The following is a 144179-nucleotide window of genomic DNA, read 5'->3' on the forward strand; positions in this document are numbered from 1 at the left end:
TGAAGTTTGTTGTGTAATGGTTGATAAAATGACCATAGTGCAGATGTTCACCTCATTGGTGAAGGATCATATTCACATATTAGATCCTGTAGAACCACCACCTTCTTCCTTTATTCAGAAGTACAATTATTGATGCCTCAGATTCTTAGGTCCCTCAATGAAGTAAATGTCAGTGTCAAGAGTCTATCACTTAAAATAGCAAATTAAGGATCCTTAAAGAGTTATATAGTTGTGTTCTTGGTAAGAGTCATTACCCATTGAATTGGGCCATTGATCACAAGAAATAGTGACACAGCTCAATACAGCAAAATCATGGCAAAGATTTTAAAAAATGTTATTTACATCCTTATGTACAATTGAAGATACAACTCATTCCCTATATCCACTTCCATCGCTAAATGGGGAAAATGTTTTGCAGCATATCGAAATGATAGATGAAGAGAATTTAGCTGTTAAATGGAATGAGAGTAACTAAAAGAACACCCTTAGAGAAGTTTTATCCAAGGAAATTTGACAGTGTAACACCGATATTCAGAAAAGGTAGTAAATCACCAATCAAGTCATCGTTCAATTGGCTGAATGTCTGTAGTTGATAAATTGGTAGAAACTGTCACTCATGCTGAGTAAAGCATTTACAGGTCCGTCCACCACATGATAAATCATTCTCTGAGGCGTGGTGGTTTACAATTGGACAAATCTGTTTGCTTTCTTTAATGAAATAATCAGCATTTTAATGAGAGTAAAACAGAAAAAGTAATCTAATTAGATTTTAAAAAAGCTTTCAGTAAGTTGCCACATGAAAGGTTATTAACAAAAGTTAAGTTACATGGTAACATGTTAGAGATGGGGTTATACTTTGATGGTTAGGTTAGGTTGGCTGAATGACCATAAACAAAGAGTAGTGATAAATGATCAAGCGACATTATACGTTTTCTGCCACAGGGATTACTCTTGCGACTGGTTCTCTTTCTCATATGTATTGATGATGCTGATACTGGGTTTCATTGTAAGATATCTAAATTTGCAGTAATACTAAGCTAGGAAATCAGTCTACAACAGAAACTGAATGTCGAGCTTCAAACTGATGGACTGGGTTAACTGGTAGCGAATGAATTTAATATTCTTAAGGGCAAAGTTGTATATATTTTTAGTATACTTTAATAGGCAAGCTACAGTAAGAATTCTTTTGAGCTATGACAGATAGCTAAAGAAAATGACTTAGGTGTAATTATCTTTGGTGACCTAAAGCCAAATAAGATGTGCACAAAAGCACTTAAAAGGGTAAATGAAATTCTAGTTTCTCATGCAGAACTTTTGAATTTATGTCTCTGGAAATTATATTCACTCTTTACACCTCATTGGTGCATTCTCATCATGAATATTGTCTTTAGATTTGGTCATCCTGCAGAAGGAGAGACATTGACCGAATGGAGAAAGTACAGAGATGAGCTACCAAGGTGATTCCTAGCCAGAGAAACAAATTCTGTGAGAGCTGACTAAACGAATTAAATTTGTTTAGCTTAGAATCATGAAGGTTTAAAGGTGATTTGCTACAAGTGTTCAGAATCACAAAAGGCTTCAATAAAATTGATCTAACAAGTTATTTAAGGCTAGATTCATCTGATGTCACTCATAGTAATAGGTATAAACCCATGGGCAATTGTTTTAACTTGAATGAGTGAAGTACTATTACTTCAACAGGATTAACATATGCAATGATTTACCAGTTAGAGTAGTTAAAGGTAGTACCATAGATATGTTTAATCTTAAACTTGATAAATATCTTGCTTCAAATCCATGCCTTTCATTATTTGCACTTTTTAGCTATGTAAAGTTTATGTGTCTTCTCTTTTAAAGATATCACTCTTTCTACTCCTATTTCATTCATCCAAGAGTTTCTGTTTTTTTTCACCATCTCAAATAACTATTTTAGGACTCAGTGGAATGTTACTGTCCAAATTCAGGCACATATACTGAAAATGTTTTTCCTTGTCTACAGAATGTACAGTAATAGGGTATACTGTGTTTAACAGTGTAGGGGAGCAAACTAATTCCATGAGTGGTATTCACAAGGTGTAAACTTATCCAACTAAAAAGAAAAAAGGTTCAGAGGTTACATGTTACAGTAACCCTTCATTCAAGGCATTAATACAGTGCTAGGGCTGCCTCTTAATGCCATTTGCTTTTAGATAAAAAATTTTTGTACACTTTAACAATGGATGAATGTATATATATGTTTATTTACTATACTTGATCGCCATTTCTCTTGTTGGTGGGGTAGTGCCAGGGAACAGACGAAGAATGGCCCATCCACTCATTTACGCATATATGTATTTTTTCATACATATTTGCCATTTCGCATATTAGTTAGGTAGCGTTAAGAACAGAGGACTGAGCCTCAGAGGAAATATCCTCAATTGGCCCCCTTCTTTGATCCTTCTTTTGAAAAGTTGAAGAAATAGGTGGGGAGGATTTCTCCCACACACACACACAAGGGAACAGACGAAGAATGGCCCATCCACTCATATACGCACATATGTACTTTTTTCATACATATTTGCCATTTCCCTTGTTAGCATGGTAGCGTTAGGAACAGAGGACTGAGCCTCAGAAGGAATATCCTCAATTGGCCCCCTTGTCTGTTCCTTCTTTTGAAAAGTTAAAGAAACAGGTGGGGAGGATTTCTACCCCCAACCCCCCCCTTCCTCCCCTTTTAGTAGCCTTTTACGACATGCAGGGAATAGGTGGGAAGTATTCATTTTCCCCTATCCCCAGGGATAACACACACTCATATGTATATATATTTTTTTTTTTTTTGCCGGTCTCCCGCATTTGCGAGGTAGCGCAAGGAAACAGACGAAAGAAATGGCCCAACCCACCCCCATACACATGTATATATATACGTCCACACACGCAAATATACATACCTACACAGCTTTCCATGGTTTACCCCAGACGCTTCACATGCCCTGATTCAATCCACTGACAGCACGTCAACCCTGGTATACCACATCGCTCCAATTCACTCTATTCCTTGCCCTCCTTTCACCCTCCTGCATGTTCAGGCCCCGATCACACAAAATCTTTTTCACTCCATCTTTCCACCTCCAATTTGGTCTCCCACTTCTCCTCGTTCCCTCCATCTCCGACACATATATCCTCTTGGTCAATCTTTCCTCACTCATTCTCTCCATGTGCCCAAACCATTTCAAAACACCCTCTTCTGCTCTCTCAACCACGCTCTTTTTATTTCCACACATCTCTCTTACCCTTACGTTACTTACTCGATCAAACCACCTCACACCACACATTGTCCTCAAACATCTCATTTCCAGCACATCCATCCTCCTGCGCACAACTTCAAATTATCTATTCATATTCATATTGTACTTTGTCACTGTTGCCTGCGTTTGTGAGGCAGCGCAAGGATCCACACACGCACTTATACATACCTACACTTTTCAACATATACATACATATACATACACAGACATATACATATATACACATGTACATAATTCATACCTGCTGCCTTTATTTATTCCCGCTGCCACCCCACCACACATGACATGACAGCCCCCTACCCCCGCATGAGTGCCAGGTAGAGCTAGAAAAAGAACACAGAGGCCACATTCGTTCACAGTCAGTCTCTAGCTGTCATGTATAATGCACCGAAACCACATTTCCCTTTCCATATCCAGGCCACACAATACCCCAGACACTTCACATGTCCTGGTTCAATGCACTGACAGCACGTCGACCCCAGTATACCACATCATTCCAATCCACTCTATTCCTTGCATGCCTTTCACCATCCTGCATGTTCAGGTCCTCGATTGCTCAAAATCTTTCTCACTCCATCCTTCCACTTCCAATTTGGTCTCCCACTTCTCATCGTTCCCTCCACCTCTGACACATATATCCTCTTTGTCAACCTTTCCTCACTCATTTTCTCCATGTGACCAAAAAATTTCAATACAACCTCTTCTGCTCACTCAACCACATTCTTTTTAATACCAAACATCTCTCTTACCCTTACATTACTTACTCGATCAAACCACCTCACACCACACATTGTCCTCATACATCTCATTTCCAACATATCCACCCTCTTCCACATAACCTTATCTATAGCCCACGCCTCGCAACCAAATAACATTGTATATATTTTTTGTTATTATTATTATAATTTGTTGCTGTCTCCTGCATCAGCGAGGTAGCGAAAGGAAACAGACAAAAGAGTTGCCCAACCCACCCACACACACATGTATGTACATACATGCCCACACACACACACACATACATACCTATACATTTCAACATATACATTCATATACATACACAGACATATTTATTTATTTATTTTGCTTTGTCGCTGTCTCCCGCTTAGCGAGGTAGTGCAAGGAAACAGACGAAAGAATGGCCCAACCCACCCACATACACATGTATATACATGCACGTCCACACACGCAAATATACATACCTACACATCTCAATGTATACATATATATACACACACAGACATATACATATATACACATGTACATGATTCATACTGTCTGCCTTTATTCATTCCCATTGCCACCTTGCCACACATGGAATAATAACCTCCTCCCCCCTCATGTGTGCGAGGTAGCGCTATGAAAAGACAACAAAGGCCCCATTCGTTCACACTCAGTCTCTAGCTGTCATGTAATAATGCACCGAAACCACAGCTCCCTTTCCACATCTAGGCCCCACAAAACTTTCCATGGTTTACCCCAGACGCTTCACATGCCCTGGTTCAATCCATTGACAGCACGTCGACCCCGGTCTACCACATCGTTCCAATTAACTCTATTCCTTGCACGCCTTTCACCCTCCTGCATATTCAGGCTCCGATCACTCAAAATCTTTTTCACTCCATCTTTCCACCTCCAATTTGGTCTCCCACTTTTCCTTGTTCCCTCCACCTCTGACACATATATCCTCTTTGTCAATCTTTCCTTACTCATTCTCTCCATGTGACCAAACTATTTCAAAACACCCTCTTCTGCTCTCTCAACCACACTCCTTTTTTTACCACACATCTCTCTGATCATTATCTTGTGGAGGCGAAGGTGAAGATTTGTATGGGTTTTCAGAAAAGAAGAGAGAATGTTGGGGTGAGGAGGGTGGTGAGAGAAGGAGACGTGTGTGAGGAAGTACCAGGAGAGACAGAGTACAGATTGGAAAAAGGTGAGAACAAAGGAGGTAAGGGGAGTGGGGGAGGAGGGACTTATTTAGGGAAGCAGTGATGGCTTGCGCAAAAGATGCTTGTGGCATGAGAAACGTGGGAGGTGGGTTGATTAGAAAGGGTATTGAGTGGTGGGATGAAGAAGTAAGATTATTAGTGAAAGACAAGAGAGAGGCATTTGGACGATTTTTTGCAGGGAAAAAATGCAAATGAGTGGGAGATGTATAAAAGAAAGAGACAGGAGGTCAAGAGAAAGGTGCAAGAGGTGAAAAAGAGGGCAAATGAGAGTTGGGGTGAGAGAGTATCATTAAATTTTAGGGAGAATAAAAAGATGTTCTGGAAGGAGGTAAATAAAGTGCGTAAGACAAGGGAGCAAATGGGAACTTCAGTGAAGGGCGCTAATGGGGAGGTGATAACAAGTAGTGGTGATATGAGAAGGAGATGGAGTGAGTATTTTGAAGGTTTGTTGAATGTGTTTGATGATAGAGTGGCAGATACAGGGTGTTTTGGTCGAGGTGGTGTGCAAATGAGAGGGTTAGGGAAAATGATTTGGTAAACAGAGAAGAGGTAGTAAAAGCTTTGCGGAAGATGAAAGCCGGCAAGGCAGCAGGTTTGGATGGTATTGCAGTGGAATTTATTAAAAAAGGGGGTGACCGTATTGTTGACTGGTTGGTAAGGTTATTTAATGTATGTATGATTCATGGTGAGGTGCCTGAGGATTGGCGGAATGCGTGCATAGTGCCATTGTACAAAGGCAAAGAGGATAAGAGTGAGTGCTAAAATTACAGAGGTATAAGTTTGTTGAGTATTCCTGGTAAATTATATGGGAGGGTATTGATTGAGAGGGTGAAGGCATGTACAGAGCATGAGATTGGGGAAGAGCAGTGTGGTTTCAGAAGTGGTAGAGGATGTATGGATCAGGTGTTTGCTTTGAAGAATGTATGTGAGAAATACTTAGAAAAGCAAATGGATTTGTATGTAGCATTTATAGATCTGGAGAAGGCATATGATAGAGTTGATAGAGATGCTGTGTGGAAGGTACTAAGAATATATGGTGTGGGAGGCAAGTTTTTAGAAGCAGTGAAAAGTTTTTATCGAGGATGTAGTGTGTACGTGTAGGAAGAGAAGAAAGTGATTGGTTCTCAGTGAATGTAGGTTTGCGGCAGGGGTGTGTGATGTCTCCATGGTTGTTTAATTTATTTATGGATGGGGTTGTTAGGGAGGTGAATGCAAGAGTTTTGGAAAGAGGGGCAAGTATGAAGTCTGTTGTGGATGAGAGAGCTTGGGAAGTGAGTCAGTTGTTGTTCGCTGATGATACAGCGCTGGTGGCTGATTCATGTGAGAAATTGCAGAAGCTGGTGACTGAGTTTGATAAAGTGTGTGAAAGAAGAAAGTTAAGAGTAAATGTGAATAAGAGCAAGGTCATTAGGTACAGTAGGATTGAGGGTCAAGTCAATTGGGAGGTAAGTTTGAATAGAGAAAAACTGGAGGAAGTAGAGTGTTTTAGATGTCTGGGGGTGGATTTGGCAGCGGATGGAACCATGATAGCGGAAGTGAATCATAGGGTGGGGGAGGGGGCGAAAATCCTGGGAGCCTTGAAGAATGTGTGGAAGTCGAGAACATTAACTCGGAAAGCAAAAATGGGTATGTTTGAAGGAATAGTGGTTCCAACAGTGTTGTATGGTTTTGAGGCGTGGGCTATGGATAGATACTTCCTCCAGTTTTTCTCCATTCAAACTTTCCTCCCAATTGACTTGTCCCTCAACCCTGCTGTACCTAATAACCTTGCTCTTATTCACATTTACTCTCAGCTTTCTTCTTTCACACACTTTACCAAACTCAGCTTCTGCAGTTTCTCACCCGAATCAGCCACCAGTGCTGCATCATCAGCGAACAACAACTTACTCACTTAGAATGAATACATCTTTGAAAATATGATCGAATAAATTTGTTAGGGGTGAGATTGTGTATTTACAGATAGATGGACTGGTGTTTGTCTGGGGAGTGTGGTTTTTGATTTGTGTGTGTCTGGTGGGTTAAAGTTCAAGACTGAGTTAAGGGCAGATGTTCTGTGCTTGTTGGGTTATTTCAGTGTGTCAGTGTTTTGTCAGATATATTTGTTGAAGGTTGGGGGTCTTTCAGTAGACTTTACTGAGGTGTGAGCACTTAGGGCCTGAATATACGCTCGGATGAAAGATGTGTATTGGATAGAGTTTTGATATGGTTTACACGGGGCAATGTACTGTCATAAGGCTTGAACAAAGTATATGAAGCAGTTGGGAGAATCACGTGATGGTCAGGAGCTCTTGTTGTTGATAAGGAGTGGATAGATGTGCATTACACATGACAGGTAGGATTTGGATGTGAGCAAATAAGCCTTTCCTTCATTTCTGCCAGACACCATGTCACTAAATACTTTAATGATAATGTTAACAATATGGGTCTATACATATATTGAATATGAAATGGGTGTGATGGGGGACACAATTATTTGCGCCACGCAGGCTACAGAAAAAGGAAAAGTTTAGAAAAAGGATAGAGTAAAATGGGTTGAGACATGTGTCTAGATTTTTTATGGCTTCACATTTTTAACACATTCATTACACATGGCAGTTAGAGACTGAGTGTGAACGAATTTGGCCTTTTTTTTTGTCTGTTTTCCTGGCGCTACCTCGCTGAAGCAGGGAGTAGTGATGCTATTTCCTATGTGGTGGGGTACCAACAGGAATGGATGAAGGCAAGCAGGTATGAATATGTACCCTTGTATGTATGTAATGTCTGTGTATATGTATATACGTGTGTGTATATGTTGATATTGGAAAGGATCACAATTTAACGGGTTATCAAGAATATTCGTATGAGTCCACAAGGAAATGAATCATGATAAGTTCCCAATTGCACTTTCATGTAATAATCACATCATCAGGGGAGATACAAGAAAGAAATATAAGTCAGTTGATATACAGCAGACGTAGCTACGACGCTGTTTGGTAAACAGAGAAGAGGTAGTAAAAGCTTTGCGGAAGATGAAAGCCGGCAAGGCAGCAGGTTTGGATGGTATTGCAGTGGAATTTATTAAAAAAGGGGGTGACCGTATTGTTGACTGGTTGGTAAGGTTATTTAATGTATGTATGATTCATGGTGAGGTGCCTGAGGATTGGCGGAATGCGTGCATAGTGCCATTGTACAAAGGCAAAGAGGATAAGAGTGAGTGCTCAAATTACAGAGGTATAAGTTTGTTGAGTATTCCTGGTAAATTATATGGGAGGGTATTGATTGAGAGGGTGAAGGCATGTACAGAGCATGAGATTGGGAAGAGCAGTGTGGTTTCAGAAGTGGTAGAGGATGTGTGGATCAGGTGTTTGCTTTGAAGAATGTATGTGAGAAATACTTAGAAAAGCAAATGGATTTGTATGTAGCATTTTATAGGGAAAATGATTTGGTAAACAGAGAAGAGGTAGTAAAAGCTTTGCGGAAGATGAAAGCCGGCAAGGCAGCAGGTTTGGATGGTATTGCAGTGGAATTTATTAAAAAAGGGGGTGACCGTATTGTTGACTGGTTGGTAAGGTTATTTAATGTATGTATGATTCATGGTGAGGTGCCTGAGGATTGGCGGAATGCGTGCATAGTGCCATTGTACAAAGGCAAAGAGGATAAGAGTGAGTGCTCAAATTACAGAGGTATAAGTTTGTTGAGTATTCCTGGTAAATTATATGGGAGGGTATTGATTGAGAGGGTGAAGGCATGTACAGAGCATGAGATTGGGAAGAGCAGTGTGGTTTCAGAAGTGGTAGAGGATGTGTGGATCAGGTGTTTGCTTTGAAGAATGTATGTGAGAAATACTTAGAAAAGCAAATGGATTTGTATGTAGCATTTATAGGGAAAATGATTTGGTAAACAGAGAAGAGGTAGTAAAAGCTTTGCGGAAGATGAAAGCCGGCAAGGCAGCAGGTTTGGATGGTATTGCAGTGGAATTTATTAAAAAAGGGGGTGACCGTATTGTTGACTGGTTGGTAAGGTTATTTAATGTATGTATGATTCATGGTGAGGTGCCTGAGGATTGGCGGAATGCGTGCATAGTGCCATTGTACAAAGGCAAAGAGGATAAGAGTGAGTGCTCAAATTACAGAGGTATAAGTTTGTTGAGTATTCCTGGTAAATTATATGGGAGGGTATTGATTGAGAGGGTGAAGGCATGTACAGAGCATGAGATTGGGAAGAGCAGTGTGGTTTCAGAAGTGGTAGAGGATGTGTGGATCAGGTGTTTGCTTTGAAGAATGTATGTGAGAAATACTTAGAAAAGCAAATGGATTTGTATGTAGCATTTTATAGGGAAAATGATTTGGTAAACAGAGAAGAGGTAGTAAAAGCTTTGCGGAAGATGAAAGCCGGCAAGGCAGCAGGTTTGGATGGTATTGCAGTGGAATTTATTAAAAAAGGGGGTGACCGTATTGTTGACTGGTTGGTAAGGTTATTTAATGTATGTATGATTCATGGTGAGGTGCCTGAGGATTGGCGGAATGCGTGCATAGTGCCATTGTACAAAGGCAAAGAGGATAAGAGTGAGTGCTCAAATTACAGAGGTATAAGTTTGTTGAGTATTCCTGGTAAATTATATGGGAGGGTATTGATTGAGAGGGTGAAGGCATGTACAGAGCATGAGATTGGGAAGAGCAGTGTGGTTTCAGAAGTGGTAGAGGATGTGTGGATCAGGTGTTTGCTTTGAAGAATGTATGTGAGAAATACTTAGAAAAGCAAATGGATTTGTATGTAGCATTTTATAGGGAAAATGATTTGGTAAACAGAGAAGAGGTAGTAAAAGCTTTGCGGAAGATGAAAGCCGGCAAGGCAGCAGGTTTGGATGGTATTGCAGTGGAATTTATTAAAAAAGGGGTGACTGTATTGTTGACTGGTTGGTAAGGTTATTTAATGTATGTATGATTCATGGTGAGGTGCCTGAGGATTGGCGGAATGCGTGCATAGTGCCATTGTACAAAGGCAAAGAGGATAAGAGTGAGTGCTCAAATTACAGAGGTATAAGTTTGTTGAGTATTCCTGGTAAATTATATGGGAGGGTATTGATTGAGAGGGTGAAGGCATGTACAGAGCATGAGATTGGGGAAGAGCAGTGTGGTTTCAGAAGTGGTAGAGGATGTGTGGATCAGGTGTTTGCTTTGAAGAATGTATGTGAGAAATACTTAGAAAAGCAAATGGATTTGTATGTAGCATTTATAGGGAAAATGATTTGGTAAACAGAGAAGAGGTAGTAAAAGCTTTGCGGAAGATGAAAGCCGGCAAGGCAGCAGGTTTGGATGGTATTGCAGTGGAATTTATTAAAAAAGGGGGTGACCGTATTGTTGACTGGTTGGTAAGGTTATTTAATGTATGTATGATTCATGGTGAGGTGCCTGAGGATTGGCGGAATGCGTGCATAGTGCCATTGTACAAAGGCAAAGAGGATAAGAGTGAGTGCTCAAATTACAGAGGTATAAGTTTGTTGAGTATTCCTGGTAAATTATATGGGAGGGTATTGATTGAGAGGGTGAAGGCATGTACAGAGCATGAGATTGGGAAGAGCAGTGTGGTTTCAGAAGTGGTAGAGGATGTGTGGATCAGGTGTTTGCTTTGAAGAATGTATGTGAGAAATACTTAGAAAAGCAAATGGATTTGTATGTAGCATTTAAGAATTTTTTTCGAGTTGATTATACTAAGATAATGTTTACATCTTTGTGTTTTATTTCCCTTTTCATCCTTCATGTCTTGAAAGTCTCTGCAATTGACCTGATGGTTTTCTTGTCTCTTTTGACATATAAATATTCAAAATGCATGTTCCTTCCATTATGGTTTTCTGTTTGTCCAGTTTCCTTTTAAAACTAACTGAAATGCCTTGATATAAAAAAGAATATTAAATATGTTTGTTATATATGAAGTTATCTTAGTTCATATAACCTGTGTATAAAATAGTATGGAACTTAATGTATGTCCAGAGTGATAAGAATTTAGAAAGTATTTACCATCTGAATCTACAGACTGTAAGATCAACGAGTTACTACAAGTATATGGCCTAAGCCCAATAACTGCTCAAAATCTTTTTCACTCCATCTTTCCACCTCCAATTTGGTCTCCCACTTTTCCTTGTTCCCTCCACCTCTGACACATATATCCTCTTTGTCAATCTTTCCTCACTCATTTTCTCCATGTGACCAAACTATTTCAAAACACCCTCTTCTGCTCTCTCAACCACACTCTTTTTATTTCCACACATCTCTCTTACCCTTACGTTACTTACTCGATCAAACCACCTCACACCACACATTGTCCTCAAACATCTCATTTCCAACATATCCACCCTCTTCCACATAACCTTATCTATAGCCCACGCCTCGCAACCAAATAACATTGTATATATTTTTTGTTATTATTATTATAATTTGTTGCTGTCTCCTGCATCAGCGAGGTAGCGAAAGGAAACAGACAAAAGAGTTGCCCAACCCACCCACATACACATGTATATACATGCACGTCCACACACGCAAATATACATACCTACACTTTTCAACATATACATACATATACATACACAGACATATACATATATACACATGTACATAATTCATACCTGCTGCCTTTATTTATTCCCGCTGCCACCCCACCACACATACATACCTATACATTTCAACATATACATTCATATACATACACAGACATATACATATATACACATGTACATAATTCATACCTGCTGCCTTTATTTATTCCCGCTGCCACCCCACCACACATACATACCTATACATTTCAACATATACATACATATACATACACAGACATATACATATATACACATGTACATAATTCATACCTGCTGCCTTTATTTATTCCCGCTGCCACCCCACCACACATACATACCTATACATTTCAACATATACATACATATACATACACAGACATATACATATATACACATGTACATAATTCATACCTGCTGCCTTTATTTATTCCCGCTGCCACCCCACCACACATACATACCTATACATTTCAACATATACATACATATACATACACAGACATATACATATATACACATGTACATAATTCATACCTGCTGCCTTTATTTATTCCCGCTGCCACCCCACCACACATACATACCTATACATTTCAACATATACATTCATATACATACACAGACATATTTATTTATTTATTTTGCTTTGTCGCTGTCTCCCGCTTAGCGAGGTAGTGCAAGGAAACAGACGAAGAATGGCCCAACCCACCCCCATACACATGTATATACATGCACGTCCACACACGCAAATATACATACCTACACTTTTCAACATATACATTCATATACATACACAGACATATTTATTTATTTATTTTGCTTTGTCGCTGTCTCCCGCTTAGCGAGGTAGTGCAAGGAAACAGACGAAGAATGGCCCATCCACTCATATACGCACATATGTACTTTTTTCATACATATTTGCCATTTCGCATATTAGTTAGGTAGCGTTAAGAACAGAGGACTGAGCCTCAGAAGGAATATCCTCAATTGGCCCCCTTCTTTGATCCTTCTTTTGAAAAGTTGAAGAAATAGGTGGGGAGGATTTCTCCCACACACACACACATACATACCTATACATTTCAACATATACATACATATACATACACAGACATATACATATATACACATGTACATAATTCATACCTGCTGCCTTTATTTATTCCCGCTGCCACCCCACCACACATACATACCTATACATTTCAACATATACATTCATATACATACACAGACATATACATATATACACATGTACATAATTCATACCTGCTGCCTTTATTTATTCCCGCTGCCACCCCACCACACATACATACCTATACATTTCAACATATACATTCATATACATACACAGACATATTTATTTATTTATTTTGCTTTGTCGCTGTCTCCCGCTTAGCGAGGTAGTGCAAGGAAACAGACGAAGAATGGCCCATCCACTCATATACGCACATATGTACTTTTTTCATACATATTTGCCATTTCGCATATTAGTTAGGTAGCGTTAAGAACAGAGGACTGAGCCTCAGAAGGAATATCCTCAATTGGCCCCCTTCTTTGATCCTTCTTTTGAAAAGTTGAAGAAATAGGTGGGGAGGATTTCTCCCACACACACACACAAGGAACAGACGAAGAATGGCCCATCCACTCATATACGCACATATGTACTTTTTTCATACATATTTGCCATTTCGCATATTAGTTAGGTAGCGTTAAGAACAGAGGACTGAGCCTCAGAAGGAATATCCTCAATTGGCCCCCTTCTTTGATCCTTCTTTTGAAAAGTTGAAGAAATAGGTGGGGAGGATTTCTCCCACACACACACACAAGGAACAGACGAAGAATGGCCCATCCACTCATATACGCACATATGTACTTTTTTCATACATATTTGCCATTTCGCATATTAGTTAGGTAGCGTTAAGAACAGAGGACTGAGCCTCAGAAGGAATATCCTCAATTGGCCCCCTTCTTTGATCCTTCTTTTGAAAAGTTGAAGAAATAGGTGGGGAGGATTTCTCCCACACACACACACATACATACCTATACATTTCAACATATACATACATATACATACACAGACATATACATATATACACATGTACATAATTCATACCTGCTGCCTTTATTTATTCCCGCTGCCACCCCACCACACATACATACCTATACATTTCAACATATACATTCATATACATACACAGACATATACATATATACACATGTACATAATTCATACCTGCTGCCTTTATTTATTCCCGCTGCCACCCCACCACACATACATACCTATACATTTCAACATATACATTCATATACATACACAGACATATACATATATACACATGTACATAATTCATACCTGCTGCCTTTATTTATTCCCGCTGCCACCCCACCACACATACATACCTATACATTTCAACATATACATACATATACATACACAGACATATACATATATACACATGTACATAATTCATACCTGCATTTTTGGCGCAAAATGGTAGGAACAGTAGATAGAAGTAATAGGTAGGAACATTAAGGCTGAACCATTAGGTTGAAACATTTAGGCTGAACCATTAGGTTGAAACATTAGGTAGAAATAGTAGGTAGGAAGATGGATAAAAGTTGTCAGTATAAACATCAGGTAGGAGCTTCTGCAAACACTGCACTAGAGTTGCCTTGTGCTAGTGGCCTTTTAAGGTTGAGGCACAAAGAGTTATCAAGCAGCACTGGAGTTCACTAGTTATGGAGGCTCTATTGCCATGGCCACTACTCTGAGGTAGTTCTAATTGGAACATGCATCAGAGATATAGATAGAGCTCGTGGAGGAAAATAGTGAATAGTGCACAAGTATGTGCTGTACAGTTGTTGTTTTTTTTTTCCTCCAAAATTCACTGATACTTTTTCTCATTTCTTCTTTTTCCATTTCATCAACCTCTTTATATTTCAGTTAAGGCCCAGCCTCGATGTAGACTTTTGTATCCAACATAAAAATATATTGTAAATAATGTGTATTAGTATATGTTTAAGTGTAGTACATGGTATACTGTAAGTGAAATATGCTGCCACCTCCACCATTGTCTCCAACTCCATCACCACTACTATAGCCACCTCCATCATCACATTTAGCCCTACAATCACAACTAGTGTACAACCAGTAACTGCTCTGTAAAGTACAATGCAGATTCTATACAATAGATTTTTGCATTGTCCTTGTACTGTACATACAGGAAGTACATATGTTGTACATACATCACAGCATTTCATAAGAATCTTCCCCACATGGCCACTTCAGACTATTTTAGATTTATTGGATTTATCCAGAGTTTTTAATGAAGATCTGCTCTAACAGACTGATCTTATATATCAGAAAAATTTATTGATCAGAGGGTTTCCCCTAATTAGTTTGGTATAGCAGGGCTTGACTGTGTAAATCTTATTTTCAAATGCTTTCATAAGAATCCTCAAAAGGAGCTAAAGGTGTGTTTCTTTTTGCATTCCCTTGTATTCATTTTTATCATGAATTTTAAAGATGTATTAATTGGTTTTTGACCATAAAGGTGCATTTCTTCTTTCTTTTCATGGGGTGCAGAGGAAGAGCTAGACGTAAAGGTCAGCCCCAGTCTCGATGAGGCAATGGGTGATGGTTCATCCCCAACATCTTCTCCTCAGCCAGCCATCAAGCGATCCTCTGACAGTGACATATCTCCTGCCAAGAAGGCTAAGTAAGTGACATCTCTGTTGCATACCTAAAAATAGGTTTATTTTAGGCCTAATGGAAGCTTGACATATAAAATTACTTTGTTATTGATAATGATAATAATGAAACTACAGTATTACTGATGATAATAGTAATTTTAATGACGAAGCAGGGGATAGCAATGCTGTTTTCCTTTGGGGCAGGGTAGTGACAGGAATGGATGAAGGCAAGCAAGTATGAATATGTGCCCTTGTATGTATGTAATGTCTGTGTATATGTATATACGTGTGTGTATATGTTGATATTGGAAAGGATCACAATTTAACGGGTTATCAAGAATATTCGTATGAGTCCACAAGGAAATGAATCATGATAAGTTCCCAATTGCACTTTCATGTAATAATCACATCATCAGGGGAGATACAAGAAAGAAATATAAGTCAGTTGATATACAGCAGACGTAGCTACGACGCTGTTTGGTAAACAGACAAAAAAGGCCACATTTGTTTACACTCAGCCTTTAGATGTCATGTGTAATGCACCAAAACCAGAGTTCCCTATCCACATCCAGGCCCCACAGACCTTCCCATGGTTTACCCCAGACGTTTCACATGACCAGGTTCAGTCGATTGACAGCATGTCGACCTCGGTATACCACATCGTTCCAATTCACTATATTTCTTGCATGCCTCTCTTGCATGCTTCTCCTTGTTCCCTCCCCCTCTGACACATATGTCCTCTTTGTCAATCTTTCCTCACTCATTCTCTCCATATGTCCAAACCATTTCAACACTTCCTCTTCTGCTCTCTCAACCACACTCTTTTTATTTCCACGCATCTCTCTTACCCTTTCATTTCTTACTTGATCAAACCACCTCACACCACATATTGTCCTCAAACATCTCATTTCCAACACATCCACCCTCCTCTGTACAACCCTTTCTGTAGCCCATGCCTTGCAACCATATGATATTGTTAGCAGTACTGTTCCTTCAAACATACCCATTTTTGCTCTCTGAGCTAACGTTCTCTCTTTCCACATATTCTTCATTGGTCCTGAAACCTTTGCCCCTTCTCACACCCTTCGACTCACTTCTGCTTCCATTGTTCCACTCCCAGATATCTAAAACACTTCACTTCCTCCAGTTTTTCTCCATTCAAACTTACATCCCAACTAACTTGTCCCTCAGCCTTACTGAACCTAATAACCTTGCTCCTATTCACATTTACTCTCAACTTTCTCCTTTCACACACTTTCCAGACTCAGTCACCAACTTCTGATGTTTCTCACCTGAATCAGCCACCACTACCGTATCATTGGCAAACAACTGACTCACTTCCCAGGCCCTCTCATCCCCAACAGACTGCATGCTTGACCCTCTTTTCAAAACTCTTGCATTTACCTCCCTAACCACCCCATCCATAAACAAATTAAATAACCATGGGGATATCACACACCCCTGCCACAGACTGACCTTCACTGGGAACCAATCACTTTCCTCTCTTCTTACTCACACACATGCCTTACATCCTTGATAAGAAGTTTTCACTGCTTGTAGCAGCTTACCTCCCTCACCATATACTTGTATGACCTTCCACAATGCATCTCTATCAACCCTATCATATGCTTTCTTCAGATTCATAAATGTTACATACAAATTCATCTGTTTTTCTAAGTATTTCTTTCTAAGTATTTCTCACCCTCATTCTTCAAAGCAAACACCTGATCCACACATCCTCTACCACTTCTGAAACCACGCTGCTACCCTCTAATCTGATGCTCTGTACATGCCTTCACCGTCTCAATCAATACCCTTCCATATAATTTCCCAGGAATACTCAGCAAGCTTATACCTCTGTAGTAACACTCACCTTTATCCCCTTTGCCTTTGTACAATGGCACTGTGCATGCATTCTGCCAATCCTCAGGCACTTCACCATGACCCATACATACATTGAATATCCTTACCAAGCAATCAACAACACAGTCATCCCGTTTCTTAATAAATTCAACTGCAGTGCCATCCAAATCTGCCGCCTTGTTGGATTTCATTTTCCACAAGGTTTTCACCATCTCTTTTGTCTTAACCAAACCATGCTCCTTTACCTAGGAATAGGGGATAGGGGAGAAAGAATACTTCCCATGCATTTCTCACGTGTCGTAGAAGGTGACTAAAGGGGACGGGAGCGGGGGGCTAGAAACCCTCCCCTCCTTGTATTTTAACTTTCTAAAAGGGGAAACAGAAGAAGGAGTCACGTGGGGAGTGCTCATCCTCCTTGAAGGCTCAGATTGGGGTGTCTAAATGTGTGTGGATGTAACCAAGTTGAGAAAAAAGGAGAGATAGGTGGTATGAGGAAAGGAACCTTGATGTTTTGGCTCTGAGTAAAACGAAGCTCTAGGGTAAAGGGGAAGAGTAGATTGGGAATGTTGTGGGAGTAAAGTCAGGGGTTAGTGAGAGGACAAGAGCAAGGGAAGGAGTAGCACTACTCCTGAAACAGGAGTGGTGGGAGTATGTGATAGAGTGTAAGAAAGTAAACTCTAGATTGATATGGGTAAAACTGAAAGTTGATGGAGAGAGATGGGTGATTATTGGTGCATATGCACATGGGCATGAGAAGAAAGATCATGAGAGGCAAGTGTTTTGGGAGCAGCTGAATGAGTGTGTTAGTGGTTTTGATGCACAAGACCGGGTTATAGTGATGGGTGATTTGAATGCAAAGGTGAGTAATGTAGCAGTTGAGGGAATAATTGGTATACATGGGGTGCTCAGTGTTGTAAATGGAAATGGTGAAGAGCTTGTAGATTTATGTGTTGAAAAAGGATTGGTGATTGGGAATACCTGGTCTAAAGAGAGAGATATACATAAGTATACGTATGTAAGTAGGAGAGATGGCCAGAGAGCGTCATTGGATTACGTGTTAATTGATAGGCACGCAAAAGAGAGACTTTTGGATGTTAATGTGCTGAGAGGTGCAACTGGAGGGATGTCTGATCATTATCTTGTGAAGGCAAAGGTGAAGATTTGTAGAGGTTTTCAGAAAAGAAGAGAGAATGTTGGGGTGAAGAGAGTGGTGAGAGTAAGTTAGCTTGGGAATGAGACTTGTGTGGGGAAGTACCAGGAGAGACTGAGTACAGAATAGAAAAAGGTGAGAACAAAGGAGGTAAGGGGAGTGGGGGAGGAATGGGATGTATTTAGGGAAGCAGTGATGGCTTGCGCAAAAGATGTTTGTGGCATGAGAAGCGTGGGAGGTGGGCAGATTAGAAAGGGTAGTGAGTGGTGGGATGAAGGAGTAAGATTATTAGTGAAAGAGAAGAGAGAGGCATTTGGACGGTATTTGCAGGGAAATAATGCAAATGAGTGGGAGATGTATAAAAGAAAGAGGCAGGAGGTCAAGAGAAAGGTGCAAGAAGTGAAAAAGAGGGCAAATGAGAGTTGGGGTGAGAGAGTATCATTAAATTTTAGGGAGAATAAAAAGATGTTTTGGAAGGAGGTAAATAAAGTGCGTAAGACAAGGGAACAAATGGGAACTTCAGTGAAGGGGGCTAATGGGGAGTTGATAACAAGTAGTGGTGATGTGAGAAGGAGGTGGAGTGAGTAGTTTGAAGTTTTGTTGAATGTGTTTGATGATAGAGTGGCAGATATAGGGTGTTTTGGTCAAGGTGATGTGCAGAGTGAGAGGGTTAGGGAAAATGATTTGGTAAACAGAGAAGAGGTAGTAAAAGCTTTGCGAAAGATGAAAGCTGGCAAGGCAGCAGGTTTGGATGGTATTGCAGTGGAATTTATAAAAAAAGGGATGACTGTGTTGTTGACTGGTTGGTAAGGTTATTTAATGTATGTATGACTCATGGTGAGGTGCCTGAGGATTGGCGGAATGCTTGCATAGTACCACTGTACAAAGGCAAAGGGGACAAAGGTGAGTGCTCAAATTAAAGAGGTATAAGTTTGTCGAGTATTTCTGGTAAATTATATGGGAGGGTATTGATTGAGAGGGTGAAGGCATGTACAGAGCATCAGATTGGGGAAGAGCATTGTGGTTTCAGAAGTGGTAGAGGATGTGTGGATCAGGTGTTTTCTTTGAGGAATGTATGTGAGAAATACCTAGAAAAGCAAATGGATTTGTATGTAGCATTTATGGATCTGGAGGAGGCATATGATAGAGTTGATAGGGATGCTGTGTGGAAGGTACTAAGAATATATGGTGTGGGAGGCAAGTTTTTAGAAGCAGTGAAAAGTTGTTATCGAGGATGTAAGGCATGTGTACGTGTAGGAAGAGAGGAAAGTGATTGGTTCTCAGTGAATGTAGGTTTGCGGCAGGGGTGTGTGATGTCTCCATGATTGTTTAATTTGTTTATGGATGGGGTTGTTAGGGAGGTGAATGCAAGAGTTTTGGAAAGAGGGGCAAGTATGCAGTCTGTTGTGGATGAGAGAGCTTGGGAAGTGAGTTAGTTGTTGTTCGTTGATGATACAGCGCTGGTGGCTGATTCAGGTGAGAAACTGTAGAAGCTGGTGACTGAGTTTGGTAAAGTGTGTGAAAGAAGAAAGTTGAGAGTAAATGTGAATAAGAGCAAGGTTATTAGGTACAGTAAGGTTGAGGGGCAAGTCAATTGGGAGTTAAGTTTGAATGGAGAAAAACTGGAGGAAGTAAAGTGGTTTAGATATCTGGGAGTGGATTTGGCAATGGATGGAACCATGGAAGCGTAAGTGAATCATAGGGTGGGGGAGGGGGCAAAAATTCTGGGAGCCTTGAAGAATGTGTGGAAGTCGAGAACATTATCTCGGAAAGCAAGAATGGGTATGTTTGAAGGAATAGTGGTTCCAACAATGTTGTATGATTGCGAGGCGTGGGCTATGGATAGAGTTGTGCGGAGGAGGGTGGATGTGCTGGAAATGAGATGTTTGGGGACAATATGTCATGTGAGGTGGTTTGATCGAGTAAGTAATAACAGGGTAAGAGAAATGTGTGGTAATAAAAAGAGTGTGGTTGAGAGAGCAGAAGAGGGTGTTTTGAAATGGTTTGGTCACATGGAGAGAATGAGTGAGGAAAGATTGACCAAGAGGATATATGTGTCAGAAGTGGAGGGAATGAGGAGAAGTGAGAGACCAAATTGAAGGTGGAAAGATGGAGTGAAAAAGATTTTGAGTGATTGGGGCTTGAACATGCAGGAGGGTGAAAGGAGGGCAAGGAATAGAGTGAATTGGAACGATGTGGTATACTGGGGTCTACGTGCTGTTAATGGATTGAACCAGGGCATGTGAAGCGTCTGGGGTAAACCATGGAAAGTTGTGTGGGGCCTGGATGTGGAAAGGGAGCTGTGGTTTCAGTGCATTATTACATGACAGCTAGAGACTGAATGTGAACAAATGTGGCCTTTGTTGTCTTTTCCTAGCACTACCTCGCACACATGAGGGGAGAGGGGGTTGTTATTTCATGTGTGGCGAGGTGGCGATGGGAATGAATAAAGGCAGACAGTATGAATTATGTACGTGTATATATGTATATGTCTGTGTGTGTATATATATCTGTATACGTTGAGATGTATAGGTATGTATATTTGCGTGTGTGGACGTGTATGTATATACATGTGTTTATGGGTGGGTTGGGCCATTCTTTCGTCTATTTCCTTGCGCAACCTTGCTAACGCGGGAGACAGTGACAAAGCAGAATAAAAAAATATATTGTACAAAGGCAAAGGGGATAAGAGTGAGTGCTCAAATTACAGAGGTATAAGTTTGTTGAGTATTCCTGGTAAATTATATGGGAGGGTATTGATTGAGAGGGTGAAGGCAGGTTCAGAACATCAGATTGGGGAAGAGCAGTGTGGTTTCAGAAGTGGTAGAGGATGTGTGGATCAGGTGTTTGCTTTGAAGAATGTATGTGAGAAATACTTAGAAAAGCAAATGGATTTGTATGTAGCATTTATGGATCTGGAGAAGGCATATGATAGAGTTGATAGAGATGCTCTGTGGAAGGTATTAAGAATATAAGGTGTGGGAGGCAAGTTGTTAGAAGCAGTGAAAAGTTTTTATCGAGGATGTAAGGCTTGTGTACGTGTAGGAAGAGAGGAAAGTGATTGGTTCTCAGTGAATGTAGGTTTGCGGCAGGGGTGTGTGATGTCTCCATGGTTGTTTAATTTGTTTATGGATGGGGTTGTTAGGGAGGTGAATGCAAGAGTTTTGGAAAGAGGGGCAAGTATGAAGTCTGTTGGGGATGAGAGAGCTTGGGAAGTGAGTCAGTTGTTGTTCGCTGATGATACAGCGCTGGTGGCTGATTCATGTGAGAAACTGCAGAAGCTGGTGACTGAGTTTGGTAAAGTGTGTGAAAGAAGAAAGTTAAGAGTAAATGTGAATAAGAGCAAGGTTATTAGGTACAGTAGGGCTGAGGGTCAAGTCAATTGGGAGGTGAGTTTGAATGGAGAAAAACTGGAGGAAGTAAAGTGTTTTAGATATCTGGGAGTGGATCTGGCAGCGGATGGAACCATGGAAGCGGAAGTGGATCATAGGGTAAGAGAGATGTGTGGAAATAAAAAGAGCGTGGTTGAGAGAGCAGAAGAGGGTGTTTTGAAATGGTTTGGGCACATGGAGAGAATGAGTGAGGAAAGATTGACCAAGAGGATATATGTGTCGGAGGTGGAGGGAATGAGGAGAAGAGGGAGACCAAATTGGAGGTGGAAGGATGGAGTGAAAAAGATTTTGTGTGATCGGGGCCTGAACATGCAGGAGGGTGAAAGGAGGGCAAGGAATAGAGTGAATTGGAGCGATGTGGTATACCGGGGTTGACGTGCTGTCAGTGGATTGAATCAGGGCATGTGAAGCGTCTGGGGTAAACCATGGAAAGCTGTGTAGGTATGTATATTTGCGTGTGTGGACATATGTATGTACATGTGTATGGGGGTGGGTTGGGCCATTTCTTTCGTCTGTTTCCTTGCGCTACCTCGCAAACGCGGGAGACAGCGACAAAGCAAAAAAAAAAAAAAGAAAAAAAATATATATATATATATATATATATATATATATATATATATATATATATATATATACTTATCCCTGGGGATAGGGGAGAAAGAATACTTCCCACGTATTCCCTGCGTGTCGTAGAAGGCGACTAAAAGGGGAGGGAGCGGGGGGCTGGAAATCCTCCCCTCTCGTTTTTTTTAATTTTCCAAAAGAAGGAACAGAGAATGAGGCCAGGTGAGGATATTCCCTCAGAGGCCCAGTCCTCTGTTCTTAACACTACCTTGCTAACGTGGGAAATGGCGAATAGTATGAAAGAAGAAAAGATATATATATATATATTCCCTGTGTGTGGAGAAGGCTACTAAAGGGGTGGGAGCGGGGATGGAAACCCTCCCCTTCTTGCATTTCAATGCCTAGAAGAGGAAACAAAAGGAGTCAAGTGGGGAGTGGTCATTCTCCTTGATGGCTAGATTAGGTTGTCTGAATGTATGTGGATGTAACCAAGATGAGAAGAAAGGAGACATAGGTAGTATGTTTGAGGAAAGAAACCTGACTGTTCTGGCTCTGAGAGAAATGAAGCTCAAGGGTAAAGGGGAAGAATGGTTTAGAAATGTCTTGGAAGTAAAGTCAGGGGTTGGTGAGAGGACAGGAGCTGAGGAAGGCATAGCACTACTCCTGAAGCAAGAGTTATGGGAGTATGCTATACAGTGTGAGGAAGTAAATTCTAGATTGATGTTGGTAAGACTGAGGATGGATGGAGAGAGATGGGTGATTATTGGTGCTTATGCACCTGGTCATAAGAAGAAAGATCTTGAGAGGCACATGTTTTGGAAGCAGCTGAGTGAATGTGTCAGCAGTTTTGGTGCCCGAGACCAGGTATTAGTCATGGGTTATTTAAATGTGAAGGTGAGTAATGTGGTAGTTGAAGGTATGATTTGTGTACATGGGGTGTCCAGTGTTGTGAACGGAAATGGTGAAGAGCTTGTGGATTTGTGTGTTCACCACTCATCTCCCCGACATTCTCTCATCTTTTTTGAAAACCTTTACAAATCTTCACCTTTTCCTCCACAAGATACTGATCAGACATCCCACCAGTTGTCCCTTTCAGTTTATTAACAGCCAAAAGTCTCTCTTTTACATGTCTATCAATTAACATGGATTCTAACAGTGCCTTTTGACCATCTCTCCTACTCATATATGTATACTTGTGTATATCTCTATTTTTAAACCAGTTGTTCCCAGCCATCAGTCTTTTTTCAGCTCTTAAATCCACAAGCTCTTCACCATTTCCATTCACAACACTAAATACCTCATGTACACCAATTATACCCTGAACTGCCACATTACTTACATTCTTATTTAGATCACCCATCACTAATACCCAATCTTGTGCACCAAAATTGCTGACACACTCACTCAGCTGCTCCCAAAACACTTGCCTCTCAAGATCTTTTTTCTCATGACCAGGTGTGTAAGCACCAATAATCACCCATCTTTCTCCATCCTCTTTGAGTTTTACCCTCATCAGTCTAGAATTTACTTTCTTACACTATCACATAATCCCACAACTCCTTCTTCAGGAGTAGTGCTACTCCTTCCTTAGCTCTTGTCATCTCACCATCCCCTGACTTTACTCCCAAGATGTTTCCAAACCATTCTTTCCCTTTATCCTTGAGCTTCATTTCACTCAGAGCCAGAACATCCAGGTTTCTTTCCTCAAACATAGTACCTGTGTGATTTTCTGTACCATTCATTGATTGGAAGGTGAAAGTTATGAACAATGTGACTTCCTGATTGATGTGTTTTTCTTTTATATGGTGTGAACGTTGCTGTTGTTAATGCTATTATGGCAAGCAACTGCTGTCTGCTGAAGCATTAGACCCATGCTCAAGTTCATTCAATGTATCTTGAACATTTCCTCTAAGATAAAGATATTCCTTACCTCAAGGCTGGATAAGAGTGACTTGTCCAAGTGGACAGAATTGTAGAAATATACAAGTTGCAGGCAATGTGTCCTTAATTTTTGAATGCTAGCAGAGAACTAATGTGGTGGGTAGAATGGTATGTGATTTATTGGCACTGTGAGGTGTATGGCCAGTTGAGCTCACTTTGTGTCACAATAGCTTGTGTTATGATAAAGAATTTTAAGTAATTTAGGTGCTTGCATTATACAGGTACAGAACCAGTTATCCAGAAAGCTTGAGACCATAGGAAATCTGGATTTCAGGATTCTCTGGCATTCTGGAACACGGACTAATATACATGTAAAATATGAATTAAACAATGAAAACTGAAGAACGAAATTGTATTTAAGAGATACAAATCAGTAACCTTCTAAAGTAGGGTTTGTTTGATCTGTGAAGCCTGCCTCATTCAAAACTAGCCAGTTTCAAAAATATCCAGATTTCTGGAACTTCCAGTTTTCTGGAATCTAGATAAATGGTCCTATACCTGTATCAAGACCATCTCATCAGATCACGCAATATCCCAATACAACTGTATGTATATGTGCTTAGAATTTATATCATATATAAAACAGGCCATTGTTCACATAAATTAACTTTTCTACAGGTATTCCCTTGATGATGAGGGCCAGCCTGTGAGAGAGATTGTAAGTGTGATGATGACGACCTCGGGTTTCATCTCATCTGCACGGGAAGGAAAGTTACCAGAAGCACGATGTCCAAACATCCCCATGGCAACTCCCCGCTGCTCTTCCCCATCAGTAGCTGCTGCAGCGGGGAAGAAGAAATTAACTGTCGAAAAGCTGATTAGGCAAAAGAATAACCAAGGTATTGTAGTGAGATCCATGCCAAATAAACCTCCACGGCCACTCAAGGTCAAGGTCAAAGATAAATCTGGGAACAAAGGTTTAAAGATCCCAAAAATGCCCCCATCCAGACCATCATCACATTCTCAAACTGGAAACCCCAGTATTCCAGGAGCCTCACCTCTCCCTCCTAAATTGAAAATGCCTACCCCCAAGGTATCTGGTCCCAAGATTCCTCCGTCTAAGCCACCCACTTCGAAGGTTTCCACATCCAACTCAACTGTAAGTAAAGCATCTCCTCCTAAGATGTCTACACCAAAGGTATCAACTCCGAAGACTTCAACTCCCAAGATAAAAGTTCCAAAACCTCCAAAGACATCTAAATCAGAAGCAAAGAAACCATCCACTCCAAAGTCCAAAGATGTAGGGAAGGAATGTGATCCTAAGAAGATTAAAAAAGAAAAGGAACCAGGGAAAAAAAACAAAGAAAGCAAAAAAGAGAAAGATCCCATGAAATTAAAAGAGAACAAAAAGGAAAAGGAGTGCAGAAAGGAGAAAGAGGCTAAAAAAGAAAAGGAAATTAAAAAAGAGAAGGAAAACAAGAAAGAGAAGGAGCGAGAACGAGAACTGATCATGGCTCTGGCATCATCATCTGCTGTCACGGTAACATCAATACCAGCACCAAACAAATCTCAGGATTTGTCACTCCAAGAAAAGGCTGAGGGAAAGTCAAAGTTAAGTATATTCAAGAAAATCAACAAAGTTAAAGATATTAAAGACCAAGATCGTTCTGGGGAGCGTGATGCTCAACAGTCTAGAGATAGTTCACCAGATCTCATGATTGATGAGACTCCTTCAAGAATAGGACAGCGACGACCACCTGAAGATTTGAACATAATGGATAATCCAAATCGCAGATTAGATACAACTGTGGATGACATGGTCAGGTCACCAGGAGATTTTTCCTCATACCAGGATGACTTGAGTCCTCCAGGAACTCCTTCAACCCCAAGGACTCCAGAAATACCACATATGCCCATTCACAAAACTCCAGAGAAGCGCAAGGGAAAGGAAAAGATAAAGGAAAAACGACCAAGAAAGGACCGTTCCAAATCACCAAAGTGTGGGTTCAGTCCAGGTCACCGTGAAGTTTGTGAATTTGAGACACCTGAACGTCCCAAAACTCCAGAAGTTGGCTTGCCCTTGGAAGATCTAGTGGGACCCTCCACTGCCCCATTCTCTATCCCACCTTTCCCCACTGCCCCAGGTTTTATTCCTCCCTTTTCAAGGTTCCCCTTCATCCATCCATTTAGTGGACCCCCACATCGACCAGGCTTACCTCATCCGCCAATGCCTGACCTCCGTCTACATCCTCACCCATTTCTTCCTAGACCTCCCATAAAACGCCAGTTAGAAGATGACCATTTATCATCCTTGGATGATCCAGAGAATCTTGAACGGCCTTTAACTCCAAGACACACTCGTGACTCCAGTCCCTTGCCTATAACTAGTCATTCATCACCTCTTCGGTCACCCTCTCCCATTCAACTGCCTGCAACTCCTCCTCGGCCTCGGACACCAGCACATCACTCACCTCCACCCATGCCTAGGATCAAACCAGAGAGATTAGATAAGAGTGACAAAGAAAAGGTAAGGAAATCTGCCGACTCATCTGTCCATGTACATGTATATTATATCGGGAAAAGTTTAAAAGAACGCTAAAATTCTCATACCTTATGTATGCCTTAAGATTATTTCAGGGGTCATCTGCACATATATTCTGGCCTTAAGCCAAGTTAAAGTGGTGCTTCTCAGTTCTCTCAGGATGTTGAAGGCTGTGGCCCACAGGCCTATGTAGCCACTGCCATCTAGGGTGAACTGGTACACTTTGCAGATTCTTGTTCAGGACCATGAATGTCTTCACTGTATAGTCCATAGTGTTTCTATTGGCTTCAGGTAATTTGTTAAAAAATCTTAGGCCCTGGATGTGTTGAATGTTTTTTGTATTTGACTTGAACCTTTTGAGTTCAGAAGTAATGATCTACACTCTTCCTTACTAGTTATTCCTGTATGGAGCTATTTTGAGTGGAAATTGGGAACCATACCCTTTTAGATTTTCCAAGTATATTTTATGATATACTGGTACCTTTCCTATCTTTGGTACATAGAGTGCACCCCTGAGTGTTTTCAGTCGTTTTAGTTCATATCGTTGACAATGCCAGTAGTGTCTGCGAAACATCTCTGCACACTTCCTAACTACAGTTTTCCTTCCCAGAAAGGTAATATCAGTATTAAGCAGTACTCTGTTCAGTAGAGTATTCATTCCCTGAAAAATACCACTATTCAGTTTACTTTCTTTTCTTGAAAGCCAGTAAAACTGAGCCTGCCATCTTTATGGAAGAGAATTGTTTCTGTGACGTGTTTATTGAAGGTAAGGTTGTCAGACATTTTTACTTTGAGAACTTTCACATTGCCTTGTTGGAATGTGATGTTGGTTTCTGTCTTGCACTCTGTACCATTTTTTATTTCTTTACTTTCCCAGTGACAGATTAGTTAGAATTTTTCACTGTTTAAAAGCGTGTTACCCATGTATTTCATGTATGTTCGCCACACTGTTGAAAGGAAAGTCTGAAGCCTCTGAGATTGGTTATGAGTTTCCTGGATCACTGGGAGCCAAGGGCATCTAGCACCACTCAGAGAGATTGACCAACTGCAGGTAATGAAGATTACCTCGTTAATGATGGTGGCAAAATGCTCATGTTAAATGAACACTCAGTTATCCTTAATTCAGGGTTCCTTGGCAGGGGTAAAATTATTTGGAATAGGAAGCAGTGGAAAAATGTGGGTCTGTATTGATGCCACATGTGCACAACACAGCATGAACATGACATTGGAAAAAAACAGCAAACAGACTTGGAGAAACTATGGCAGACATTAGTCTGAAGGATAGAGTCATTCACACAACTACATGCAGAACATTTACACTCAAATTAGCCTTAAGGAAATTGAGTTTTGTTTCTCTTGTGGCTGGGGCATGAAACAAAGTCAAAATTACACTGTCTGATAATCTCAATTGTAGTTCACTGTACCAGTCATGGTTCACTGCTTACCACCCCACCTGTGACAGTGGGCATTATTTGCAGGGAAGGAATGCAATTCATTAGGAGATGTACAAGAGAAGGGAGATGTACAAGGAAGGTACAGAAGCTTACAAGGAGGGCACATGATATTTGTGTTGAGTGAATATCAGCAAATGTCAGGGAGACTAAGAAAATGTTTTGGAAGAAGGCTAATAGTGTGAGAAATTCAATAGAACATATGGAAACAGCAGTGAAGGGAACAAATGGAGAAGTGGTAATAGGCAGAAATTAGGTGAAGAGGAGATAGTGTGAGTATTTTGAAGGTATATTTTGGATGTGGACATATGCAAAGAGGTAGAATCATGTAAAGTGGTTTGGTGAAAAAATAAAGAGGTGGTGAAATCATTGTGTATCATGTAAAGTGGTTTGGTGAAAAATGAAGAGGTGATGAAATCATTGTGTAAGATGAGTGCAGCAAAGTGGCTGGAGTGGATAAGATTGCAGTTGAATTTCTTCAGAAAAGGCTGCTTGTGTTGTTGATTGGTTAGTTAGTGTTTTCAGTGTACAGTCTGCAGAAAATAAGGGCACTAAGGGGCTGACAGCTGTACGTTTTGGCAAAGCCTTTTCATGTGCCTCCCCAAGCTTCCAAGGTTAAAGATGTTCAGTTGCATGTCTGGCAGAAATGTGGAGATGGCAACTCAGCATGCATCTGGCAGCAGTGAAGAGGATTTTTTTTTTTTTGTGCAGCCCAAAGTTTTTCTTTTCTTTTTTACAGTAGCTGATCTTGCTGCTGTTGCTATCAGAAAAACATCATTCATTAGTTTCAGATCATTGCACTGATTCATCATGACAGTTTTAGGAAGAATTGCTAGCTCTCAAGTGCCATGATAACCGATACTCCCTCAAACCATTAGCAGTGTGGTATTTAGTCTTATCTGTATATTGAGGAGGGTGTGGGTCTGATTGCAGTGGCTGATATCACATTAAAAGTAGCCTAATCCAACCAGAAAACCTTCTTCCATATTTCTGAATCCCAGACACTACTTTTTACAAAAATTTTTTCTTTTACTTTTCTTGCTGTCAGCACAGGGCTGGCCTAAACCTGGTGAGAAATCCTTTTAAGGGTCCGTGGAGAAAGTAATTTTGGCCTGCCAGATTTAGGGAAAGGAACCAGTAATAAGTTCTCCCCAAGCTTCTTTCACTGCTTCACCTTCATAACTTTCATCACAAACTAGTATGATCATCATATATGTATATTTACTTTTTATTTATAATACTTTTATTTATAATACTTAGTCACTGTCTCCTGCATTAGTGAGGTAGTACAAGGAAACAGATGAAAGAATGGCCCAACCCACCCATATACACATGTATATACATAAACGCCCACACACACACATATACATACCTATACAATTCAGCATTTACTTACATATACATACACAGACATATACATTTATACACATGTACATATCCATACTTGCTGCCTTCATCCATTCCCGTCACCACCCCGCCACATGTGAAATGGCGCCCCCTCCCCTCACACGTGCAATGTAGCGCTGGGATAGGACAACAAGGCCACATTCATTCACACTCAGTCTCTAGCTGTCATGTGTAATGCACCAAAACCACAGCTCCCTTTCCACATCCAGACCCCACAAAACTTTCCATGGTTTACCCTGTTTCACCCTCCTGCATGTTCAGGCCCCAATTGCTCAAAATCTTTTTCACTCCATCCTTCCACCTCCACTTTGGTCTCCCACTTCTCGTCGTTCCTCCCACCTCTGATACCTATATTCTTTGTCAATCTTTCCTTGTTCATTCTCTCCATATGTCCAAACCATTTTAACTCACCCTCTTCTACTCTCTCAACAACACACTTTTTATTTCCACACATCTCTTACCCTTTCATTATTTACTTGATCAAACCACCTCACACCACATATTGTCCTCAAACATCTCATTTCCAACACATCCACCCTCTTCCATACAACCCTAGCTATAGCCCATGTCTTGCAACCATATAATATTGTTGGAACCACATATATATATTTTTCTATTTAATTGATTTTTTTTTTTTTTTTGCCGCTGTCTCCCGCGTTTGCGAGGTAGCGCAAGGAAACAGACGAAAGATATGGCCTAACCCACCCCCATACACATGTATACACATACGTCCACACACGCAAATATACATACCTACACAGCTTTCCATGGTTTACCCCAGACGCTTCACATGCCCTGATTCAATCCACTGACAGCACGTCAACCCCGTTATACCACATCGATCCAATTCACTCTATTCCTTGCCCTCCTTTCACCCTCCTGCATGTTCAGGCCCCGATCACACAAAATCTTTTTCACTCCATCTTTCCACCTCCAATTTGGTCTCCCACTTCTCCTCGTTCCCTCCACCTCCGACACATATATCCTCTTGGTCAATCTTTCCTCACTCTTTCTCACCATGTGCCCAAACCATTTCAAAACACCCTCTTCTGCTCTCTCAACCACGCTCTTTTTATTTCCACACATCTCTCTTACCCTTACGTTACTGACTCGATCAAACCACCTCACACCACACATTGTCCTCAAACATCTCATTTCCAGCACATCCATCCTCCTGCGCACAACTCTATCCATAGCCCACGCCTCGCAACCATACAACATTGTTGGAACCACTATTCCTTCAAACATACCCATTTTTGCTTTCTGAGATAATGTTCTCGACTTCCACACATTCTTCAAGGCTCCCAGGATTTTCGCCCCCTCCCCCACCCTATGATCCACTTCCGCTTCCATGGTTCCATCCGCTGCCAGATCCACTCCCAGATATCTAAGACACTTTACTTCCTCCAGTTTTTCTCCATTCAAACTTACCTCCCAATTGACTTGACCCTCAACCCTACTGTACCTAATAACCTTGCTCTTATTCTTATTATACTTATTATACTTATTTATTTTCCCATGTCAGTGAGGTAGCACCAGGAAACAGACGAATGGCCCATTCACTCATATACACATATATATACATAAACACCCGTACATGCACATATGCGTACATATACATATCAACATATACATGTACATACACATACACAGACATAGACATATATACACATGTACATATTCATACGTGCTTGCCTTCATCTATTCCTGTTGCTACCCAGCCACACAGGAAATAGATCGCTACCTCCCACCTCAGGGAGGTAGCACCAGGAAAACAGACAAAAAGGGCCACATTTGTTCACACTCAGTCTGTAGATGTCATGTGTAATGCACCGAAACCACAGCTCCCTATCCACATCCAGGCCCCACAGACCTCTCCATGGTTTACCCCAGATGCTTCACATGCCCTGGTTCAGTCCATGTATATGTATATGTGTGTATATAGGCTTTTATGTATATATGCATGTGTATGAGTGGATGGGCCATTCTTCATCTGTTTCCTGGCACCACTTTACTGATGCGGGAAGCAGCGATTATGTATGATATATATCTATATTTTGATCATATATGATCACTGTTTCCCACACTGGTGAGGTAGTGCTGGCTCATTATTTTGGAGTTTACATTACTTACTGTAAACTACTTCACCAAACCTCCTGCACATCTTTGCATAAAAGGTGTATAATGCTATGTTTTTTTGTTTTTTTTTTTCGCTGTCTCCCGCGTTTGTGAGGTAGCGCAAGGAAGCAGATGAAAGAAATGGCCCAACCCACCCCCATACACATGTATATACATACGTCCACACACGCAAATATACATACCTACACAGCTTTCCATGGTTTACCCCAGACGTTTCACATGCCCTGATTCAATCCACTGACAGCACGTCAACCCTGGTATACCACATCGATCCAATTCACTCTATTCTTTGCCCTCCTTTCACCCTCCTGCATGTTCAGGCCCCGATCACACAAAATCTTTTTCACTCCATCTTTCCACCTCCAATTTGGTCTCTCACTTCTCCTCGTTCCCTCCACCTCCGACACATATATCCTCTTGGTCAATCTTTCCTCACTCATTCTCTCCATGTGCCCAAACCATTTCAAAACACCCTCTTCTGCTCTCTCAACCACGCTCTTTTTATTTCCACACATCTCTCTCACCCTTACGTTACTTACTCGATCAAACCACCTCACACCACACATTGTCCTCAAACATCTCATTTCCAGCACATCCATCCTCCTGCGCACAACTCTATCCATAGCCCACGCCTCGCAACCATACAACATTGTTGGAACCACTATTCCTTCAAACATACCCATTTTTGCTTTCCGAGATAATGTTCTCGACTTCCACACATTCTTCAAGGCTCCCAGGATTTTTGCCCCCTCCCCCACCCCATGATCCACTTCTGCTTCCATGGTTCCATCTGCTGCCAGATCCACTCCCAGATATCTAAAACACTTTACTTCCTCCAGTTTTTCTCCATTCAAACTTACCTCCCAGTTGACTTGACCCTCAACCCTACTGTACCTAATTACCTTGCTCTTATTCACATTTACTCTTAACTTTCTTCTTTCACACACTTTACCAAACTCAGTCACCAGCTTCTGCAGTTTCTCACATGAATCAGCCACCAGCGCTGTATCATCAGCGAACAACAACTGACTCACTTCCCAAGCTCTCTCATCCCCAACAGACTTCATACTTGCCCCTCTTTCCAAAACTCTTGCATTCACCTCCCTAACAACCCCATCCATAAACAAATTAAACAACCATGGAGACATCACACACCCCTGCCGCAAACCTACATTCACTGAGAACCAATCACTTTCCTCTCTTCCTACACGTACACATGCCTTACATCCTCGATAAAAACTTTTCCCTGCTTCTAACAACTTGCCTCCCACACCATATATTCTTAATACCTTCCACAGAGCATCTCTATTAACTCTATCATATGCCTTCTCCAGATCCATAAATGCTACATACAAATCCATTGCTTTTCTAAGTATTTCTCACATACATTCTTCAAAGCAAACACCTGATCCACACATCCTCTACCACTTCTGAAACCACACTGCTCTTCCTCAATCTGATGCTCTGTACATGCCTTCACCCTCTCAATCAATACCCTCCCATATAATTTACCAGGAATACTCAACAAACTTATACCTCTGTAATTTGAGCACTCACTCTTATCCCCTTTGCCTTTGTACAATGGCACTAAGCACGCATTCCGCCAATCCTCAGGCACCTCACCATGAGTCATACATACATTAAATAACCTTACCAACCAGTCAATAATACAGTCACCCCCTTTTTTAATAAATTCCACTGCAATACCATCCAAACCTGCTGCCTTGCTATGTATGTTTATAAAAATCATTATCTTAAGCTCTTGCCAATCTTTTTAACAAACATATTCATGGCACATATACTTTGCAGGGTAATCGATTTAAAGAAAACTTCTTTGCCAAAGGCCTACATGGTCTACAATCTATAACTGTAAAGTAGATTAGATTTGTGATTTCATTTGATCTGAATGTTTAGGGATAATTCCGTTCAAAGAAAAGATTTATGATTCACAAATCCCTAACAAATATGTAGTTTACTCACTTCCTTCCCCAGGAGTCCATTCCATCCTTATGGGAATCCAGTAGCGCTCAGAAAACTAGATAGTTACACAGCAGCACCATAGGTCTTGGAGTGTAAGTCATGCTATGAGGAAAATGCTGGGCAGTTGGGTAGTAAGTGTTCACTGACTTTGTGGTGGTAGTTGCATCATAGGCATATAGAGTCCTGGGATGCTGAATCAGTGTCTAGAGTTTTTAGGATGGGTGCTGTCTTCATTGTAGAAAGGAGAGTGTGACTTGTGTATATTTGGGGAGTGTGGTTTCAGGTGGATGTATTTATGTAGAGGTGGTGTATATGACTTAAGTTTGGAGGACTGCGGTTTAGTCTTTGTTAGGTCATTTCATTGTGTATGTTTTGTCAATGTTGTGTTTGGTTGGGGTGATCTTTTAGTAGAGTTTACTAAAGTGTAAGGTAGGCATAAGCTTTTTATTGCTACTAAGAGGTTGGTGGTTAGTTATAGAGTGGTAGAGCATGGAAGTCCTACTCATTGAAAAGCATGGTCTCACCTACTGGTCTTGTAGAGTAGGTAACGTCCTACCCAGTGAATCATTGTCTCAGCTACCAGTCTTGTAGAGCAAGTAACATCCTATCCAATGAAAAGAATTGTCTCATCTACCAGTCTCGTTGAGCATGGAACATTTTACTGAGTGAGAAGCATTGTCTCACCTTCCAATCTTGTAGAACAGGTAACATCCTAACCAGTGAGTAGCACTGTCTCACCTACCAGTCTTGTAGAGCAGGAACATCCCACCTGGTGAAAAGCTTGTCTCATCTTCCAGTCTTGTAGAGCAGGTAACATCCTACTCAGTGAGTAGCATTGTCTCACCTTCCAGTCCTCCAGAGCAGACAGCATCCTACCCAGTGAGAAGCTTTGTTTCACCTACCAGACTGATGGATGAAGATACATTGGAAGGGTCTACCTTAGTTTTGGGGCCTGACATGACAAAGTGATTGACTTCAAGCATGACACAGATAATTGTAGCTTGGTCCCAGAATTGACCTAAGTGAAGGGCTGAGAATAAGATGACAGTGACTTACTGTATGCATACCACAACAATGAAATGCTGTTCATCTTTGCTTTTCTTCATGAGTAACTCTGCACCTCATTGTTCAAGAATTTATTGCTGCCACTGTAACTTTTTTATTTTTCTTATTTACAGAAGAAAGAACACAAGAAAGACAAGAAAGAGAAAGAAAAGGAGAAAGAGAAAGATAAAGTGAAAAAAAAGAAAGATAAAAAAGACAAAGAAAAAGAAAAAGAAAAATCAGATAAAAAGAAGGAAAAGGAAAAGACAAAGCAAGACAAGAAAGAGAAAAAGATAAAGAAAGAGAAGGATGAAGGTTCCAGTGTACCAAGAATCACAATGAAGTTACCATCAACCACAGGGAGCTCTCCTCCTTGTCCTGGTACATCTCGTCCTATGGACACTACTGCCACACCTAAACTGTGAGTTGGCTCTGTTATTGTGTTTGTTTTATACATAATTCCAATACTAACGTATTTTAACTTTTTTCAGTGTGTTTCATTGATTTATATTATCATTATTGGTATTGTAATTCTCTCTCTTTCATACAAGTACGCCTTTTCATTCTTTAGCAAGGTAGTGGCAGGAACAGATGAAGAAATGGCCTCATTTGCTCAGATCCACTCTTTTGCGGAAGATGAAAGCCGGCAAGGCAGCAGGTTTGGATGGTATTGCAGTGGAATTTATTAAAAAAAGGGGATGACTGTATTATTGACTGGATGGTAAGGTTATTTAATGTATGTATGACTCATGGTGAGGTGCCTGAGGATTGGCGGAATGCGTGCTTAGTGCCATTGTACAAAGGCAAAGAGGATAAGAGTGAGTGCTCAAATTACAGAGGTATAAGTTTGTTGAGTATTCCTGGTAAATTATATGGGAGGGTATTGATTGAGAGGGTGAAGGCATGTACAGAGCATCAGATTGGGGAAGAGCAGTGTGGTTTCAGAAGTGGTAGAGGATGTGTGGATCAGGTGTTTGCTTTGAAGAATGTATGTGAGAAATACTTAGAAAAGCAAATGGATATGTATGTAGCATTTATGGATCTGGAGAAGGCATATGATAGAGTTGATAGAGATGCTCTGTGGAAGGTATTAAGAATATATGGTGTGGGAGGCAAGTTGTTAGAAGCAGTGAAAAGTTTTTATCAAGGATGTAAGGCATGTGTACGTGTAGGAAGAGAGGAAAGTGATTGGTTCTCAGTGAATGTAGGTTTGCGGCAGGGGTGTGTGATGTCTCCATGGTTGTTTAATTTGTTTATGGATGGGGTTGTTAGGGAGGTGAATGCAAGAGTTTTGGAAAGAGGGGCAAGTATGAAGTCTGTTGGGGATGAGAGAGCTTGGGAAGTGAGTCAGTTGTTGTTTGCTGATGATACAGCGCTGGTGGCTGATTCATGTGAGAAACTGCAGAAGCTGGTGACTGAGTTTGGTAAAGTGTGTGAAAGATGGTAAAGTGTGTGAAAGAAGAAAGTTAAGAGTAAATGTGAATAAGAGCAAGGTAATTAGGTACAGTAGGGTTGAGGGTCAAGTCAATTGAGAGGTAAGTTTGAATGGAGAAAAACTGGAGGAAGTAAAGTGTTTTAGATATCTGGGAGTGGATCTGGCAGCGGATGGAACCATGGAAGCGGAAGTGGATCATAGGGTGGGGGAGGGGGCGAAAATTCTGGGAGCCTTGAAGAATGTGTGGAAGTCGAGAACATTATCTCAGAAAGCAAAGATGGGTATGTTTGAAGGAATAGGGGTTCCAACAATGTTGTATGGTTGCGAGGCATGGGCTATGGATAGAGTTGTACGCAGGAGGATGGATGTGCTGGAAATGAGATGTTTGAGGACAATGTGTGGTGTGAGGTGGTTTGATCGAGTAAGTAACGTAAGGGTAAGAGAGATGTGTGGAAATAAAAAGAGCGTGGTTAAGAGAGCAGAAGAGGGTGTTTTGAAATGGTTTTGGCACATGGAGAGAATGAGTGAGGAAAGATTGACCAAGAGGATATATGTGTCGGAGGTGGAGGGAACGAGGAGAAGTGGGAGACCAAATTGGAGGTGGAAAGATGGAGTGAAAAAGATTTTGTGTGATCGGGGCCTGAACATGCAGGAGGGTGAAAGGAGGGCAAGGAATAGAGTGAATTGGAGCGATGTGGTATACCGGGGTTGACGTGCTGTCAGTGGATTGAATCAGGGCATGTGAAGCGTCTGGGGTAAACCATGGAAAGCTGTGTAGGTATGTATATTTGTGTGTGTGGACGTATGTATATACATGTGTATGGGGGTGGGTTGGGCCATTTCTTTCGTCTGTTTCCTTGCGCTACCTCGCAAACGCGGGAGTCAGTGACAAAGCAAAAAAAAAAAAAGCAAATAATGCATTAAGATCAGAGAGCTCTCTTTCTGTCATGTATAATGCATTAAAATTAGAGAGCCCTCTTTCTGTCATGTATAATGCATTAAAATTAGAGAGCCCTTTTTCTGTCATGTATAATGCATTAAAATTAGAGAGCCCTCTTTCTGTCATGTATAATGCATTAAAATTAGAGAGCCCTCTTTCCAAAATCAGACCTCAGGGACCTTCCCATGGTTTTCCCCAACTTTTTTTTTTTTTTTTCATATTTGTTCACCATTTCTCATTTTAGTGGGGTAGTGCCAGGAGCAGATGAAGAGGTCTCATTTCCTCATATCCATTGCCTGGCTGTCATGTGTAATGCACGGAACTACAGCCCCCTCTTAGCAACTGCACCCCATAGACCTTTCTGTGGTTTCTCCTGTCTGCATCATGTGCCCTAATTCAGTCAATTGACAGCAAACCACCCACTTTGTATCAAATTGCTCCAGTTCATTGTGTCCTGTACATGCCTTTCATCTTTCTTTATGTATAGGCCTGAATCACTCAAAGTATTTTTCAATTCTTCCTTCATTTCCAGTTTGGTCTTCCTGTCTACTTCCCCCCTCCACTTCTAACAAGTACATCCTCTTGTACAACCTCTCTTCACTCATTGTCACTCATTCTCTTCATATGTTCAGACCATTTCAGCACACCCTCTTCTCATCCACAGTCTTATTACCATGCCTCTCTCTCTCTCTCACCCTTTTATTACTTACTTGGTCAAATAAGCTCACTCCTCATATTATCCTCATACACTTCATTTCCAACAAAGCCAACCTTTTATGCACTTTCTCATCTATAGCAAATGCCTTGCGACCAAACAACAATATTAGGACTACTATACCTTCAGACATACCCAATTTTGCCCTCCCAGTTATTGTCCTCTCTTTACACATTCCTCAATGCTTCCGGAACCCCCCCACCCACACACACACACACACACACACACACACACACACACACACACACACACACACACACTAACACACTGTATAACTCACTTCCACTTCCATGGCTTGATTCACTGCTGTACTGTGTATCTAAAATACTCCACTTCTTCCACATTTTCTCCATTCAAACTCACACCCAACCAACCTGTCCCTCTGCCTTGTTAAATATAATAGTCTTGCTTTTGTTCACATTTAATCTCAATTTCCCCCTTTCACACACACTCTCCAAGACTCAGACACCACCTGCATTTTCTCATGCAAATCTGCCACCAGTGCTGTGCCATTAGCAAACAACAACTGACACACTTCTCAGGCTCCCACACCCCTTACAGAGTGCCAGCTTGCCCCCCATTATAAAACCCTTGCATTTCCCTTCCTCACCACCTCATCCATAAACAAATTAAACAGCCATACTGACATCAAACACACCTTCTGCAGACCCATCTTCTAAAATCACTTAGCCCTCTTTCTGTTTGCTTGTACACATTCCCTACACTCTTGATAATAACTTCTCATTACTTCTAGTAGCTTCCTTCCCACACCATATATTTGTGAGACTCCACAAAGCATCTCTGTATAGCCTTTCATATGCTTTCTCCAAGTACATAAATGCAAAATACAAATCCTTCTGTTTCTCTAAGTATGTTTTATGCACATTCTTTAAAGCAAAGACCTAATCCATATGTCCTCTACCATTCTTCCTCCCCAGTCTGATGCTCTGTACATGCCTTCACTCTCTTAATCACCACTCCCATATGACTTATCAGGCACTCTCAGCAACCTTATACCTCTCTAGCTGGAACACTCACCTTTATCCCCCTTGTCTTTTAGTGGCTCTATACATGTATTCCACTAATCCTCAGGCACCTCACCATGATCGGTACATACATTGAAAATCCTAATTAACCAGTCACAACACAATCATCCCCTTTCTTAAGAAATTCATTGGTAACACCATTTGGTGCAGCCACCATGCCACATTTCAGCTTATGCAGGGCTTTCACCACTTCCTCTTTCTTCACCAAACCACTTCGCAACCTAAACACCCTTCATCTGCTATCCTGTCATTAACATTCTTTTGAAATACTCACTCCATTGCTTCCTCACTTCATCACTACCTGTTACCATTATCTCGTTTACCCCCTTCACCAGTGTTTCTATTTGTTCTCTTGTTTGTCTCACACTATTAACCTTTTATTCCCCCAGAAGGTTATTGATAATTGCTCACCCCAACTCTCATTTCCCTCTGTTGAACCCCTTTACTTTCCTGTTGGCCTCATGCTGCTTTCTTATGTATATCTACCAATCATTTGTACTCCTTCCCTGTAAGTGCTGCCTGTACACATCTCTTTTCTCTCATCAGCATCTTTACTGCATCCCTCAAGTCACCTGCCCACCTCCAAACTAATGCATGCCATACAGTTTTCTTGTACATGATAGCACTGCTTCCCTAAATATCTCATTCCTCACCCACTTCCCTTGCTTTGTTTACTCCTGCCTTTTGCCATTCTACACCTAATCTCTCCTGGTATTTCTTTACACATCTCTTTTTCCAAGTTCACGTACCTTCACTGTCCTCTTCTCACTCATATTGTTTTGTCATTTCTGAAAGCCCCTACAGTTCTTCACCCTTGCCTTCACCAGGTAATGATAAGACACCCCACCTGCTGCCCCTCTCAGCACATTCACATCGAAGACTCCCTCTTGCATGCTTATCTATGAGTGTGTAATCCAGTAATGCCCTCTTATCATCTTTCTTACTTACCTGTGTATACCTATGTATGTCCCTCTTTCTAAACCTGGTTTTCCCTATCAGTCCTTTTTCAGCATAAGCTGTTCATTCCTATTCACCTCACTGAGTACCCTATGTCCTCCGGTTATACCCTCAACTATCACATTACTCACTTTCATATTTTAGTCACCCATCACTAATACCCAGTCTTTTACATCAAAACTTATGACAAGCTCACTCATCTGCTCCCAAAGCACTTGCTTCTCATCACCAAGAACAGATGAAGAAATGCCTTATTTGATCACATCCACTCTCTTGCTGTCATGTATAATGCACTAAAACTAGAGGGGCTCCTTATCCACAATCAGGCCTCAGAGACCTTTCCATGGTTCACCTAAACCACTTCATTTGTTCTTATTATTATTGTCAACAAAATTTTCATACATGTTCCCATTTCCTGCATTAGCCAGGTAGTGCAGTGAATAGATAGGGAAATGGCCTCATTCACTCACATCAACATTCATGCTGTCACATAAAATGCATTGAAACCAGAACCCCCTGTTCATGATCAGGCTTCTTAGATGTTTGTATGTTTTCTCTGAACTGCTTCATATTCCCTGGTACAGCCCATTGACAGCGCATTATACTGCATTGCTCCAGTTCAATCTGTCTTTTGCATGCCTCACCCTCACGAGTGTTTAGGTCCAGAAATTTCAAATGATTTTCACTTCTTCCTTTCACCTCCTCCATTGGTTTCCTCCTTTCCTTGTTCCCTTCAGTTCTGACATAGATACCCTTTTAGTCATCCTCCTTATTCATCCTGTGCATATGTCCAAATGATTTTAGCACATCCTCTTCAGCTCTCATACATACTCTTCTTACTACCAAACCTCTCTCATACCTTATCATTTCTTATTGGATCAACCTTCCTCACACCACATGTTGTTCTCAAACATTTTATTTCCAACACATTCAACTTCTGCTCTACAGTTTTGTCAAAGCACCAATGCCTTGTATCCATACAACACTGAGGGGATGACTACCATCAAACATACCCATTTTTGGCCTGAAATAAGTCAGTGAACTTTCTTTCCACTCATTCCATAGTGTACCCAGGACCTTTGCTCCATCACTTACCCAGTGGCCTACTTCAGCTTACGTGGTTCCATTCACTACCATATTCACTCCCAGGTATCTAAAATGCTCCGCTTCTTCGAAGTTCTCTCCAATGACACTCACTTTCCATATAACCTGTCTCTTCACTGGTAAACCTGATAACCATCACCAAGTTCACTTTACTATCAGCTTTGGCCTTTTGCACACACACCCAGACTTGGACACCAGCATATGAAATGAGGCACTTCAAGAGGTGAAGTGAGGGTGGGAAGAAGCAAGCTGTACAAGTATGGCTGCTATTGCAACACCATATATTGAATATGGATGGCTAGATTACCCTATTGGATAAATAACTTAATAGTCAGGAAGGCTGTGTAGGTTGGGAAAAATGAAGGTTGAATTATATAGATGTTGGAGAAACTCTTGAATAAATCATTACCCCTATGAAAACCTCACCTGTCCCCCTCAGGCAACTAATATATCCCAAAGTTTTGATGCTGTTTGAAAATCATATGATGATGTCATTTTTGCAAGCTGTTATTGTCTTACTGTCCTTGTGATTGCACTGATAATGTGTCCTTGTGATTGCACTGATAATGTGTCCTTGTGATTGTACTGATAATGTGTCCTTGTGATTGTACTGAAAATGTGGCCTTCTGTTTAAATACATTTATAAGTACTTAACCTTTTCGCTGCTGCTGGGGCTTATATGATGCAAATTTTTTTATGCTCACTGTGGCAGATGCTTTAATAATTCTTGAATTGGCTGCCTCTACTTTGAGCCAAATTATATGGCCATTAATGCTTGTAGTGACGTCCCATGCATTGTTACCGTATGCTAGAGCTCTAGGTTTTTTTCATACAGTGACCAGTATGTGTGATGTCAAAGTAGCCTGAATGAGATATTCATCCTCATATTTTGTAATAATTTGTGCCATAACACTCACAAGATGATAGATATTAGGAATGAAAACTCTTAGAAGTCATATTTGTTTTTGACAGAAACTTTCAAAAACTTCACACATCTCAACCACGTGCCAAAAATAACTCATAGAGTACCTAATACACATAGCAGCAGAGAAGTTCAAGTTAAAGTGTGTATCGCAAATGTAAACAGCATTTCATTAGATTGAGTTGGATATTTTATCAAGAAATTTTATTCTTATTAATCACAATGACAACTAATGGAGATTCTTTTTTTTTTTTTTTACATTTGAGAAAATCTTGCACTGAGTGTACTATGGATATTAGGAATGCTGTAGTGAAAAGGTTAATTGATGTGAAAGTAGCAAAAATATGTATATAAATCAGTAGAACATGAATAACTTTACCACTTGCAAACAGGATTTATCTGAAATTTTAGTAATATACTCAAAATAAGCCAATGTTACTTTTGTCAAACCTGTGATGTAATGAGCAGTGAATCTGATGGAATCTTTTTGCATTTGCTGCAAGACAAACATTGTCAAGCAACAGCTTCTTAATGGAGACAATAACCCATACATTTTTCATATATTATCCAAGGTAAGGTAAACATCAGCTGCTAAGACTCCTTTGTGGAGCTCATTACCCACACATTTTTCAAATATGAAAGGTAAGGTAAGTATCAGTTGCTAAGGGTGGGTAGTGGGGACTATAACCCACACATTTTTCAAATATCATCAAAGGTAGGTAAATATCTGCCAAGGGTAGTTTAGTGAAAATCCAAGGTAAGGTGAATACCAGATGCTAAAGGTAGCTTTTTTTTTTTTTTTTTGCCGGTCTCCCGCATTTGCGAGGTAGCGCAAGGAAACAGACGAAAGAAATGGCCCAACCCACCCCCATACACATGTATATACATACACGTCCACACACGCAAATATACATACCTACACAGCTTTCCATGGTTTACCCCAGACGCTTCACATGCCCTGATTCAATCCACTGACAGCACGTCAACCCCGGTATACCACATCGATCCAATTCACTCTATTCCTTGCCCTCCTTTCACCCTCCTGCATGTTCAGGCCCCGATCACACAAAATCTTTTTCACTCCATCTTTCCACCTCCAATTTGGTCTCCCACTTCTCGTTCCCTCCATCTCCGACACATATATCCTCTTGGTCAATCTTTCCTCACTCTTTCTCTCCATGTGCCCAAACCATTTCAAAACACCCTCTTCTGCTCTCTCAACCACGCTCTTTTTATTTCCACACATCTCTCTTACCCTTACGTTACTTACTCGATCAAACCACCTCACACCACACACTGTCCTCAAACATCTCATTTCCAACACATCCACCCTCCTGCGCACAACTCTATCCATAGCCCACGCCTTGCAACCATACAACATTGTTGGAACCACTATTCCTTCAAACATACCCATTTTTGCTTTCCGAGATAATGTTCTCGACTTCCACACATTCTTCAAGGCTCCCAGGATTTTCGCCCCCTCCCCCACCCTATGATCCACTTCCGCTTCCATGGTAGTATGGTGAAGATTTAGGGAAAGTATATATCAGCTGCTAAGGGCATAGTTTGGCCAAGTTTTCTTGGGTTCTCTTACTGTAAGTGTAAAACCTACATTTGTATTACTTAACCCTATAATTTCACTGGTATTTTTTTGTCCTTACCATCAAGATGATTAATATTATTGGATGAGAAAAATATTCCAGTCATATTCCCCCAGTTTTAACATATTATTCACATGAAATACAACTATTTATGAGAAAATACATGATATTGTTGATTTGGTGGTATGTCTAAATACTGTTATTGCAAATTTTACTAATTTTACCCTTACTGGGAAACACCCTTTTTTTTTTTTTTTTTTTTTTTTTTTTTTTTTTTTTTTTTACCAAAACACCCTCTTCTGCACTCTCGACCACACTCTTTTTATTACCACACATCTCTTTTAACCTTTCATTACTTACTCGATCAAGCCACCTCACACCACATATTGTCCTCAAACATCTCATTTCTAGCACATCCACCCTCCTCTGCACAACTCTATTCATAGCCCACACCTCACAACCATATAACATTGTTGGAACCACTAGTCCTTCAAACATAGCCATTTTTGCTTTCTGAGATAATGTTATCGACTTCCACACATTCTTCAACGCTCCCAGAACTTTCGCCCCTTCCCCCACCCTATGATTCACTTCCGCCTCCATGGTTACATCCGCTGCCAAATCCACTCCCAGATATCTAAAATACTTTACTTCCTCCAGTTTTTCTCCATTCAAACCTACCTCCCAATTGACTTGTCCCTCAACCCTACTGTACCTAATAACCTTGCTCTTATTCACATTTACTCTCAGCTTTCTTCTGTCACACACTTTACCAAAGTCAGTCACCAGCTTCTGCAGTTTCTTATCTGAATCAGCCACCAGCTCTGTATCATCAGCGAACAACAACTGACTCACTTCCGATGCTCTCTCTTCCACAACTGACTGCAGACTTGCCCCTCTCTCCAAAATTCTTGCATTCACCTCCCTAACAACCCCATCCATAAACAAATTAAACAACCATGGAGACATCATGCACCCCTGCCACAAACCAACATTCACTGAGAACCAATCACTTTACTCTCTTCCTACTCGTACACATGCATTACATCCTCGATAAAAACTTTTCACTGCTTTTAGCAACTTGCCTCCTGCACCATATATTCTTAATACCTTCCACAGAGCATCTCTATCAACTCAGTTATATGCCTTCTCCAGATCCATAAATGCTACTTACAAATCCATTTGTTTTTCTAAGTATTTCTCACATACATTCTTCAAAGCAAACACCTGATCCACACATCCTCTACCACTTCTGAAACCACACTGCTCTTCCCCAGTCTGATGCTCTGTACATGCTTTCAACCCTCTCAATCAATACCCTCCCATATAATTTCCCAGGAATACTCAACAAACTTATACCTGTGTAATTTGAACACCTACCTTTATCCCCTTTGCCTTAGTACAATGGCACTATGCATGCATTCTGCCAATCCTAAGGCACATCACCAAGAGTCATACATACATTAAGTATTTTTTCCAACCAGTCAACAACACAGTCACCCCCTTTTTTAATAAATTCCACTGCAATATCATCCAAACCCACTGCCTTGCCGACTTTCATCTTTCAGCTTTCATTCGCAGAGCTTTTACTACCTCTTCTCTGTTTACCAAATAATTCTCCCTAACTCTCTCACTTCATACACCACCTCAGCCAAAACACCCTATATCTGCCACTCTATCTTCTAACAAATTCAACAAACCTTCGAAATGCTCACTCCATCTCCTCATATCACCACTACTTGTTATTACCTCCCCATTATCCCCCTTCACCGATGTTCCCATTTGTTCTCTTGTCTTACGCACTTTATATACCTCCTTCCAAAACATCTCTCTATTCTCCCTAAAATTTAATGATACTCTCTCACCCCCAACTCTCATTTGCCCTCTTTTTCACCTCTTGCACCTTTCTCTTGATCTCCTGCCTCTTTTTTTTTTTATACATTTCCCAGTCATTTGCATTATTTCCCTACAAAAATCTTCCAAATGCCTCTCTCTTCTCTTTCAGTAATAATCTTACTTCTTCATCCCACCACTCACCACCCATTCTGATCTGCCCACCTCCTATGCTTCTTATGCCAGTAGCATCTTTTGCACAAGCCATCACTGCTTCCCTAGATACATCCCATTCCTCCCCCACTCCCCTTATGTTCTTTGCTCTCACCTTTTTCCATTCTGCACTCAGTCTCTCCTGGTACTTCCTCACACAAGTCTCCTTCCCAAGCTCACTTACTCTCACCACTTTCTTCACCCCAACATTTTCTATTCTTTTCTGAAAACCTCTACAAATCTTCACTTTCACCTCTATCAGATAATGATCAGACATCCCTCCAGTTGCACCTCTCAGCACATTAACATCCAAAAGTCTCTCTTTCACATGCCTATCAATTAACACGTAATCCAATAACGCTCTCTGGCCATCTCTCCTACTGACATTCATATACTTATGTATATCTCGCTTTTTAAACCAGGTATTCCCAGTCACCAGTCCTTTTTCTGCACACAAATCTACAAGCTCTTCACCATTTCCATTTACAACACTGAACACTGCATGTACACCCATTATTCCCTCAACTGCCACATAACTCACCTTTGCATTCAAATCACCCATCACTATAACCCAGTCTCATGAATCAAAACTACTAACACTCATTCAGTTGCTGCTAAAACACTTGCCTCTCCTGATCTTTCTTTTCATGCCCAGGTGCATAGGCTTCATTAATCACCCATCTCTCTCTATCCACTCTCAGTTTTACCCATATCAATCTAGAGTTTACTTTCTTACACTCTATCACATTCTCCCACAACTCTTGTTTCAGGAGTAGTGCTACACCTTCCCTTGCTCTTGTCCTCTCACCAACCCTTGACTTTACTCCCAGGTCCCCTGGAGTTAGGGGAGAAAGAATACTTCCCATGCATTCCCCACGTGTGGTAGAAGGTGACTAAAGAGGACGGGAGCACAGGGCTAGAAACCCTCCCCTCATTGTATTTTAACTTTCTAAAAGGGGAAACAGAAGAAGGAGTCATGTGGGGAGTGCTCATCCTCCTCGAAGGCTCAGATTGGGGTGTCTGAATGTGTGTGGATGTAACCAAAATGAGAAAAAAGGAGAGATAGGTAGTATGTTTGAGGAAAGGAACCCGGATGTTTTGGCTCTGAGTGAAACGAAGCTCAAGGGTAATGGGGAAGAGTGGTTTGGGGAATTACGGAAACATAAGAGCTGTAAGAAAGAAGGGCCATTTAGGGTTGATGATGACAGTATCTAAAATAGGAGAGTCAGTTACAGGGAGAGGTTAAATTTTAACATTAATATTAGGAAAGTGATACAAATTATAAAAGGTGTCAGAGTTGAGGAACTATAGATTATGCAATGTCATGAAACTGTGAATGCTGTGACAGTAAAGAAAGTTTGAGATATGGCTTCCCATGGTGTAAAAATCCATCCCATTTTTCTCATCTTATTCCAAGATATGCACTGTCTAACCTCATTTTTAGTGCCAGCTCCACACCTTATGGAACTCATTTTACTTGTCTCTTGTTTCAGTGTTATCTTTGTTATTCATTTTTCCATCAATTTTTCTGTCTCATAAGCTAATACCGTTTTTTTTTTTAAATAGTATGCGTTTACTAAGGAATACTGATTTACCTACTTATATTCAAAGTGAAACATTCTATAAATTTCTTTTGTGTGTGAAATTGGAGCAGGTATTGTGCCAGAGCGATTGTTCACAAGGGAAGCCTTGCTGTATATCTAGCATCTTCAGTTTATAATGTGAATATATTACAAGTTATTTGAAAATATAACAGACTTATACAGTACAATATCTTTCCACTTTTCTATAATGTTCTATGTATTCCAGTGAACTATCTTCCTTTTATTGAGCTTCTCATTTAACAATGTATCCTTATACATAATTTTTTGCTTATATTCCAAGTCACACATCACCTGGTGTTGGAATATTACCGGTAGTGGGACCATCTCATTTTTTAAACGTCAAGTAGGTATAAGTATTTCCATGGGACCTTTTATTGTCATAGCCTGTGTTCGGCATCCTCAGGATATGCTAATGTTACTTGTAGTTCTGCTGAAAATGTACTGTTCTAGCTTTTGTAAGGCATCTACTGGACTTACTATTGTATGGTATAGTATGTTGCATCAAGCATGAAACTGACTTTTAGAGTTCATTTCTTCTTGGTGCTATAAGGCTTTTGTTTTAGGTTCTCAGAAGAATGTCCCTTAATTTTTTTTATGATTTTCATTTTAAACAATTGACTTCCTTCTCTCCCCTTTCATGTATAAATTTTCTTCTGAAATTTTATCCATATAATCAAATTCCATTTGATTAGCATGAAGTCTTTTTGATTATGCTTTCTGTATCCTTTCATTTATGATGGTTGAATCAGTACAGTTCTGTGAAGATTTTAACTTTCTTTTAAATTTCAGTATTGTATTAATTTTCAGGTATAGATGTATTAACATTTCTCGTGGATGTACTGATATAGTTTTTAATGTTTTAGTAGAGGATGGGTTGCCTCAGACTTTAGGCTTTGGCCTCCTTTATTTATTCATATACTTGCATTATACTTGTGTAATTAAAATTTAGGATTAGAAGTAATGAATAATATCTTTGAAATTCTAACTGTGGGAACATAAATGATATCTTTGGTATTTTTATACACATATAAATAAGTATAGTAAATTGAAAAAAATAATGTTTGCTGCATATTTTGTGTCAATATATAACAGATTTATTAATTTCAAGACATTATCATCCCCTTTGGTATCAAGGCATGCTTTAGTGTATTTTATTTATTATTGTTCCTCAGAAATTATGAAACATATGATTTTGTTTTTCTTTATTAATGAGATGTTCCTATTCAGAGTGATCAAGCCAGTAGTAAAACATGAAGATGATGTGCCTGTGACCAAACCTCCGCCCACCTCATCAGGCTCTCATGATGACCAGCCTGGCTCTCCAGAGATAGCTAAGTTTTCTGCCCTTATAACTAGACCTCCTCGTAGTCAGCAAAAAAAGGGAGAATCACCGCCAGTCGTGCCCGTTTTAAAGATCAAGGATGTCCAAAATCCAATTGTTAAGCAAAAGGAGGGCAAGGATCAAGGTCACTCCCAAACAAAAGCCAAAGAAGTTAAGGAAGTACCACCACTCAAGATAAGGAACCCAACAACAACTACACCCAAGCCACAGGCCACACCAAAACTCCCTCCCTTAAGTAAACCTCTTACCACATCCAAACAATCAGCCACAACCAAGCTACCAACTACAGCAAAGCCATTGAGTATGCCTAAGCCTCCAACCATGTCTAAGCTTTCTGAGGAGAAGAAGACTCCAGGTAAATGTTTTCCTGTATTCCTTTTATGCTGGTGTTTCATCTTGCTTCCTTTATGTTTCATTTTGCTTTAGGCTGTTATTCTGCCTTCCTTTTTTTTTAGAATTACTATAACTTTTCTGTATATCCACTTTTAGTTGTTAATAACTAAGTAGAATCTCTGCCCATTTTTCAGCCATTAAAGAGATGGGAGAGAGAGTGCCAGCCTTCCTACAAGTTTCTTTAGTGATATTTTGCCACGTGGAGGGGATAGCGCAAAATTTTGATTGAGTAATCTGCTCCTGTTATAATAATGGTGTTTTCCTCTACAACATACATCACATACTTCGATATTTTGGATTGATCCAAAAATGTTTCCAGCCATTTCCAGTCTTAGTTAATCCATGCAGATTGAAGTTTCTCCACCTCTCATGCTAGCATCTCCAATTTTATATTTGATGCCATTTTTGACTTTCTTTTTTCTTTTTTATCATACTTGTTTACTCATAACCATGTTAGCACTGGAGTAAAAGAAAGGCAAATTTAGTCCAGAAATCATCTCTAAGGAAAATAAGTTTAATATACACAAATCCTATGCAGTTACTGAAAAACTGAGCATTATTGCAATCTCAGAGAATAAACACTTAATCACCAAGTTAGCAATACCCAGATACAAACTGTATACGAAAGATTGCTTATATAGGGTAGGTGGTGTTTACAAAAGATTGCTTATATAGGGTAGGTGGTGGAGTTTTGATCTATGTTGATAACAATCCAAGTACTCTTAAGATAAGCAAAGTCGACCCTCACACATACGACTCTTCAACACAAGACTCTTCATATTGACGTTACCGACAGGTTCAAAAGTAAACTACATCTCGGCATTATTCACAGGCCTCTTAAGCAAAAAGGAGAAAATGATAGGATGCTATTCAATGAAATCAAAACTGTAGTAAATGATAAAGAGGTTATAATAGTAGGAGACTTCAACAGTCCAAACATAAACTGGAACATATTAACAAGTGACTGAAAGAGAACGAGACTAACGGAACTGATTGAAGATTCTTATCCAGAACAGTTTATTAAAAAACAACTAGAGGTAAAAATGTTCTTGATCTTGTCCTCTTCAATGGCAGAAATTTAATAAACTCTTGTGAAGTAGGTGAGAGTTTGTTAGATAGCAACCACAGTTTGATTAGATTAGAGATGAATTCAGATTATGAAATAAATGACAACGAATTTTGCAAACATTAGACACGAAGTTTGCAGTACCAAATGGACAAAACTTCTTGACACAGGAAATGTAGTATAATTCTAAAAACACACTACTCAAGATTGAAAAAACAAATATTCCACAAATTATGAAAAGAACTTGCAATATTTCAAAACCATCATGGATGAATAGGAAAACAGAAGGACTAATTTGCCAGAATGAGAAAATGTATAAGAAATTCAAATCAATGGAAACTGATGAAAATTTCCAGGAATTAATCAAAATTCATTGAGAACATAAGAAGGTCATAAGACAGTAAATGCAAGGAAGAAAAAAATAATTCCCTTGAAAGTTAAGAATAATCCTAAAGAATTCTTCAGATATATGAGACAAAGGAAGACACTAAAAGAAGGAATTGGACCGTTACGAAATGAACATGACTGTCTGGCAACAAGGAAATGGCTACCATACTAAATTATTCTTTTAACTCCGTATTCACAATTGAAGAAACATCTCAGATACAACAGCCAATGAAAATTTTTCAAGGATCAGATAAAGAAGAGTTGAAGGTTAGAGAAATAAAGAGCTCTGAAGTACTTAGATACCTGGACCAATTGAGTCCTAACAAATCAACAGCCCAGATAACTTAGCTCCAAGATTTTTGAAAGAGGTAAGGAGACAACTGATATACCCCTTATAAAAAAAATATTCAACAAATCTTTGTTGGATGATCAGGTGCCAAGTGACTGGAAACTAGCAAATATTACTCCTTTACGTAAAAAAGGAGACAAGAAGTGTACCATGAACTACCACCCAATTAGCCGTACGTCAGTGTTAGGTAAAAGATGGAAAAGATAATACAATAAAATTCTCACTTTTCTAGATCACAAAATCATATCGGACAACCAACACATTTTCTGCGATAGAAGATCCTTCCTGACAAATTTGCTGGAATTTTTTTATGTTAAATCAGAATTGGGATGAAAAAGTACTGTCTGATGTATATTTAGATTTCCAAAAGACTTTTGATCAAGTTCCTCACCAGCAGTGTGATTTCAGAAGTGGTAGAGGATGTGTGGATCAGGTGTTTGCTTTGAAGAATGTATGTGAGAAATACATAGAAAAACAGATGGATTTGTATGTAGCATTTATGGATCTGGAGAAGGCTTTTGATAAGAGTTGATAGAGATGCTCTGTGGAAGGTATTAAGATTATATGGTGTGGGAGGTAAGTTGCTGGAAGATGTGAAGAAAAGTTTTTATCAAGGATGTAAGGCATGTGTACGAGTAGGAAGAGAGGAAAGTGATTGGTTCCCAGTGAATGTTGGTTTGTGGTAGGGGTGCGTGATGTCTCCAGGGTTGTTTAATTTGTTTATGGATAGGGTGGTTAGGGAGGTGAATGCAAGAGTTTTGAAGAGTGAGGCAAGTATGCAGTCTGTTGTGGATGAGATGGCTTGGGAAGTGAGATAGTTGTTCTTTGCTGATGATACAGTGCTGGTGGCTGATTTGGGTGAGAAACTGCTGAGGCTGGTGACTGAGTTTGGTAAAGTGTGTGAAAGAAAAAACTGAGAGTAAATGTGAATAAGAGCAAGGTTATTAGGTACAGTAGGGTTGAGGAACAAGTCAATTGGGAGGTAGGTTTGAATGGAGAAAAACTCGAGGAAGTTAAGTGTTTTAGATGTCTGGGAGTGGATTTGACAGCAGATGGAACCATGGAAGCGGAAGTGAAGCATAGGGTGGGGGAGGGTGCGAAAGTTCTGGGAGTGTTGAAGAATGTGTGGAAGTCGAGAATGTTATCTTGGAAAGAAAAAATGGGTATGTTTGAAGGAATAGTGGTTCCAACAATGTTATATGGTTGCGAGGCATGGGCTATAGATAGAGTTGTGTGGAGAAGGGTGGATGTGCTGGAAATGAGATGTTTGAGGACAATATGTGGTGTGAGGTGGTTTGATCGAGTAAGTAATGAAAGGGTAAGAGAGATGTGTGGTAATAAAAAGAGTGTGGTTGAGAGAGCAGAAGAGGGTGTTTTGAAATGGTTTGGTCACACTGTACCATCACACTGTATCATCAGCGAACAACAACTGACTCACTTCCCAAGCTCTATCATCCACAACAGACTGCATACGTGCCCCTCTTTCCAAAACTCTTGCATTCACCTCCCTAACAACCCCATCCATAAACAAATTAAACAACCATGGAGACATCACGCACCCCTGCCACAAACCAACATTCACTGAGAACCAATCACTTTCCTCTCTTCCTAACATACACATGCCTTACATCCTTGATAAAAACTTTTCACTGCTTCTAACAACTTGCCTCCCACACCATATATTCTTAATACCTTCCACAGAGCATCTCTATCAACACTATCATATGCCTTCTCCAGATCCATAAATGCTTCATACAAATCCATTTGCTTTTCTAAGTATTTCTCACATACATTCTTCAAAGCAAACACCTGATTCACACATCCTCTACCACTTCTGAAACCACACTGCTCTTCCCCAATCTGATGCTCGGTACATGCCTTTACCCTCTCAGTCAATACCCTCCCATATAATTTCCCAGGAATACTCAACAAACTTATACCTCTGTAATTTGAGCACTCACTTGTATCCCCTTTGCCTTTGTACAATGGCACTATGCAAGCATTCTGCCAATCCTCAGGCACCTCACCATGAGTCATACATACATTAAATAACCTTACCAACCAGTCAACAGCACAGTCACCCCCTTTTTTAATAAATTCCACTGCAGTACCATCCAAACTTGCTGCCTTGCCGACTTTCATCTTCCGCAAAGCTTTTACTACCTCTTCTCTGTTTACCCAATCATTTTCCCTAACCCTCTCACTTTGCACACCACCTCGACCAAAACACCCGATATCTGCCACTCTATCATCAAACGCATTCAACAAACCATCAAAATACTCACTCCCATCTCCTCACATCACCACTACTTGTTATCACCTCCCCACATGCCCCCTTCACTGATGTTCCCATTTGATCCCTTGTCCTGTGCACTTTATTTACCTCCTTCCAAAACATCTTTTTATTCTCCCTAAAATTTAATGATACTCTTTCACCCCAACTCTCATTTGCCCTATTTTTCACCTCTTGGTATGGTTACGTGGAGAGAATGAGTGAGGAAAGAATGACAAAGAGGATATATGTGTCAGAGGTGGAGGGAATGAGGAGAAGTGGGAGACCAAATTGGAGGTGGAAAGATGGATTGAAAAAGATTTTGAGTGATGGGGGCCTGAACATGTAGGAGGGTGAAAGGCGTGCAAGGAATGGAGTGAATTGGAACAATGTGGTATACCAGGGTCGACGTGCTGTCAATGGATTGAACCAGGGTATGTGAAGCCTATGGTGTAAACCATGGAAAGTTTTGTGGGACCTGGATGTGGAAAGGAAGCTGTGGTTTGAGTGCATTACACATGACAGCTAGAGACTGAGTGAGAACGAATGTGGCCTTTCTTGTCTTTTTTCTTAGCGCTACCCCAGAGGGGGATGCTATTTCATGTTTGGCAGGGTGGCGACCGGAGTGGATGAAGGCAGCAAGTATGAATATGTACATTTTTTTTTTTTTTTTCATACTTTGTCGCTCTCTCCCGCGTTTGCGAGGTAGCGCAAGGAAACAGACGAAAGAAATGGCCCAACACCCCCCCCCATACACATGTATATACATACGTCCACACACGCAAATATACATACCTACACAACTTTCCATGGTTTACCCCAGACGCTTCACATGCCTTGATTCAATCCACTGACAGCACGTCAACCCCGGTATACCACATCGCTCCAATTCACTCTATTCCTTGCCCTCCTTTCACCCTCCTGCATGTTCAGGCCCCGATCACACAAAATCTTTTTCACTCCATCTTTCCACCTCCAATTTGGTCTCCCTCTTCTCCTTGTTCCCTCCACCTCCGACACATATATCCTCTTGGTCAATCTTTCCTCACTCATTCTCTCCATGTGCCCAGACCACTTCAAAACACCCTCTTCTGCTCTCTCAACTACGCTCTTTTTATTTCCACACATCTCTCTTACCCTTACGTTACTCACTCGATCAAACCACCTCACACCACACATTGTCCTCAAACATCTCATTTCCAGCACATCCATCCTCCTGCGCACAACTCTATCCATAGCCCACGCCTCGCAACCATACAACATTGTTGGAACCACTATTCCTTCAAACATACCCATTTTTGCTTTCCGAGATAATGTTCTCGACTTCCACACATTCTTCAAGGCCCCCAGAATTTTCGCCCCTCCCCCACCCTATGATCCACTTCCGCTTCCATGGTTCCATCTGCTGCCAGATCCACTCCCAGATATCTAAAACACTTCACTTCCTCCAGTTTTTCTCCATTCAAACTCACCTCCCAATTGACTTGACCCTCAACCCTACTGTACCTAGTAACCTTGCTCTTATTCACATTTACTCTTAACTTTCTTCTTCCACACACTTTACCAAACTCAGTCACCAGCTTCTGTAGTTTGATCGAGTGAGTAACGTAAGGGTAAGAGAGATGTGTGGAAATAAAAAGAGCGTAGTTGAGAGAGATAGGGGAGAAAGAATACTTCCCACGTATTCCCTGCGTGTCGTAGAAGGCGACTAAAAGGGAAGGGAGCGGGGGGCTGGAAATCCTCCCCTCTCGTTTTTTTTTTTTTAATTTTCCAAAAGAAGGAACAGGGAAGAGGGCCAGGTGAGGATATTCCCTCAAAGGCCCAGTCCTCTGTTCTTAACGCTACCTCGCTATCGCGGGAAATGGCGAATAGTATGAAAAAAAAAAAAAAAAAAAAAAATATATATATATATATATATATATATGTATATATATATATATATATATATATATATATATATTTTTTTTTTTTTTTAATAATTTGTCGCTGTCTCCCGCGTTTGCGAGGTAGCGCAAGGAAACAGACGAAAGAAATGGCCCAACCCCCCCCCCCCCCATACACATGTATATACATACATCCACACACGCAAATATACATACCTACACAACTTTCCATGGTTTACCCCAGACGCTTCACATGCCTTGATTCAATCCACTGACAGCACGTCAACCCCGGTATACCACATCGCTCCAATTCACTCTATTCCTTGCCCTCCTTTCACCCTCCTGCATGTTCAGGCCCCAATCACACAAAATCTTTTTCACTCCATCTTTCCACCTCCAATTTGGTCTCCCTCTTCTCCTCGTTCCCTCTACCTCCGCCACATATATCCTCTTGGTCAATCTTTCCTCACTCATTCTCTCCATGTGCCCAGACCACTTCAAAACACCCTCTTCTGCTCTCTCAACCACGCTCTTTCTATTTCCACACATCTCTCTTACCCTTACGTTACTCACTCGATCAAACCACCTCACACCACACATTGTCCTCAAACATCTCATTTCCAGCACATCCATCCTCCTGCGCACAACTCTATCCATAGCCCACGCCTCGCAACCATACAACATTGTTGGAACCACTATTCCTTCAAACATACCCATTTTTGCTTTCCTAGATAATGTTCTCGACTTCCACACATTCTTCAAGGCCCCCGGAATTTTCGCCCCCTCCCCCACCCTATGATCCACTTCCGCTTCCATGGTTCCATCCGCTGCCAGATCCACTCCCAGATATCTAAAACACTTCACTTCCTCCAGTTTTTCTCCATTCAAACTCACCTCCCAATTGACTTGACCCTCAACCCTACTGTACCTAATAACCTTGCTCTTATTCACATTTACTCTTAACTTTCTTCTTCCACACACTTTACCAAACTCAGTCACCAGCTTCTGCAGTTTCTCACATGAATCAGCCACCAGCGCTGTATCATCAGCGAACAACAACTGACTCACTTCCCAAGCTCTCTCATCCCCAACAGACTTCATACTTGCCCCTCTTTCCAAAACTCTTGCATTTACCTCCCTAACAACCCCATCCATAAACAAATTAAACAACCATGGAGACATCACACACCCCTGCCGCAGACCTACATTCACTGAGAACCAATCACTTTCCTCTCTTCCTACATGTACACATGCCTTACATCCTCGATAAAAACTTTTCACTGCTTCTAACAACTTTCCTCCCACACCATATATTCTTAATACCTTCCACAGAGCATCTCTATCAACTCTATCATATGCCTTCTCCAGATCCATAAATGCTACATACAAATCCATTTGCTTTTCTAAGTATTTCTCACATACATTCTTCAAAGCAAACACCTGATCCACACATCCTCTACCACTTCTGAAACCACACTGCTCTTCCCCAATCTGATGCTCTGTACATGCCTTCACCCTCTCAATCAATACCCTCCCATATAATTTACCAGGAATACTCAACAAACTTATACCTCTGTAATTTGAGCACTCACTCTTATCCCCTTTGCCTTTGTACAATGGCACTATGCACGCATTCCGCCAATCCTCAGGCACCTCACCATGAGTCATACATACATTAAATAACCTTACCAACCAGTCAACAATACAGTCACCCCCTTTTTTAATAAATTCCACTGCAATACCATCCAAACCTGCTGCCTTGCCGGCTTTCATCTTCAGCAAAACTTTCACTACCTCTTCTCTGTTTACCAAATCATTTTCCCTAACCCTCTCACTTTGCACACCGCCTCGACCAAAACACCCTATATCTGCCACTCTATCATCAAACACATTCAACAAACCTTCAAAATACTCACTCCATCTCCTTCTCACATCACCACTACTTGTTATCACCTCCCCATTTGCGCCCTTCACTGAAGTTCCCATTTGCTCCCTTGTCTTACGCACTTTATTTACCTCCTTCCAGAACATCTTTTTATTCTCCCTAAAATTTAATGATACTCTCTCACCCCAACTCTCATTTGCCCTTTTTTTCACCTCTTGCACCTTTCTCTTGACCTCCTGTCTCTTTCTTTTATACATCTCCCACTCAATTGCATTTTTTCCCTGCAAAAATCGTCCAAATGCCTCTCTCTTCTCTTTCACTAATACTCTTACTTCTTCATCCCACCACTCACTACCCTTTCTAATCAACCCACCTCCCACTCTTCTCATGCCACAAGCATCTTTTGCGCAATCCATCACTGATTCCCTAAATACATCCCATTCCTCCCCCACTCCCCTTACTTCCATTGTTCTCACCTTTTTCCATTCTGTACTCAGTCTCTCCTGGTACTTCCTCACACAGGTCTCCTTCCCAAGCTCACTTACTCTCACCACCCCTCTCGCTTTTTTTTTTAATTTTCCAAAAGAGGGAATAGAGAAGGGGGCCAGGTGAGGATTTTCCCTCAAAGGCCCAGTCCTCTGTTCTCAACGCTACCTTGCTAATGTGGGAAATGGTGAATAGTATGAAAGAAAGAAAGAAATATATATATATATGTATGTATGTACTCAGTCTCTCCTGGTACTTCCTCACACAAGTCTCCTTCCCAAGCTCACTTACTCTCACCACCCTCTTCACCCCAACATTCACTCTTTTTTTCTGAAAACCCATACAAATCTTCACCTTAGCCTCCACAAGATAATGATCAGACATCCCTCCAGTTGCACCTCTCAGCACATTAACATCCAAAAGTCTCTCTTTCGCGCGCCTGTCAATTAACACGTAATCCAATAACGCTCTCTGGCCATCTCTCCTACTTACATAAGTATACTTATGTATATCTCGCTTTTTAAACCAGGTATTCCCAATCATCAGTCCTTTTTCAGCACACAAATCTACAAGCTCTTCACCATTTCCATTTACAACACTGAACACCCCATGTATACCAATTTTTCCCTCAACTGCCACATTACTCACCTTTGCTGATGATACAGCGCTGGTGGCTGATTCATGTGAGTAACTGCAGAAGCTGGTGACTGAGTTTGGTAAAGTGTGTGAAAGAAGAAAGTTAAGAGTAAATGTGAATAAGAGCAAGGTTATTAGGTACAGTAGGGTTGAGGGTCAAGTCAATTGGGAGGTGAGTTTGAATGGAGAAAAACTGGAGGAAGTGAAGTGTTTTAGATATCTGGGAGTGGATCTGGCAGCGGATGGAACCATGGAAGCGGAAGTGGATCATAGGGTGGGAGAGGGGGCGAAAATTCTGGGAGCCTTGAAGAATGTGTGGAAGTCGAGAACATTATCTCGGAAAGCAAAAATGGGTATGTTTGAAGGAATAGTGGTTCCAACAATGTTGTATGGTTGCGAGGCGTGGGCTATGGATAGAGTTGTGCGCAGGAGGATGGATGTGCTGGAAATGAGATGTTTGAGGACAATGTGTGGTGTGAGGTGGTTTGATCGAGTAAGTAACGTAAGGGTAAGAGAGATATGTGGAAATAAAAAGAGCGTGGTTGAGAGAGCAGAAGAGGGTGTTTTGAAATGGTTTGGGCACATGGAGAGAATGAGTGAGGAAAGATTGACCAAGAGGATATATGTGTCGGAGGTGGAGGGAATGAGGAGAAGAGGGAGACCAAATTGGAGGTGGAAAGATGGAGTGAAAAAGATTTTGTGTGATCGGGGCCTGAACATGCAGGAGGGTGAAAGGAGGGCAAGGAATAGAGTGAATTGGAGCGATGTGGTATACCGGGGTTGACGTGCTGTCAGTGGATTGAATCGGGGCATGTGAAGCGTCTGGGGTAAACCATGGAAAGCTGTGTAGGTATGTATATTTGCGTGTGTGGACGTGTGTATATGCATGTGTATGGGGGTGGGTTGGGCCATTTCTTTCGTCTGTTTCCTTGCACTACCTCGCAAATGCGGGAGACAGCGACAAAGCAAAAAAAAAAAAAAAAAAAAAAAGTATGTATGTGGTGACTGAGTTTGGTAAAGTGTGTGAAAGAAGAAAGTTAAGAGTAAATGTGAATAAGAGCAAGGTAATTAGGTACAGTAGGGTTGAGGATCAAGTCAATTGGGAGGTAAGTTTGAATGGAGAAAAACTGGAGGAAGTAAAGTGTTTTAGATATCTGGGAGTGGATCTGGCAGCGGATGGAACCATGGAAGCGGAAGTGGATCATAGGGTGGGGGAGGGGGCAAAAATCCTGGGAGCCTTGAAGAATGTGTGGAAGTCGAGAACATTATCTCGGAAAGCAAAAATGGGTATGTTTGAAGGAATAGTGGTTCCAACAATGTTGTATGGTTGCGAGGCGTGGGCTATGGATAGAGTTGTGCGCAGGAGGATGGATGTGCTGGAAATGTGATGTTTGAGGACAATGTGTGGTGTTAGGTGGTTTGATCGAGTGAGTAATGTAAGGGTAAGAGAGATGTGTGGAAATAAAAAGAGCGTGGTTGAGAGAGCAGAAGAGGGTGTTTTGAAATGGTTTGGGCTCATTGGGCACCTGTATTATACACGTAGCCTGATGGTAGTTTATACAATATTTTCAATTGTTTTGTTCATGAAACAAAGTTTGTGTAACAGTGAACCATCAGAAAGCTAAGGTGTCACAACCTCAGCTGTCCATGTAGACAGTCTGTGGTTGTTTGGTATCACCTTCATTCCTGATTCTGAATTTGTATGCTACTGATAAGCAGTCATTTTCTTACACTTATTTACACATAAGTACTTAGCAGTAAAAAATGTGAAACGTTGATATAATACAATGAAAAAATAATTTGTTTAGGGTAACTAAGCAGCAGAGTAGCATCAACAGAATACCTGTATCAGCTGTTGAACAATAACAGCAACAGACAACTGCAGGTTTTCAGTTTCCACCATCGATGCTGTGTTTTGATTTGAAGGCTGTAGTACACTGTATTTTATATTTTTGGTATTATTTGAGATTTAAAAACAAATAAGCATTTCATTTATGATAATTACAGGTAGCTGTAAATGTAATGAAGACTGAGAAAAATTTCAGTAATGCAATAATGTTGCTGGTCATGTTACACTCAAACATGGCATTTTAGGTTGAGATGAAATTCAGATTTCTCATGAAAATAATGTTTTGCACTTAGCAAAAAAAAATTTGATCTCATATTACAATAGAAGATAAATGCAGCAACAAATACTAGAACTACATATGGCCTGAGAAACTTGAGGGGGAGGGTACATCACTGTTGACATCATCTGAGAAGGAAAGTTAGAAGTTGAGGAATCACAAAGTGAGTCTTCTCTGGATAAGGAGGCATTCTGCTGGATGGCTTTTTAAAAGTTTCCTTCAAAGTCATCTGCCTCATTAACAATGATTTTTGTCTCTCTGACTATAAACTGACATGATTTCTTGTTCTGTTATGAATGCATGCTGCTTCAGTAAGTCTGTCACACATTTTCACCATGTTGTCTATAGGCACTTTTTCTACATCATTAACAAAGTCATCTTCATGGTCTCTATTATCACGTTCACCTTGATTCAGAACCATTCCATCTATTTCACTGTTACCCATAGGGTATCTGCAGGCTTTTTTGACATTTTTAACAATATCTTTGTACCACAGCACAGAGAATAAGCATAAAAACAGTGAGTAATGAAAGTAGGTCTGGTGGTGGTAATAGCTTGTGGCAAACTGGTGTCAACAGTGTCAGAGCCCAGCATGGGCAAGTGAGGCCGGGTGTGGAATTTTTCACTTCTAACATCATGTCGCCACTCAAAAAGTTTTGGATTTTGGAGCATTTTGGATTAGGGATGATCAACCTTTATTGTAAAGGAGTGATGCTATTTTAACCCTTAAAATGGTCTGCTTTCCCAGGAAATAAAAAAGTACGTGAAAAGAAGGAGAAAAAAGAGAAAAAATCTAAAGATGTACCGCAAGCTCTGGCAACATCTGTACCTCCAACTGTTGGTCCAAACAGTACTGCAGTAAGTGGAACAAGTGGAGGTGGTGCAGACTTATCCTTCCCAGGCCAGATGGTCCCTGCATCTGTACCCATAATATCTCCACCACCAGACACACCAAAGTCCAGCAAAAAGCAAGAAATCAAGAGCACTGGCCTGCTCACAGAGACAGTTGGGCCTATTGGCCACTTTGTGGTCAGTACATACCTGAGTCTTATCTGGCACAGTAATGTAGTACTCTTGGATATTCATTGCATGTGTTATTTTGCTTATATTGAATAACATGACATGTGACTTTTAACTGTTTATTTTGTAATGCATAATGCCTTTTACTAGGAAATAGATAATACAGCATATGTTCTTCTGTTGTACAGGTTTAAAAGCATATATGTTTAGCTATTTTTTTTTTTTTTGCTGTCTCCCGCGTTTGCGAGGTAGCCCAAGGAAACAGACGAAAGAAATGGCCCAACCCACCCCCATACACATGTATATACATACGTCCACACACGCAAAATATACATACCTACACAGCTTTCCATGGTTTACCCCAGACGCTTCACATGCCTTGATTCAATCCACTGACAGCACGTCAACCCCGGTATACCACATCGCTCCAATTCACTCTATTCCTTGCCCTCCTTTCACCCTCCTGCATGTTCAGGCCCCGATCACACAAAATCTTTTTCACTCCATTTTTCCACCTCCAATTTGGGAAGTGAGTCAGTTGTTGTTCGCTGATGATACAGCGCTGGTGGCTGATTCATGTGAGAAACTGCAGAAGCTGGTGGAGTTTGGTAAAGTGTGTGAAAGAAGAAAGTTAAGAGTAAATGTGAATAAGAGCAAGGTTATTAGGTGCAGTAGGGTTGAGGGTCAAGGCAATTGGGAGGTAAGTTTGAATGGAGAAAAACTGGAGGAAGTAAAGTGTTTTAGATATCTGGGAGTGGATCTGGCAGCAGATGGAACCATGGAAGTGGAAGTGGATCATAGAGTGGGGGAGGGGGCGAAAATCCTGGGAGCCTTGAAGAATGTGTGGAAGTCGAGAACATTATCTCAGAAAGCAAAAATGGGTATGTTTGAAGGAATAGTGGTTCCAACAATGTTGTATGGTTGCAAGGCGTGGGCTATGGATAGAGTTGTGCGCAGGAGGGTGGATGTGCTGGAAATGAGATGTTTGAGGACAATGTGTGGTGTGAGGTGGTTTGATCGAGTAAGTAACGTAAGGGTAAGAGAGATGTGTGGAAATAAAAAGTGCGTGGTTGAGAGAGCAGAAGAGGGTGTTTTGAAATGGTTTAGGCACATGGAGAGAATGAGTGAGGAAAGATTGACCAAGAGGATATATGTGTCGGAGGTAGAGGGAACGAAGAGAAGTGGGAGACCAAATTGGAGGTGGAAAGATGGAGTGAAAAAGATTTTGTGTGACCGGGGCCTGAACATGCAGGAGGGCGAAAGGAGGGCAAGGAATAGAGTGAATTGGATCGATGTGGTATACCAGGGTTGACGTGCTGTCAGTGGATTGAATCAGGGCATGTGAAGCGTCTGGGGTAAACCATGGAAAGCTGTGTAGGTATGTATATTTGCGTGTGTGGACGTGTATGTATATACATGTGTATTGGGATGGGTTGAGCCATTTCTTTCGTCTGTTTCCTTGCGCTACCTCGCAAACCCGGGAGACCGACAAAGCAAAAAAAAAAAAAAAAAAAAAAAAAAAATGTTTAGCTATGTTTTATGTAACTACTTTTATTTTTCTTTTTATTTCATGTTATGTTTTATTATGTTTTATTGTGTTTTATGTTAGTGTATCTGGTGTTTGCTATAAAGTGATGTATATTACTGCAGTGGATATTGTACAGTGTATATTTTTATTATTATACAACCCCAGGATCCCTCTCTTGAGGCTCCTGCAGCTTTGAGGCTGTACTCCATGTAAGAGGACAAGACCCATTTCTCCATAGTTACAAACATTGTTTTACCCCTCATGCCCAAGCTGCAACAACCTGAGGACCCCTCTCATGGGGCTCCTGCAGCTTGGAGGCAGTACTTTAAGGCTGAGTACATCATCCATCACTCCATCATTACAAACATTGTTTTACCCCTTATGCCCAGGATTCAGCTGACACAATGAAAACACTGAACACGCTCCTCAATTATCCAGTGCTTTCCTCATAAACACAAACAAAACCATACAATAAACACGCTCCTCAATTGCCCAATGCTTTTCCTTCATAAACGCAAATAAAGCCACACAATAAACATGCTCCTCAATTGCCCACTGCTTTTCCCTCATAAATACAAATAAAACCACACAATAAACTCACTCTTCAATTGCCCAGTGCTTTTCCCTCATAAATACAAATAAAACCACACAATAAACTCACTCTTCAATTGCCCAATGCTTTTCCCTCATAAATACAAATAAAACCACACAATAAACACACACTTCAATTGCCCATTGCTTTTCCCTCATAAACACACACAAAACCACACAATAAACATGCTTCTCAATTACCCAGTGCTTTACCATCATAAACACATACAAAACCACAGAATAAACACACCCCTGTATTACTCAGTGCTTTTCCTTCTTACACACAAACAAAATTACACATTAAACATGCTCTTCGATTGCCCAGTGCTTTACCCTCATAAACACAAACAAAATTACACAATAAACACACTCCTCATTTGCTCAGTGCTTTCCCCTCATGAACATAAGCAACATCACACACTATACCCTCTCCTGAGTTGACTCATAAGCACAAACAACATTACCACACATATGACTTTTGGTCCCACCCACTGGATATGGCTGGCTTTGGTAGCCCCATAGAAAGGACCTCTGTTGGGGGAAGGCAAGTCTAGGTAAGGTATCAATATGTTTGGAGATGTATCTGAGAATGTGGCAGGAGGTCAAAAGGAAGATGCAATGACTGAAAAAGAGGGCAAATGAGGAATGATGTAAGGGAATGTTGGTAGACTTCGAGATCAAGAAAATGTTTTAGAAGCAGGTGAATAGCGTGAGAATATAACAAAGGAGAGGATCTTTGAGGATAGCAAACAGGGAGTTGGTACTAGACAGAGAAGAGGTACTGAAGAGTTGGAGTGAGTATTTTGAAGGAATGTTGATTGTGTAAGATGATAGGGAGGTTGAAGTGGATGTTTGGGATGAGGAAGTATAGGGAGTTAGAGAGACATGACAAATGGTTTGGTGAAAAGAGGTGGCAAAGCCTTATGTAAGGTGAAGTATGAAAAAGGGGCTGAAATGGATGGGATTGCATTTGGTTTTTCAATAATTGGGGTAACTTTATTTTCAATGTATTTATGACCAAAGGTGAGGTGAGGTGACAGAATGCCTCTACAGTGCCATTATGCAAAAGCAAGGACAATAAAAGTGGATACATGAATGTCAGAGATGTAAGTGTATTGAGTCACCAGATAAGTTATATGGAAGAGTGGTAACAGAGAGGGTAGTGGTATGCATAGAGCATCAGACAGGAGAGCAGTGTGGCTTCAGGAGTGGTAGTGGATGTATGGATGAATTTTTTTTTTTTTTTTTTTTTTTTTTTTTTTTTTTTTTTTTTGCCGCTGTCTCCCGCGTTTGCGAGGTAGCGCAAGGAAACAGACGAAAGAAATGGCCCAACCCACCCCCATACACATGTATATACATACGTCCACACATGCATATATACATACCTACACAGCTTTCCATGGTTTACCTCAGATGCTTCACATGCCCTGATTCAATCCACTGACAGCACGTCAACCCCGGTATACCACATCGTTCCAATTCACTCTATTCCTTGCCCTCCTTTCACCCTCCTGCATGTTCAGGCCCCGATCACACAAAATCTTTTTCACTCCATCTTCCACCTCCAATTTGGTCTCCCACTTCTCCTCGTTCCCTCCACCTCCGACACATATATCCTCTTGGTCAATCTTTCCTCACTCATTCTCTCCATGTGCCCAAACCATTTCAAAACACCCTCTTCTGCTCTCTCAACCACGCTCTTTTTATTTCCACACATCTCTCTTACCCTTACGTTACTTACTCGATCAAACCACCTCACACCACACATTGTCCTCAAACATCTCATTTCCAGCACATCCATCCTCCTGCGCACAACTCTATCCATAGCCCACGCCTCGCAACCATACAACATTGTTGGAACCACTATTCCTTCAAACATACCCATTTTTGCTTTCCGAGATAATGTTCTCTCGACTTCCACACATTCTTCAAGGCTCCCAGAATTTTTGCCCCCTCCCCCACCCTATGATCCACTTCCGCTTCCATGGTTCCATCCGCTGCCAGATCCACTCCCAGATATCTAAAACACTTTACTTCCTCCAGTTTTTCTCCATTCAAACTTACCTCCCAATTGACTTGACCTTCAACCCTACTGTACCTAATAACCTTGCTCTTATTCACATTTACTCTTAACTTTCTTCTTTCACACACTTTACCAAATCAGATTGGGGAAGAGCAGTGTGGTTTCAGAAGTGGTAGAGGATGTGTGGATCAGGTGCTTCACATGCCCTGATTCAATCCACTGACAGCACGTCAACCCCGGTATACCACATCGATCCAATTCACTCTATTCCTTGCCTGCCTTTCACCCTCCTGCATGTTCAGGCCTCGATCACTCAAAATCTTTTTCACTCCATCTTTCCACCTCCAATTTGGTCTCCCACTTCTCGTTCCCTCCACCACCGACACATATACCTTCTTGGTCAATCTTTCCTCACTCATTCTCTCCATGTGCCCAAACCATTTCAAAACACCCTCTTCTGTTCTCTCAACCACGCTCTTTTTATTTCCACTTGTGTGAGGAAGTACCATGAGAGACTGAGTACAGAATGGAAAAAGGTGAGAACAATGGAAGTAAGGGGAGTGGGGGAGGAATGGGATGTATTTAGGGAATCAGTGATGTATTGCGCAAAAGATGCTTGTGGCATGAGAAGCGTGGGAGGTGGGTTGATTAGAAAGGGTAGTGAGTGGTGGGATGAAGAAGTAAGATTATTAGTGAAAGAGAAGAGAGAGGCATTTGGACGATTTTTGCAGGGAAAAAATGCAATTGAGTGGGAGTTGTATAAAAGAAAGAGACAGGAGGTCAAGAGAAAGGTGCAAGAGGTGAAAAAGAGGGCAAATGAGAGTTGAGGTGAAAGAGTATCATTAAATTTTAGGAGGGAGAATAAAAAGATGTTCTGGAAGGAGGTAAATAAAGTGCGTAAGACAAGGGAGCAAATGGGAACTTCAGTGAAGGGCGCTAATGGGAGGTGATAACAAGTAGTGGTGATGTGAGAAGGAGATGGAGTGAGTATTTTGAAGGTTTGTTGAATGTGTTTGATGATAGAGTGGCAAATATAGGGTGTTTTGGTTGAGGTGGTGTGCAAAGTGAGAGGGTTAGGGAAAATGATTTGGTAAACAGAGAAGAGGTAGTAAAAGCTTTGCGGAAGATGAAAGCCGGCAAGGCAGAAGGTTTGGATGGTATTGCAGTGGAATCTATTAAAAAAGGGGGTGACTGTATTGTTGACTGGTTGGTAAGGTTATTTAATGTATGTATGACTCATGGTGAGGTGCCTGAGGATTGGCGGAATGCGTGCATAGTGCCATTGTACAAAGGCAAAGGGGATAAGAGTGAGTGCTCAAATTACAGAGGTATAAGTTTGTTGAGTATTCCTGGTAAATTATATGGGAGGGTATTGATTGAGAGGGTGAAGGCATGTACAGAGCATCGGATTGGGGAAGAGCAGTGTGGTTTCAGAAGTGGTAGAGGATGTGTGGATCAGGTGTTTGCTTTGAAGAATGTATGTGAGAAATACTTAGAAAAGCAAATGGATTTGTATGTAGCATTTATGGATCTGGAGAAGGCATATGATAGAGTTGATAGAGATGCTCTGTGGAAGGTATTAAGAATATGTGGTGTGGGAGGCATGTTGTTAGAAGCAGTGAAAAGTTTTTATCGAGGATGTAAGGCATGTGTACGTGTAGGAAGAGAGGAAAGTGATTGGTTCTCAGTGAATGTAGGTTTGCGGCAGGGGTGTGTGATGTCTTCATGGTTGTTTAATTTGTTTATGGATGGGGTTGTTAGGGAGGTGAATGCAAGAGTTTTGGAAAGAGGGGCAAGTATGAAGTCTGTTGTGGATGAGAGAGAGCTTGGGAAGTGAGTCAGTTGTTGTTCGCTGATGATACAGCGCTGGTGGCTGATTCATGTGAGAAACTGCAGAAGCTGGTGACTGAGTTTGGTAAAGTGTTTGAAAGAAGAAAGTTAGGAGTAAATGTGAATAAGAGCAAGGTTATTAGGTACAGTAGGGTTGAGGGTCAAGTCAATTGGGAGATAAGTTTGAATGGAGAAAAACTGGAGGAAGTAAAGTGTTTTAGATATCTGGGAGTGGATCTGGCAGCGGATGGAACCATGGAAGCGGAAGTGAATCATAGGGTGGGGGAGGGGGCGAAAATCCTGGGAGCCTTGAAGAATGTGTGGAAGTCGAGAACATTATCTCGGAAAGCAAAAATGGGTATGTTTGAAGGAATAGTGGTTCCAACAATGTTGTATGGTTGCGAGGCGTGGGCTATGGATAGAGTTGTGCGCAGGAGGGTGGATGTGCTGGAAATGAGATGTTTGAGGACAATGTGTGGTGTGAGGTGGTTTGATCGAGTAAGTAATGTAAGGGTAAGAGAGATGTGTGGAAATAAAAAGAGCGTGGTTGAGAGAGCAGAAGAGGGTGTTTTGAAATGGTTTGGGCACATGGAGAGAATGAGTGAGGAAAGATTGACCAAGAAGATATATGTGTCGGAGGTGGAGGGAACAAGGAGAAGAGGGAGACCAAATTGGAGGTGGAAGGATGGAGTGAAAAGGATTTTGTGTGATCGGGGCCTGAACATGCAGGAGGGTGAAAGGAGGGCAAGGAATAGAGTGAATTGGAGCGATGTGGTATACCGGGGTTGACGTGCTGTCAGTGGATTGAATCGGGGCATGTGAAGCCTCTGGGGTAAACCATGGAAAGCTGTGTAGGTATGTATATTTGCGTGTGTGGACGTATGTACATACATGTGTATGGGGGGGGGTTGGGCCATTTCTTTCGTCTGTTTCCTTGCGCTACCTCGCAAATGCGGGAGACAGCGACAAAGTATAATAAAAAAATGAATAAAAAAAATATATATATATATATATATATATATATATATATATATATATATATATATATATATATATATATTTATTTGCTTTGTTGCTGTCTCCCGCGTTAGTGAGGCAGCGCAAGGAAACAGATGAAAGAATAGCCCAACCCACCCACATACACATGTATATACATAAATGTCCACACACACAAATATACATACCTATACATCTCAACGTATACATATATATACACACACAGACATATACATATATACACATGTACATAATTCATACTGTCTGCCTTTATTCATTCCCATCGCCACCTCGCCACACATGGAATAACAACCCCCTACCCCCTCATGTGTGCGAGGTAGCGCTAGGGAAAGACAACAAAGGCCACATTCGTTTACACTCAGTCTCTAGCTGTCATGTAATAATGCACCGAAACCACAGTTCCCTTTCCACATCCAGGCCCCACACAACTTTCCATGGTTTACCCCAGATGCTTCACATGCCCTGGTTCAATCCATTGACAGCATGTCGACCCCAGTATACCACATCGTTCCAATTCACTCTATTCTTGCACACCTTTCACCCTCCTGCATGTTCATACCCCGATCACTCAAAATTTTTTTTCACTCCATCTTTCCACCTCCAGTTTGGTCTCCCACTTCTCCTTGTTCCCTCCACCTCTGACATATATATCCTTTGTCAATCTTTCCTCCCTCATTCTCTCCATGTGACCAAACCACTTCAAAACACCCTCTTCTGCTCTCTCAACCACACTTTTTATTTCCACACATCTCTCTTACCCTTACATTACTTACTCGATTAAACCACCTCACACCACATATTGTCCTCAGACATCTCATTTCCAGCACATCCACCCTCCTACGCACAACTCTGTCCATAGCCCACGCCTCGCAACCATACAACATTGTTGGAACTACTATTCCTTCAAACATACCCATTTTTGCTTTCCGAGATAATGTTTTCGCCCCCTCCCCTACCCTATGATTCACTTCCGCTTCCATGGTTCCATCCGCTGCCAGATCCACTCCCTGATATCTAAAACTCTTCAATTCCTCCAGTTTTTCTCCATTCAAACTTACCTCCCAGTTGACTTGACCCTCCACCCTACTGTACCTAATAACCTTGCTCGTATTCACATTTACTCTTAACTTTCTTCTTCCACACACTTTACCAAACTCAGTCACCAGCTTCTGCAGTTTCTCAGATGAATCAGCCACCAGCGCTGTATCATCAGCGAACAACAACTGACTCACTTCCCAAGCTCTCTCATCCACAATAGACTGCATACTTGCCCCTCTTTCCAAAACTCTTGCATTCACCTCCCTAACAACCCCATCCATAAACAAATTAAACAACTATGGAGACATCACACACCCCTGCCGCAAACCTACATTCACTGAGAACCAATCACTTTCCTCTCTTCCTACACGTACACATGCCTTACATCCTCTATAAAAACTTTTCACTGCACCTAAAAACTTGCCTCCCACACCATATATTCTTAATACCTTCCACAGAGCATATCTATCAACTCTATCATATGCCTTCTCCAGATCCATAAATGCTACATACAAATCCATTTGCTTTTCTAAGTATTTCTCACATACATTCCTCAAAGCAAACACCTGATCCACACATCCTCTACCACTTCTGCAACCACACTGCTCTTCCCCAATCTGATGCTCTGTGCATGCCTTCACCCTCTCAATCAATACCCTCCCATATAATTTACCAGGAATACTCAACAAACTTATACCTCTGTAATTTGAGCACTCACTCTTATCCCCTTTGCCTTTGTACAGTGGCACTATGCAAGTATTCCGCCAATCCTCTGGCACCTCACCATGAATCATACATACATTAAATAACCTTACCAACCAGTCAACGATACAGTTACTCCCTTTTTTAATAGATTCCACTGCAATACCATCCAAACCTGCTGCCTTGCCGACTTTCATCTTCCGCAAAGCTTTTACTACCTCTTCTCTGTTTACCAAATCATTTTCCCTAACCCTCTCACTTTGCACACCACCTCGACCAAAACACCCTATATCTGCCATTCTATCATCAAACACATTCAACAAACCTTCAAAATACTCACTCCATCTCCTTCTCACATCACCACTACATGTTATCACCTCCCCATTAGCCCCCTTCACTGAAGTTCCCATTTGCTCCCTTGTCTTATGCACTTTATTTACCTCTTTCCAGAACATCTTTTTATTCTCCCTAAAATTTAATGGTACTCTCTCACCCAAACTCTCATTTGCCCTCTTTTTTACCTCTTGCACCTTTCTCTTGACCTCCTGTCTCTTTCTTTTATACCTCTCCCACTCATTTGCATTTTTTCCCTGCAAAAATCGTCCAAATGCCTCTCTTTTCTCTTTCACTAATAATCTTACTTCTTCATCGCACCACTCACTACCCTTTCTAATCAACCCACCTCCCACGCTTCTCATGCCACAAGCATCTTTTGTGCAAGCCATCACTGCTTCCCTAAATACATTCCATTCCTCCCCCTCTCCCCTTACCTCCTTTGTTCTCACCTTTTTCCATTCTGTACTCAGTCTCTCCTGGTACTTCCTCACACAAGTCTCCTTCCCAAGCTCACTTACTCTCACCACCCTCTTCACCCCAACATTCTCTCTTCTTTTCTGAAAACCCCTACAAATCTTCACCTTCGCCTCCACAAGATGATGATCAGACATCCCTCCAGTTGCACCTCTCAGTACATTAACATCCAAAAGTCTCTCTTTCGCACGCCTGTCAATTAACATGTAATCCAATAATGCTCTCTGGCCATCTCTCCTACTTACATACGTATACTTATGTATATCTCGCTTTTTAAACCAGGTATTCCCAATCACCAGTCCTTTTTCAGCACATAAATCTACAAGCTCTTCACCATTTCCATTTACAACACTGAACACCCCATGTATACCAATTATTCCCTCAACTGCCACATTACTCACCTTTGCATTCAAATCACCCATCACTATAACCCAGTCTTGTGCATCAAAACCACTAACACACTCATTCTGCTGCTCCCAAAACACTTGCCTCTTATGATCTTTCTTCTCATGCCCAGGTGCATATGCACCAATAATCACCCATCTCTCTCCATCAACTTTCAGTTTTACCCATATTAATCGAGAATTTACTTTCTTACATTCTATCACATACTCCCACAACTCCTGTTTCAGGAGTAGTGCTACTCCTTCCCTTGCTCTTGTCCTCTCACTAACCCCTGACTTTACTCCCAAGACATTCCCAAACCACTCTTCCCCTTTATACTTGAGCTTCGTTTCACTCAGAGCCAAAACATCCAGGTTTCTTTCCTCAAACATACTACCTATCTCTCCTTTTTTCACATCTTGGTTACATCCACACACATTTAGACACCCCAATCTGAGCCGACAAGGAGGATGAGCATTCCCCGCGTGACTCCTCCTTCTGTTTCCCATTTTAGAAAGATGAAATACAAGGAGGGGAGGATTTCTGGCCCCCCGCTCCCGTCCCCTTTAGTCACCTCCTACGACACGTGAGGAATGTGTGGGAAGTATTCTTTCTCTCCTATCCCCAGTGGAATTTATTTCTTATCAAAAAAAATGGGGTGACTGTGTTGTTGATTGGTTGGTAAAGATATTTAATGTATGTATGGACCATGGTGAAGTGCCTGAGGATTGGTGGAATGCATGCATAGTGTCATTGTACAAAGGCAAAGGGGACAAAGGTGATTGTTCAAATTACAGAGATATAAGTTTGTTGAGTATTCCTGGGAAATTATATGGGAGGGTATTGGTTGAGAGGGTCAAGGCACGTACAGAGCATCAGATTGGGCAAGAGCAGTGTGGTTTCAGAAGTGGTAGAGGATGTGTGGATCAGGTGTTTGCTTTGCAGAATGTATGTGAGAAATATTTAGAAAAATAGATGGATTTGTATGTAGCATATATGGATCTGGATATTGCATATGATAGGGTTGATAGAGATGCTTTGTGGAAGGTTTAAGAGTATATGTGATGGAGGTAAATTGCTAGAAACAGTGAAGTTTTTTTTTTATTAAGGATGTAATGGCATGTGTACAAATGGGAAGAGAGGAGAGTAATTGGTTCCCTGTGAATGTCAATTTGCGGCAGGGGTGTGTGATGTCCCCATGGTTGTTTGATTTGTTTATGGATGGGGTTGTTAGGGAGTTGAATGCAAGAGTTTTGGAGAGAGGGGTGAGTATGCACTCTGTTGGGGATGAGAGGGCCTGGAAAGTGAGTCAGTTATTGTTCACCATTGATACAGCTTTAGTGGCTGATTTGTGTGAGAAACTACAGAAGTTGGTGACTGACTTTGGAAAACTGTTTGAAAGGAGAAAGTTGAGAGTAGATGTGAATAAGAGCAAGGTATGGTTGAGGGACAAGTTAATTGGGATGTAAGTTTGAATGGAGGAAAATTGGAGGAAATGAAATCTTTTAGATATCTAGGAGTGGACTTTGCAGCAGATGGAACCATGGAAGCAGAAGTAAGGCATGGTGGGGGAGGGGGATGAAGGTTCTGGGAGCAATGAAGAATGTGTGGAAGGAGAGAGCGTTATCTCGCAGAGCAAAAATGGGTATGTTTGAATGAATGATAGTTTCAACAATGACATATTATTGCGAGGCATAGGCTATAGATAGGGTTGTATGGTGGTGGATGTGTTGGAAATAAAATGTTTGAGGATGATATGTGGTGTGAAGTGGTTTGATCGAGTAAATAATGAAAGGGTAAGAGAGATGTGTGGAAATAGAAAGAGTGTGTTTGAAAGAGCAGAAGGGGATGTATTGAAATGGTTTGGAGATGTGGAGAGAAGAGTGAGGAAAGATTGACAAAGAGGATATATGTGTCAGAGGTGGAGGGAAGAAGAAGTGGGAGACCAAATTGGAGGTGGAAGGATGGATTGAGAAAGATTTTGAGCTATCAGAGCCTGAATATACAAGAGGGCAAAAGGCATGCAAGGAATAGAGTGAATTGGAACGATGTGGTATACCAGGGTTGACGTGCTGTCAGTGGACTGAACCAGGGCATGTGAAGCATTTGGGGTAAACCAAGGATAGGTCTGTGGGGCCTGGATGTGGATAGGGAGCTGTTGTTTCTTTGCATTACACATTGTATGTCTGTGTGTGTGTGTGTATATATGTATGCATGTATATGTCGATATGTACATGCATGTATATGTGCGTATATGGCCGTTCATGTATATATGTGTATGTAGGTGGTTGGGTCCTCCTTCATCTGTTTCCTAGTGCAACCATGCTGACTTGAGAAATAGTGGATAAGTATGATAAATAAATAAAAAATGTATTCACACACATACACACACACACACACACACACATACACTTATACATATGTGCATGCATTCCTTACTTGTGATTTAATCTTGGCTGAGAGTGAACTTGACCATTTCACTGAACTCTTAATTCTGTCAGTGCTTCTCTCTTTATTAGTGCTAGTATAGAGAAATACATCACACAATAAGGTACACCATAAGCGTACTGGCAGATGATATGCAAATGCTTATCATGAATTGGTGTCATACCCACAATATGAGAAGCATATTGTGCTTTATGTCTTAACCATACCTTGTACATACTGAATTTTTGGTATTAAAGAAAATTATTTTTGATTTTTTCTAGTGAACTCATATAAAACAAGGAAGGGTAGTACCTGTCATTCATGTTGTTACCTCCTTCCTGGAGAGCACATTACTCATCTTCAGGTTCTCGTTTATTTTTTCATGATTTCTTTATTTCCATTATTCGGAGTGCATTTGTACACACCTTGCCCTCCTTGTATCCAGTAGTTTTTGGTAGATTCAGCAAGTTTTTTTTATAGAACCTTTTTTATTATAAATCAGTGAAGTTAATTTAGATGAATTATCTTCAGGATGATCAAGGTAATGAGGTATGGATTTGCCCCACATGTGGCAAACAAGATGATGGCTCTCCCATGATTGGCTGTGACACCTGCGACGACTGGTACCATTGGTTAGTCAGTCGTAATTATTTTGTTTTTATTTTCTGTTATCTAATATTTTTTGTTATTTAATTTGTGCACTTTTTTCTGTATTGGAGATAGAGATAAGAAACCTGACTTGCCATAGCGAGGTGCTGGGCACCATTGCTTAAGAGTGGAACCTAAAATTTTATTCTGATTAACCATTCTACAAAATGCTGAGACCTTCACCACTCATCTTTTCCTTTCGTAACTGACGTGTCATAGACACAAATGTAACTAAAACTTTACCATCTTGGATGAATGAAAAACAGTACGGTAAAACTACTGTTATCCAAAATGCTTAGGGGAATCAGCGGTTTTGGATGAAATTTTTTTCCAATTGTTTTTTTTTTTTATATATATTCAGTAATTAAGAAATTGTAATATTTTGAAATATTTTACATAGTTGTAAATATGTTACTTAGAGGAAATATTGATATATTTTCGTATACATCTTGGTGTAGCAGTTTGTGTCCTTGACCATGACACATTCATAGGCCGCTAAGGGTTGAGCACATAGATTTGAATCTTGGTTGTGATAGTCTGTCCACACTTAACCCAACTGTTCATCCTCCGCTAGGGTTTTGTTGATAAAATGGCTACCTGGCTCAGGCTAGGGTATGTATCTATGGTAGGGTTAATGAGATGACTTCGATTAGGGCTTTAATTGTCTGTGCCACATCAGCTAAAAAAAAAAGAAAAAAATCCTTTGTAAGTGTCCCCTTGGACTTCCTTTTAGCCAGCTTCTTGCACAACTCCACCTTCTTTTCAAGGCTTAAAACTTTCTTCTAATGATTTTTGTGAGACAAACATGTTTGAGGAGCTGTCAGGCAGTTGCTAATGACCCTTGAGAGGGGCCATTGTCTACTATGGTAATCTAAGGTGCATAAGATACACAGATTTGCAAGACCAGCACACAACACCGTGTCAGAAAGCACGTAAGAGATGGTAAACAGTTGCCAGTGCCACAAAACACTGGATAGAGAGTATGATAATCAAAATAGTAGGATAGGAGCATTAGTAAGAAGTAATAGATAGGAACACTAGGTAGGGAGCATTAAGTAGAAGAAGCAGGTTGGAACATTAGGCAGGGACACTCGATAGGCACATTAAGTAGTAGTTAGTAGGAACATAAAGTAGAGGTCTTAAGAAACACTGCTAGATTTACCCCCCTGCCAGTAGCCAGTTAAGGGTGACTCACAAAAGGCTAACAAGTGGGACTGGATTTCACCAGGTATGGATACTTTGCTCTGGTCACCCCTTAAGGGAGGGATTGGGTGTCAGAGATGTATATAAAGAGGTAGATATGTGTTTTTTAATACCCTTAATACTTTATGTCTAAAGTTAGGCAAATATTGTTTCAGCTGTAATTTGGATCCTCCTTTGTTTATTGCTGCTATGTTTGCCATTTAGTGTATATCTGCTGTGCTTAATTGGTCTGTGATTTGCCTCAAATGCATTATTAGAGGTTTTGGTGTTTCATTTGTCATATTTAGGAAAGTTGCTGGAATTCCAGATGGCTCTGGGGCTGTTTTCTTTAAGTTGACCATTTGCTTTGATTGTTATGTCACTTCCTAATAAGTTTATATTCATCTATGAGTGCATGATTATTGTACTTCCTGATAAGTTTATGTCTGTGAGTCCATGCTGATTGTAATTGTTAAGTATTTCATTATCTATTTTTTCATCCTTGTTCTAGACACTGACTTATATTTGTTAACTAACATTTGACATTCTTTTGGGATCGTTTGTATAATTGTCACCTTTGAATGGTCCAGTGGTCTGAATTGGGGCATGAAGTGGTCAGAGGAAACTACAGAAGGGTCTGTGGGGCCTGTATGGACAGAGGGTTATGATTTCAGTGCACTACATGAGAAATAAAGAGTGGATGTGAATGAATGAGGCTGTTTCTTCATCTGATCCTGGCACCACCTTGCTAACCTAGGAAATGGTGAAAATGCATGAAAAAAATATACACATGTATTATACCTGAGTATTGGGAAGAATGAATAATTCCCACACATTCCTTTGTAACTTAGAAGGCAACCAAAGAGGGTGTAACTTAGGGTGGATTCTCTTTCCTAGTATTTTGATTTATAAAAGTATGAACAGAGTAGGGATCTAGACAAGGAGTGCCAATTCTCTTTGATGGATCAGGCTGGGGTGTGTGGATTTAACAAAGGTGAGAGGAAGAGAGATGGCTCTGGTTGAAACAAAGCAAAAGAAGGGTTAGAATTATTTGGGAATGTCATAGGGATAAAGTCTGGAAGTTAGTGTACGAGCTAAGGAAAGAGGTATGCTTTGCTGCTGAAGGAATAGATTTTTGGAATTTGCGAAGGTGAAAGAAAATAAGACCCAAACTAAAGTGGGTTGAAATGAAATTGGATTATGAGAAGTGAGTGATCATTAGTGTAACTTTAGCATCAGAATATGTGAGGATTAAGGAAGAAGAGTAAGTGTTTTGGAAGTTGAATGAGAGTATGAGCAGTTTTGATACAAGGAATTGGGTATTAGTAATTGATGGTTTAAATGTGAGAGTAGGTAATGTGGCAGTTGTTAGGGAGCATGGGGCCACCCAGTGTTGTGAATTATAATGGTGAATAGCTTGTGGAGTTATGTGCCAGAGAAGGACTTGTTATTGGGAGTACCCATTTTAAAAAAGAGACATATTCATAGGTATATGTGGATGAGTTGGGGTGATGGAAAGTGGGCATCATTGAATTATGTACTAATTGATAAATGTGCAAAGGTGAGACTCATGGATTTGAAAGTTTTTAGTGGGGTAGCTGGTGGGATGTCGTGTCATTACTTCATAAGAGATGAGGTTAAATGTTTGTAGAGGCTTTAGGAAAATAGGAAATGATATGGATGGGTGGAGGGTGATGAATGTGTGAACTTAGAAAGTAGACTTGTTTAAAGAGATACTAACTCATTGATATTTAGATTTGAATGGCAAAAAGCGAGAGTAAATGAAGTTAGAAGAGTGGGAGAGGGAAGGAAGGTATTTAGGGAAGCACTGGGTACTTGTGTGAGAGAAGTGTAAGGCATGCAGAAAGTGGAAGGTGGATAGGTGAGAAAAGGTAGGATGAGGAAGTTGAATTACAAATTGCTAGTGAAAGAGAAAAAAGGGGTGTAAGTACATTTTTTATTGGGAAGAAGTATAAGATATAGAAGAGGATGTGGCAGGACGTCAAGAGGAAGGTGCTTAAGCCAAAAAAGAGAGCAGATGAGTGTTGTGTTGAGCAAGTATCAGCAAACTTTTGGAAGAATAAGAAAATATTTTATAAGGAGGTTAATAGTGTGAGGAAAAATAGAAGATATGGGAACATCAATGAAGGGGGTGAATGGTGAAGTGGTAACATGCAGAAATGAAGTGAAGTGATGAAACTGAAAACAGCAAGAATATGGAGCTTTGTAGAGAGTAAGTAGTAGTTGGTAGGTAGCCAACAACCTGGGAGGTATTTTACCAGTTCTGCATGTCTGGGTGTCAGGAAGGTTAGTGACAGGTGCGTAGTGGGACAGCACTTCGGTGGTTCTTAACTTGCACTCCTCCAACCCAGGTAGGTGTCTTTTCTTTCTGCCTCACCCACACATAGACTACTGGCATTTTGTCCACAAACATACAATCTCTGTCATACAGGACACTTGACAACACTGTAACTCACACAGCTCATTCTTCACAACTAGATTTTCCTGCGGTGAGCACTGTGTGCTAGCCTTCCCTTTTGGGAAAATGGTAGGAGCAGTAGATAGAAGTAGTAAGTTGGAACATTTAGGCTTGAGCATTAGGTAGAAACACTAAGTAGGATCATGAGATAGAAGTAGTCAGTAGGAACATCAGGTATAGAAGCCTCTGTATACTTTGTGCCAGAGTTGCTTTGTGCTAGTGGCCTATTAAGGTTCAGGCACTAAAGGCTAAGAAGCAACACTGGATTCACTAGTTATGGAGATTCTGTTGCCATGGCCACCCCTTGAGGGGATTCAACTTGGGAACAGATGCTAGCATTATAGATAGGTAGAGAAATAAATAAAATTAAATGTTGATTTGTTTGGTGAGAAATGTGCTGTAGAGATTATGTCACTTTACACATAACTGTACAATCTTGGGGATGTGCTGGAGAGATTGTGTCATCCAGCACATAAAGGTACAATCTTAGGGATATGTTGGAGAGATAGTTTCACCATACACATAAAGGTACAATCTTGGGGATATGCTAGAGAGATTGTTTCTTCCTACACATAAATGTACAATCTTGGAGATGTGCTGGAGAGATTGTTTCACTTGTAGAGATACAGTCTTGGATCCTTTTAGTTTTTTTTGTTAGTGAGTTGAGACAGTAATGAATAAGTAAGTAAGATTGGTATTCATCATCATAAACAGTGATTAGTAAAATGACTTCTGTAATTAGCTAGGACAGGGATGTCACCAAAACTGAATTGGTTGTAAAAACATGAATATATGAGTGAGGTGAATTGGAGGTGACAAAAGTGAAAGTTATTGCTATATTGGGCAAGAGTTACCCTACCATCCTCTATTGAAGGAAATATTGAGCAAGAGTTTCCTGTCATCCTCAACAGTACGAAAAGTTGGGCAAGGTTACCTTACTGTCCTCTGTTGAAGGAAATTTTGAGCAAAAGTCGCCTGCCTTCCTCCACAGTATGAAAAGTTGGGCAAAAAGTTACCCTATCTTCCTTTAAAGTCAGAAAAGATTAGGCAAGAAAAGATTACCATCCTCTATTGAAGGAAATATTGAGCAAGAGTTTCCTGTCATCCTCAACAGTACGAAAAGTTGGGCAAGGTTACCTTACTGTCCTCTGTTGAAGGAAATTTTGAGCAAAAGTCGCCTACCTTCCTCTATAGTGTGAAAAGTTGGGCAATAGTTGCCCTACCTATGTCTATAACGGGAAAAGTTGGGCAAGAGTCATCCTATCGTCCTCAACAGTAGGAAAAGTTGGGCAAGAGTTGCCCTACCTTCATCTATAGTAGGAAAAGTTGGGCAAGAATCACCTTACCTTCCTCCATAGTAGGAAAAGTTGGACAGGAGTTGCCCTACCTTCCTCTACAATAGGAAAAGTTAGGAAAGAGTCACCTTACCCTCCTCTGCATTAGGAAAGATTTGGCAAGATTCAACTTACCTTTCTCTACAGTAGGAAAAAGACAAGTCACCCTACCTTCCCCCATAGTAGGAAAAAAGCAAGTCACCCTACCTTCCTCCATAGTAGGAAAAGTTGGGCAAGAGTTGCCCTACCTTCCTCTGTTGTAGGGAAAAGTTTTAGAAAATTTAATCATTAAAGTATGATTTATTATGAAATAGGAGTGTTTATGTATTAAGTTATTTTACATGTACATTTAATGAATTATGAGGAAGTTGAGTTAGTCTAAATAGTAATTAAGTTGTGTAGTTGTGCATTTATAGGTTTTCATTTAGTTAACACTTATGTTTATATTTTCAGGGTATGTGTAGGTATTCAAGTTCCCCCCAACGATGACGTGAACTGGTACTGTCCACGTTGCTTGTCTCAGCACAAACAGCGTGGTCCACCTCCGGAAAAGAAGAAACGTGGTCGTAAAAAGAAATAATTCAAAAGCAGAGAAATTTATAAAATAGTGAAGTTAAATGTCTTAACGTAATAGTTTATCTAGTTAGCTTAATAGTTTTTCAGAATCTACCAAACCCGTGCAATGAGTAGTACAATTTTGATGCGACAGTGAGTGACAATGTCATGCAAAGATATCTGGTGTCATCTTACTTGGTTATACATAATGTGCATCCATATATACCATCATCAGCAGTTTTTTCTTTGTTCAAAATTGATAAAATCCTTTTTAATGTTCACAAGATGAGGAATATTGTTGATTACTCCTTTTTATTGTTAATTGCCAGTCAGTGGCATTAATGAACTTCACCTGCATGTGGTTACATCATAAGTGAAAACTCACTCTCAAAGTACAGTCTTTGTGAAAAGCTTTTCACTGCAGGAGTCCATCCTTTCCTTGTTATTGATTATAGTGTAGCCTTGAAGCTATATGAGGTCCTGGAGAAGGTGTCCCAAGGTTAAGTACTTTGATAACAATAATGATGCCTGTCAATTATCCAAAATAATTTTTTCCATTTGTATTATTATTGTATAATGCTAAGATCCCTTCTGCTAGGGCTTCTGTAGCTTCACAGTGATGCTGCTATCACTATCAGGTAGAGGATGGACCCCTTTGTAGCGAGACTTTCTTCAATGGGATCGTAGTTAGATGATACAACCTTACCAAAGGTGAATTTCACCTGCAGCATTACCACAAGCAAATGGAATCCAGTAATGCTTTTCCAGCCTGTAAATCAGCATAGGATGAGCAGTATCTTGCTGGCCTGGTTGACCTCTCTTTGCTTAGTGACCAATTTCTTTTACCAGTGGCTGTAAGTGGGCTGAGTTCTCATAGTCATGCATGAAACTTATGATGACTGTGGACTCTTTACAGCCCAGTTTGAAATTAAAGATTTTGGAGGCCACAGCACCAAACTAATTGTACAAATACAGGCCCTTTGTAGGTGGATTTTTTTATGTATTTATGTTTATGTTCATTTCTTTGTCATTGTATTTGTGGTCATTTGTATTTTCATGTTTTTTCTTTTAGTGCATCTGTGTGGTTAGGTGGGACAAACACAAAATAGGTTACCTTTAACACTGAACTAGAGTGTTCTTTTATGACACACTTGATACTGAACATATGCAGACTCATTTACCTTCTTCACCATAAGCATTTCTTTTGAATAGATTTATCTTTATTTACATGGTGTGGTGAAGAAAAGAGATGGCAAAAGACTTGTGTAAGATGAAGTGTAGAGGGAGTAGATGGGATTGCAGTTGAATGTCCTAAGAGGGGGTGACTGTGTTGATTGGTTGGTTGATTAGGGTTTTCAGTGTATGCATAGATCTTGGTGAAGTGCCGAGGATTGGCAGAATGTCCGTTTAGTGCTGTTGTATAAGGGGAAGGGTGACTGAATGTTCAAATCTCAGAGGTATAAGTTTATTGAAGGCACCTGGTAAGTTGTATGGGCGAGTGGTTGTTGAGAGGGTGGTGGCATGCACAGAGCTTTAGATTGGGGAGGAACATTGTAGCTTAAGGAGTGGTAGAGAATGTGTGGATCAGATGTTTGCTCTGAAAAATGTGCCCATGAAATACTTAGAGAAGGAGAAGAATTTGTATATGGTGTTGATGAATCTGGTGAAGTTGTGTAAGAGAATTAATAGAGATGCTTTGTAGAAGTTGTTGCTGATATATGGGATGGAAGTAAAGCTGTTGGCAGCAGTGAAGAGTTTGTATCAATAGAGTAAAATGTGTGTGTGAGCAGGAAGGAAGAGTGAGTGGTCCTGGTAAAGGTGGGTCAGTGGCAGGGATTGAGGTCATCATGGCTGTTGAATTTGTTTATGGGTGGAATGGTGAGGGAGTGAGTGCAAGGGTCTTTGAGAGAGGAGCAGGTATGCAGTCTGTTGTAGGGTGAAGGGAGCCTGGGAAATGAGTTAGTTGTTCGCTTCACGCAGATTTGAGCAAGAACTGTAGAAGCTGATGTCTTTGTTTAGAAGAGTGAATGAAAGAAGAAAGTTATGATTAAGTATGAATAAGAGCAATGTTCTTAAGTGTAGCAGTGGAAGCAGACAGTTTAGTATACATGAGAAAGACAGACAACAGGGGGCCTGATTGGCTCATGGCTGGGTTGTCTGGTAAAAAAGAAAAAGTTTAACTTGACAGGAAAATATAATTCCGCTCAGTAGTTTTTTAAGCTATCACCAACTCCCTGCTGCTGCACATTAACCTTCTGCTGTTCCCATTAGTACTGTTGTTCATGCAGTTTATTTCTGGCATTTTTCTCAGAGTATACCTGAAAAAATGAAATATTTGTCTAAATGACTTTTGAAGGTATTTGTAGTCTTAGCATTCACCATGCCTAACAGTAACTTATTCCATTGCTCAACATACCTATCGGAAGAGCAGTTTTCCCAAGTCTATATTGCATCTTTAAGCTTTGAGTTTTATTCCATTTATGCTGGTAACCGTATTTTCTTGTATTTCAAAAGGATGTTCATGATTTACTTTATCGAACTTGTTCAGAATTTTGAACACTTGGATTAAGTCACTGCGAAGTCTACATTTTTTAAGGGAGAAGAGATCCAGTCATTTTAGCCTCTCTTCACTTGCCAGATTTCTAAGGAACGGCATCAAATTTGTTGCATGTCTTTATACTTGCTCCAATTTTTCCTCATCTCTTTTATAGCTTGGGGACCAAAACATGGCGGCATATTGAAGGTGTAGTCTCACTAGAGAATTATGAATTGTGAGAACTGTTTCTGGTGTCTTGTAATCTATGTTCCTGGCAATGAAATCTAACATGGGTTACCTTTTTTACTTGTTCCTTGACACTGTTTAGTGTACTTCAGATTGTTGCTAATGAAAATTCCAAGGTCCTTTCTTCTTTACTTCAGTTAGAGAATTTCCAAATAGTTTGTAGCCATAATGTATATTGTCTACATCACACTTCATATGCCATCTGTCTGACCATTCTGCTAAAAAGATAAGATCCTTTTGAATCATATTGCAGTCCTGCCTGTTTACAGTTCTACCTCCTAGTTTAGTATCATCAGCAAATTTGGAGATCTTAGATATGAGACCAAGTTCTAGGTCATTAATGTAGAATATGAAAAGAATGGGGCCTAGGACGGACTCCTGTGGCACACCACTCATTATGTCTAGCCAGTCTGAGGCTCCACTGTTTGATACCACTCACTGCTTTTTTCTGGTTAGCCAGTCTCTGATCCATGTACAGAGTTCTTCACTGATTCCATGTGCTTTGAGTTTATGTAAAAGTCTCTAGTGAGGTACTTTATTGAAAGCCTTTTATTATTATTTTTTCATTATACTTAATCACTGTTTCCTGCATCACTGAGGTAGTGCAAGGAAACAGACAAAGAATGGCTCAGCCACTCTTATACATAAATGCCCATAAACGCACATATACATATACATTTCAGCGTACACATATACATACATACACAGACATTACATATATACACATGTACATATTCATACTTGCTGCCTTCATCCATTCCCGTCGCCACCCTGCCACACATGTAAATAGCACACACACACACACACACACACACACACACACACACACACACACACACACACACACACACGCGCGTGCACAACACCCCTCCAGTGAGGTAGGGCCCGGAGAAGACAAAAAGGCCAAATTTGTTTACACTCAGTCTCTAGCTGTCATGTGTAATGCACTGAAACCACAGCTTCCTTTCCACATCCAGGCCCCACAGACCTTTCCATGGTTTACCCCATACACTTCACATGCCTTGGTTCAATCCATTGACAGCATGTCAACCTTGGTATACCACATCGTTCCAATTCACTTTATTCCTTGCACACCTCTCACCTTCATGTATGTTCAGGTCCTGATCGCTCAAAATCTTTTTCACTCCATTCTTCCTCCTCCAGTTTGGTCTGCCGCTTCTCCTTGTTCCCTCCACCTCTGACACATATATCCTCTTTGTCAATCTTTCCTCACTCATTCTCTTCATGTGTCCACACCATTTCAGCACACCCTCTTCTGCTCTCTCAACCACACTCTTTTTATTACCACACATCTCTCTTACCTTCTCATTACTTACTTGATCAAACCACCTCACACCATGTATTGCCCTCAAACATTTCATTTCCAACACATCCACCCTCCTCCGCACAACCCTATCTATAGCCCATGCCTTGCAACCATATGACACTGTTGGAATTACTATTCCTTCAAACATAACCAGTTTTGCTCTCCGAAATAACATTCTCACCTTCTACGCATTTTTCAACGCTCCCAGAACCTTTGCCCCCTCCCTCACTGTGTGACTCACTTCTGCTTCTAGTGTTCTGCCCACTGCTAAGTCCACTCCTAGATGTCTAAAACACTTCACTTCCTCCAGTTTTTCTCCATTCAAACTTACCTCCCAATTAACTTGTCCCTCCACCCTACTGAACCTGTTAATAACCTTGCTCTTATTCACATTTACTCTCAACTTTCTACTTTCCCACTTTATCATACTTAGTCACCTACCTCTGCCTTTTGGAAATCTAAATATACTACATCTGATGGTACTTTTTCAGTTGTGATAAATAACATAAAAAATTTCAGCAAATTTCTCAGGCAGGATCTATTGTGGAAACTATTTGTTGTCCAATATAATTTTGTGATCTAGAAACCTGACAATTTGATTGTATTTTTTTTCCATTGTTTTACCTAACACTGATGTAAGGCTAATTGGGTGGTAGTTCAGCGCACACTTTTTGTCTCCTTTTTTATATGTAGGAGTAACACTTGGTAGTTTTAGTCATTGGGCACCTGACTGTCCAATAGAGATTTGTTGAATATTTTTGTTATTGGATGCATCAGGTGACTTCTGACCTCTTTTAATAATCTTAGAGATAAGTTATCTGGGCTCTTGGATTTGTTAGGATTTAATTGGTCCAGGTATTTAAGTACTTCAGGGCTCATATTTCTCAAACCTTCAACTCTTCTTCATCAGATCCTTGAAACATTTTCATTGGTTGTGGTATTCTAGATGTTTCTTCAACTGTGAAAACAGAGTTAAAGGAACAATTTAGTATGGTAGCCATTTCCTTGTCTGTAGTTAGTGTGACATGTTCATTTTGTAATGGTCCAATTCCTTCTTTTACTGTCTTCCTTTGTTTTATATATCTGAAGAATTCCTTAGGATTATTCTTAACTTTCAAGAAAATTCTCTTTTCTTCCCTGTGTTTACTCTGCCTTATGACCTTCTTATGCTCTCTTTGGATTTTGAGTAATCCCTGGCAATTTTCATTGGTTCCCATTGATTTGAATTTCTTATATGTTTTCTTCTTTTGGCAAATTAGTCCACTGTTCTATTCATCCATGATGGTTCTGAAAAATTGCAAGTTCTCTTCATAATTCGTGGATTTTTTTTTTTCTCAATCTTGAGTAATGTGTTTTAGAATTATCCCACATTTCCTGTACTGTGTAAATGCCGAGAAGTTTTGTTCATTTGGTGCTGCGAATTTTGTGTCTAATGTTTTAAAGATTTGCTTGCCTGTAATCTGGGATCAAGAGTTTGTTGTCATATATTTCATAATCTAAATTTATCTCTAATCTATTCAAACTGTGATCGCTGTTTGACAAACTCTTGCATACTTTGGAAGAGTTGATTAAGTTTCTGTGACTGGTGAGGACGAGATCAAGAATGTTTTTACCTTTAGTTGGTTTTTTAATTAACTGTTCATGAAAAGTGTCTTCAATCAATTTTGTTAAGTGTCATTCTCTCTTGGTTACCTGTTAACATGTTTCACTTTATGTTTGGACTGTTGAAGTCTCCTACTACTTTTACCTCTTTATTGTTTACTATAGTTTTATTTTCATTATATAGCATCTTATCATTATCTTCTTTTTGCTTAGGAGGTCTGTAAATAACACTTGAGATGTAGTTTACTTGTCGGTAATGTCAATATAAAGAGTCATAAGTGTGTGTGTCTACTTTGTATTTTTTCAGTGTTATATGAAAACTCCACCTCCTACCCTGCATAAGCGATCTTTCATAAATAATTTGTATTAAGGTATTGCTAACTCAGTGGGGAGGGGGTTAAGGTTCTGGGAGCAATGAGGAATGTGTGGAAGGAGAGAACGTTATCTCAGTGAGCAAAAATGGTTGTGTTTGAAGGAATGGTAGTTCCAACAATGTTATATGGTTGCAAGGCATGGGCCATAGATAGGTATGTACGGAGGAGGGTGGATGTGTTGGAAATGAGATGTTTGAGGACAATATGTGGTGTGAGGTCATTTGCTCAAATAAGTAATGCAAGGGTAAGAGAGATGTGTGGAATAAAAAGAGCATAGTTGAGAGAGCAGAAGAGGGTGTGTTGAAATGGTTTGGACATATGGAGAGAATGAGTGAGGAAAGATTGACAAAGAGGATATATGTGTCAGAGGTACGGGGAAGAAGAAGCAGGAGACCAAACTGGAGGTGGAAGGATGGAGTGAGAAAGATTCTGAGCAATTGGAACCTGAACATAGAGGAGGGTGAGAGTCGTGCAAGGAATAGAGTGAATTGTAACGATGTGGTATGCCAGGGTGGACGTGCTTTCAGTGGACTGAACCAGGGCATGTGAAGCGTCTGGGGTAAACCATGGAAAGGCTTTTGGAGCGTGGATGTGGATAGGGAGCTGTGGTTTCAGTGCATTACACATGACAGCTAGAGACTGGGTGTGAACGCATGTGGCCTTTTTATCTACATTCCTGGTTCTGCCTCGTTGAAGCAGGGGATAGTGATGCTGTTTTCCTGCGGGGTGGGGGAGCAACAGGAATGGATGAAGACAAGCAAGTATGAATATGTACATGTGTATGTATGTAATGTCTGCGTATGTGTATTTATATGTATGCATATGGAAACCATGGAAAGGTCTGTGGGGCCTGGATGTGGAAAGGGACCTGTGGTTTTGGTGCCTTACACATGACAGCTAGAGACTGAGTGTAAACAAATGCGGCCTTTTTTTTTGTCTTTTCCTGGCACTACCTCGCTGGAGGCGGGGGGGGGATGCTATTTCATGTTTAGGGGGATGGCGACGGGAATGGATGTGTATAAATGTATGTCTCTGTATGTATATGTATGTATACATTGAAATGTATATGTATGTATATGTGCATGTATGGGCATTTATGTATATAAATGTGTATGTGGATGGTTGGGCCATTCTTCGTCTGTTGCCTTGCACTACCTTGCTGGCGCGGGAAAAAGTGAATAAGCGACAAAGCAAAAAAAAAAAAAAAAAAAAAAAAAAAAAAAAAAGTATATGTGCGTTTGTGGGCGTTTTTTATTATTATTATTATTTTGCTTTGTCGCTGTCTCCCACGTTAACGAGGTAGCGCAAGGAAACTGACGAAAAAATGGCTCAACCCACCCACATACACATGTATATACATACACATCCACACATGCAAATATACATACCTATACATCTCAATGTATACATATATATACACACACAGACATATACATATATACACATGTACATAATTCATACTGTCTGCCTTTATTCATTCCCATTGCCACCTTGCCACACATGGAATAACAACCCCCTCCCCCCTCATGTGTGTGAGGTAGTGCTAGGAAAAGACAACAAAGACCCCATTCATTCACACTCAGTCTCTAGCTGTCATGTAATAATGCACCGAAACCACAGCTCCCTTTCCACATCCAGGCCCCACAGAACTTTCCATGGTATACCCCAAACGCTTCACATGCCCTGGTTCAATCCATTGACAGCACGTCGACCCCGGTATACCACATCGTTCCAATTCACTCTGTTCCTTGCCCGCCTTTCACCCTCCTGCATGTTCATACCCCGATCACTCAAAATCTTTTTCACTCCATCTTTCCACATCCAATTTGGTCTCTCACTTCTCGTTCCCTCCACCTCTGACACATATATCCTCTTTGTCAATCTTTCCTCACTCATTCTCTCCATGTGCCCAAACCATTTCAAAATACCCTCTTCTGCTCTCTCAACCACACTCTTTTTATTTCCACACATCTCTCTTACCCTTACATTACTTACTCGATCAAACCACCTCATACCACATATTGTCCTCAAACATCTCATTTCCAGCACATCCACCCTCCTGCGCACAACTCTATCCATAGCCCATGCCTCGCAACCATACAACATTGTTGGAACCACTATTCCTTCAAACATACCCATTTTTGCTTTCAGAGATAATGTTCTCGACTTCCAAACATTCTTCAAGGCTCCCAGAATTTTCGCCCCCTCCCCCACCCTATGATTCACTTCCACTTCCATGGTTCCATCCGCTGCCAGATCCACTCCCAGATATCTAAAACACTTTACTTCCTCCAGTTTTTCTCCATTCAATTTATGTATATATATATATATATATATATATATATATATATATATATATATATATATATATATATATATATGAGAGGCAAGTGTTTTGGGAGCAGCTGAATGAGTGTGTTAGTGGTTTTGATGCACGAGACCAGGTTATAGTGTTGGATGATTTGAATGCAAAGGTGAGTAATGTGGCAGTTGAGGGAATAATTGGTATACATGGGGTGTTCAGTCTTGTGAATGGAAATGGTGAAGAGCTTATAGATTTATGTGCTGAAAAAGGACTGATGATTGGGAATACCTGGTTTAAAAAGCGAGATATACATAAGTATACTTATGTAAGTAGGAGAGATGACCAGAGAGCGTTATTGGATTACGTATTAATTGACAGGCGCACGAAAGAGAGACTTTTGGATGTTAATGTGCTGAGAGGTGCAACTGGAGGGATGTCTGATCATTATCTTGTGGAGGCTAAGGTGAAGATTTGTAGGGGTTTTCAGAAAAGAAGAGTGAATGTTGGGGTGAAGAGGGTGGTGAGAGTAAGTGAGCTTGGGAAGGAGACTTGTGTGAGGAAGTACCAGGAGAGACTGAGTACAGAATGGAAAAAGGTGAGAACAATGGAAGTAAGGAGAGTGGGGGAGGAATGGGATGTATTTAGGAAATCAGTGATGGATTGCGCAAAAGATGCTTGTGGCATGAGAAGAGTGGGAGGTGGGTTGATTAGAAAGGGTAGTGAGTGGTGGGATGAAGTAAGAGTATTAGTGAAAGAGAAGAGAGAGGCATTTGGACGATTTTTGCAGGGAAAAAATGAAATTGAGTGGGAGACGTATAAAAGAAAGAGACAGGAGGTCAAGAGAAAGGTGCAAGAGGTGAAAAAAAGGGCAAATGAGAGTTGGGGTGAGAGAGTATCATTAAATTTTAGGGAGAATAAAAAGATGTTCTGGAAGGAGGTAAATAAAGTGCGTAAGACAAGGGAGCAAATGGGAACTTCAGTGAAGGGCGCAAATGGGGAGGTGATAACAAGTAGTGGTGATGTGAGAAGGAGATGGAGTGAGTATTTTGAAGGTTTGTTGAATGTATTTGATGATAAGAGTGGCAGATATAGGGTGTTTTGGTCGAGGTGGTGTGCAAAGTGCGAGGGTTAGGGAAAATGAGTTGGTAAACAGAGAAGAGGTAGTAAAAGCTTTGCGGAAGATGAAAGCCGGCAAGGCAGCAGGTTTGGATGGTATTGCAGTGGAATTTATTAAAAAAGGGGGTGACTGTATTGTTGACTGGTTGGTAAGGTTATTTAATGTGTGTATGACTCATGGTGAGGTGCCTGAGGATTGGCGGAATGCGTGCATAGTGCCATTGTACAAAGGCAAAGGTGATAAGAGTGAGTGCTCAAATTACAGAGGTATAAGTTTGTTGAGTATTCCTGGTAAATTATATGGGAGGGTATTGATTGTGAGGGTGAAGGCATGTACAGAGCATCAGATTGGGGAAGAGCAGTGTGGTTTCAGAAGTGGTAGAGGATGTGTGGATCAGGTGTTTGCTTTGAAGAATGTATGTGAGAAATACTTAGAAAAGCAAATGGATTTGTATGTAGCATTTATGGATCTGGAGAAGGCATATGATAGAGTTGATAGAGATGCTCTGTGGAAGGTATTAAGAATATATGGTGTGGGAGGCAAGTTGTTAGAAGCAGTGAAAAGTTTTTATCGAGGATGTAAGGCATGTGTACGTGTAGGAAGAGAGGAAAGTGATTGGTTCTCAGTGAATGTAGGTTTGCAGCAGGGGTGTGTGATGTCTCCATGGTTGTTTAATTTGTTTATGGATGGGGTTGTTAGGGAGGTGAATGCAAGAGTTTTGGAAAGAGGGGCAAGTATGAAGTCTGTTGGGGATGAGAGAGCTTGGGAAGTGAGTCAGTTGTTGTTCACTGATGATACAGCGCTGGTGGCTGATTCATGTGAGAAACTGCAGAAGCTGGTGACTGAGTTTGGTAAAGTGTGTGAAAGAAGAAAGTTAAGAGTAAATGTGAATAAGAGCAAGGTTATTAGGTACAGTAGGGTTGAGGGTCAATTCAATTGGGAGGTGAGTTTGAATGGAGAAAAACTGGAGGAAGTGAAGTGTTTTAGATATCTGGGAGTGGATCTGGCAGCGGATGGAACCATGGAAGCGGAAGTGGATCATAGGGTGGGGGAGGGGGCGAAAATTCTGGGAGCCTTGAAGAATGTGTGGAAGTCGAGAACATTATCTAGGAAAGCGAAAATGGGTATGTTTGAAGGAATAGTGGTTCCAACAATGTTGTATGGTTGCGAGGCGTGGACTATGGATAGAGTTGTGCGCAGGAGGATGGATGTGCTGGAAATGAGATGTTTGAGGACAATGTGTGGTGTGAGGTGGTTTGATCGAGTAAGTAACGTAAGGGTAAGAGAGATGTGTGGAAATAAAAAGAGCGTGGTTGAGAGAGCAGAAGAGGGTGTTTTGAAATGGTTTGGTCACATGGAGAGAATGAGTGAGGAAAGATTGACCAAGAGGATATATGTGTCGGAGGTGGAGGGAATGAGGAGAAGAGGGAGACCAAATTGGAGGTGGAAAGATGGAGTGAAAAAGATTTTGTGTGATCGGGGCCTGAACATGCAGGAGGGTGAAAGGAGGGCAAAGAATAGAGTGAATTGGAGCGATGTGGTATACAGGAGTTGACATGCCCTGGTTCAAACCATTGACAGCACCTCGACTCCGGTATACCACATCATTCCAATTTACTTTACTCCTTGCACACCTTTCACCCTCCTGTGTTTCAAGCCCTAATTGCTCAAAATCTTTTTCACTCCATCCTTTCCTCTCCAGTTTGGTCTCCTGCTTCTTGTTCCCTTCTTTGACACATATATCCTCTTTGTCAATCTTTCCTCACTCATTCTCTCCATGTGCCCAAAGCATTTCAACACACCCTCTTCTGCTCTCTCAACCATGCTTTTTTTTATTACCACACATCTCTCTTACCCTCTCATAACTTACTTGAACAAACCACCTCACACCATATATTGTCCTAAACATTTCATTTCCAACTCATCCACTCTCCTACGCACAACCCTATCTATAACCCACAACTTGCAACCATGTAACGTTGTTGGAACCACTATTCCTTCAAATATACCCATTTTTGCTATACGAAATAACATTCTTGCCTCCTACACATTCTTCAACGCTTCCAGACCCATCGCCCCCTCCTTTATCCTGTGATTCGCTTCCACTTCCATGGTTCCATCTACTGCTAAATCCACTCCCAAATATCTAAAACACTTCACTCCCTCCAGTTTTTCTCCATTCAGACTTACCTCCCAACTAACTTGTCACTCAACCCTATTGAACCTAATAACCTTGCTCTTATTCACATTTACTCTCAACTTTTTTTTTTTTACACACTTTACCAAACTCAATCACCAACTCCTGCAGTTGCTCACCAAAATCAGCCACCAGTGCTGTATCATCAGCGAACAACAGCTGACTCATTTCCATGCCCTCACATCCACAATAGACTACATACTTACCCCTTTCTTCAAATATTCTTGCATTCACCTCCCTAACCACTCCATCCATAAACAAATTAAACAACCATGGAGACATCACGCACCCCTGCCGCAAACCAACATATATATATATATTTTTCTTTTTCTTTCAAACTATTCGCTATTTCCCGTGTTAGCGAGGTAGAGTTAAGAACAGAGGACTGGGCTTTTGAGGGAATATCCTCACCTGGCCCCCTTCTCCGTTCCTTCTTTTGGAAAATTAAAAAAAAACGAGAGGGGAGGATGTCCAGCCCCCCCGCTCCCTCCCCTATTAGTCGCCTTCTACGACATGCAGGGAGTACGTGGGAAGTATTCTTTCTCCCCTATCCCCAGGGATTATATATATATATATATATTTTTTTTTCTTTGTCGCTGTCTCCCGCGTTTGCGAGGTAGCGCAAGGAAACAGACGAAAGAAATGGCTCAACCCACCCCCTTACACATGTATATACATACACGTCCACACACGCAAATATACATACCTACACAGCTTTCCATGGTTTACCCCAGACGCTTCACATGCCCTGATTCAATCCACTGACAGCACGTCAACCCCGGTATACCACATCGATCCAATTCACTCTATTCCTTGCCCTCCTTTCACCCTCCTGCATGTTCAGGCCCCGATCACACAAAATCTTTTTCACTCCATCTTTCCACCTCCAATTTGGTCTCCCACTTCTCCTCGTTCCCTATACCTCCGACACATATATCCTCTTGGTCAATCTTTCCTCACTCATTCTCTCCATGTGCCCAAATCATTTCAAAACACCCTCTTCTGCTCTCTCAACCACGCTCTTTTTATTTCCACACATCTCTCTTACCCTTACATTACTTACTCGATCAAACCACCTCACACCACACATTGTCCTCAAACATCTCATTTCCAGCACATCCATCCTCCTGCGCACAACTCTATCCATAGCCCACACCTCGCAACCATACAACATTGTTGGAACCACTATTCCTTCAAACATACCCATTTTTGCTTTCCGAGATAATGTTCTCGACTTCCACACATTCTTCAAGGCTCCCAAGATTTTCGCCCCCTCCCCCACCCTATGATCCACTTCCACTTCCATGGTTCCATCCGCTGCCAGATCCACTCCGAGATATCTAAAACACTTTACTTCCTCCAGTTTTTCTCCATTCAGACTTACCTCCCAATTGCCTTGACCCTCAACCCTACTGTACCTAATAACCTTGCTCTTATTCACATTTACTCTTAACTTTCTTCTTTCACACACTTTACCAAACGTAGTCACCAGCTTCTGCAGTTTCTCACATGAATCAGCCACCAGCGCTGTATCATCAGTGAACAACAACTGACTCACTTCCCAAGCTCTCTCATCCACAACAGACTTCATACTTGCCCCTCTTTCCAAAACTCTTGCATTCACCTCCCTAACAACCCCATCCATAAACAAATTAAACAGCCATGGAGACATCACACACCCCTGCCGCAAACCTACATTCACTGAGAACCAATCACTTTCCTCTCTTCCTACACGTACACATGCCTTACATCCTCGATAAAAACTTTTCACTGCTTCTAACAACTTGCCTCCCACACCATATATTCTTAATATCTTCCACAGAGCATCTCTATCAACTCTATCATATGCCTTCTCCAGATCCATAATTGCTGCATACAAATCTATATATTTTTTTTTTTTTTTTTTTTTTTGCCGCTGTCTCCCACGTTTGCGAGGTAGCACAAGGAAACAGACGAAAGAAATGGCCCATTCCACCCCCATACACATGCCTTGATTCAATCCACTGACAGCACGTCAACCCCGGTATACCACATTGCTCCAATTCACTCTATTCTTTGCCCTCCTTTCACCCTCCTGCATGTTCAGGCCCCGATCACACAAAATCTTTTTCACTCCATCTTTCCACCTCCAATTTGGTCTCCCTCTTCTCCTCGTTCCCTCCACCTCCGACACATATATCCTCTTGGTCAATCTTTCCTCACTCATTCTCTCCATGTGACCAAACCATTTCAAAACACCCTTTTCTGCTCTCTCAACCACGCTCTTTTTATTTCCACACATCTCTCTTACCCTTACGTTACTTACTCGATCAAACCACCTCACACCACACATTGTCCTCAAACATCTCATTTCCAGCACATCCATCCTCCTGCGCACAACTCTATCCATAGTCCACGCCTCGCAACCATACAACATTGTTGGAACCACTATTCCTTCAAACATACCCATTTTTGCTTTCTGAGATAATGTTCTCGACTTCCACACATTCTTCAAGGCTCCCAGAATTTTCGCCCCCTCCCCCACCCTATGATTCACTTCCGCTTCCATGGTTCCATCCGCTGCCAGATCCACTCCCAGATATCTAAAACACTTTACTTCCTCCAGTTTTTCTCCATTCAAACTTACCTAATGAGAACATTATCTCGGAGAGCAAAAATGGGTATGTTTGAAGGAATAGTGGTTCCAACAATGTTGTATGGTTGCGAGGTGTGGGCTATGGATAGAGTTGTGCACAGGAGAATGGATGTGCTGGAAATGAGATGTTTGAGGACAATGTGTGGTGTGAGGTGGTTTGATCGAGTAAGTAACGTAAGGGTAAGAGAGATGTGTGGAAATAAAAAGAGCGTGGTTGAGAGAGCAGAAGAGGGTGTTTTGAAATGGTTTGGGCACATGGAGAGAATGAGTGAGGAAAGATTGACCAAGAGGATATATGTGTCGGAGGTGGAGGGAACGAGGAGAAGTGGGAGGCCAAATTGGAGGTGGAAAGATGGAGTGAAAAAGATTTTGTGTGATCGGGGCCTGAACATGCAGGAGGGTGAAAGGAGGGCAAGGAATAGAGTGAATTGGATCGATGTGGTATACCAGGGTTGACGTGCTGTCAGTGGATTGAATCAGGGCATGTGAAGCGTCTGGGGTAAACCATGGAAAGCTGTGTAGGTATGTATATTTGCGTGTGTGGACGTATGTATATACATGTGTATGGGGGCGGTTGGGCCATTTCTTTCGTCTGTTTCCTTGCGCTACCTCGCAAACGCGGGAGACAGCGACAAAGTATAATAAAAATAAAAAAAATATATTATTTTATTATTTATTTATTTTATTTTGCTTTGTTGCTGTCTCCCGCGTTAGCGAGGTAGCGCAAGGAAACAGACGAAAGAATGGCCCAACCCGCCCACATACACATGTATATACATACATACATGGCCACACACGCACAATATACATACCTATACATTTCAATGTACACATATATATACACACACAGACATATATATATATATTTATAATAGTTTTATTATTATACTTAATTGCCGTCTCCCGTGTCAGCGCCGTAGCGCACTGAGACAGGCGAGGAATGGCCCAACTCACCCACATACACATGTATATACACAAATGCCCAATGCACTTATACGTACCTATAGATTTCAACGTATGCCCACACACATACACAGACATACACACATACCCACAAGTACCCATTCACACTTGTTGCCTCCATCCATTCCCGTCACCACCCCACCACACATGAAATAGCAACCCACCCCCACCCCCTCACAGTGAGGCAGTGCAAGGAAAGGACAATAAAAGGCCACTTGTTTACACTCAGTCTCTAGCTGTCATGTGTAATGCACCAAAACCACAGCTCCCCCTCCACATCTAGGCCCAACGGACCTTTCCATAGTTCATCCCAGATGCTTCACATGCCCTGGTTCTATCCACTAACAGCATGTCGACCCCAGCACACCACATAGCTCCAATTCACCCTATTCCCCGCATGCCCCCCACCTTCCTGTATGTTCAGGCCCCAATCACTCAAAATCTTCTGAACTCCATCCTTCCACCTCCAATTTCATCTCCCACTCCTCCTTCAGCCCTCCAGCTCTGACACACATATCCTCCTTGTCAATCTTTCCTCGCTCATTCACTCCATGTGTCCAAACTACTTCAATACACCCTCATCTGCTCTCTCAACCACACTCTTTCTGTTGCCATACATCTCTCTTACCCTTTCATTACTTACTCGATCAAATTACCCTACACCATGTACTGTCCTCAAACGTTTCATTTCCAACACATCCACCCTCCTCCACACAACCCTATCTATAGCCCATGCCTCGCAACCATATAACATTGTTGGAACAAATTCCTTCAAACACACCCATCTTTGTTCCGTGAGACAATGTTCTCTCCTTCCACACATTCTTCAACCCTTCCCCACCCTGTGACTCACCTCCGCTTCCACAGTTCCACCTGCTGCCAAGTCTACTCCCAGACATCTAAAACACTTCACTTCCTCCAGTTTTTCTCCATTTAAACTCTTCTTGTGAACTTGTCCCTCAACCCTACTGAAACCAATAACCCTGCTCTCATTCACACCCTCCCTCAACTTTCTTCCCCTTTACACACACACACACACACACACACACATATATATATATATATATATATATATATATCTTTTTTTTTTTTAACTATTCGCCATTTCCCGCGTTAGCGAGGTAGCGTTAAGAACAGAAGACTGGGCCTTTTTTGGAATATCCTCACCTGGCCACACTCTGTTCCTTCTTTTGGAAAATGAAAAAAAACGAGAGGGGAGGATTTCCAGTCCCCCGCTCCCTCCCCTTTTAGTCGCCTTCTACGACACGCAGGGAATACGTGGGAAGTATTCTTAATCCCCTATCCCCAGAGATAATATATATATATATATATATATATATATATATATATATATATATATATATATATATATTTTTTTTTTTTATACTTTGTCGCTGTCTCCCGCGTTTGCGAGGTAGTGCAAGGAAACAGACGAAAGAAATGGCCCAACCCCCCCCATACACATGTATATACATACGTCCACACACGCAAATATACATACCTACACAGCTTTCCATGGTTTACCCCAGACGCTTGACATGCCTTGATTCAATCCACTGACAGCACGTCAACCCCGGTATACCACATCGCTCCAATTCACTCTATTCCTTGCCCTCCTTTCATCCTCCTGCATGTTCAGGCCCCGATCACACAAAATCTTTTTCACTCCATCTTTCCACCTCCAATTTGGTCTCCCTCTTCTCCTTGCTCCCTCCACCTCCGACACATATATCCTCTTGGTCAATCTTTCCTCACTCATCCTCTCCATGTGCCCAAACCACTTTAAAACACCCTCTTCTGCTCTCTCAACCACGCTCTTTTTATTTCCACACATCTCTCTTACCCTTACGTTACTCACTCGATCAAACCACCTCACACCACACATTGCCTTCAAACATCTCATTTCCAGCACATCCATCCTCCTGCGCACAACTCTATCCATAGCCCACGCCTCGCAACCATACAACATTGTTGGAACCACTATTCCTTCAAACATACCCATTTTTGCTTTCCGAGATAATGTTCTTGACTTCCACACATTCTTCAAGGCCCCCAGAATTTTCGCCCCCTCTCCCCACCCTATGATCCACTTCCGCTTCCATGGTTCCATCCGCTGCCAGATCCACTCCCAGATATCTAAAACACTTCACTTCCTCCAGTTTTTCTCCTTTCAAACTCACTTCCCAATTGACTTGACCCTCAACCCTACTGTACCTAATAACCTTGCTCTTATTCACATTTACTCTTAACTTTCTTCTTCCACACACTTTACCAAACTCAGTCACCAGCTTCTGCAGTTTCTCACATGAATCAGCCACCAGCGCTGTATCATCAGCGAACAACAACTGACTCACTTCCCAAGCCCTCTCATCTACAACCGACTGCATACTTGCCCCTCTCTCCAAAACTCTTGCATTCACCTCCCTAACAACGCCATCCATAAACAAATTAAACAACCATGGAAACATCATGCATCCTTGCTGCAAACCAACTCGCTGGGAACCAATCACTTTCCACTCTTCCTACTTGTACATATGCCTTACAGCCTCAATAAAACCTTTTCACTGCTTCCAGCGACTTACCTTCCATACCACTTACTCTTAATACCTTACACAAAGCATCTCTATTAACTCTATCATATGCCTTCTCCAGATCCATAAATGCTACATACAAATCCATCTGTGTTTCTAAGTATTTCTAACATGCATTCTTCAAAGCAAACACCTGATCCACACATCCTCTACCACTTGTGAAACCACAATGCTCTTCCCCAATCTGATGCTCTGTACATGCCTTTACCCTCTCAGTTAATACCCTCCCATATAATTTCCCAGGAATACTCAACAAACTTATACCTCTGTAATTTGAATACTCACCTTTATCCCCTTTGCCTTTGTACAATGGCACTATGCATGCATTCCGCCAATCCTCAGGCACCTCACCATGAACCATACATACATTAAATATCCTTTCCAACCAGTCAACAATACAGTCACCCCTTTTTTAATGAATTTCACTGCAGTATCATCCAAATCCTCTGCCTTGCCGGCTTTCATCTTCCCCAAAGCTTTCACTAGCTCTTCTCGGTTTACCAAATCATTCTCCCTGACCCTCTCACTTCGCATACCACCTTGACCAAAACACCCTATATCTGCCACTCTTATCATCAAACCCATCAAAATACTTACTCCATCTCCCTCTCACTTCATCACTACTTGTTATGACCTCCCCATTTGCCCCCCCTCACCGATGTTCCCATTTGTTCTCTTGTCTTGAGCACTTTATTTATCTCCTTCAGAAACATCTTTTTATTCTTCCTAATATTTAATGATACTCTCTCATCCCAACTCTCATTTGCTCTCTTTTTCACTTCTTGCACCTTTCTCTTGACCTGTTGCCTCTTTCTTTTATACATCTCCCAGTCATTTGCACTATTTCCTTGCAAAAATCCTCCCAATGCCTCTCTCATCTCTTTCACTAACAATCTTATTTCTTCATCCCACCATTCACTTCTTTTTCTAATCTGCCCACCTCCCACCTTTCTCATGCCACAGGCATCTTTTGCACAAGCCATCACTGCTTCCTTGAATAAATCCCAGTCTTCCCCCACTCCCCCTAACGTCATTTGCTCTCGCCTTTTTCCATTCTGCACTCAATCTCTCATGGTACTTCCTTACACAAGTCTCCTTTCCAAGCTCATTTACTCTTGCCACTTTCTTCACCCCAACATTCTCTTTTCACCTTCACAAGATAATGATCAGACATCCCTCCAGTTGCCCCTCTTAGCACATTAACATCCAAAAGTCTCTCTTTCATGCGCCTATCAATTAACACGTAATCTGATGACACTCTCTGGCCATCTCTCCTATTTGCATATGTATACTTATGTATATCTCTTTTTAAACCAGGTATTCCCAATAACCAGTCCTTTTTCAGCACACAAATCTACAAGCTCTTCACCATTTCCATTTACAACACTGAACACCCCATGTACACCAATTATACCCTCAACTGCCACATTACTCAACCCTGCATTCAAATCAACCATCAGTATAACCCAATCTCATGCATCATAACTGCTAACACCTTCACTCTGCTGCTCCCAAAACACTTGCCTCTCATGATCTTTCTTTTCATGACCAGGTGCATAGGCACCAATAATCACCCAACTCTCTCCATCCACTTTGTTTTACCCAATGTAGAGTTTACTTTCTTACACTCTATCACATACTCCCACTACTCCTGTTTCAGGAGTAGTGCTACTCCTTCCTTTGCTCTCATTCTCTTACCAACCCCTGACTTTACTCCGAAGACATTCCCAAACCACTCTTCCTCTTTACCCTTGAGCTTCATATCGCTCAGAGCCAAAACATCCAAGTTCCTTTCCTCAGACATACTACCTATCTCCCAATCTGAGCTTTCGAGGAGGAGGAGCACTCCCCGCATGACTCCTTCTGTTTCCTCTTTAAGAAAGTTAAAAAATACAAGGAGGGGAGGGTTTCTAGCCCCCGCTCCTGTCCCCTTTTGTCGCCTTCTATGACACACGGGAATGCGTGGGAAGTATTCTTTCTCCCCTATCCCCAGAAACATGTATATATGTATATATGATATCATCATAGATGTTAATTACAAAGTACATGTACATATTTTCGTGATTATGACAAATTGAGCAGTACAATAATTATTTCATTAATGAATAAGAAAGAAAAACATATTATCATACCTGGTGGCAGACTGAGAAATGTTCCTTGTAGTACTGATGGTACAACAGCTGGTCCATGGACTTTATACAGCTAAATTTACTTTTGAGAACTGTTTCCTGTAATACTGATGGTACAATGACCTGTCCATGTACTTTACAAGGCTAATTTTACTTTTATATTGTTTATAGTCATTCTTTAAGGAAAAGAATGCTTTTGTACAGCTCGAAAATTAGAGTGGACAGAAAACTTTAATGGAAGGTTAGACTGTAAAAAGGGTCATTCCCCCTTCCTCTATGTGTTTTCTGTTCCTTGTATCACGTACTCCTTCAGATAGGGTAGGCCAGATTTTATGTCCTTCATAAATTTTGTCTCACCACTACAATAGTATCTGGTTTGTTTTTCTTGTTTCATTACTTAAAACTCAAATTCTTTTTTCATTTACTACCAGGCTATCCATGTTTTTATACATTGCTGTCAAACAGACTCTTAGCAGTCCTGGTGCTATTGGTGGGGGTATTCAACCATCAGGCCTCTTTTGCTGCCTTGTATCTTTTGCTCTCTGACTGTTTTCATTTTCTTTTAATCTTCTCTTGGTAAATCACGTCACAATGTGAGGCCAGACTAATGGGCAATTCTCGAAATTTTCATCCATGTTGTCATATTATTTTAATAAAGAGTGGCAAGATAATTTTCTAAAATATGTACTTCCTGCCTACTCGACTCCATATCAAAGGGAGAAATGTTTAATTGATTCCTCATGTTCTGCCTAAGTCCTCTGAGGTTCTTATGTCTTGTGACATGATTTTGACAGGACCCTAGACTCTTGTAGCTTTATAATATTAATTTCCTTCTCTGTCCTTTCCTTCTAATTGGAATGAGGCCTTTGAGCTCAAAAATTATCACTGACATCTGTCAATCTCAGTCTGCACTATTTCTCATAGTTTTTAATGTAGCCCAACTATCAGGTGTCTCCACCACTTTAGAATCTACATATTTCCACCACCATACTTTTACCCAGAACACCTGCCCCTTTAAACCTTCTGTCTAATGCTCCATGAATTTCCCTGATCGTCCTTTCTCTTTCAGAGTACATTGCTCTCTCTTTAGCTTTGTTTGACTTCACTCTGTCCTGATTCATTGTTCTTGTTTCAATATGTGTTTGGTGTCTTCCCTTCTCAACCCCAGAATAGTTTCTTATTTCCTAACATATTTTTTGATCCTTGAGTAAAAGGCAGTTTACTTGCATGATCTCTTACCTGCTCTCCTTAGAGTGCCTTGTTTCAATATGTGTTTGGTGTCTTCCCTTCTCAACCCCAGAATAGTTTCTTATTTCCTAACATATTTTTTGATCCTTGAGTAAAAGGCAGTTTATTTGCATAATCTCTTACGTGCTCTCCTGAGAGTGCCCTCTTGTTCCTCCATAATCCTCCCTTTATGGATTTCTTTGCCAGTCTAATTTTGAAACCTTTTATGGATTTCCTTTGTGAATCTAATTTTGAAACCATGTTCTAGTATAGAGCTCATTTTCTCAAAGTCTGTAGATACTTGTTCACATATAGCATATTTCCCTTTGCAGTACTTTCCAATTTCCAATTTTTTTCTTTCCCTCTTGACCTATTATGGTGTCCATAGACTTTTTCATCATTAAGAATGTAGAGGTTCCTATTGCTACATCCCTTTTCTCTCCCCAAATTTCTTTACTTTGTTAGAATTCACTCCATAAGATTCTTTGATTTCCTTCCATGTTGAGGCTAGGTGAAAAAATTAGATTAGCATACCTTATTGAATATGTAAAATTTTCACTGCTTTGACTTATACTATTGTATAATTTAAGTAGGGACAACGGGCCTTAATGATTTTTTACAGAGCTTAATTATGGTGAATCTTCAAAATTTATGTTAGTTTAGGAGTAAACGTTAGTGGGATTGGTTTGCAGCTTGCTTAGTAACCAATTTTCATTGATTTATTCTTGTTTATTGTTTTACCTGTAGGGATTGGGGAGAAAGACTACTGGCCTGTACATCTCCAGCATGATGTACAATGTGTATAAGAGGGATGGGAGCAGGGGACTGGGAATCCTGCCTTCCTTGATTATTTTCCAAAGGAAGGGAACAGAGGAAGGAGCCAAGCGAGGAATTTTTCCCATAGGCTTATTTGTCTGTTCCTGACACTCCCTGTCTGATGTGGGAAATAGCCAACACCTATGAAAGAAAACTTCTTATTTATTGTGGCAGTGCAGAGTTCCTTATTAATGTTCACTTTAAAAAAGACTTATTGCATCACACTTGGTTTTCACATTTATTAACACTCAGGCCTAGGCATTGTTTTCACAAGTCTTTTTGCTATGGATCCAATAATTCTTTATACTTAAAATCACTTTTGGTACTCCTGTGAGTATTACTTCCTGCACTCGCACTGTAGATATATCTCAGGCAAGCTGTTCTATAGTTGCTTCACCAGGCAATAGCTAGTCCCAAAGGTTGCAAGAATTATCAGTGTTTCTGTCATTATTATTTTGATTGCCTATTTGTACTGTACAGGGAAAGATTTGACACTTATGGGGCTCTTGAACATTTTTTATTATGGAACTTCTTATATTTCTCTGTATACTTTGCTTGTGTTGTGTCCTCAGTGTTTTTATTTCATTCTTGTACAACACATAGTATAAAACTACCTCCTTACATAATTTTCAACGAGTTTCTTGCTTAATTTCATGCTTTGTTCACTGATTACTCAGTCCCTGCATCTCTTTAAGAACTGTTCACTGTCCATGTTATTGAGCTGTTTTAGAAATTTAAAGGTTGTAATCAGGTCACCCCTCACTCTTCTTTCTTCCAAGGTGGGAAAATTTATAGCCGCTAACCTTTCCCAGTAACTCAGCTCTTTTAATGCTGGTACCTTCATTGTTGCTGTCCTATGGATGTTCTGTATTACCTCTTTGTGTTGTCCAAATTTTAATCTAGTTTTACCTTCTGTATGATGTGTACAGCTTGCTGTGGATGTTCTGTATTGCTTCTTTGTGTTGTCCAAATTTTGATTTAGTTTTACCTTCTGTATGATGTGTACAGCTTGCTACACACTTCTTTATCCATGGACTTAAAAGCTATTCTAGTATAAGCAAGGAAACACTTGTCTTCTCTGTTATTGTCTTAGGTACGAGTCTGGCAACAGTGTCGAGTCTAAAGTGTTTTGTACACACACATTGTTACCTGCTACATGATAATCATATCCAACCAGGCCTTCCTTCACGGTCATCCATCCTCATTTTTATACACTTACTGAGCTGTGTTAATGGGATATGGTAATGCTTTCCATGCTCAGCTGTGTTGATTGGTTACAGTAGTGCTCTCCTTGCTCAGTCGTGTTGATGGGTTACGGTAATGCTTTCCTTGCTCAGCTGTGTTGATAGGTTACGGTTATGCTTTCCTTGCTCAGCTGTGTTGATGGGTTATGGTAGTACTCCCTTTGCTCAGCTGTGTTGATGGTCATGGTAGTGCTCCCTTTGCTCAGCTGTGTTGAAGGGTCATGGTAGTGCTGCTTTTGCTCAGCTGTGTTGATGACCATGGTAGTGTTCCGTTTGCTCAGCTGTGTTGATGGTCTTGGAAGTGCTCCCTTTGCTCAGCAGTGTTAATGGTCATGGTAATGGTGCCTTTACTCAGCTGTGTTGATAGGTCATGGCAGTGCTCCCTTTGTTCAGCTGTGTTGATGGTCATTGTAGTGCTTGCTTTGCTCAGCTGTGTTGATGGGGCATGGTAGTGCTTGCTTTGCTCAGCTGTGTTGATGGGTCATGGTAGTGCTCCCTTTTACTCAGTTGTGTTGATGGTCATGGTAGTGCTTGCTTTGCTCAGGTGTGTTGATGGGTCATGGTAGTGCTGCCTTTGCTCAGCTGTGTTGATGGGTCATGGTAGTGCTCCCTTTTACTCAGTTGTGTTGATGGTCATGGTAGTGCTTGCTTTGCTCAGGTGTGTTGATGGGTCATGGTAGTGCTGCCTTTGCTCAGCTGTGTTGATGGTCATGTTAGTTCTGCCTTTGCTCAGCTGTTGATGGTCATGTTAGTGCTGCCTTTGCTCAGCTGTGTTGATAGTCATGGTTGTGCTGCCTTTGCTCAGCTGTGTTGATGGTCGTGTTAGTGCTGCCTTTGCTCAGCTGTTGATGGTCATGGTAGTGCTTTCTTTGCTCAGCTGTATTGATGGTCATGGTTATGCTCCCTTTGCTCAGCTGTGTTGATGGCCATGGTAGTTCTGCCTTTGCTCAGCTGTTGATGGTCATGTTAGTGCTCCCTTTGCTCAGCTGTGTTGATGGTCATGTTAGTGCTCCCTTTGCTCAGCTGTGTTGATGGTCATGGTAGTGCTCCCTTTGCTCAGCTGCATTGATGGTCATGGTAGTACTCCCTTTTCTCAGCTGTGTTGTGGTCATGGTAGTGCTCTCTTTGCTCAGCTGCATTGATGGTCATGGTAGTGCTTTCTTTGCTCAGCTGTATTGATGGTCATGGTTATGCTCCCTTTGCTCAGCTGTGTTGATGGTCATGGTAGTACTCCTTTTGCTCAGCTGCATTGGTCATGGTAGTGCTCCCTTTGCCCAGCTGTGTTGATGGTCATGGTAGTGTTCCCTTTGCTCAGCTGCATTGATGGTCATGGTAGCACTCTCTTTGCTCAGCTGTGTTGATGGTCATGGTAGTGCTGCCTTTGCTCATCTGTGCTAATGGTCATGGTAGTGCTACTTTTGCTCAGCTGTGTTGATGGGTCATGGTAGTGCTGCCTTTGCTCGTCTGTGCTAATGGTCATGGTAGTGCTTGCTTTGCTCAGGTGTGTTGATGGATCATGGCAGTGCTCCCTTTGCTCAGCTGTGTTGGTTATGGTAGTGCTCCTTTTGTTTAGCTGTGTTGGTTCATGGTATTGCTGCCTTTGCTTATCCTTGTTGATGGTCATGGTAGTGCTTGCTTTGCTCAGCTGTGTTGATGGCCATGGTAGTGCTGCCTTTGCTCAGCTGTGTTGATGGTCATGGTAGTGCTGCCTTTGCTCATCTTTGTTGATGGTCATGGTAGTGCTGCCTTTGCTCAGCTGTGTTGATGGTCATGGTAGTGCTGCCTTTGCTCATCTTTGTTGATGGTCATGGTAGTGCTGCCTTTGCTCAGCTGTGTTGATGGCCATGTTAGTGCTCCCTTTGCTCAGCTGTGTTGATGGCCATGTTAGTGCTCCCTTTGCTCAGCTGTGTTGCTGGTCATTGTAGTGCTCCCTATGCTCAGCAGTTAATGGTTATGGTATTAATGCATTTGCTCAGCTGTGTTGATGGTCATGGCAATGTCCCCAATGCTGAGCTGCGTTGGTCATGGTAGTGCTCCCTTTGCTCAGCTGTGTTTATGGTCATGGTAGTGTTCCCTTTGCTCAGCTGTGTTGATGGTCATGGTAGTGCTTCCTTTGCTCAGCTGTGTTGATGGTCATGGTAGTGCTCCCTTTGCTCAGCTGTGTTGATGGTCATGGTAGTGCTCCCTTTGCTCAGCTGTGTTGATGGTCATGGTAGTGCGTCTTTTGCTCAGCTGTGTTGATGGGTCATGGTAGTGTTCCCATTGCTTGGCTTTGTTGTTGGATAAAGGCGGTCCTCCCTTTACTCAGATGTAATGACGGTCATAGTAGTGCTTCCTATGGTCAGCTGTGTTGATGGTCATGGTAGTGCTGTCTTTGCTCAGCTGTGTTGATGTTCATGGTAGTGCTTCCTATGGTCAGCTGTGTTGATGGTCATGGTAGTGCTTTCATGTGTGAGCGTAGCTTCCTATGGTCAGCTGTGTTGATGGTCATGGTAGTGCTGTCTTTGCTCAGCTGTGTTGATGGTCATGGTAGTGCTTCTTTGCTCAGCTGTGTTGATGGTCATGGTAGTGTTCCCTTTGCTCAGCTGTGATGTGAGTAGGTCATGGTAGTGCTCAATTTGCTCAGCTGTGTTGATGGTCATGGTAGTGCTCTCTTAGCACAGCTGTATTGATGGTCATGGTAGTGTTCTTTGCTCTGTGTTGATGGTCATGGTAGAGCTCTCTGCTCAGCTATGTTGGTCATGGTAGTGCTCCTTTTACTCAGCTGTATTTGATGGTCATGGTAGTGTTCCCTTTGCTCAGCTGTGTTGATGGTTATGGTAGTGGTCCCTTTGGTCAGCTGTGTTGATGGTCATGGTTGTGCTCCCTTTGCCCAGCTGTCTTAAGGGTCATGTTAGTGTTCCCTTTACTCAGCTGTATTGAGGGTCATGGTAGTGCTTCATTTGCTCAGCTGTATTGAGGGTCATGGTAGTGCTTGCTTTGCTCCGCTGTGTTGATGGTCATGGTAGTGCTGCCTTTGCTCAGCTGTGTTGATGGTCATGGTAGTGTTCCCTTTGCTCAGCTGTGTTGATGGTCATGGTAGTGCTCCCTTTGCTCAGCTGTTGATGGTCATGGTAGTGCTCCCTTTGCTCAGCTGTGTTGATGGTCATGGTAGTGCTCCCTTTGGTCAGCTGTGTTGATGGTCATGGTAGTGCTCCCTTTGCTCAGCTGTGTTGATGGTCATGGTAGTGCTGCCTTTGCTCAGCTGTGTTGATGGTCATGGTAGTGTTCCCTTTGCTCAGCAGTGTTGATGGTTCATGGTAGTGCTCCCTTTGGTCAGTTGTGTTGATGGTCATGGTAGTGCTCCCTTTGCTCAGCTGTGTTGATGGTCATGGTAGTGCTCCCTTTGGTCAGCTGTGTTGGTCATGGTAGTGCTACCTTTGCTCAGCTGTGTTGATGGTCATGGTAGTGCTGCCTTTGGTCAGCTGTGTTGATGGTCATGGTAGTGCTACCTTTGCTCAGCTGTGTTGATGGTTATGGTAGTGGTCCCTTTGGTCAGTTGTGTTGGTGGTCATGGTAGTGCTGCCTTTGCTCAGATGTGTTGGTCATGGTAGTGCTCCCTTTGCTCAGCTGTGTTGATGGTCATGGTAGTGCTGCCTTTGGTCATCTGTGTTGATGGTCATGGTAGTGCTGCCTTTGCTCATCTGTGTTGATGGTCATGGTAGTGCTGCCTTTGTCAGCTGTGTTGATGGTCATGGTAGTGCTGCCTTTGGTCAGCTGTGTTGATGGTCATGGTAGTGCTGCCTTTGCTCAGCTGTGTTGATGGTCATGGTAGTGCTGCCTTTGCTCAGCTGTGTTGATGGTCATGGTAGTGCTGCCTTTGTTCATCTGTGTTGATGGTCATGGTAGTGCTGCCTTTGGTCAGCTGTGTTGATGGTCATGGTAGTGCTGCCTTTGCTCAGCTGTGTTGATGGTCATGGTAGTGCTGCCTTTGCTCATCTGTGTTGATGGTCATGGTAGTGCTGCCTTTGGTCAGCTGTGTTGATGGTCATGGTAGTGCTGCCTTTGCTCATCTGTGTTGATGGTCATGGTAGTGCTGCCTTTGGTCAGCTGTGTTGATGGTCATAGTAGTGCTGCCTTTGCTCATCTGTGTTGATGGTCATGGTAGTGCTGCCTTTGCTCACTGTGTTGATGGTCATGGTAGTGCTGCCTTTGTTCATCTGTGTTGATGGTCATGGTAGTGCTGCCTTTGGTCAGCTGTGTTGATGGTCATGGTAGTGCTGCCTTTGGTCAGCTGTGTTGATGGTCATGGTAGTGCTGCCTTTGGTCAGCTGTGTTGATGGTCATGGTAGTGCTGCCCTTTGGTCAGCTGTGTTGATGGTCAAGGTGTGCTGCTTTGGTCAGCTGTGTTGATGGTCATGGTAGTGCTGCCTTTGCTCATCTGTGTTGATGGTCATGGTAGTGCTGCCTTTGCTCAGCTGTGTTGATGGTCATGGTAGTGCTGCCTTTGCTCAGCTTTGTTGATGGTTATGGTAGTTCTACCTTTGCTCAGCTGTGTTGATGGTCATGGTAGTGCTGCCTTTGCTCATCTGTGTTGATGGTCATGGTAGTGCTGCCTTTGGTCAGCTGTGTTGATGGTCATGGTAGTGCTGCCTTTGCTCATCTGTGTTGATGGTCATGGTAGTGCTGCCTTTGCTCATCTGTGTTGATGGTCATGGTAGTGCTGCCTTTGGTCAGCTGTGTTGATGGTCATGGTAGTGCTGCCTTTGGTCAGCTGTGTTGATGGTCATGGTAGTGCTTGCTTTGCTCATCTGTGTTGATGGTCATGGTAGTGCTGCCTTTGCTCATCTGTGTTGATGGTCATGGTAGTGCTGCCTTTGCTCAGCTGTGTTGATGGTCATGGTAGTGCTGCCTTTGGTCAGCTGTGTTGATGGTCATGGTAGTGCTGCCTTTGCTCATCTGTGTTGATGGTCATGGTAGTGCTGCCTTTGCTCAGCTGTGTTGATGGTCATGGTAGTGCTGCCTTTGCTCAGCTTTGTTGATGGTTATGGTAGTTCTACCTTTGCTCAGCTGTGTTGATGGGTCCTGAATGATTCCCTAGTCATGTGTGCTAACTGTTAGGGAGAGATGTATTGAGGAGTACTTGACTTGCTCAGGTGTCATGCCATGGTTTTTATACATTATGCCCATCCTTAATGTAGAAATGAAGTTCGTAATTTATAGTGTCAACTGGCAAGCGAAATTATCAGCTCTCCTCTCTACATTATTAGTTAAGTATGTAGATGGAGGATTGTTTTTTAAAGTACCTGTGTTGAATGAATTTATTTAACCTTTTTGAAGTTTATTTGTGCCTCTTCTGAAATTTGTTTAGTGATGACTTTGTAGATATTTGTAATGAAAGTATAAATACATGTGAGTAATATATATTTCTTAATTTTTGTGAGTTCCCTTTACATATGAAATGTTTACTGCAGAAATATGACTCTCAGTTTCTTAGTATCTTTTATTGGTCCATATTTAAAGGAATGCTTTAAATAGTCTTTTCATGAATATTGATACTTAGAAAACAAATTGAAGAAGGCAGGCAGAGAAATGTAACTTAGCTGAGCAAAATTAAAGCCAGATTTTACAGAAAATATTATAGAGATACCCTCTCTCTGTTCTAGATATTATTTTGGCTACTGACCAAGCAACCTGTCTACATGTGTCCCAGCCATTAAGGCCTGGAACTACAGCTTGCAACTGGTTGCTGCATCCCATAGTTTCTGTGCGGAGTTTGGCTACATGAGGATAGACTGTTTTGATGCCTCTGTCTTTCTTCAAACAACATAGTACTCTACAATTTTATTTTGTCGTTCCCTACTTCCTATAACCTTTCTGCTTTTAAGAGCCAGGTCTACAAACACATGATGAACTTTCTTTCCCATAGGTAAGTAGTCTTCACCTTTTCATTCAATTGCTGGTCACAAGTGAGGTAGGTTTATTGCCCATATAATGTTGGTTAAAATGGAAACAAAAATTGAACTGTGGTGTGCAAAAGTTGCTCCAGGCAGTTAAAGAAAGAGATTAGAGTTACAGAATGGATTTGACTTAGCAGAAATTATGAGGTAAGTGTCTAGAGAATGTTTGTTTCTTGACAGCAATGTCAATAAGAGGACCTAAATTTAGTTGGATCAACTTTTAGAATTTTTTATAGACAATAAATATATTATTCATTTTTATTTTGCTTTGTCGCTGTCTCCCGCATTAGCGAGGTAGCGCAAGGAAACAGACAAAAGAATGGCCCAACCCACCCACATACACATGTATATACATACACGTCTACACACTCAAATATACATACCTATACATCTCAATGTACACATATATATACACACACAGACATATACATATATACCCATGTACATAATTTATACTGTCTGCCTTTATTTATTCCCATCGCCACCCCGCCACGCATGGAATACCAACCCCCTCCCCCTTCATGTGTGCGAGGTAGCGCTAGGAAAAGACAACAAAGGCCCCATTCGTTCACACCCATTCTCTGGCTGTCATGATGCACCGAAACCACAGCTCCCTTTCCACATCCAGGCCCCACAGAACTTTCCATGGTTTACCCCAGACGCTTCACATGCCCTGGTTCAATCCATTGACAGCACGTCAACCCTGGTATACCACATCATTCCCATTCACTCTATTTCTTGCATGCCTTTCACTCTCCTGCATGTTCAGGCCCTGATCACTCAAAATCTTTTTCACTCCATCTCTCCACCTCCAATTTGGTCTCCCACTTCTCCTCGTTCCCTCCACCTCTGACACATATATCCTCTTGGTCAATCTTTCCTCACTCATTCTCTCCATGTGACCAAACCATTTCAAAACACCCTCTTCTGCTCTCTCAACCACACTCTTTTTATTTCCACACATCTCTCTTACCCTTACATTACTTACGCGATCAAACCACCTCACACCACATATTGTCCTCAAACATCAAATTCATTTCCAGCACATCCACCCTCCTGCGCACAACTCTATCCATAGCCCACGCCTCACAGCCATACAACATTGTTGGGACCACTATTCCTTCAAACATACCCATTTTTGCTTTCCGAGATAATGTTCTTGACTTCCAAACATTCTACAAGGCACCCAATTTTTGCCCCCTCCCCCACCCTATGATTCACTTCTGCTTCCATGGTTCCATCCGCTGCCAGATCCACTCCCAGATATCTAAAACACTTTACTTCCTCCAGTTTTTCTCCATTCAAACTTACCTCCCAATTGACTTGACCCTCAACCCTACTATACCTAAATAACCTTGCTCTTATTCACATTTACTCTTAACTTTCTTTCTTTCTTTGGATGGTATTGCAGTGGAATTTATTAAAAAAGGGGATGACTGTATTGTTGACTGGTTGGTAAGGTTATTTAATGTATGTATGACTCATGGTGAGGTGCCTGAGGATTGGCGGAATGCGTGCATAGTGCCATTGTACAAAGGCAAAGGGGATAAGAGTGAGTGCTCAAATTACAGAGGTATAAGTTTGTTGAGTATTCCTGGTAAATTATATGGGAGGGTATTGATTGAGAGGGTGAAGGTATGTACAGAGCATCAGATTGGGGAAGAGCAGTGTGGTTTCAGAAGTGGTAGAGGATGTGTGGATCAGGTGTTTGCTTTGAAGAATGTATGTGAGAAATACTTAGAAAAGCAAATGGATTTGTATGTAGCATTTATGGATCTGGAGAAGGCATATGATAGAGTTGATAGAGATGCTCTGTGGAAGGTATTAAGAATATATGGTGTGGGAGGAAAGTTGTTAGAAGCAGTGAAAAGTTTTTATCGAGGATGTAAGGCATGTGTACGTGTAGGAAGAGAGGAAAGTGATTGGTTCTCAGTGAATGTAGGTTTGCGGCAGGGGTGTGTGATGTCTCCATGGTTGTTTAATTTGTTTATGGATGGGGTTGTTAGGGAGGAAATGCAAGAGTTTTGGAAAGAGGGGCAAGTATGAAGTCTGTTGGGGATGAGAGAGCTTGGGAAGTGAGTCAGTTGTTGTTCGCTGATGATACAGCGCTGGTGGCTGATTCATGTGAGAAACTGCAGAAGCTGGTGACTGAGTTTGGTAAAGTGTGTGGAAGAAGAAAGTTAAGAGTAAATGTGAATAAGAGCAAGGTTATTAGGTACAGTAGGGTTGAGGGTCAAGTCAATTGGGAGGTGAGTTTGAATGGAGAAAAACTGGAGGAAGTGAAGTGTTTTAGATATCTGGGAGTGGATCTGGCAGCGGATGGAACCATGGAAGCGGAAGTGGATCATAGGGTGGGGGAGGGGGCGAAAATTCTGGGGGCCTTGAAGAATGTGTGGAAGTCGAGAACATTATCTCGGAAAGCAAAAATGGGTATGTTTGAAGGAATAGTGGTTCTAACAATGTTGTATGGTTGCGAGGCGTGGGCTATGGATAGAGTTGTGCGCAGGAGGATGGATGTGCTGGAAATGAGATGTTTGAGGACAATGTGTGGTGTGAGGTGGTTTGATCGAGTAAGTAACGTAAGGGTAAGAGAGATGTGTGGAAATAAAAAGAGCGTGGTTGAGAGAGCAGAAGAGGGTGTTTTGAAATGGTTCGGGCACATGGAGAGAATGAGTGAGGAAAGATTGACCAAGAGAATATATGTGTCGGAGGTGGAGGGAACGAGGAGAAGAGGGAGACCAAATTGGAGGTGGAAAGATGGAGTGAAAAAGATTTTGTGTGATCGGGGCCTGAACATGCAGGAGGGTGAAAGGAGGGCAAGGAATAGAGTGAATTGGAGCGATGTGGTATACCGGGGTTGACGTGCTGTCAGTGGATTGAATCAGGGCATGTGAAGCGTCTGGGGTAAACCATGGAAAGCTGTGTAGGTGTGTATATTTGCGTGTGTGGACGTATGTATATACATGTGTATGGGGGGGGGGTTGGGCCATTTCTTTCGTCTGTTTCCTTGCGCTACCTCGCAAACGCGGGAGACAGCGACAAAGTATAATAAAAAAAAAAAAAAAAATTCTTCTTTCACACACTTTACCAAACTCAGTCACCAGCTTCTGCAGTTTCTCACATGAATCAGCCACCAGCGCTGTATCATCAGCAAACAACAACTGACTCACTTCCCAAGCTCTCTCATCCACAACAGACTGCATACTTGCCCCTCTTTCCAAAACTCTTGCATTCACCTCCCTAACAACCCCATCCATAAACAAATTAAACAACCATGGAGACATCACACACCCCTGCCGCAAACCTACATTCACTGAGAACCAATCACTTTCCTCTCTTCCTACATGTACACATCCCTTACATCCTCGATAAAAACTTTTCACTGCTTCTAACAACTTGCCTCCCACACCATATATTCTTAATATATGGTTTAATATATTGTTTAATCTTGGGGAAATTATGAGAGATTAAATGAGAGAGGTTGTGAACTTGTGATGAAAAACCATGTGAACTAGGCTTTGTGACAGAAATAAGGCTTTGAATGGTCTATAAATTTTGTATAGCTTTTATTTTTCCCTAAAAATTATTCAAAATTACTTTAGTTGTAGTATAAAGAAGCCTCCTTATATCATGATTGTCAACATTAAATCTGCCTCATTGATTTAGAATTTGTGTTGTAAGTCATATTCATTCATGCTAGATTTAAAATGCATATTTACCCATATTCTGGCTTGTCGCTCCTAATAGCATTTTCTCGGTAACTCTTTTCTCACTAGCGTCAAGCTATGCCCCAAACAGCAATCCCTGCAACTGCATATGTTGACATGCCTTGGAGATGTGCATGGATTCAAAAGTGCATAAAAAATGGAAACCATGCATTACTTACCATATCCTTAAAATGTAAAGATTAAAATTTAAATCTAAATTGATGGCCAGCTCCCATCCACACATATTTAATAGTTACACAAGACAAAAGTTATGTGATCATGGTTCCTTGGTTTAGTTTCATAAGTCTCCTGTATTGGCTAGTAGCACATTTGCAGAGTTTAGAAATTTAAGCATCATATTCACCACAATACAGTACATGCAAACAGTAAAGATTCCTGTAACTGGTGACTTATTGATGCTGTGACAAACTTCTGCATCGTGTTTTGGTGACACCAGCATATTGCATTGTGGCCTTCGATCAAGATCAATAATGTTTCCCTCAGAATTACTGAATCAACTGTATAGAAATAACATGAAAATATCTATCATTCTACTCTGTCACTGTCTCTCGCATTAGTGAGGTAGCGCAAGGAAACAGACGAAAGAATGCCCAAGTCACCACATACACATAAACACCCACACATGCACATATACATATATACACATGTACATATTCCCATTTGGTTCACACTTAAAGATACTCTGTGTACTGTACAGTAATGCCTTAGGATTACTGTACAATAATTTGCAATTAGTGTAATCTGTTCACTTAAGTTACTTGGTGGATTGTATTACTGGTTCTGTAGTTTGCTGTTGTATACTGTATTTCTATACAGCATTATTGGAAGGGGTTCGAATTTTGATCTGTAATGAATATGATTAGCATACTTGTGCAACAGGGTAAAAATACAGTGTTGACTCTATAAAGGCCCACCAGAGAATACAATTGGAGGCAAAATAAATGTAAAAGATATATAGGTGCCACTGTAAATGAGAAACTAGAATTCAAAGAACATACAAAGAAGATGGCAATATTGAACCAATTAATGAGGGGTATGATTTTGAGAACATTCATTACAAGAAACCAAAATCTTGATGAAAATGTAAAAATGTATCCATAAGAAATAACAGTAGATGAAAATGGAAGAATATATCCATAAGAAATAACACTGGATGAAAGTGTGAAAATATATCCATAAGAAATAACACTGAATACTATTGTGTTGTATGAACCAGAAAAAATACACAAATTACAAGCAACCCAGAAGCTGCTGACAAGCAGAAGTGAGGGGATGGAACATATAAACTGCTACAAAAGGTTGTACGTGTAGGAAGAGAGGAAAGTGATTGGTTCTCAGTGAATGTAGGTTTGTGGCAGGGGTGTGTGATGTCTCCATGGTTGTTTAATTTGTTTATGGATGGGGTTGTTAGGGAGGTGAATGCAAGAGTTTGGGAAAGAGGGGCAAGTATGAAGTCTGTTGGGGATGAGAGAGCTTGGGAAGTGAGTCAGTTGTTGTTCACTGATGATACAGCACTGGTGGCTGATTCATGTGAGAAACTGCAGAAGCTGGTGACTGAGTTTGGTAAAGTGTGTGAAAGAAGAAAGTTAAGAGTAAATGTGAATAAGAGCAAGGTTATTAGGTACAGTAGGGTTGAGGGTCAAGTCAATTGGGAGGTGAGTTTGAATGGAGAAAAACTGGAGGAAGTGAAGTGTCTTAGATATCTGGGAGTGGATCTGGCAGCGGATGGAACCATGGAAGCGGAAGTGGATCATAGGGTGGGGGAGGGGGCGAAAATTCTGGGAGCCTTGAAGAATGTGTGGAAGTTGAGAACATTATCTCGGAAAGCAAAAATGGGTATGTTTGAAGGAATAGTGGTTCTAACAATGTTGTATGGTTGCGAGGCGTGGGCTATGGATAGAGTTGTGCGCAGGAGGATGGATGTGCTGGAAATGAGATGTTTGAGGACAATGTGTGGTGTGAGGTGGTTTGATCGAGTAAGTAACGTAAGGGTAAGAGAGATGTGTGGAAATAAAAAGAGCGTGGTTGAGAGAGCAGAAGAGGGTGTTTTGAAATGGTTCGGGCACATGGAGAGAATGAGTGAGGAAAGATTGACCAAGAGAATATATGTGTCGGAGGTGGAGGGAATGAGGAGAAGAGGGAGACCAAATTGGAGGGGGAAAGATGGAGTGAAAAAGATTTTGTGTGATCGGGGCCTGAACATGCAGGAGGGTGAAAGGAGGGCAAGGAATAGAGTGAATTGGAGCGATGTGGTATACCGGGGTTGACGTGCTGTCAGTGGATTGAATCAGGGCATGTGAAGCGTCTGGGGTAAACCAAGGAAAGCTGTGTAGGTGTGTATATTTGCGTGTGTGGACGTATGTATATACATGTGTATGGGGGGGTGGGTTGGGCCATTTCTTTCGTCTGTTTCCTTGCGCTACCTCGCAAACGCGGGAGACAGCAAAAAAAAAAAAAAAGGTTGAAAGAATGGAAATAATATTGCCTAAAACAAGAAGGTGCACATATATGATAATCTACTCATGCCAACATATTGAAGATGTAAAGGAAAATGTATTAACTTGGAAGCCCCACAGCAAGGATGATCCAGAGTTATTAAATCTACCTGAAAACTAAGGTAAACACTAAAAATATATTTGACAAAATTGTACAAGAACCCAACCAGGAAACCCAAATTACTATTTAATGCACTACCAGGAGAACTAAGAAAATGAATGAAACTATGGTAATATCTATTTATCTATATCTTTGATGCCTCTTCCAACTGGAACTCCCTCAAGGGGATGGCCACGGCAAAAGAGTTTCCATAACTAGTGAATTTCATTGCTGCTGCTTACCCTTTACAGCCTCATCCACAACAGGCCATTAGCAGAGGTTAACTCTAGTGCAGTGTTTGCAGGGCTCCTACCTAGGTTCCTACTGACTACTTCTACCTAATGTTCCTATCTACTACTACCTAAGGCTCTTGACTAAAAGTTCCTACCTATTACTTCTATCTATTGCTCCTACCATTTTGCCAAGAGTCAGGGCTAGCGCATAGTGCTCACCACAGAAAAATCTATAGTGACGAAGAATGAGTTGTGTGAGTTAACTGTTATGCATGATGAGGAGAGACTGTATGTTTGTGGACAGAATGTCAGTAGTCCACACATGGGTGAGGTAAAAAGAAAAGATAGCTGCCTGGGTCAAAGGAGTTAAATTTGACAACCACTGAAGTGCTGGCTCATTATAGTCAGTAATTCTCTCTCTCTCTCTCTCTCTCTCTCTCTCTCTCTCTCTCTCTCTCTCTCTCTCTCTCTCTCTCTCTCTCTCTCTCCCCCCATTACCCAGGCAAGTTGGAATGGTAATATACCTCCCTGGTTGTTGGCTGCATACCAGTTGTTACCATACACAAAAACTAAGGAAATATATAAATAAAAACTTGATATACAGTTGAAATTACTCCCAGATGGACCCAAACTAGATAATTACGTAATACAGGAAGCAGCTTACAGGAAGAATTATTTATAAGGCAAGACATGCAGTATGTGCTCTACACTAGGTCTGCCGTTCTGGCAGATTCACGTAGATACACATAGGTAAATTCCTTTGTGCTTGGCCTTTGTATGATCACATGGCACAGTACCATATAGGATGCTGGTAAGAAGATGTAATACTGACCGGGCAGGATTAAGGGGAAGACCCCATCAATGGATCCAGTGGAAGAAACAAGGGACACTCATCAGAGGAACCTCCAAATGGCGAAGATCATGAATAGAATCCCCCCCCCCCCTTTTTTTTCCTCTCATCACAGGCAACTTAATGGTCAAATCAAGGCTCTTACATTTATGCAGTGTGGTGGGATGAAGAGGTAGGTTGTTAGTGAAAGAAAAGAGAGGCATTTGGACAATACTTGCAAGGAAGGCATGCAAATAACTGGGAGTTTATAAGAAAAAGCGGCAGGAGGTCAGGAGAAAGGTTCATCAATTGAAAAAGAGGACAAATGAGAAGTGGGGTGAGAGAGTATCATTGAACTTTAGGGAGCATAAAAGGATGTTCTGGAAGGAGATAAATAACTTGTGCAAAACAAGAGCACAAATGGGAACATTGGTGAAGGGGGCAAGGGGGGAAGTGATAACAGGTAGTGATAAAGTGAGAAAGGGATGAAGTGAGTATTATGAAAGTCTGTTAAATGTGTTTGATGATAGAGTGGCAGATGTCGGGTGTTTTGGTTGGGATGGTGTGTGAAGTGAAAGAGTCAGGGAGAGTGGTTTGGTGAAGAGAGAAGAGGTAATGAAAGCCTTACGGAAGATGAAATCCGGCAAGGTAGCAGGTTGGATGGTATTGCAGTGGAATTATTTAAGAAAGGGGTGACTGTGATGTTGAATGGTTGGTAAGGATATTCACTGAATGTATGGATCATGGTGAAGTGCCTGAGGATTGGCAGAATGCATTCATAGTGCCATTATACAAAGGCAAAGGGGATAAAGGTGAGTGTTCAAATTATAGAGGTATAAGTTTGTTGAGTATTCCTGGGAAATTATATGGGAGGGTATTGATTGAGAGGGTAAAGGCATGCACAGAGCATCAGATTGGGGAAGAGCAGTGTGGTTTCAGAAGTGGTAGAGGATGTGTGGATCAGGTGTTTGCTTTGAAGAATTTATGTGAGAAATACTTGGAAAAACAGATGGATTTATATGTAGCATTTATGGATCTGGAGAAGGCATATGATAGGGTTGATGCTTTGTGAATGGTTTGAGATGCTTTGTGAATGGTTTTAAGAGTATATGGTATGGGAAGTAAGTTATTAGAAGCAGTGAAAAGTTTTTGTCAAGGATGTAAGGCAGGTGTATGAGTAAGAAGAGAGGATAGTGCTTGGTTCCCAGTGAAGGTCGGTCTGTGGCAGGGGTGTGTGATCACTCCATGGTTGTTTGATTTGATAATGGATGGGTGGTTAGGGAGGTAAATGCAAGAGTTTTGGAGAGGGGGGGCAAGTATGCAGTCTGTTTGGAATGAGAGGGCTCAGGAAGTGAGTCAGTTGTTGTTTGCTAATGATACAGCACTGGTGGCATAATTGAGTGAGAAACTGCTGAATTTGGAAAAGTGTATGAAAGGAGAAACTTGAAAGTACATTTATATAAGAGCAAGGTTATTGGGTTCAGCAGGGTTGAGGGGCAAGTTAGTTGGGATGTAATGTTGAATGGAGAAAAATTGGAGGAAGTAAAGTGTTTTATATATCTGGGAGTGGACTTAGCAGTGAATGGAACCATGGAAGTGGAAGTGAGTCACAGGGTAGGGTAGGGGGCGAAGGTTCTATGAGTGATGAAGAATGTGTGGAAGGAGAGAGCATTAGAGATGTGTGGTAAAATGAGTGTGGTTGAAAGAGCTGAAGATGGTGTATTGAAATGGTTTGGACACATGGAGAGAATGAGTGAGGAAAGGTTGACAAAGAGGATATATGTGTGTCAAAGGTGGAGGGAAGAAGAAGCAGGAGACCAAATTGGCGCAGGTGGAAGGATAGCATGAAAAAGATTTTAAGTGATCAGGGCCTGAATATGCAAGATGGTTAGAGGCATGCAAGGAATAGACTGAATTGGAATGCCATTGTGTACCTGGGTCAACATGCTGCCAATGGACTGAGCCAGGGTATGTGAAACATCTGGGATAAAGCATGGAAAGGTCTGTAGGGCCTGGATGTGGATAGTGATCTGTGGTTTTGGTGCATTATACATGACAGCTAGAGACTGAGTGTGAACGAATGTGACCTTTTTTGTCTGTTTCCTGGCACTACCTCGCTGAAGTGGGGGCAACGATGTTGCTTCCTGTGGGGAGGGGTAGTGCCAGGAATGGATGAAGGCAAGCGAGTATGAAAATGTACATGTGTATATGTTGATATGTATATGTCTTTGTATATGTTGATAAATATTTGTACATATATGTGGGTGTATGGGCATTTACGTATATATACGTGTATATGAGTGGATAGGCCATTCTGTCTGTTTCATGATGGTACCTTGCTGATGCAGGAAACAGCGATCAAGTGTAATAAATAAATATATTTATGGGTGGATATTGATTGAGAGGGTAAAGGCATGTACAGAGCATCACACTGGGGAAGAGCAGTGTGGTTTCAGAAGTGGGAGAGGATGTGTGGATCAGGTGTTTGCTTTGAAGAATGTATGTGAGAAATACCCAGAAAAACAAATGGATTTGTATGTGGCAATATGATATGAAGGCATATGATAAGGTTAATAGAGATGCTCTGTGGAAGTTTTTCAGAGTATATGGTGTGGGAGGTAAGTTGCTAGAAGCAGTGAAAAGTTTTTATTGAGGATATAATGCATGTGCACAAGTAGGAAGAGAGGAGAGTGATAGGTTCCCAGTGAAGGTCGGTCTGCAGCAGGGGTGTGTGATGTTCTGTGGTTGTTTAAATTGTTTATGGATGGGGTGGTTAGGGAGGTAGATGCAAGAGTTTTGGAAACAGGGGCGAGTATGCAGACTGTTGTGGATGAGAGGGCCTGGGAAGTGAGTCAGTTGTTGTTTGCCAATGATACAGCTCTAGTGGCTGATTCATGTGAGAAACTGCAGAAGTTGGCGACTGAGTTTGGAAAACTGTGTGAAAGGAGAAAGTTGAGAGTAAATGTGAATAAAAGCAAGGTTTAGATTCAGTAAGGTTGAGGGACAAGTTAATTGGGATGTAAGTTTGAATGGAGGAAAATCAGAGGAAGTGAAGTGTTTTCGATATCTGGGAGAGGACTTAGCAGTGGATGGAACCATGGAAGCGGAAGTGAGTCAAAGGGTGGGGAGGGGGGCGAAGGTTCTGGGAGCAACGAAGAATGTGCGGAAGGAAAGAACGTTATCTCGGAGAGCAATAATGGGTATGTTTGAAGGAATAGTAGTTCCAACAGTGTTATACGGTTGCGAGGCATGGGCTATAGATAGGGTTGTACAGAGCAGGGTAGATATGTTGCAAATGAAATGTTTGAGGATATATTGTGGTGTGAGGTGGTTTGATCGAGTGAGTAATGGAAGGGTACGCGAGATGTGCGGAAATAAAAAGAGTGTGGTTGAGAGAACAGAAAAGGGTGTGTTGAAATGGTTTGGACATATGGAGAGAATGAATGAGGAAAGATTGCTAAGAGGATATATGTGTCAGAGGTGGAGGGAACAAGAAGCGGGAGACCAAATTGGAGGTGGAGGGATGGAGTGAAAAAGATTTTGAGTGATCGGGGCCTGAACATAAAGGGTGAGAGGTGTGCAAGGAATAGAGTGAATTGGAATGATGTAGTATACTGGGGTCAAGGTGCCATCAATGGACTGAACCAGGGCATGTGAAGCATCTGGGATAAACCATGGAAAGGTCTGTGGGACCTGGATGTGGATAGGGAGCTGTGGTTTCGGTGCATTACACATGACTACTAGAGACTGAGTCTGAACAAATGTGGCCTTTTTGTCTGTATTCCTGGCGCTGCCTCACTGAAGCAGGGGATAGTGATCTGTTTTCCTGTGGGGTGGGGTAGTGTCAGGAATGGATAAAAGCAAGCAAGTATGAATATGTAATGTGTATGTATGTAATGTCTGCTTATGTCTATGTATATATATGTATATGTACATATATGTAGTTTTTATCGAGGATGTAAGGCATGTGTATATGTAGGAAGAGAGGAAAGTGATTGGTTCTGAGTGAATGTAGGTTTGCGGCAGGGGTGTGTGATGTCTCCATGGTTGTTTAATTTGTTTATGGATGGGGTTGTTAGGGAGGTAAATGCAAGAGTTTTGGAAAGAGGGGCAAGTATGAAGTCTGTTGGGGATGAGAGAGCTTGGGAAGTGAGTCAGTTGTTGTTCGCTGATGATACAGCGCTGGTGGCTGATTCATGTGAGAAACTGCAGAAGCTGGTGACTGAGTTTGGTAAAGTGTGTGAAAGAAGAAAGTTAAGAGTAAATGTGAATAAGAGCAAGGTAATTAGGTACAGTAGGGTTGAGGGTCAAGTCAATTGGGATGGGAGGTAAGTTTGAATGGAGAAAAACTGGAGGAAGTAAAGTGTTTTAGATATCTGGAGTGGATCTGGCAGCGGATGGAACCATGGAAGCGGAAGTAGATCATAGGGTGGGGGAGGGGGCGAAAATCCTGGGAGCCTTGAAGAATGTGTGGAAGTCGAGAACATTATCTCGGAAAGCAAAAATGGGTATGTTTGAAGGAATAGTGGTTCCAACAATGTTGTATGGTTGCGAGGCATGGGCTATGGATAGAGTTGTGCGCAGGAGGATGGATGTGCTGGAAATGAGATGTTTGAGGACAATGTGTGGTGTGAGGTGGTTTGATCGAGTAAGTAACGTAAGGGTAAGAGAGATGTGTGGAAATAAAGAGAGCGTGGTTGAGAGAGCAGAAGAGGGTGTTTTGAAATGGTTTGGGCACATGGAGAGAATGAGTGAGGAAAGATTGACCAAGAGGATATATGTGTCGGAGGTGGAGGGAACGAGGAGAAGTGGGAGACCAAATTGGAGGTGGAAAGATGGAGTGAAAAAGATTTTGTGTGATCGGGGCCTGAACATGCAGGAGGGTGAAAGGAGGGCAAGGAATAGAGTGAATTGGATCGATGTGGTATACCGGGGTTGACGTGCTGTCAGTGGATTGAATCAGGGCATGTGAAGCGTCTGGGGTGAACCATGGAAAGCTGTGTAGGTATGTATATTTGCGTGTGTGGACGTATGTATATACATGTGTATGGGGGTGGGTTGGGCCATTTCTTTCGTCTGTTTCCTTGCACTACCTCGCAAACGTGGGAGACAGCGGCAAAAAAAAAAAAAAATATGTGTGTATATATGAATGGATGGGCCATTCTTCGTGTTTCCTAGGGCTACCTTGCTGACGCGGGAATCGGCAATTATGTATAATAAATGAATATAATAATGATTGTGTACATGTAAGTATGTGTGTGTGTGTGTGTGTGTGTGTGTGTGTGTGTACATATATGTGTGTATAGGAGTGGATGGGCCGTTCTTCGTCTGTTACCTGGTGCTACCTCATTGATGCGGGAAGCAGCGATTGGGGGTAATAATAATAGTAATGATAATAATAATAATAATAATAATAATAATAATAATAATAATAATAACAATAATAATAATAATGATAATAATAGAGTTGATAGAGATGCTCTGTGGAAGGTATTAGGAGTATATGGTGTGGGAGGCAAGTTGCTAGAAGCAGTGAAAAATTTTTGTCGCGGGTGTAAGGCATGTGTATGAGTAGGAAGAGAGGAAAGTGACTGGTTCTCAGTCAATGTAGGTTTGCGGCATGGGTGCTTGATGTCTCCATGGTTGTTTAATTTGTTTATGGATGGGGCTGTTAGGGAGGTAAATTGAAGAATTTTGGAGAGAGGGGCAAGTATGCAGTCTGTTGTGGATGAGAGGGCTTGGGAAGTGAGTCAGTTGTTCACTGATGATACAATGCTGGTGGCTGATTCAGGTGAGAAACTGCAGAAGTTGGTGACTGAGTTTGGTAAAGTGTGTGAAAGAAGAAAGCTGTGAGTAAATGTGAATAAGAGCAAGGTTATTAGGTACAGTAGGGTTGAGAGACATGTCAATTGGGAGGCAAGTTTGAATGGAAAAAACTGGAGGAAGTGAAGTGTTTTAGATATTTGGTAATGGATTTCATAGTGGATGGAAGGGGAAGTGAGTCACAGGGTGGGGAGGGGGCGAAAGTTCTGGGAGCATTGAAAAATATGTGGAAGGCAAGAACATTATCACGGAAAGCAAAAATGGGTATGTTTAAAGGAATAGTGGTTCCAACAATGTTATATGGTTGCGAGGCATGGGCTATAGATGGGGTTGTGCGGAGGAGGGTGGATGTGTTGGCAATGAGATGTCTGAGGACAATATGTGGTGTGAGGTGGTTTGATTGGGTAAGTAATGAAAGTGTAAGAGAGATGTGTGGTAATAAAAAGAGTGTGGTTGAGAGAGCAGAAGAGGGTGTATTGAAATGGTTTGGTCACATGGAGAGAATGAGTGAGGAAAGACTGACAAAGAGGATATATGTGTCAGAGGTGGAGGGAACAAGGAGAAGTGGGAGACCAAATTGGAGGTGGAAGGATGGAGTGAAAAAGATTTTGAGCGATTTAGGTCTGAACATGCAGGAGGGTGAAAGGTGTGCATGGAATAGAGTGAATTGGAACGATGTGGTATACCGGGGTCGACATGCTTTCAATGGATTGAACCAGGGAATGTGAAGCGTCTGGGGTAAACCATGGAAAGTTTTGTGGGGCCCGGATGTGGAAAGGGAGCTGTGGTTTCGGTGCATTATACATGACAGCTAGAGACTGAGTGTGAACGAATGTGGCCTTTGTTGTCTTTTCCTAGCGCTACTCGCACACTTGCGGGGGAAGGGGTTGTCATTTCATGTGCGGCAGGGTGGCGATGGGAATGAATAAAGGCAGCAAGTATGAATAATGTACATGTATATGTATGTATGTCTGTGTATGTATATATATGTATACGTTGAAATGAATAGGTATGTATATGTGCGTGTGTGGATGTGTATATATATATACATGTGTATGTGGGTGGGTTGGGCCATTCTTTTGTCTGTTTCCTTGCGCTACCTCGCTAACGCAGGAGACAGCGACAAAGTATATAAAATAATAATAATGATAATAACAATGAAAATACATATATTATTCCTAGGAATAGGGGAGAAAGAATACTTCCCATGTATTTGCTGCATGTCGTAGAAGGTGACTAAAATGGGTGGGAGCGTGGGGCTGGAAATCCTCCCCTCTTGTTTTACTTTTCCAAAATTTGGAACAGAGATACAGGCCAGGTGGGGATTTTCCCTCATAGGCTCAGTCCTCTACTCTTAACGCTACCTCGCTAATGTGGGAAATGGCAAACATGTATGAAAAAAAGAAATATATATTTATTGTATTTTGTCGCTGTCTTTCGCATTAGCGAGGTAGCGCAAGGAAACAGACAAAAGAATGGCCCAACCCACCCACATACACATGTATATACATACACGTCCACACACGCACATATACATACCTATACACTGCAACTTATACATATATATATATACATACACAGACATATACATATATGCATGTACGTAATTCATACTTGCTGCCTTTATTCATTCCAGTCGCCACCCGGCCATACATGAAATGACAACCCCTCTCCCCCCCGCACGCATGCGAAGAAGAGTTAGGAAAAGACAACAAAGGTTACATTCGTTCACACTCAGTCTCTAGCTGTCATGTATAATGCAATGAAACCACAGCTCTCTTTCCACATCCAGGCCCCACAAAACTCTACATGGTTTACCCCAGATGCTTCACATGCCCTGGTTCAATCCACTGACAGCACCTTAACCCTGATATACCACATCATTCTAATTCACTCTATTCCTTGCACACCTTTCATCCTCAAGCATGTTCAGGCCCCGATCGCTCAAAACCTTTTTCACTCCATCCTTCCACCTCCAATTTGGTCTCCCACTTCTCCTCCCTCCACCTCTGACACATATATCCTCTTTGTCAATCTTTCCTCACTCACTCTCTCCATGCGACCAAACTGTTTCAATACACCCTCTTCTGCTCTCTCAACCACACACTTTTTATTACCATACATCTCTCTTACCCTTCATTACTTACTCAATCAAACCACCTCACAGCACATACTGTCCTCAAACATCTCATTTCCCACACATACACCCTACTCCTCACAACCCTATCTATAGCCCATGCCTCGCAACCATATAACATTGTTGGAACCACTATTCCTTCATATCCTTTTTTGCTTTCCAAGATAATGTTCTTGCCTTCCACACATTTTCCAATGCTCCCAGACCTTTTGCCCCCTCCCCCACCCTGTAATTCACTTCCGCTTCCATGGTTCCATCCACTACCAAATCCACTCCCAGATATCTGAAACACTTCACTTCCTCCAGTGTTTCTCAATTCAAACTTACCTCCCAATTGACTTGTCCCTCAACCCTACTATACCTAATAATTTTGCTCTTATTCACATTTACTCTCAGTTTTCAGCAGTTTCTTACCCGAATCAGACACCAGCGCCGTATCATCAGCGAACAACAACTGACTCACTTCCCAAGCCCTCTCATCCACAACAGACTGCATACTTGCCCTTCTCTCCAAAACTCTTGCATTCACCTCCCTAACAGCCTCATCCATAAAGAAATTAAACAACCATAGAGACAACTCGCATCCCTGCCACAAACCGACATTCACTGAGAACCAATCACTTTCCTCTCTTCCTTCTCGTACACATGCCTTACTTCCTCGATAAAAACTTTTCACTGCTTCTAGCAACTTGCCTCCCACACCATATATTCTTATTACCTTCCACAGAGCATCTATCAACTCCTATCATATGCCTTCTCTAGATCTATAAATGCTACATATAAATCCATTAGTTTTTCCAAGTATTTCTTACATACATCTTTCAAAGCAAACACCTGATCCATACATCCTCTACCACTTCTGAAGCCACACTGCTCTTCCCCAATCTGATGCTCTGTACTCAACAAACTTATACCTCTGTAATTTGAACACTCACTTTATCCCCTTTGCCTCTGTACAATGGCACTATGCAAGCATTCCACCAATCCTCAGGCACTTGACCATGAGCCATACATACACGGAATATCCTCACCAACCAGTCAACAACATAGTCACCCCCTTTTTAATAAATTCCTCTGCTATACCATCCAAACCCGCTGCCTTGCCGGCTTTCATCTTCCGCAAAGCTTTCACTACCTCTTCTCTGTTTACCAAATCATTCTCCCTGACCCTCTCACTTCACACACCACTTCGACCAAAACACCCTATATCTGCCACTCTATCATCTAACACATTCAACAAACCTTCAAAATACTCACTCCATCTCCTTCTCACATCACCACTTCTTGTTATTACCTACCCATTAGCCCCCTTCACCAATGTTCCCATTGGTGAAGGGGGCTTGTCTTGCGCACTTTCTTTTACCTCTTTCCAAAAATCTTTTTATTTTCCCTAAAATTTAATAATACTCTCACCCCATCTCTCATTTGTCCTCTTTTTCACCTCTTGCACCTTTCTCTTGACCTCCTGTCTCTTTCTTTTATACATCTTCCAGTCATTTGCACTATTTCCCTGCAAAAATTGTCCAAATGCCTCTCTCTTCTCTTTCACTAATAATCTTACTTCTTCATCCCACCACTCACTACCCTTTCTAATCTGCCCACCTCCCACACTTCTCATGCCACAAGCATCTTTTGCGCAAGCCATCACTGCTTCCCTAAATACATCCCATTCCTCCCCCACTCCCCTTACGTCCTTCGTTCTCACCTTTTTCCACTGTGTACTCAGTCTCTCCTGTTACTTCCTCACACAAGTCTCCTTCCCAAGCTCACTTACTCTCACCACTCTCTTTACCCCAAGAGGTTTTCTTTTCTGAAAAACTCTTCAAATCTTCACCTCTGCCTACACAAGATAATGATCAGACATCCCTCCAGTTGCACCTCTAGGCACAGTAACATCCAAAAGTCTCTTTCACACGCCTGTCAATTAACACATAATCCAAATAACGCTGTCTGGCCATCTCTCCTACTTACATACATATACTTATGTATATCTCTCTTTTTAAACCATGTATTCCTAATCACCAGTCCTTTTTCAGCACAAAATGTACAAGCTCTTTACTATTTCCATTTACAACACTACACCCCATGTACACCAATTATTTCCTCAACTGCCACATTACTCACCTTTGCAATCAAATCACCCATCACTATGACCCAGTCTCGTGCACCAAAACTGCCGACACACTCACTCAGCTGCTCCCAAAAACACTTGTGTCTCATGATCTTTTTTCTCTTGCCCAGGTAAATAGGCACCACTTTCAGTTTTACCCATATCAATCTAGAGTTTACTTTCTTACACTGTATCACATACTCCCACCACTCCTGTTTCAGGAGTAGTGCTACTCCTCCATTTGCTCTTGTCCTCTCACCAACCCTTGACTTTACTCCCAAAACATTCCCAAATATATATTCATATTAATTTATTTTTAGTATACTTAGTCGCTGTCTCCCGCATCAGCGAGGTAGTGCAAGGAAATAGAAGAAAGAATGGCCCAACCCACCCATATACATACATAAATGCCCACACATGCACATATACATACCTTTACATTTCAATGTATACATACATATATACACATGTACATATTTGTATTTGCTGCCTTTTTCCATTCCTGTCACCACCCCTCCACACATGAAATGCTCAGTCCTCTGTTCTTAACGCTACCTCGTTAATGCAGGGAATGGCAAATATGTATGAAAAAAAGAAATATTATTATCTATATTTCTACTACCTCTTCTCTGTTTACCAAATCATTTTCCCTAACCCTCTCACTTTGCACACCACCTCGACCAAAACACCCTATATCTGCCACTCTATCATCAAACACATTCAACAAACCTTCAAAATACTCACTCCATCTCCTTCTCACATCACCGCAGTACTACTTGTTATCACCTCCCCATTAGCCCTCTTCACTGAAGTTCCCATTTGTTCCCTTATCTTGCGCACTTTATTTACCTCCTTCCAAATCATCTTTTTATTCTCCCTAAAATTTAATAATACTCTCTAACCCCAACTCTCATTTGCCCTCTTTTTCACCTCTTGCACCTTTCTCTTCACCTCTGCTTCTTTCTTTTATACATCTCCCAGTCATTTGCATTATTTCCCTGCAAAAATCGTCCAAATGCCTCTCTCTTCTCTTTCACTAATAATCTTACTTCTTCTTTGCAGAAGATGAAAGCCGGCAAGGCGGCGGGTTTGGATGGTATTGCAGTGGAATTTATTAAAAGAGGGGGTGACTGTATTGTTGACTGGTTGGTGAGGTTATTTAATGTATGTATGACTCATGATGAGGTGCCTGAGGATTGGCGGAATGCTTGTATAGTGCCATTGTACAAAGGCAAAGGGGATAAAAGTGAGTGCTCAAATTCCAGAGGTATAAGTTTGTTGAGTATTCCTGGGAAATTATATGGGAGGGTATTGATTGAGAGGGTGAAGGCATGTACAAAGCATCAAATTGGGGAAGAGCAGTGTGGTTTCAGAAGTGGTAGAGGATGTGTGGATCAGGTGTTTGCTTTGAAGAATGTATGTGAGAAATACTTAGAAAAGCAAATGGATTTGTATGTAGCATTTATGGATCTGGAGAAGGCATATGATAGAGTTGATAGAGATGCTCTGTGGAAGGTATTAAGAACATATGGTGTGGGAGGCAAGTTGCTAGGAGCAGTGAAAAGTTTTTATCGAGGATGTAAGGCATGTGTACGTGTAGGAAGAGAGGAAAGTGATTAGTTCTCAGTGAATGTAGGTTTGCAGCAGGGGTGTGTGCTGTCTCCATGGTTGTTTAATTTGTTTATGGATGGGGTTGTTAGGGAGGTGAATGCAAGAGTTTGGAAAGAGGGGCAAGTATGCAGTCTGTTGTGGATGAGAGAGCTTGGGAAGTGAGTCAGTTGTTGTTCACTGATGATACAGCGCTGGTGGCTGATTTGTGTGAGAAACTGCAGAAGTTGGTGACTGAGTTTGGTAAAGTGTGTGAAAGAAGAAAGCTGAGGGTAAATGTGAATAAGAGCAAGGTTATTAGGTACAGTAGGGTTGAGGGACAGGTCAATTGGGAGGTAAGTTTGAATGGAGAAAAACTGGAGGAAGTGAAGTGTTTTAGATATCTGGAAGTGGATTTGGCAGCGGATGGAACCATGGAAGCGGAAGTGAATCATAGGGTGGGGGAAGGGGCGAAAGTTCTGGGAGCGTTGAAGAATTTGTGGAAGTCAAGAACATTATCTCGGAAAGCAAAAATGGGTATCTTTGAAGGAATAGTGGTTCCAACAATGTTATATGGTTGCAAGGCATGTGCTATAGATAGAGTTGTGTGGAGGAGGGTGGATGTGCTGGAAATGAGATGTTTGAGGACAATATGTGGTGTGAGGTGGTTTGATCGAGTAAGTAATAAAAGGGTAAGAGAGATCTGTGGAAATAAAAAGAGTGTGGTTGAGAGAGCAGAAGAGGGTGATTTGAAATGGCTTGGTCACATGGAGAGAATGAGTGAGGAAAGATTGACCAAGAGGATATATGTGTCAGAGGTGGAGGGAACGAGGAGAAGTGGGAGACCAAACTGGAGGTGGAAAGATGGAGTGAAAAAGATTTTGAGTGATCGGGGCCTGAACATGCAGGGGGGTGAAAGGCGTGCAAGGAATAGAGTGAATTGGAATGATGTGGTATACCGGGGTCGATGTGCTGTCAGTGGATTGAACCAGGGCATGTGAAGCGTCTGGGGTAAACCATGGAAAGTTCTGTGGGGCCGGGATGTGGAAAGGGAGCTGTGGTTTAGGTGCATTATTACATGACAGCTAGAGACTGAGTGTGAACAGATGTGGCCTTTGTTGTCTTTTTCTAGCGCTACCTTGCACACATGAGGGGGGAGGGGGTTGTTATTTCATGTTTGGTGGGGTGGCGATGGGAATGAATAAAGGCAGACAGTATGAATTATGTACATTTGTATATATGTATATGTCTGTGTGTGTATATATATATGTATATGTTGAGATGTATAGGTATGTATATTTACTTGTGTGGACCTGTATGTATATACAAGTGTATGTGGGTGGGTTGGGCCATTCTTTCGTCTGTTTCCTTGCGCTGCCTCGCTAACACGGGAGACAGCGTCAAAGCAAATAAATAAATATTATATTTCTGTATTTTTATTATACTTAGTCACTGTCTCCCATGTTAGCGAGGTAGCGCCAGGAAACAGACGAAAGAATGGCCCAACCCATCCACAAACACATGTATGTATATAAACGCCCACATACGCATATATACATACCTAAACATTTCATTGTACATATACATATACATGCACAGACATATACATATATACACATATTCATACTTGCTGCCTCCATCCATTCCTGTCGCTACCCTATCCAACACACTCAGCTTTCTTGTTTCACACACTTTTACTAAACTCAGTCACCAGCTTCTGCAGTTTCTCACCCGAATCAGCCACCAGCGCTGTATCATCAGCGAACATCAATTGACTCACTTCCCAAGCCCTCTCATCCACAACAGACTGCATATTTGCCCCTCTCCAAAACCCTTGCATTCACCTCCCTAACAACCCCATTCATAAACAAATTAAACAGCCATGGAGACATCATGCATCCCTGCTGCAAACCGACATTCACTCGGAACTAATCACTTTCCTCTCTTCCTACTTGTACACATACCTTACGGCCTTGATAAAAACTTTTCACTGCTTCTAGCAACTTACCTCCCACACCATATATTCTTATTACCTTCCACAAAGCATCTCTGTCAACCCTATCATATGCCTTCTCCAGATCCATAAATGCTACATACAAATCCATCCGTTTTTCTAAGTATTTCTCACATACATTCTTCAAAGCAAACACCTGATCCATACATCCTCTAATACTTCTGAAACCACAATGCTCTTTGCCAATCTGATGCTTTGTACATGCCGTTACCCTCTCAATCAATACCCTTCATTATAATTTCCCAGGAATACTCAACAAACTTATACCTCTGTAATTTGAACACTCACCTTTAACCACTTTGCCTTTGTACTATGGCACTATGAATGCATTCTCCTGAATGCATTCTCCCAATCCTCAGGCACCTCTTCATGATCCATACATACATTGAATATCCTTACCAACCAGTCAACAACACAGTCACCCCCTTTTTGAGCAATCGGGGCATGAACATACAGGAGAGTAAAAGGCGTGCATGGATTAGAGTGATTTGGAACAATGTGGTATACTAGGGTCGAAATGCTCTCAATGGATTGAACCAAGGCATGTAAAGCATCTAGGGTAAACCATGGAAAGTTTTGTGGGGTCTGGATGTGGAAAGGGAGCTGTGTTTTCAGTGCATTACACATGACAGCTAAAGACTGAGTGTGAATGAATGTGGCCTTTGTCTTCTTTCCCTATCTCTACCTCACGCACGCAGTGCCATTTTATGTGTGGCAGGGTGGTGATGGGAAGGGATGAAGGTAGAAGTGTGGATGTGTTAATGTATGTATATGTATATGTCTGTGTATGTATATGTTGAAATGTATAGGTATGTACATGCACGTGTGTGGGTGTTTATGTATATACATGTGTATGTGGGTGGGTCGGGCCATTCTTTCATTTTTCTTGTGCTACCTCACTAATGCGGGATACAGCGCCTAAGTATATTAATACATATATATATATATATATATATATATATATATATATATATATATGGGGATAGGGGAGAAAGAATACTTCCCACGTATTCCCTGCGTGTTGTAGAAGGCGACTAAAAGGGAAGGGAGCGGGGGCTGGAAATTCTTCCCTCTCGTTTTTAGTTTTCCTAATGAAGGAACAGAGCAGGGGACCAAGTGAGGATATTCCCCTCAAAGGAAATATCCTCTGTTCTTAACGCAGGAAATGGCGAATAGTATGAAAAAGAATATATATATATATATATATATATATATATATATATATATATATATATATATATATATATATATATATATTCCCTGGGGATAGGGGAGAAAGAATACTTCCCATGTATTCCCTGCGTGTCGTAGAAGGCGACTAAAAGGGAAGGGAGCGGGGGGCTGGAAATCCTCCCCTCTCTTTTTTTTTTTTTTTTTTTTTTTTTTTTTTTTAATTTTCCAAAAGAAGGAACAGAGAAGAGGTCCAGGTGAGGATATTCCCTCAAAGGCCCAGTCCTCTGTTCTTAACGCTACCTCGCTATCGCGGGAAATAGCGAATAGTATGAAAAAAAAAACAAAAAAATATATATATATATATATATATATATCCCTGGGGATAGGGGAGAAAGAATACTTCCCACGTATTCCCTGCGTGTCGTAGAAGGCGACTAAAAGGGGAGGGAGCGGGTGGCTGGAAATCCTCCCCTTTCTTGTTTTTTTTTTTTTTCCAAAAGAAGGAACAGAGAAGGGGGTCAGGTGAGGATATTCCCTCTAAGGCCCAGTTCTCTGTTCTTAACGCTACCTCGCTAACGCGGGAAATGGCAAATAGTATGAAAAAAAAAAAAAAAAAACAATATTTTTTGCTGCTGTCTCCCGCGTTTGCGAGGTAGCGCAAGGAAACATATATATATATATATATATATATATATATATATATATATATATATATATATATAATCCCCCCCTCTTGTTTTTTTTTAATTTTCCAAAAGAAGGAACATAGAAGAGGGCCAGGTGAGGATATTCCCTCAAAGGCCCAGTCCTCTTCTTAACGCTACCTCGCTATTGTGGGAAATGGCGAATAGTATGAAAAATATATATATATATATATATATATATATTTTTTTTTCATACTATTCGCTATTTCCCGCATTAGCGAGGCAGCGTTAAGAACAGAGGACTGAGCCTTTGAGGGAACATCCTCACTTGGCCCCCTTCTCTGTTCCTTCTTTAGGAAAATGAAAAACGAGAGGGGAGGATTTCCAGCCCCCCATTCCCTTCCCTTTTAGTCGCCTTCTACGACACACAGGGAATACGTGGGAAGAATTCTTTCTCCCCTATCCCCAGGGATAATATATATATATATATATATATATATATATATATATATATATATATATATATATATATATATATATATATATATATATATATTTTTTTTTTTTTTATAACTTGTCGCTGTCTCCCGCGTTTGCGAGGTAGCGCAAGGAAACAGACGAAAGAAATGGCCCAACCCCCCCCATACACATGTACATACACACGTCCACACACGCAAATATACATACCTACACAGCTTTCCATGGTTTACCCCGGACGCTTCACATGCCTTGATTCAATCCACTGACAGCACGTCAACCCCTGTATACCACATCGCTCCAATTCACTCTATTCCTTGCCCTCCTTTCACCCTCCTGCATGTTCAGGCCCCGATCAAACAAAATCCTTTTCACTCCATCTTTCCACCTCCAATTTGGTCTCCCTCTTCTCCTCGTTCCCTCCACCTCCGACACATATATCCTATTGGTCAATCTTTCCTCACTCATTCTCTCCATGTGCCCAAACCATTTCAAAACACCCTCTTCTGCTCTCTCAACCACGCTCTTTTTATTTCCACACATCTCTCTTACCCTTACGTTACTTACTCGATCAAACCACCTCACACCACACATTGTCCTCAAACATCTCATTTCCAGCACATCCATCCTCCTGCACACAACTCTATCCATATCCCACGCCTCGCAACCATACAACATTGTTGGAACTACTATTCCTTCAAACATACCCATTTTTGCTTTCCGGGATAATGTTCTCGACTTCCACACATTTTTCAAGGCTCCCAAAATTTTCGCCCCCTCCCCCACCCTATGATCCACTTCCGCTTCCATGGTTCCATCCGCTGCCAGATCCACTCCCAGATATCTAAAACACTTCACTTCCTCCAGTTTTTCTCCATTCAAACTCACCTCCCAATTGACTTGACCCTCAACCCTACTGTACCTAATAACCTTGCTCTTATTCACATTTACTCTTAACTTTCTTCTTCCACACACTTTACCAAACTCCGTCACCAGCTTCTGCAGTTTCTCACATGAATCCGCCACCAGCGCTGTATCATCAGCAAACAACAACTGACTCACTTCCCAAGCTCTCTCATCCCCAACAGACTTCATACTTGCCCCTCTTTCCAAGACTCTTGCATTTACCTCCCCAACAACCCCATCCATAAACAAATTAAACAACCATGGAGACATCACACACCCCTGCCGCAAACCTACATTCACTGAGAACCAATCACTTTCCTCTCTTCCTACACGTACACATGCCTTGCATCCTCGATAAAAACTTTTCACTGCTTCTAACAACTTGCCTCCCACACCATATATTCTTAATACCTTCCACAGAGCATCTCTATCAACTCTATCATATGCCTTCTCCAGATCCATAAATGCTACATACAAATCCATTTGCTTTTCTAAGTATTTCTCACATACATTCTTCAAAGCAAACACCTGATCCATACATCCTTACCACTTCTGAAGCCACACTGCTCTTCCCCAATCTGATGCTCTGTACTCAACAAAACTTATACCTCTGTAATTTGAACACTCACTTTATCCCCTTTGCCTCTGTACAATGGCACTATGCACGCATTCCGCCAATCCTCAGGCACTTGACCATGAGCCATACATACACGGACTTCCTCACCAACCAGTCAACAACACAGTCACCCCCTTTTTAATAAATTCCTCTGCTATACCATCCAAACCCGCTGCCTTGCGGCTTTTTCATCTTCCGCAAGCTTTCACTACCTCTTCTCTGTTTACCAAATCATTTTCCCTAACCCTCTCACTTTGCACACCACCTCGACCAAAACACCTATATCTGCCACTCTATCATCAAACACATTCAACAAACCTTCAAAATACTCACTCCATCTCCTTCTCACATCACCACTTCTTGTTATTACCTACCCATTAGCCCCTTCACCAATGTTCCCATTGGTGAAGGGGGCTTGTCTTGGCACTTTCTTTTTCTTTTACCTCTTTCCAAAAATCTTTTTATTTTCCTAAAATTTAATAATACTCTCACCCCCCATCTCTCATTTGTCCTCTTTTTCACCTCTTGCACCTTTCTCTTGACCTCCTGTCTCTTTCTTTTATACATCTCCCAGTCATTTGCATTATTTCCTGCAAAAAATTATTGTCCCAAATGCCTCTCTCTTCTCTTTCACTAATAATCTTACTTCTTCATCCACCACTCAACTACCCTTTCTAAATCTGGCCCACCTCCCACACTTCTCATGCCACAAGCATCTTTTGCGCAAGCCATCACTGCTTCCCTAAATACATTCCCATTCCTCCCCACTCCCCTTACGTCCTTCGGTCTCACTTTTTCCACTGTGTACTCAGTCTCTCCTGTACTTCCTCACACAAGTCTCATTCCCAAGCTCACTTACTCTCACCACTCTCTTTACCCCAAGAGTTTTCTTTTCTGAAAAAACTCTTCAAATCTTCACTATGCCTACACAAGATAATGATCAGACATCCCTCCAGTTGCACCTCTAGCAAGTAACATCCCAAAAGTCTCTTTCACACGCCTGTCAATTCAAACACATAATTACAAATAACGCTGTCTGGCCATCTCTCCTACTTACATACATATACTTATGTATATCTCTTTTTTAAACCATGTATTCCTAATCACCAGTCCTTTTTCAGCACAAAATGTACAAGCTCTTTACTATTTCCATTTACAACACTACACCCCATGTACACCAATTATTTCCTCAACTGCCACATTACTCACCTTTGCAATCAAAATCACCATCACTATGACCCAGTCTCGTGCACCAAACACTGCCGACACACTCACTCAGCTGCTCCCAAAAACACTTGTGTCTCATGATCTTTTTTCTCTTGCCAGGTAAATAGGCACCACTTTCAGTTTTACCCATATCAATCTAGAGTTTACTTTCTTACACTGTATCACATACTCCCACCACTCCTGTTTCAGGAGTAGTGCTACTCCTCCATTTGCTCTTGTCCACTCACCAACCCTTGACTTTACTCCAAAACATTCCCAAATATATATTCATATTAATTTATTTTTAGTATACTTTGTCGCTGTCTCCCGCGTTTGCGAGGTAGCGCAAGGAAACAGACGAAAGAATGGCCCAACCCACCCATATACATACATAAATGCCAACACATGCACATATACATACCTTTACATTTCAATGTATACATACCATATATACACATGTTACTTATTTGGTATTTGCTGCCTTTTTCATTCCTGTCACCCCCCTCCACACATGAAATGCTCAGTCCTCTGTTCTTAACGCTACCGCGTTAATGCAGGGAATGGCAAATATGTATGAAAAAAAGAAATATTATTATTCTATATTTTACTACCTCTTCTCTGTTTACCAAATCATTTTCCCTAACCCTCTCACTTTGCACACCACCTCGACCCAAACACCCTATATCTGCCACTCTGTCATCAAACACATTCAACAAACTTCAAAATACTCACTCCATCTCCTTCTCACATCACCGCAGTACTACTTGTTATCACCTCCCCATTAGCCCTCTTCACTGAAGTTCCCATTTGTTCCCTTATCTTGCGCACTTTATTTACCTCCTTCCAAATCATCTTTTTATTCTCCCTAAAATTTAATAATACTCTCTAACCCCAACTCTCATTTGCCCTCTTTTTCACCTCTTGCACCTTTCTCTTGACCTCCTGTCTCTTTCTTTTATACATCTCCCAGTCATTTGCATAATTCCCTGCAAAAATCGTCCAAATGCCTCTCTCTTCTCTTTCACTAATAATCTTACTTCTTCTTTGCAGAAGATGAAAGCCGGCAAGGCGGCGGGTTTGGATGAGGTGTATTGCAGTGGAATTTATTAAAAGAGGGGTGACTGTATTGTTGACTGGTTGGTGAGGTTATTTAATGTATGTATGACTCATGATGAGGTGACTGAAGGAATTGGCGTGATGCGTGCATAGTGCCATTGTACAAAGGCAAAGGGGATAAGAGTGAGTGCTCAAATTACAGAGGTATAAGTTTGTTGAGTATTCCTGGTAAATTATATGGGAGAGTATTGATATATATATATATATATATATATATATATATATATATATTTTTTTTTTTATACTATTCGCCATTTCCCACGTTAGCAAGGTAGCGTCAAGAACAGAGGACTGGATCTTTGAGGGAACATCCTCACCTGGCCCTCTTCTCTGTTCCTTCTTTTGGAAAATTAAAAAAAAACTGAAAGGGGAGGATTTCCAGCCCCCCCGCTCCCTTCCCTTTTAGTCGCCTTCTACGACACGCATGGGAATACGTGGGAAGTATTCTTTCTCCCCTATCCCCAGGGATATATATATATATATTCTGGAAGCCTTGAAGAATGTGTGGAAGTCGAGAACATTATCTCGGAAAGCAAAAATGGGTATGTCGCGGGAGACAGCGACAAAGCAAAATATATATATATATATATATATATATATATATATATATATATATATATATATTTTTTTTTTTTTGCCGCTGTCTCCCGCGTTTGCGAGGTAGCGCAAGGAAACAGACGAAAGAAATGGCCCAACCTACCCCCATACACATGTATATACATACGTCCACACACGCAAATATACATACCTACACAGCTTTCCATGGTTTACCCCAGATGCTTCACATGCCTTGATTCAATCCACTGACAGCACGTCAACCCCGGTATACCACATCGCTCCAATTCACTCTATTCCTTGCCCTCCTTTCACCCTCCTGCATGTTCAGGCCCCGATCACACAAAATCTTTTTCACTCCATCTTTCCACCACCAATTTGGTCTCCCTCTTCTCCTCGTTCCCTCCACCTCCGACACATATATCCTCTTGGTCAATCTTTCCTCACTCATTCTCTCCATGTGACCAAACCATTTCAAAACACCCTCTTCTGCTCTCTCAACCACGCTCTTTTTATTTCCACACATCTCTCTTACCCTTACATTACTTACTCGATCAAACCACCTCACACCACACATTGTCCTCAAACATCTCATTTCCAGCACATCCATCCTCCTGCACACAACTCTATCCATAGTCCACGCCTCGCAACCATACAACATTGTTGGAACCACTATTCCTTCAAACATACCCATTTTTGCTTTCTGAGATAATGTTCTCGACTTCCACACATTCTTCAAGGCTCCCAGAATTTTCGCCCCCTCCCCCACCCTATGATCCACTTCCGCTTCCATGGTTCCATCCGCTGCCAGATCCACTCCCAGATATCTAAAACACTTTACTTCCTCCAGTTTTTCTCCATTCAAACTCACCTCCCAATTGACTTGACCCTCAACCCTACTGTACCTAATAACCTTGCTCTTATTCACATTTACTCTTAACTTTCTTCTTTCACACACTTTGCCAAACTCAGTCACCAGCTTCTGTAGTTTCTCACATGAATCAGCCACCAGCGCTGTATCATCAGCGAACAACAACTGACTCACTTCCCAAGCTCTCTCATCCACCACAGACTTCATACTTGCCCCTCTTTCCAAAACTCTTGCATTCACCTCCCTAACAACCCCATCCATAAACAAATTAACCAACCATGGAGACATCACACACCCCTGCCGCAAACCTACATTCACTGAGAACCAATCACTTTCCTCTCTTCCTACACGTACACATGCCTTACATCTTCGATAAAAACTTTTCACTGCTTCTAACAACTTGCCTCCCACACCATATATTCTTAATACCTTCCACAGAGCATCTCTATCAACTCTATCATATGCCTTCTCCAGATCCATAAATGCTACATACAAATCCATTTGCTTTTCTAAGTATTTCTCACATACATTCTTCAAAGCAAACACCTGATCCACACATCCTGTACCACTTCTGAAACCACACTGCTCTTCCCCAATCTGATGCTCTGTACATGCCTTCACCCTCTCAATCAATACCCTCCCATATAATTTGCCAGGAATACTCAACAAACTTATACCTCTGTAATTTGAGCACTCACTCTTATCCCCTTTGCCTTTGTACAATGGCACTATGCACGCATTCCGCCAATCCTCAGGCACCTCACCATGAGTCATACATACATTAAATAACCTTACCAACCAGTCAACAATGCAGTCACCCCCTTTTTTAATAAATTCCACTGCAACACCATCCAAACCTGCTGCCTTGCCGGCTTTCATCTTCCGCAAAGCTTTTACTACCTCTTCTCTGTTTACCAAATCATTTTCCCTAACCCTCGCACTTTGCACACCACCTCGACCAAAACACCCTATATCTGCCACTCTATCATCAAACACATTCAACAAACCTTCAAAATACTCACTCCATCTCCTTCTCACATCACCACTACTTGTTATCACCTCCCCATTTGCGCCCTTCACTGAAGTTCCCATATATATATATGTGTATGTATATATATATATATATATATATATATATAATATATATATATATTGCATATATATATATTTTATTTATTTATTTTATTATACTTTGTCGCTGTCTCCCGCGTTTGCGAGGTAGCGCAAGGAAACAGACGAAAGAAATGGCCCAACCCCCCCCATACACATGTATATACATACGTCCACACACGCAAATATACATACCTACACAGCTTTCCATGGTTTACCCCAGACGCTTCACATGCCTTGATTCAATCCACTGACAGCACGTCAACCCCGGTATACCACATCGCTCCAATTCACTCTATTCCTTGCCCTCCTTTCACCCTCCTGCATGTTCAGGCCCCGATCACACAAAATCTTTTTCACTCCATCTTTCCACCTCCAATTTGGTCTCCCTCTTCTCCTTGTTCCCTCCACCTCCGACACATATATCCTCTTGGTCAATCTTTCCTCACTCATTCTCTCCATGTGCCCAAACCACTTCAAAACACCCTCTTCTGCTCTGTCAACCACGCTCTTTTTATTTCCACACATCTCTCTTACCCTTACGTTACCCACTCGATCAAACCACCTCACACCACACATTGTCCTCAAACATCTCATTTCCAGCACATTCATCCTCCTGCGCACAACTCTATCCATAGCCCACGCCTCGCAACCATACAACATTGTTGGAACCACTATTCCTTCAAACATACCCATTTTTGCTTTCCGAGATAATGTTCTCGACTTCCACACATTCTTCAAGGCCCCCAGAATTTTCGCCCCCTCCCCCACCCTATGATCCACTTCCGCTTCCATGGTTCCATCCGCTGCCAGATCCACTCCCAGATATCTAAAACACTTCACTTCCTCCAGTTTTTCTCCACTCAAACTCACTTCCCAATTGACTTGACCCTCAACCCTACTGTACCTAATAACCTTGCTCTTATTCACATTTACTCTTAACTTTCTTCTTCCACACACTTTATATGCCTTTCTGAGGGACAGAGAATTGAATACAACAGCATATTTAGAGTTGTTAATCTTCTTTCGTATGTTCTCTAATTTTCTCGGTATTATTCTACCATTAGATGGGTGCTCACACACCAGATGTCCAAAGTCATGAATTTTATTTCAATCAAGCTTTTGCCTTCACAGAGGCATCATCAGGAATCTTAAGAAAAAAGAATGCATCACAAAACTAGGATGTGTTATGTAAGATGCAAAGAAAATATAAAAAACACACTAGGAAAAAAATAGGACAACACATAAAAGTATGGGAAAACACTAAAAAGCAAAACAAATTGACAATATCATGAAGGGTAGTATTAACTGAAATTAAAATTATGGGAACAAATATAAAAGACTTACAGCTAAGGAAACACAGAAGAACAATATTAAACAACGTAGGAATATATAGAAAGTTCACCACTAAATACACTGAGTTGGGCCATGCAAGACCGTTGTTATCCAGATGTGGAGTTGAGGTCAGGTTGGGTTCATCTGATTCTCTCTGACTTTTGCAACCCAGGCATACTGAATTCCTGTATGCATTTAAGATTCTTACTGTTTTTAAGTACTTCTGGACTGGATGACTCCAAGTCAAACATCACCATAAATGGTTGCCCTCTTATGTCTTGGTTATATCCTTTGTTTCTTCTCCTTTCCTTAATTACAAAACTTGCTTCTGGTGGTTACATAGCCTCCAGCCTTTCACTGTGCATTTCCTCCTTTTATTTTCCCTTTCTCCCTTATATGGTGTACAAAATTCTTCAAAGCCAAAAAGAATATGTGATTTACATCTGTCTACCTCATGCTATACTAATCTTTCTGATTTTAGTGCCACCCACTTTTCATCTAGGTCCCTCAGTGTAGAAGAGTCAACCTCTGTGTGTCTAATTTTTTATTATTATGACTATTATTATACTTTGTCGCTGTCTCCCGCGTTAGTGAGGTAGCGCAAGGAAACAGACGAAAGAATGGCCCTACCCACCTACATACACATGTATATACATACACGTCCACACACGCTCATATACATACCTATACATCTCAACGTATACATATATATACACACACAGACATATACATATATACACATGTACATAATTCATACTGTCTACCCTTATTCATATACCTATTATATATAATCTCTCTTTGGCTATCAAGCACTGGTCCTGTATTCTCTTCAGCCTTCTCAACCCTCCATCAACAAGCCTATATACTTATTTAATTGCTTCATCTTTAACAGAGCATTTCATTCTTTAAACCAATTTGCTAAATTTCCTTGTACCTTTTATTCATGTTCCTGTCCCTTACTCTTCTCTTTGGTGGATCTGTTTCTAAATTTGCTTCTTCTAATCTTCTCTCCCCTCTACTTTCATATTCTGTGTGTGTTACCCCTTTTCTCTTCCTGAACAGCTTCTGATATTATTTCATTTGAGTCAGTATGCCCTCTTCTTCCTCTCCTCAATCTGAAAGGTTCCTTGTAATGCTCCTGCATTTCCTTGGCCAATATTGTTGATAAATTTTCCCTCAACTTCCACAGCAATTGGTACATCCAGGGAAGACACATCAAACTTTACTGGTTTTTTAAAGGCTTCATCTTCTCTCCTCTGATTTGGTATCTCCTGAACTGCTTCCACTAAACTGTTTCTGTTTCTCTCTCGTCTCATGACTCCCTTCATGATCCTTGAATTGCTTCCTTAATCTTCTTAAATCTAGCTCTAGCTATTGTCCTCTGATCTTGCTTCTTTTTACAAGTTTTTATAACATTCATAAACATTTGCTCTATGGTGCTCTCATGTTTAGTATAAGGCTGTTCTTTGTTTCCACTGCTACTTCAGTTCTGTGCATAAAAATATATGATGTGAGCACACATTTTCAAAATTGTTTTTTTTGCAGTTTACATGTTCATAATTTCATCTTTTTTGGGAAGAGTGTTAACAAAAATATGGGAAAAGAAAGTCAAGAGTTGGTGATGGTGTACATAAAGGTACACGAATAAGCAGAGTTGGAGGCAGGAAGAATATGACTCATGTCAAGATGAAGACAATCAAGGATGATTCTATATGCACCATCTTATTGTGCTGCAGGAGGGAGATATCCCCTACTAACCAATTGGCTAACCTACTAACCAATTGGCTAATTGAAAACTTTTAGTTTACTGTACATACTTTTAATTTTCTTTACATTCTGAAAAGTTTATTGTATCATGAGTTCAAAGTGAAATAATAATTATCTTGCAATAATTTTTTCCATGGTTAATGTGACTATCACAATAAATACTGTTAGCATGTGCAGCAGCAAGGTTAGCAACACTACAACCTGAATGAACACAAAGATAGCTAAAAGCCATACTCCCTGTGCTATACTTCCCAATGACCAATGAGTACAAAGGGTTTGTCTGCTGTTTTTCCTTGAGGATGCCTATAAACTATGTAAGAGTAAATACCTCTCAAAAAGTGTTTGGAGGCAAATCAGCCACATATATCCTCTTAGTAAGGCTGAGTCTGGGAAGCAAGAATTGCTTTGTGATTGTGTCAATTTCTGTCATAGCAAGTTGTGCGTGAAGCCTCACCACATCATCTGTATCTGTGAAATGGATGAAGCGCAGGGATCTATACAGGTCTCGCATCACGTCCTTTAACACCTGTAAACAAATTAAATTTACGAGTATTTATAGCAAGTACGAATGTGATTAATACATGCTTTAAATTTCTGTTTGGCTGAATACCTGTCAAGTTCCCCTGTATAAAGGCAAGGGAGACAAAAATGAATATTCAAATTATAAAAGTGTACCTGGTAAATTGTGACAGAGTGGGTGATAGCATACACAGAATTTCAGACTGGGGAGGAAAAATGGTATAGGATGAGAGGATCAGGTGTTTGCTTTGAAGAATATATTAGTAATACTATGAGCAGTGTTTCTACACTGGATTTGCCCATGGACCCCAGCATTCAGGTCTATGTTTATCATGACTCCCAGTTAGTTTCCTCACTAATATCTATTAAAAGGGTAAAAAGCCTGAAGTCTGGGCACATGATGGTAAAACTGTTCAGATTTATTTACATGTGAACATTACATGTCCTGATGTATAGACATCATCATGATGCCCATGAGATGATTTGCAGCATCCTCTGGACAAGTGTGGGTGGACTGTTTCACCCTTCTGGCCCATAGTGTGTAGGCAGAGCCCCACAGCAGCAGATAGCAGTTCCAGAGAGAAATATTTTAGCTCAGGATATATGTCAGAGTTGGAGGAATCAAAGAGAAGGAGACCAAATTGGAGGTGGAAGGATGGAAAGAAAAAGATTTTGAGCAATCAGGGCCTAAACGTGCAGGAGGGGGAGAGGCATGCAAGGAAAAGAGTGAATTGGAATGATGTAGTTTAGTAAAGTGCATGAAAGGAGAAAGTTGAGAGTAAATGTGAATAAGAGCAAGGTTATTAGGTTCAGTAGGGTTGAGGGACAAGCAAGTTGGGAGGTAAGTTGAAAGGAGAAAAATTGTAGGAAGTGAAGTGGTTTAGATATCTGGAAGTGGGCTTAGCAGCGGATGGAATATGGAAGCATTAGTGAAACATAGGAAAATGTGTGGAAGGAGAGAACGTTACCTCAGATAGCAAAAATGGATGTTTGAAGGAATAGTAGTTCCAATAATTTTATATGGTTGCAAGGCATAGGCTATAGATAGCGTTGTATGGAGAAGGGTGGATGTGTTGGAAATGAAATGTTTGAGGACAATATGGTGTGTGAGGTGGTTTAATCGAGTAAGTAATGAGAGGGTAAGAGAGATGTGTGGAAATAAAAAGAGTGTGGTTGAGAGAGCAGAAGAGGGTATGCTGAAATGGTTTGGACATATGGAGAGAATGAGTGGGGAAAGATTGTCAAAGAGGATATACGTGTCAGAGGTGTAGGGAATAAGGAGAGGTGGGAGACCAAATTGGAGGTGGAAGGATGGAGTGAAAAAGATTTTGAGCAATTGGGGCCTGAACATACAGGAGGGTGAAAGGCATGCAGGGAATAGAATGAATTGGAATCATGTGGTATACCAGTGTTGATGTACTGTCAATGGACTGAACCAGGGCATGTGAAGTGTCTGGGGTAAACCATGGAAAGTTTTCTGGGGCCTGGATGTGGAAAGGGAGCTGTGGTTTTGGTGCATTATACATGACAGCTAGAGACTGAGTGTGAACGAATTTGGCCTTTGTTGTCCTTTCCTAGCGCTACCTCGCTCGCGTGAGGGGGGAGGGGGCTGCTGTTTCATGTGTGGCGGGGTGGTGATGGGAATGGATGAAGGTTGCAAGTATGAATATGTACATGTGTATATATGTATATCTGTGTATGTATACATATGTGTACATTGAAATGTATAGGTATGTATATGTGCTTGTGTGGGCGATTATGTATATACATGTGTATGTGGGTGGGTTGGGCCATTCTTTCGTCTGTTTCTTAATGATACCTCGCTAACAGGGGAGACAGCCACTAAGTATAATACTAATAGCAATAGGAAGAGAGGAAAGTGATTGGTTCCCAGTGAATGTCGGTTTATGGCAGGGGTGCATGATGTCTCCATGGTT

General features: G+C 41.3%; 2 protein-coding genes across 4 annotated transcripts in view; one reads left to right on the forward strand and one right to left on the reverse strand.

Annotated features, from left to right (window-relative positions):
- The first annotated feature begins 15155 nt into the window (after positions 1-15155).
- Taf3 (TBP-associated factor 3) lies at positions 15156-82544 on the forward strand. 2 transcript variants are annotated; one of them, XM_071667768.1, is made up of 8 exons: positions 15156-15493; positions 24996-26844; positions 35015-35301; positions 47531-47593; positions 48478-48947; positions 60824-61104; positions 73977-74077; positions 79542-82544. In XM_071667768.1, exons 1-8 carry the CDS (start codon positions 15405-15407, stop codon positions 79666-79668), a joined length of 3267 nt encoding a protein of 1088 aa, XP_071523869.1. In that variant the 5' UTR covers positions 15156-15404; the 3' UTR covers positions 79669-82544. The 2 variants fall into 2 exon arrangements, with proteins under 2 accessions (XP_071523869.1, XP_071523870.1); XM_071667769.1 differs by lacking the exon at positions 47531-47593.
- Positions 82545-139710: 57166 nt separating this feature from the next.
- The window catches only part of Tango6 (transport and golgi organization 6), a 180905-nt gene continuing 176436 nt past the window's right edge, over positions 139711-144179 (reverse strand). The window contains exons 13-14 of one of the 2 annotated variants that reach the window (XM_071667770.1): positions 142052-142249; positions 139711-141445 (exon numbers count right to left, since the gene is read on the reverse strand). In XM_071667770.1, coding sequence (XP_071523871.1) covers positions 142055-142249 — 195 coding nt within the window. In that variant the 3' untranslated portion in view covers positions 139711-141445; positions 142052-142054. Of the gene's footprint in view, positions 142250-144179 lie in introns of both variants that reach the window. The other variant, XM_071667771.1, reaches the window with a different exon arrangement.

Source organism: Panulirus ornatus, chromosome 12 (assembly GCF_036320965.1).
Source record: "Panulirus ornatus isolate Po-2019 chromosome 12, ASM3632096v1, whole genome shotgun sequence".
Lineage (NCBI taxonomy): Eukaryota > Metazoa > Arthropoda > Malacostraca > Decapoda > Palinuridae > Panulirus > Panulirus ornatus.

Bases quoted from the DNA above. Each gene is read 5' to 3' on its own strand.
- Taf3 (XM_071667768.1), top strand. From the start codon at position 15,405: ATGGGTGATGGTTCATCCCCAACATCTTCTCCTCAGCCAGCCATCAAG. The intron at 26,845-35,014 runs GTAAGGAAATCT...TCTTATTTACAG, and splicing joins ATAAGAGTGACAAAGAAAAG to AAGAAAGAACACAAGAAAGA. The intron at 61,105-73,976 runs GTCAGTACATAC...AATTATCTTCAG, and splicing joins GGCCTATTGGCCACTTTGTG to GATGATCAAGGTAATGAGGT.